Consider the following 144,179-nt stretch of genomic DNA (forward strand, 5'->3'; position numbering starts at 1 on the left):
ATAAAAAACTCTGAAATCCGACGACTCTAGCCCTTGGATTCGATAGCAATGCGAGAGAAGGATCTTATGTTGTTTTGTTTTCTCTAGTAAAAGGTTTAGAATAAAGTAAAAAGGTAAAAGAAACTGACGGAAATGTTTATATAACCTTTTCACGCGTTGCTATCAAAACCCGGCAAAAACTCGTATAAACCAACTTACTCGATCGAGTAACTGAGGTACTCGATCGAGTACCGCCTACTCGATTGAGTTGCCCTCACTCGATCAAGTATCCATCAGGCAGAACACTTTCCAGAATGCAAAACTAACTTACTCGACAGAGTAAGCCTTACTCGATAGAGTACCTAACAGCTCATAAATTCGTGGTATTGCAGTAGCTCCGGCGATGGCATGGTGGAAGAGTCGTCGGTGCGGCGGTCGGAGGGTCAGAGTGGTGATGGTTGGTGTCCTGGTGGTAGCGGTAAGTGTTGATAATGTGTGGTTAGGGTGAATGAGGGAAAGAGAATGGGTTACCCTAGGGGGTGAGGGGTATCAATGTAGAGATACTTGGGGGTGAGGGAGGGAATCTCATTCTCTTTGTTTGTGTCAAACAAACATAAACAAAGAAAATCATGAATTTTCATTCCCTTTTCCTTTCTCTTAGATCCAAAACCAAACGCCCCTTTATGTAAAGATTTTATACCCAAGACCAGTTACTATTAATAGATGGAAAATTGAGAAAGATAATACACCAAATACATGAGTTTATTTCCAAGATTATTTAGCCTTAATTTACAACTCTAATGTGAAAAATGACACATACCATGTCATATGATTACCATGCTTCCTCTATCTCTCCCCCGCCTTTCAACTCTTGTTTTTTTCTATTTTTAATTAAAAATTGACCTTTATTTCGACGGCCAATTACTTTCAACTCCTCTGGCAAACTTATTTATTTGGGCTGATAATTTTAATACCGGCGACAACCTTATGGCTGGTGGTTATTAAACCAACGACCCTCAAATCCGAGGCGGTGAGGGCCCGTCACCATTTTCACTCATGGCCTTCATGCTTCAACAGTCAGTTATGCACCGCCATTTTTGTTTGCATGTTGCTGCTTTTCATCTCTTTCTTCAGAGGTCGACGGTCCCATCGATCGAGACGACAGTCCGGTGAATTTGCCAGGCTCTCAGGGGGTGGGTGTTTGTGGGGTGGCAAAGTGTATTGGTATTTTTTGGACTGCTATTTTGGGCAGGGGAGTACCGAGTGGGTGAGTTTAAGATGGTGCATGTGGCTCCTGGTGGTGTTCGCTGGTGTTGTATGTGCTGATGGTTTGAACGTCGACGGCATTTTACGGGAGCACTGGTATAAGCTTTGGTTATTTAATTGATTGTAAACTAGTGTAGATCCCGCACATGTGCGGTATATATAGAGAGTTTATTTTTAGTTATTATTTATATTTTGAATTAACTCAACAATAATTTGTCATACACCTCACTTTTCGATATGAGGAAAAAAATTGAACTATGAACTAATCAAGAAGATTAAAGTTATAAAATGTATATTTACTGGGAAAAAAATTCTTTACCATAAAACTAATGATTACAATTTATAATTTTTCTCAATTTATTTTAGGGACGTGCTAAATCCCGCACACAAATTTACTTAATCCTACACAAATTACAAACTTGTTCCGACTTTATCCCTCTCATTTTTACCCACCAAATAAACAAAATAAGAGCGAAAAATAAATTAAACAAAACACTAACCCACCACCACCCTACCATCCCCTCTCAAGCTCCGACCACCCCTACCTGAACCTGCCCAGAACCGGCGTCATCCCCTACCGCCACCGCTATCCACCTCTTGCCGCCGCGCACCACCTTCCTTCCCCCAAATCTGTTGCCCAAATCACCAAAGCCACCTCTATAACCACCGCGCTCTCCCCTATAACCACCACCCTCCACTGCAGACGATGTCATCGACGACGCCCTCCCCTACAGCATCCGTTGTTGATGATGCCCCATCACCCACAACCACCACCTTCAACCACACAAACCCTAATTGAATTGCAATGTAGATTATGAACTAACCCTAGTAAAATTGATTTAATAACAAAACACAAATGCAAAAAACAATCGACTCATTCATAAAAACCCCCAAAATTGAGTGTATAACATTCACCAATTGTTAATCGAAGTTCGAAAAGTTTACGATGTAGGATTAAATATATAAAATCATTACGTGATTGATTGTAAAAGGAAGAAGAGGGGAAGAACGATTAATCGGAACCACGACAAGGCTGGTTTTAATGGTTGCAAAGAGCGGGGTGGCCGTCGCGGATGGCGTAGGGCGGTGGTTGGAGGATGGGTTGTCAGGAAGGTCAAAGGGTGGGGGTTTGTTCTCTGATTTTCCTTTTTTTTTCTTAAGAGGGGCAATGATGGAAAAGTGAGGTAAAGTGTGCGGGAAACAGTAAAACTATGTGCGGGATTTAGCATATACGTTATTAAGGATCTATTTTTTTGACGAAACTAATAATATCCGTGTTAGGTCATTCTCTAATATATAATAATAATAACAATAAAAACTTAAAAGTTTATAGTTTATAAAATTATAGCAAATTTATCTTAGTTTAATTAAAAGATTATAGGCGTTGTTTGGTAAACAACATATTGACTCGAATTAGTAGATTTCGACCTAAATAGTATGTTGATAAATCAATCTACTAATTTGATGTGTTTGGTAAATGGCATATTCTGATAGCATATTGGTCGGAATCTACTGTTTTTGAATATGCTGCTATTAGCAGCATATTGAAATAGCATATTCAATCTATACATAAAAATGGTATAATTGTCTTAAAATCTGCTAATTACCAAACACTTTTTCCTAAATCTGCTAAATTAATCTGCTAGTCAAACATGCTACTAAAATCTGCTAACCGTATTCTGCTAACGTTATCCGCTATTATAAATCTACTTCTGCTGTTTGCCAAACATGGCCTATAATTTAGATTTTAATGAAAATATTATTATTTGATTAAAAGATTATATTTTGATGAAATGATAATGATGTAATGAATAAGTCTTTTGGCTTCCTTATTTAACTTGATGCTTTTGGAGGGAGAATCTTGGAGAATTTTATTCACTTAGTATATAGGGGATGACATAATTTAATTATAGCAATGATTGATGATTCATCCAGTTACATTATTATTTTTATTTTATTTTTTGAGCTTGCAGATTTGGCTCATAGTATGCTTAGTAGAATGCAAAATTAAAGCCCAAATAGAAGATAATATAGTTAGGCGGGAAAAAACGTAGAATTACCTATTCATTTAATAAATATGGGATTGTGAGGAAGGGGAAAATAGAGCTAATAGAGTATATGGGCTAATAATTCATCTCAGCCCTTTATTTAGGCTTCCTCCACGTGTCATCTGATAAAGCAAAGAACTGGACCCTCAAGTTATTTCAAATACTGGAGAGGATCCATACGCCAAAACTATATAGCCTTAATTTACAATTCTATTGGATTTAATCACCTATGTCATGCCAAAGAATTCCATCATTTCCCTAATAAAGTTCATCTTAAATCTTGTTCTATGATAAGAGAAAAACTTTCTTCTTCTGATTTTGTCTGAATTACTAAGTACAACTACAGTTTTTCAGCTAGTATCGCAAAATCATGCTTTTTCATTTCTACGAATTGAAAAAAAAAAAAAAAAAACTAATAAGCAAAAGACAGTGAAAAGATAGTGAAAGCTAATGAGTATCCATATTAACACACTAAAGGCGGCGGGTTAATATGATTATGTATTTGAATTTCTTTTTGGATTTTTATTGAAATCTGAAATCTTTCACACTCTGCCTATATGGATCTTTTTCTTTCCGGTTAAGGACTATTTACAGTTACTCCACACACTTCAGAAGACTATTTGTTTGAGTTTTTTTTTTTTTTTTTTTTTATTATTATTCTTTAATTTTTTTGGGAGCTTTATAGTGACATTCTTTCTAATGAGAGTTTGCTCTTGTTGCCCTTTCATTTATGCTTGCTTCTGGTTTCTGGTAATTTGAAAATCTTTGATTTTGTTTAGCGTTCTCATCCATAAGGATGGTATAGGTTGATTTTCGATCAATCTAGTTTCTTTATCCTTGTCAAAAAAAAAAATGAACCTCTCCCACTACAAGCTGATGCCAACATGGCAACAATTTCTTGCAGTACCAAATATTTACTTACACATTGATAACATTATAAAATCCACGGCCAAAATTAGAGTTGCAGTTACATTTTTTTCACACACGATTGAGATTCATTAATTCTGTTTAGTTTATACTCCGTGTCTCAGTATTATTATCCATACAGTGATACAACTTATGTGTTTTTTCGATAATATGCCAAGGCACAAGAATAGGATTTAATTATGGTTTCAGGTTTGTTTTGTTTTCCGCTTGGTCTTTGCTTCACGGTAGTGTCGGTGTATCCTTCGCTTTAATAAAACTCATGGAAAATGCAAAACAATTACTCAACTAACGCACAAGAATAGATGTGCAAACAAATTTGTGCACAGATCATGCAACGAAAGACATGTAACCTATTTGCATTATGTTATAACTATCCCAGTAGTCATATAAATGCTATCTCTCCCTCAAAACATCACCTTGAAAAGGTTGTTCAGTTGTTGTAGGAGAACTCGACTCTGCTGCGCTGCTGAAACCTGTTGACGTTGTTGTGGCACCGTCTGCATACACTATCGCTGAGGTATCGGTAAAAGGTTGTGTCGGATTTATGGCAGGAAGTTTTTCATATGATGCATTCATGTTGATTTTTATCCTGTTTTACATAGAAAGACAAATTCAATTCTAGAATCGTCAATATAATATAGACAAGAGCCGAATTGTAAATAAAAATTCATTTTTTTTGTACAGATCTGAAAAGGTTCACTGTACAAGCAATTTAATGTTGAATATATTTTTCATAGCCTGCTGAAAGGGTATTTGGATGCTTAACCTCAATTACCATTCTCTCAACCACAAAAAAATAATGGAAAATGTGGGGTGGGGGGGATAAACAGGATCGGAAAAAGGCCAGAGACTAGAACTCAGTTAGCTCCATAAAAGTTGCCCTAGAAATTGTTAGCAAAAGCCCCATTATAAGATTACCGACACTTTTGGGATGCTAAATTAACACTAAGAAAAAGTTTAGGAGTCGGAAAAATTCTCACATATCCAATCTCCAAGGAGTTATTTGGCAGAACATAAATAGATATCAATCTTTCCTTTTCATTTATGGTTTAGTTGTTAATCAATTGTGGCATCTAAAAGGCAAAGCCTTCAATGGGGTCTAATTAAGGATCAACGGTTTCTGTCAAGATTTCAAGGATATAGAGAAAAAAATTAAGCAACTAACCCACAATTTAACAGAGGCAATTCCTATTAGTTATCAGCCGGATTGCAGCTCATTTCAAAGTCAAACAACATAACAATTTGCATAGAGGTGTACACAAGAGATGATATCGCATACCTATTATGGATGTTTACATATTCATCAGTTTCATCAAGAATTTCCTCCTGCAGCAAACAAGCTTTAGTTAGATTACATTAGCAGATTTGTCTAACTTTAAGCGAAATACAATAACATTAGAAGGACAAAGTAAGGGCCTCAACGAGGTTTATAAAGAAAATCCGACAATGTATCTGTGTAAGATAATAAATACTAAATTGATCGGGTATATACTATTTTGTGAACTATTAAAAATGTCTAAAATCCCCAGTAATATTTGTGAACTAATTATATGTTGAATCTATCAGAAAATGGGAATAAACTGCAAGACTTTTAGGTACCAGCCTCATAATTACTTCCCTTTTGATGGCTGCAAAAAAATTGAGCTGAAACCAATTAATCTCTGGATTCTGTGACTGCATGATTGAGAGTTGAGACTCAAGAGTCCTTTTTAAGGTAAAGGTAACATTAGCTCACATATTTGTTACCACTATTCAACTAACCAACCAGATAAACGTTCCACCGGTCTCAGACGGTGACTGAGACTAGTCCACCATTTGTGACTAGTCTGGCAATCAATCCCTAAGAAGTTGAATATCCTTTATCTTACTACAAAAAGAAAGTCTCATATCTAATAATTTCTTCATGACAACCTCACACCCTATACATTTCGACATCCTCTAATAATGATAGTAATCATCTATTGCACACTGTCAAATAGGCAAACATTCACCAAAAATTGTGAGCTTGAACTCCTCCTGATTTTAACATTGCAGATAATAGAGTAATTCTGAAATTCTCAGTAAGGGCAAAAAGGCTAGATAACGAAGCCATGTAGCAATGTTGAAGATATAGTACATTCAACATTTATTATTCCACCGACAAATGATCACTGCTTGATTTGTTACCGAAACACCTCAAGGACTCTCGCGTAAGGCAGATAAGAGGAGTCGAATGTGAAGAGAAAAAGATAACTCTAAGGGCAAGAGAGGAGAGAGAAAAACAAAAGATGACAGAAACCACAATGCAAAAGTGACAGAATTTCAACAAAACAGAAAACAAATTCAAACACCATTTCACCTTATTTTGCTCTCTCAACTCAACCCTTAGCGAATCATTTTTTTCTTTTTGAGGCTAGTATGAAAATAATCTAATGGTCAAGTTTGAATCTCAACTAAAACATAAAGTAGAACACATATCACAAGTGATCAGGCAAAAAGGAGAAAAAACAAGCTCATCAATCAAATTGGTGTGTTACATTCCAATGGGTGGTCACTGATCACACAGGATCCCGTAGTTATTTAAAATAGGTAATGCTAAACAGAGAACTGTTCATGAGTAAAGTAGATTTCCACAATCTGTTTTCATGGTCAACTATAAGCTTCAGTGACAATTTCTGGAAATTTCTGCTTCCATTCTTTCTTTTAAGGATTCTAAATTAAGAGTTTGCATATAATTTGAAGTAGCTTTAGGGCGCTGTCATAATCGGCAATGAGGCATCAAAAAGTTTTGTATTTTACTAACTGAAATAAGTTGGTAGTTCTTATGAGCATCGACTGTTCAAAGTATAACATAACCACATATCCAAGAGTAAAATAAACTCCCTCCATTGTACTGAATTAGCCACATTTTGCCCACTTTTTTTGAGACTTTTCCCCTCACAAAAAAATGGATCTATGAGGCTAATTCAATAAAATGCAGGGAGTACGGTTTTGCACCTAAATGTGAGATCGTAGAGCTTTATTTGTTTGGCTTTAAATTTTAATGTTTATTGATAATAATTCACATTCTAAGCGACGATTTAAATCAGTCTTTTTCTTTGTGGGAAACAAATGGTAATCTCACCTTCATGTTGTCCAAGAAAACCAACTCAACAAATTCTATTTCAAATTACCCTAGTTGTCTAAAAGCACCAAACAGTATTATATTACAAACTCACTTTCTAAAGAGAAAATAAAAACTCCAAAACCTGATCTCCATGCTTCACACAATGGGCAGGAATGACATGAATCTTGGAAGTACAAATCTTTTGTAAATTGAAACTTTAGAGAGTAAATGTAACCCACGGCACATGAAACGCAGCTTAATTAAAAATTGAAGTGCGTGAGAGCACACAAATAACAAATGAGTACCACCGCATGTAAATTCTAGCCTTCTAGTGACAAAACTTCATGGATTATGCAAGATAAACAGCCTATTTTTCCTTGAGTGCACTTATGTAAATGTCCTTTTTAGCTATCTTGTTACAAGGAAGACTACAAGATGATTTATTAAACTAGTCATATAGTGAAGAAGCCAGTGAAATCAGAAGAATGCACCAAATTTCCATACTAAAATCAAAATAAAGAATTTAGCTATAGATTAGATTTTTGCTATAATGATTCTTCATACCTTGAGAAGCTCTTCAATTACGTCCTCCATTGTAATCACACCAACCACCACCTGATTAGGTGGAAACTCGGGTATTGGAGCATTTTCAACGTCCAAAATACAGAAAGAACATCCTTTATGTCGCTTGAAGGTTGTAGTACCAGGGCTTTTCTTTACACGTTGCAATCCATCGTTCTTAGTAATTGGATGCACATCCTCAACCTTCGGCTGCTGACCTACATCAATTCCTGAATCAACAAGCACCGAATTTCAGTATCAGAAAATAACAGGGCTTTTCTTTACACGTTGCAATCCATCGTTCTTAGTAAGTGGATTTGGACCGTTTTCTAGTATAAATTATATTTCCTAGACTTACTATATACGAGTACTTCGTAGTAGTTAGTAGGCCAATCGCCTTGGCCTTTGTAAACTTTATGGATATGAGTCTAAACATAAAGCATATAACTTATTCATTTCTCTGGCAGTGACTATATTGACTCCGCGTCTCAGCCTCAAACACATGCTACAACGTCTTCTGAAGATACAAAAGCTAGTTGAATCACTATTGAAGTTCTAAATCCTAAAATTGAGACTCCCACAGGCTATAATGAAAAAAGAATTGACAGGATAAATATCTGTTTCTTGTAAGAACATCAAATTTTGTGAGAATTTAACAAAACAAATCATTGCCACTTACCTTTCCACCCATATGCTGTTAGAAAAATTGTGTATGTACGAAACAGGAATTGACAATAATAAAAACCGCACCGAATCGCTATGCTTTCCTAATAGAACAATTCGACCCTTACTTTAGTGCCTGGGTTGTATCGAACTTTCTATTGAGATAAGACGGTTGCCCTCTGTATTCGGCACAGAATACAGAGATATAATTAAGAAGTATTTTGTTGTAGAATGTTATATGTTCCTTGATGCAGTAGAAGATTTCGTTTCACTCTAACTTTTCCTTCTCATCCCTTTGTCTATTTATAGTGACAAAGGAGTGTATAGGGAGATGTATTTCTGAAGAGTCACAACTCTTCAGAAATTCCGGTTTCATTTAATTAAAACCCGAGTAATTTAATTACTACCAACCTCCGTCATAGTTATTCGAACCGAAAACTATACCGTAATTCCGTAAATAATTATGTGAGTGTACACTCCGTACTTCCCGAACTCACATTATATTATTTAGAAATTACCCATCTACGAACCAATCTTAATTACGCTAAATGTACCGGTAATTACTCTTAAATCACCAACATTCCTCCCCCATTTAAGCGTAATTCAAGAATTTAAATAACCTAACAAACATACCAATTTATGCATAAATGAAAATGTCACGAAGATTGAATTTTCACATAGTGAAATTACACATTCCAAATATTCGAGTATCGGGGTGTGACTAAGCATTGAACCCTTTCTACCCATTTTGAATACTTGAAGATAACTCACACATAAATTAATTTTACTTCTAAAATTACATAAACTGACACTTAATTACAAGCCTAGTGTCCCATATCTATTCATGAACATATCGGAAGTCAAACTCATACTCCCTTGAAGCGGCTGATTTCATGTTCATATAGGTTGATTCTTTTCATCGTGTCCTTGCAAACACACTTTTTCAAAAGATCAACCTTACAACATGCAAGTCTAAGCACACACCTCGGGATATAAATTATTGTGTGCTTCAATCTCTTAACAATAGGCCTTCCACATTGAATTCAGCCTCTAACGTTGTATTAGAGGGGAATTGGGTATCCTATCGCCAAGAATCTTATACGAGTTTTAGAACCATCCCGTCAACCGACTTAATAACCAAGTCCATAATTGACCCTTCATGCAAAGTGATCAACTAAAACTGAGATCTCACAAAAGACAACCAAAATCATCCCCATTTATGATAGTCCATAAACTGTGTTATAGCAAACACCCCGGTGCACCGATATTCACTATCAAAATTCAAGGATGAAATTGGTCTAATACTTTTAAGTAATACCGTAGATTAATTAATTTCCTTAGCTACTTAGCCTTAACCGGCTATGCTAACACTACGCATACTAACACCAATGTCAAACTCATAATGCAAATTTACTTCTTGGAAATCCATATACTCATGGTACTTTCCCAAGTAAAATACACTACCACTAGTAGAAAATCACCTTCTACATTTGGTACTTCAATTTGCAAAATACTATCCCTCTAAAACCGAAGAAAAACTGACATGGATAAATCATAATTCATGATTTACTTTATACCTTTTCACACTTGCTTAATCTTTTGCCAAAGATGAGTACTAGCTATACTAGTATACTTACATAACATGTCAAACCGCAATGATTAAGCCCTTGTGAAAATCCGAGTCATGACTCTACTTTTACTATTGGATAAAACTGTCATACTCAACTCTTAGGAGTATTCACACTTGATCCTAATACCAAGGATCATATTACCTCCCCCATGTCCTTCATAGAAGAACATGATGAGAGAATCACCTTTTATAAGGTAAATCATCTTTGGGCTATTGCCAAAGACCAACATGTCAATAATCTTACAACAAATGACTACTCCTTTACCGGACTCATCAAATAATTATACATTCAATGCTATTGATGTACTTCTAACATGGTTAGTTAAACCACCATGACTCCATAATCTCACCACGGTTATCGCAAATCATCATTCCCGAGATTATATGGTAAAAACAATTAAAAAATCAAAGTTTAAAATTCTTTACACAAGATATTAACATGTTCAAGATAATACTTAATCTTGTTATACAAAGAGATACACTCTTAATCATTTCAAACAACAAACGATCTAAATTTATAACCCCTTAATAGTGTACCATATTAAGAATTTAACCACTCACTAAACATGCCCAAAATCTAAAAATAAAATATCTAAAGACCCAAGATAAAATTATTTATACAAGACATACTTGGCATGTTCAAAGTAAGTACATTATCATGTTATAACTTAACAACAATAAATACCATGATCTTACAAACCATGATCCGTATCATTACCATTAATTTCATCAATAAAGGCGAGTTAGCAATGACATCAACCATCAACCATGGACTTAAACCAAACATCCACTAACAAATAATATAATTACGTATTATTATTAGTAATGTCATTAATACCTATACATATTGAACTACATGATGAATTCTTTCATGCTTACATAAATCACAACAACTACCATATTATCTCCAAATATGGAAGCAATCAAGTAAATAAGTATATTATAGATTCATGATTGACAAGTAAAAGACTGATGCATGAGAACAAATATTAATCACAAGGCACAAATACCACGCACCAAAATCTCAATCAAATAACAATATTACCACGTTTTAACCATGAAACAATTATTGCATAATTAATCATGTTAGAATGAAATAATAAAACCACAAGATTAAGCAACTATATAATGCGATGAACATTCTGACGTTTCATTGTGCACAAACTTAACACCATATTCCATATATACTTGGTACTCATTGGATTGTTTGATAAACGCACACAATAAACAACAACATTAACTTTTTAATGCAAAAGAAAATGATGGCAAAACACCACACATTATATCATGCATTAAATACATACAAAATTCCAAAAGCATAATTACTTATCTCATTGTATATGGTGTTCGCACATCGCACCGCATAGTCCCAAACCCATGAGCACCCATGCATTTAACAATGAAACTGCCATTTTTCAGAGCGAACCACATTCCCGATTTTGACACCGTCTCAAGTACCGTAACGATCATGATCAAGAAACGTAAATACTCAAGAATATTTTCTTCATTGTCATTTCCTTAACATTCGTCATCTTGAAAGACTTCGATAATTGTTCTATTAGATTGTTAGAAGAATTGTGTATGTACGAAACAGGAATTGACAATAATAAAAACCGCACCGAATCGCTATGCTTTCCTAATAGAACAATTCGACCCTTACTTTAGTGCCTGGGTTGTATCGAACTTTCTATTGAGATAAGACGGTTGCCCTCTCGTATTCGGCATGAATACGAGATATAATTAAGAAGTATTTTGTTGTAGAATGTTATATGTTCCTTGATGCAAGAGAAGATTTCGTTTCACTCTAACTTTTCCTTCTCATCCCTTTGTCTATTTATAGTGACAAAGGAGTGTATAGGAGATGTATTTACAAGAGTCACAACTCTTCAGAAATTCCGGTTTCATTTAATTAAAACCCGAGTAATTTAATTACTACCAACCTCCGTCATAGTTATTCGAACCGAAAACTATACCGTAATTCCGTAAATAATTATGTGAGTGTACACTCCGTACTTCCCGAACTCACATTATATTATTTAGAAATTACCCATCTACGAACCAATCTTAATTACGCTAAATGTACCGGTAATTACTCTTAAATCACCAACATATGCCATTCAACTTCCAACTTATCACCGTCCATGATGCCCAAGGCACAGAATAGTCACACTGATAGTTCTCACATCAGTCATCACTATTGAAACTATATTCTCGATTCTCCCATTCATTAGCTTCTAATACCATTTGAGGATCTCCAGCATCATTCCTCCATGATTAGAAATCCAGAATAATTTTCCATAATCATTAGGAATTAATTTGAAGCCTTTGAACGCCAGAAAAGAGTTCACAAAATTTGACATGTCTCCTCACAATACACTCCCTTACAAATAAGCAAAGAACTTTCTTTGCTATTTTACTCCGCCGTTATGGTTTACTGAGTCCTACTTCCATGGAACCCTTTGCACAAATTAATTCAGGTGTGAATTGGATCTCTTTCTTGACTAAATCACCATTGTAGCTTGACTAGCTAAGTTACTAATGGATACAGAATTCCATATAAGAGTTGACAACGACTTAATAAATTTGGTTAAAAGCCTTGGATGCCAACAGCTGTTTTCATCATCATTCTGAAATAGTTTGAGTTTTAGATATTTAAGTTTTTTTTAACATTTTATTTAAAATTTATTAATTGATTTATTTTTAAAATGACTTCTACCCTTTTTGTTTTACAAATCATTTTTGCCGCTTTAATCTCTGTTTCCACACTTTTTATAAACAAACTTGTTCTATTTTTCATGTATCTATTTTCTTTTACTTTGTTTATTCACCTTTGACCTGGTGGATTCAAACCTAGACAGATTCGGACGATGATTTATGTTAGCCGACCTCAACCTATGTTGGGACTAAGGCTTTGTTGTTTTTTTTTTTTTTTTTTTTTTTTTTTTTGATGACGAGGGGGTTGAGTCCCCCCCGGGCCCATGCATTCCCGCACCACCACTAAGGCTTTGTTGTTGTTGTTACTGCTGCTGCTGCTGCTATTGTTTTACAGACCCCATTTACAGACTAGCCCCACAGTAGTCAATATTGAGCTTCAACTAATACCTATTACTATTCCAAGAAGTGACATGACACAATACAAGAGCCATAAATCTTTCTTAATTGATTACAGATGCTTTATGTCTAGTTGTCCACCATCTCACGAAAATAAGGTCATCTGACTCTTTGCTTCCATGATTGGTGCCATCTGATTATCAGCCAGAACAGTAAGATAACCAACTTCCCCAACAAATTTCGGAGTTCCAAATTTTGTGGTTTTTACCTCATTGGAGGAATTTATTCTCAAGCAAGGATCAGCCCTCTCGTTCTGAGCAAATACAGCATATCTTGCTATTTACGGAGAAAAACTACGCTCAAATGAAAATTTAGTCTTCTATTCAACTGACTGTGTTCTGAGACATGAGTACGCCCAAGTTTTCTAATAGCAGGCTGTCCCATCTTACTCCTACAGATATCATCATTGTCATAGTTGGATCGAATCTCTTCAAAATTTGAGAACTTGATTGGGCGATGACATGGCGACGGCTGGGAAATGACTTGGCTGTCACTAGGCTAACTGGGAAATTGGGAATGACATGGAAACCCCATTAAAGGAACACTAAAATGATAAAAACCTATCATCATATCACTACCTTTCAACAACCTCTTTCGTCATTAAGGTTTCTCAAAAAAGTTTCATCTTCAATAGTAAGCTTAGATGAATTAAAGTAAAGGGACCTTAGAGACTCTCGTGATTGGATTCGACATTTTAGGGTGTGAATCGAGTGAAAAGGCGGGAAGACTGATTAATTGAGGGAATGTGTTTTAAGCTGAGTTTTTTAGAAAGTAGAGTTACCGTGTATGTGAAAAAACAAAGGATTACCTTGTTAAAAAAACTCAAAATACAGTCAACTTAGTTATTGCCCAATCGTTAGCCAATCAGATACTTAACGGACATAACGGGCTAAAGGGTCGCCATTAATAAGTACTACTCGTAATACATTAGAGGGTTATCACTTATCACAGATGCTTTTTAAAAAATAGGGTTACCTTATAGGATTTGAAAACACACGAGGTTACCTTATAGAAATACCCATTACGAAAATATATGAAGAGTAGTCAGATGACTTGGTAGGCAATGCACTAAACTAAGTTACTCAGCTAATTCTGGAGAGACAAGTTCCAATCAAGAGCCTGTCATTTTGAAACCCTCGAGGAAAATTAAGGCGGAAAGTCCTTGTTTTTGTTTATTTAACTATTTTTTCCTGCTAAAACTTATCTCACCTCACTAGCCTGTTAATTTAAAATCTCTCAGCCCCCTGTCCCCTTAAAGTGTGTTCTCTTTATCTCATATATACATAGAAGGAGATGCACTCGTGACGCCTATATTAAGAACTAGATGTTTATATTTATATTACATACCATCAACAGGCCTTCCATTCGTCTCATTCAACTCCTTGTAAACAGCAGCAATGTGACTGTGACCCTTCTGAAACTCGTTTAGGATATCATATAATGGCATATTTTCTGAGACCCTGAAAGAAAGCACGAAAGACAACCAAAAATTTACATAATAGATATTCAGTTAATCATTATAAAATGAAAATAGGGACAAGTATCATGCTTATATAAAACCTTAAAAAAAATAAAGCTAACAGAACAGTATGTAAGACTACAATTGTCATCACTCTAGACTCATGTTTTCTTCAATTGTGCAAACTACGTGTTCCATGTGGAAGCACAGTATCTCTATGAATAACATGGTCACGGAAGATAGATATTAACCTAAATTATAAATTACAAAGACAATCATGATTAAAGGATACTTTAGGTCATATATGCCTGCTATCTTTAGGTAGATGTTCTAAAAGTAAAAGTACCAAGAAAATCAATAGGGAAAGACAATGTCAGCAGCACCAGTGATGTGGAGGGAAACCTTAAAAACTTACAAAATGGGCAGTACCACAAATTATCAAGGTAAACACTCTGTTCTCTGAAGCCTCATGCCTAAAAGCTTTATGCCGGATTTCATTCTCCTCCATCAAAATGCCGACGGAATAACCAGACTGACATTGATTTTTTTTTTTTTTTTAAATTAAGCTAAGATATAATTCACCAAGACGATGACGCCCATGTACTAAAAGATATCATAGAGGTGACACCCACTAAGGCACTAATGTACCCCAACATCATTGAACCAAAGCTTCATCCTAGTTCGCAACTACCTTTGGACCTGGAACCAGTTCTGGTGTATGAACATAAATTGAAGTTTTCCCTGTATTAATAATCAAATTCTCCCTTCAAGATTTCCTCTACATAACCAAAGTTGGTTGGTGTGAGTGGCAAGGGCTCTCGTCTCTTAAACAAGTGGTCAGGGGTTCTTCCTTCCTCCCTCCTGACTCTTGCGAATGAAATAAACCAAACTTGGGCGGGGTCTACCAATTAAGTTGCCTACAGTACTCCGAAGGGATTGCCCCTCGGAAGAGGATACTCCTGGTCAACACCAAAAAAAGATTTCGTCTACATTTTCCTCCCCTCCAAGCTACCTCTTTAATACGGAGTTATAGGAAAAGAGATCTCAACAGACAAGCAACACAGATTTGAGTCCAAAATAATAAGCAAAACAAAAGGAAAGATGATAGCATGTTGACGGAGGCATATGAGTATCTTTTGGCGAAGTCCTTTCACATTTAGGTGACACATTGTAACATTGCATGACCTAAAAGAGTTTTCAGCTACCTCGAGTCTGCAGGAAAAGGGCTTTAGAACATTGAGTTTAAGTTGAGGTGTGATTGTCATGTTTGCACAGTTCAATAAACTCTCGAACCCAGGGATAGAGTCTATATTTGAAGGAAACTTACTACCAGGTAAACATCCATGATTCCATGGACAATAAGGAAGCCTGTTATGTCTTCGAAAAAATAAAATAAGGAAGCCTGTAATATCTTCAAGAGAAGACATAAAAGAAGCCTGTTACCTGGGAATTTTCCGTATAGTCATTTTTCTTAAAGGGACTCCTTCGTCGGGATCAACTCCCAAAAGATTTTTAACCTGCAAAACAGATGATAGTTGAACCTTTTCAGAAACCAAGAATATAAGAAAGTGAGAAAACCTAGAGACAAGTAACCTTCGAACATGGAAAAAGAACAGAAATAAATTGCATTTGACATCCCCATTTCTAACACGATATGGAAAATAATTACCAGCACCAATCCAATCATATTCAAGGGGTTTTGGTAATAAACAGGAACTCTGCTATGCCCCATCGCCATAATAGCATTTAGTGTCTCCCTGAAAATGAATGAGTGAGATTAGAGATTATTAAAACTGATTTAGACACTATTAAGACTCAATAATAAGCTATAAACCCACAAATTAAGATTTGCATCCAAATCAAGGGAAAATGCCTTCGATATCAGTGTCATTGCATCTTTTGCAGTCTTCTCAGTCAGTTCAAGCGCACCAGTTATGATTGTTGTCTCATCATGTGTCAAATCCCCACCTTTCCCAGCCTAGTTAACATATATCAAACTGTAAGACCAGTTCTTACACAAAAGGCCCAGAATGCACGTTGACATGGCTCACGATAATTTAACCAAGTCCTCACAAATAATGTGTACCTCATTCCCATGAAAATTAACAAACGTTTTCAGCTCCGCTCTCCTTAAAAGTGCAGATTGTCCTTTCCCTAACACCCAATCTAGAACCTGAACCATAAGTAGGAGGATAGGACAAGAAAGTCTGTCATATATTCTCACATTTTATGCATTCAGAAGTCAGATTTAATGCCTAGAAGGCTAAATTCAAGTTAACAAAAACAATTAGTTGAAGTAGCATAGTACCTAAAATATATTCTAGTCTATTAGGGCACGCTAGCAGCATACCTTGCTGATTGGATATGCGATAGGGTAAAAAATCCAAAGGAGAACACGAACAAAGGGGGCCACAGTGGCTCCGACCATCAAGCCATAGCGTGTACAGATTGCCTGTGGCAATATCTGGAAGGGAAAAAAATTAGAAACCAGATAATTCCGCTTATGCAATTCTCCGGTCATGAATCATGTGAGAATTATAGTTACCTCACCAAACATGAGAATCAGAGTGACTGAAATCAGGATTGCAGCCCAAGGAGGGACAAGTTTATCCAAAAATATAGGAAGAGCCTGCTCAAAAGCACAAAACATGATGCAGTCCATTTGAACAAATTAGCAAGGAGTTCTCAAGACTAACAGTTTAAACTTCAAAGAATAGCATCATTTGGATACCTCCATCGCCATAGAATTGCCAATAAGTAAAGTACAGAGCAAGAGATGCTGATTCTTGACAACGGGAAATATCTTAGCTGCAAACGGCAAACAAGGTAACAGGACTTTAGGTGATAAAAAAACAGTACTAGAAACTTCAACCAGCTGCAATCTATTCTTATATGGTTCTGTTGTAAAAGCTCTAATAATTCAAGCATAAGCTTCTTAAAAGTGGCAATGACTATTATTGTGTTATCAATCACAAAATCACTCTTGAATCCTGCATTCGGATTTAGCGGGCTTCAACTACCTTACAGTTCCAAGTAGCAAAACTGAACCTATATTTTCCTCCCACAAAAAGCACTCTATTCAAAACGGTACAAGCTGCTGATGACTAGTAGCATATGTACACATTTGGTCCCCTTAGTTCAGAATTCAGTACTTTCAGTCAAGGGCAGTGGAAAGGGCTGCTCGTTATTACTGATTCGTCCAATCCATGACATGTCCTAATGCCTTAAATATCACAATACCATGAGAGACCTGGTAAATGACACACTAATTACCCATTTTCTTCGTGGTTGATTGGCTCACATCACACATCATTGGGATTCAAGATTCCTAGTATTTGCTCGTATGTATGACACATTTGGTTGACAAAAAAGAGGAACTTGCAAGTCACACGAAATCCAGTTCCTACAAAATGGTGAAAGTGACGTAGCTAATCCCCTTTTACAAGTTAAAATTCCTATATGAAATGCCTTTCCCCATACACAGCCAAACAGCTATTTCAAATTCTAATGAAAGAACAAAAATTCCCTTACAATGGTACGTATATATGAGTCAATAAACGTGAGTGTCTACTCTCAAACTCAGAGAAATCTTACATCTTCCAGCTAAAGACCCACAAAAAAAATCAGTAAAAATGTCAAATTTAGCAGATTTGAAAACTTGGACCGTCGCTGCAATGAGATACACTCTCTAAACAAAACGATGACATTTAAGAGTTCTCTCATCTCTCAGCAGCTGTCTATAACAGCTTTTCACTAAAAATCAACTAATCCATGCTGTATAGCCACATTATCTAGAATCATCGAGTAATGCACTCTAAACAGAACAATAACATGTAAGAGTTCTCTAATCACTACACAACTGAGTATGATAGTTTTCTACTAAAAATCAACTACTCCATACTATTATATGCCACTACTATATCCACAATAACGAGAATTATCAAGTACTCCCTCCGTCCCGCTTATTTGTTTACCTTTTCCATTTTAGTGTGTCTCAGTCAATTGTTTACCTTTCTATTTTAGGAATGCCTTTGGTGGGCAATTTGATCCTCCACACTGAATTTGGTCCCACTTGTCATCCAATAATTGGCCCCCTCCTCTTTCTTTGGACTTTGTGCCAAAACCAAAGGTAAACAAATGAACGGGGCGGAAAGAGTAACTCATTAAAGCCCCTAACACACTCGAAACAGAACAGTAACATGTAATAGTTCTCGAATTTCTCAGCAACTATTTTTATAATAACTACTCCATACTATTATATGCTACTATTATATCCACAACAACGAGAATTATCAAGTAACTAACTAATCCCTAACACAATCTAAACAGAACAGTAACATATAAGAGTTCTCAAATCTCTCCACAACTATTTAGAATACTTTCACATACTAAAATCAACTGCTCCATACTATTTTATTATATGCTATTATATCCACACTTCCACAGTAACAAGAATTATCAGCATGCCGAAGTCCCTAACACACTCTAATCTCTCAACAACTACTTATAATAGTTTTATATATTAAAAATCAACTAATCCATACTATTATATGCAAATTATACCCACAACAGCTAGAATTATCAAGTAACACGCTGACATCCCTAGCTGACGCATCAAACTACTCGCTCCGTCCTAACCATTTCTATCTATATTTTAATCAAAAGTAAACAAATGATTGAGTCGGAGGGAGTAATCACTAAACAAATCAAAAAGCAGCAATTCATGTCGCAATCAAACCCTAATTTAATCAAAATCGAACAACACATGACATAGAATAAACAATACAAAATCAATTAAACAACAAAATTGGAAGCATATATATACAAGATATGATTACCGGCGTAACGACGATCTTGAGGACGACCAGATGTGATGAGAACTTCAAGGTCAACAAGGCCAAGAGACATGAGACCGAGAGTAAGTCCCGCCATTAAACCAGCGAAGGATACTAATCCTATAATTATGACTATGTAAAGTGAGAAAGTTAAGTCGCCTTCTCTCTTTTCCGCCATTGTTGCAGCTTGATTTTCTGGGTAAGCTTTTTATGTAGAAATTGGGGAATGATTTTAATATTAATTTTGATAATAATTGTAATTCCGGCAGTGGAGTATGTGAGTGTTTTGCTGCTTCGTCTTCATAATTGATTATTTTAGGGGTGTTTAGTGGAACACTTTAGCTACTTCTTCTACTCTAGAAAGTAGAAACCTGTGTTTTCCGGACACCTGTTTTTTACTGCTAGATTAACTACCGATATTGGATTTTGTCATCCTACTTTTGGTTAGTGTTTTGTGATTCCTTCATTCATTTTTAGTCTTAGGTTAATTTAATGAAAATTTGTTACTTACCACCAACCTTGGATTAGTAGATAGACTTACCATCAACTTAAATTACAACCTCGGCAAAAGGAGTAATTAACCCTATAAATTTGTTGAATTGTGAAATTATGCCTCCTAAATTCTAAACATAGAGATTGATCCCCCTTTTATTACTTTTTCAACATAAATATGATAATTAAATTATTTTATTCTTAAACTAGTTTTAAACTAGAGCAACGATCTACATAATCAATGTTTACACTTGTTTCAAATACGTGTTCACATGCAATGGTTTAAGAGGAAATAACGTAATATACTATTGTAAATAAAATTTGCATACATAAAAACTTTACATCCCGAAAAAAGAAATATAATTTAATAATCAACTTTAACATAGGCAAATTATTCTAAAAATTGAAAATTTTCATGATAGTGGTTCTCGGGGATTTGACATTGATTGTTACGTATTTTCCGTAATCACCAAGTTTCTTGGAGGTATGAACACCTATATTCGTCAAGCATAAAGGCAAAGACGAATTATTTCATTAAATTCTGTAAAATATTCACATTATTTGTTATTCAATCCCGTAAGTAAATGTAATTTATTCACATAATTATGTAATTTTATTAGTAACTATGTAATTAAGTCCGATTATATGTAATTACTTTCATTTATTCCGATTTGTAATTCATTCCGTTTATATGCAATTTCTTTTATTTCTGCCGATTATCTATTTATTTCATTAACTATGTAATTCAGTCCGATTATATGTAATTACTTTCATTTATTCTGATTTGTAATTCATTCCGTTTATATGCAATTTTCTTTTACTTCTGCCGATTATCTATTTATTTCATTAACTATGTAATTCAGTCCGATTATATGTAATTATTTTCATTTATTTCAATTTTTAATCCATTCCGTTTATATGCAATTACTTTTACTTCTGCATGCCGATTATCTATTTATTTCATAAAATATTTTCTATGACATAATTTATCGCATGTTTGTCAGAGACAGTTTAAAGAAATAAACTCTTTCCACGTAAACGGGACCTACCATTACCTGAATTTCCCAAACAAACAAAAAAAAAAAAAATTGGGTGAATGACGTGGCGCATCCTGTGTTGAGCATTGTCTTTTGCATTAATATAGATAAGATTTATCATATATATAAAATAATTCCTACAATTTTACAATTTATTTTGACAATCCAACAACTTTACGAAAATTTTTTGGTTCAATTTACCAATTATAATACAACTCCTATACATTTGATTCTTTATTAAGTAAAACTTTGTCGAATTTTATATAATTTATTTATTCATGTAAAATTGATTTTGTGTATAATATGTTTTTATAAAAATTAGTGAAGTTATAATTAAAGTTTCTTTGGGTGGTTAACAAATTGTATAAATGAATGTTCAACAATTTTTTGGTGAAATTTTGGTTAAAAACATAAGAAGGGATTAAATTTCACTTTTGAGTAAGGCTAAGGGGGTCAATCACTACATATCAAACTTAAGGGACTTAATTTCGCAATTGAACAAACTTAAGAGGTTTAATTATTACTTTCGCGGATTGTCTCGCAATCCAAATTTCATTTTAATACTGTTTAAATCGATTGTGAATACATCTTAACTTAGAGACCGTCTGAAACAAGTACATGTGAGGTTGGATAGAGGACTAGTTAGAGTTTGAAAATGAAAGTGAAATAGTGGAATGGTGATGCGCTTCCACCGGGTGACTTTTAATATTTTTGTTTTATTTTAATAATAATATCGTAGAGGAGGTAAACAATCAACATTATTAGGGATATTTTTATGTAGGAATATTAAAAGTATTTTTATTAGTGGTACCATACTTCTTCTAAATTAGATAATGTACACCTCGAATATATTAATGGATAGACACTATAATCAAAGATAATGCTCCCTCATTTTAATCTCTTAATAAATGATGATGTCAAATAAGTGTCCTTTAATCGACACTTATTAGTCCTAATCCTTCCACCTTCATTTTTCAACCTCCGCTATAAAAACACCTCTCCATCTACTATCGTACTTTATTATGCGATAATTACTACCGACTAAAATTAATGTTGCGTACTTAAAAACAAATATATTAGTAAAAAGTAAGAAAATCGTTGTATTATAATTGCTTCAAGACAACATTGTCAAACTACGCATAGGATGGTTGACATATTGGCGGACTTGACGTTGCGTGCTCAAAAATAAGGATTACTCTGTATAATTTTTTAGCAAAATCATTGACTAAGCTGAATTTTGTAGGATAAGAGAAGCGGGGCGGTCTGTTATCTTATCATTTTCCCTTAGACCATCTCCAACAATGAATTTTTCTCTTCCTCATCCGGCTCTCTCTCGTCCTTTCTTACTAATCCACCTCATTATTCCTCAACTTTTCAATTTACAACTAAAACACTCCTTCAACAATAATCTACACTTATTCATCATCTCATTCTCTTTTACTTTTTTTTTTCCTTCTTTAAAAATTAATCGTAAATATTATCAATCAGTAGGTCTCGTGAGAAACCGTCTTCCACTAAATTAATGAGAGACTACATAACATGGAAAATAGATCTTCAGTAACTCCCTCTCATCATAATGTGAGAGGTCTCTCAATAACGCTATTGAGAGACGGTCTCTTTAAGGTTTTTGTGATTATCAATAGTGATCATCTCCATTAGTAGAGAAAAATAAAATAAATAAGAATATAAAGTTTTTATATTCTTTTATTTATGTTTAGAAGTTAGAAATGTCAAAAAAAGAAACAAATATATCATTTCTCTCTTTCCCCCGGTTAACTTTGCTTTACTCTCTTTCTTGTAGCCTATTTCCACTCATAATTACTTTTTTCACATACAAAATTTACTCATTCACATACATTTTTTTCATTAGCTCTCCATATCATAGTCTTTCCTAAACCAAGACAAATTAGTGCCTTTTTCCCTAAAATTGTCCTAAAACTTGAATGATTGATTATAATTCTCAAATTAGTGGAGTAATTTTGTTGTTTAGCAATTGTTAATATATTTTGTTCATATTAGGGTTTGTTAATTATTGAAATTAATTGTTTATTTATTTATTTATCAATTGTTACTAATGAAGGCGTAATGAACGGTGGTTTCGGGAGGTGCGCGGTGGTTAGGAAATGGTGCGTGATGGTGGTTCACGTGGTTACCAGCAACATATATTTTATATATGAAGCAATGTTGGTGGATCTCCACAAACAAATTAATTGATTCCTAGCTTTTGTCAAAGAAATTGGTTACGTGCGCAGTACTTATGAATGTTTAGCATATATCCCTTAATTGATTGACGTAGATGAGAGAAGGGATAATTATCAGTTTTGATAATTACGGTGTACTTGCTCATAATTATCAATCTATGTTTCTCTAACTAAGGAGGTGGTTTCGGTAGTGAAGGGAGATGAGAAAAGGGAGAAAAAAACAATTGGGTGAAGAATTGTAAAAATAACAAGGACAAAATTGTAAAAGACGTACGTAAAAGAGTAAAATCCATATGTAAAAAAACGCGACCTATTTTCACTCACTCACAAAGTCATTATTTTAATTAAATTATGTTGCGCGTTGTGTTCCTCAATTTGTTGCTCAATGTAGCATTCCTCTAAAAAATGTAGATAGTTCCTCATGATTGGAAAACTATGCGCATGCTTTCTCAAAAAAATTGATGAGCCTTATATGCACCGTTGGAGATGCTCTTTACTATCTCCTAGTTATTTTACCGATCATCAATCTGGAAAAAAAAATCAAAATCAAGGTGTAGGAGACGTGACAATGACATTGACTTGGTATAATATAATACTATTAGCTCACAAACACGTCTTAAAATGAGCATGTAAGAACTTTTTTACAGCTGCAATTAAAAAAAAGGTAAAACATTACTTCGTATTTTAAGCTTTTGAGATATACATTTAGGTGGTGAAAATGTTATATTATCCCCGTAAAATGGAAATCAAACATCTATTCTTATAGTAAAGTAGAGATGAAAGTGAGCACGCGTACTGTTGGGCTGGAACACCCTAGGACGACCCATGACCCAACAAGGCGCACCATGGGTCGTGTCTGGCATGGCACACTTGGACACGACACGCTTTGCTATGCTTGAGCACACTCAAAATATAAACAAATCGGACTAAAGAAGAGGAATTGCTACGACACGCCCATACTCCTTTCGAAATGATCGTTTTGACCCCACATATCAAAAAGACACTGAAATGACCTTTTACCCGATCCACCCTTCACCAACACAATTTGGGATACGGATTTCGGATTGGATGTCCAACTTTTCAGATTGAAAAGCGAATCAAATAGGATTTTTTTTGTTACAAATGAGGGGCAAGCCCCGAAAGTACGTGCTATTACACGGGGAATAACTACCCCAAATATGTCCTCCCGAAGAATATAGCGCAACTCATTAAAATAAAAATCTAAATGCGTAGGAATGGTGCTAGAATTAACTTCGCGATTTGCCAATAAATCAGCAGCTCTGTTAGTGTAATACCACGGTTTTCTTAGGTTGGTACTCGACCGAGTATGGCCTACTCGGTCGAGTAAAGTGTGTCGTGTATCCTGTTTGGCTACTGCCCAGGAACACTCGGCCGAGTATGTGGAATACTCGACCGAGTAGAGAGTACTCGGCCAAGTATACTCGACCGAGTATCCGGTCCGTTGAGTGTTATTTCCGCGATTTGATTTGGAAATGATTAGAGTTATATAAAAACGTAAATCAGTTTCTAATTACACTTTTACAAAACCTAATCACTCAACGACGCTTTAATCCTCTCCAAATCTCTCCCTAGTGTGTGTGTGTGTGATCGTTAGCAAGTGCATTCATCCTTTGTTTCATTGTCGGTAAGTCCTCGTTCCTATAATTCGTTGGTTAATCTTTTAGGGTTTGACTTTAATTATGATTTGGGTAAATGGGGTTTTGCATACAGTGATTGTTGTTATGTGATTGTTGTTAGGCGAAGACTTCGTAGAGGAGCCGTTATAGATCGCTTGCTTGTGTTTCTTGCAGTTGTGCGAAGGTAGGGTTTCCTTACTCAGTTCCTGTTTAATTGATTTAAGTTTGTGTTGCGATTGTGGTAATTGTTGTTGTGATTATCTGTTGATCTCGGAGTTGGAGTTGGGTGTTGGAGTTGTGATGGTTGTTGATGATAACAGTTCGCGAGGTGCGTCCTCGGGTGAGTGGAGTCACTTGCGAGAGTGGCTTCATGCCCTAGTTTCGCCCTCTGTGGAACCCGCCACATGAGAGGATGTGCACATTAATGGACAGGGTTATCGCTCGTTGATGAGCGGGGTTTAGATGGGGATTGGCTACGGTCCCCCACTGGTGGCGAGGATTACCTGTTGCGATGGGTAATCTGGCAGGGCTACACACCTCGGTGTGTAGTGAGTGACTGTGTGTGATTGGGAGACGGAGGTGGATGTTGATTAGCTGATTACCTTAATGTATTTGTCTTACTTTAATTATTCAGTAACTGACTCCGTTGTTGTTTTGTAAAATCTGTGGTGATCCATTCGGGGATGGTGAGCAGATTGTGATAGGTGATGCAGTCGTTTAGCTTTTGGGCAGTCTTGGGGAGTCACCACACAAGCTTAGCTTCCGCTGTTAAGAGTTTTAGTTGTCTTTGGTAGTTGACGGATTTATGATAGTACTTTGGTGTCGGATTTTGAGATTCACAAATTCTCATTTGTGACGGCGATATCCGTCACAAATTTGTGACGGATACCATTTCCTCTCACAAATGACCCATGAGAGGTTAGTGGGGAAGCACATGGGGGGTGCCCCACCTTGTCCCCTCTCCCTTTTTGTGAGATGTCACAAGCTTGTGACGGGATTAGCCCGTTACAAGCAAGACTAGCTGTTTGAGATTATGTAAACTTTACTCCTTCGTACTTTAATAAATGTGTTTTGGATTGTTCTCTGTGATATTCCAACCTCGGGCAACCGAGATGGTAACAGTCTTTCATGCTAGGGTAGTCCTTGGTAAGGTACCTTGGTATGAGGGGGTGTTACAGTTAGCTTCCCTGTAGGCGTGCTCTAACTTGATCGTCCAGTGAGTTTCTCTTAGTAAATCTTGACACCGTTTGACGATAAATTTCAAGTTCTTGCTAACTAGTTGGTCCTTTAAAATAAGCTTGACGTAAGGAGAATTATCCATATGAATCAGCAGCTTTGTTAGACGAAGTGTCTTAGCCCTTTCTAAACCAGCGAGTAAGGCCAGTAGTTCAGCCTTCATAGACAACAAATGACACTGGAGAAATAATAAGCAGTAATGATATTACCCGTTTCATCTCGTCACCATCTCCCGCTGGGCTTGGGTTACCCTTCGATGCTCCATCAGTAATTAATTGGATCCACCCATGCGGAAGAGGGAGCCACTGTATACATATCTCAACATTATCGGGCCTTGGTTGCGGGATAAATATGTCGAACTTGTCGAAGACTTTATTTGTAGCTTCGAATTGTAGGTAGAGAAAAGCTTGTAGTTATGCCGGGTTTTCACTGTCACGCCCAAATAGTATGGTTCAAGCCGATCAAATAGGATAATGAGACAAGTTGAATTTATGAAAAGGGAGTCTCTCTCTCACAATTTTAGAGGGAGAAAATTCTCTAAAATAGTACCAAATGTATAGAAATAAGAAATGGGTTTTGATTATCTTCTTGATCTTCTTACTCTCATTTCTTCATCTCTTTCCATAGAACATTTTTTCTTGTATCCTTTTTTTTCAGAAATTTTATACCGCAACTAAGATCCGACTTTATTTGCTCTCCATTTTAGCCCAGGAGAGCTATATTTAGTCATTTATCTTAAGATTAAAGGTATAAATCAAGAAGTCATGCAGTTTTCTAGAACATTTTTTGAGTTTTAATTTCATGTTTTGATTATTTTAGCCCAAGTCATTAACTGGAAGCGAAACTGCTTCGAAAAGGCTTGAATAGTCTAAGTCATTAACCATCAGTGAATGTGACGAAAGCAATCTATTTGCTTTGCTTGATACTTTCTACTTTAGCTTTCTTGTTCTTTTGAGTATTTTATAGGTATTTTTTTTTTTATAAGGAAAGGAAACTAGGTCAATCGAAATTGACCTATAACATCCTCACGGATTTGAGCGGTAATCGAAAGTCAAAAACTTTCAAATTACCCAAATCATAAAAATAAGGGAAACAAAGAGTACAAATAAAAACTTTCAAAAAAGTCTCTTGAAACTTTGCAATCCCACAGGAAACATGACAAAAAGAAGAAAAAAGAAAAACAAATAATAAAAAAACTAAAGATATGCAGTAAATGAAACTGAGGAGAGTGGAGACAAACAAAGGAAAGCATATCTCCTCCTCCGAATGATGCAAAAGAAAAAATTCACACCAATACTCTAAACATCAAGAAAGAGTTTTGATGGTGTTCATGCTAACTTGTTGGGCGATTTGGGAGAGAAGAAATGCTGCTATCTTTGATGAGAGCCCTCGGCATTGCGAGGTGGTGGTACGGAGAGTGCAGGAGCTGCTTAGGGAGTTAGATGAGGCGCAGGGGAGGAAAAGGGGTGAGGAGGTTGCTGTGGATAACATGGGGGTTGCGAGGGGTAGGAGGATAGGGGTGGGTTTGGTCAGAAGGGAGGAACGGTGTGCTGATGGCGGAGGATGGCCTGAGGAGGGGGTGGTAAAGATTAATACGGATGCATGGGGTGGTCGAAGGTATGGGGACGGGGTTCGGAGCGGTGGCTAGAAGTTCTGGTGGTGAGCTGGTGTGGGCAGTGGTGGTCCAGGAGCACGGGGCTCGAGAGGTGAAGAGGGCGGGAGCGGAGGCTATAGTGCTTGGCATGAAGGAGGCTAGGAGCATGGGACATACGAGGATTATTGTGGAGCGTGACTGTTTATCAGTTATCAACGACCTCCGGGACAAGAAGAAGGGAAGAGCGGACATTTTCCGCATCTATGATGATATTTTCCATTTATGTAATAGTTTTAGTTCGGTTGTTTTCTCTTTTGTTAGACGGGAGTCGAATTGTGTGGCACATTTGTTAGCCCATTCGAGTTCGTGGTTGGTGGGGAGGCGTTTTTGGTCTGAGGATGCCCCTCAACACATTGTTGATGCTATTTTCCATGATTATATTGATATGATATAACCCATTCGGGAGTTTTTCCCGCAAAAAAAAAAAAAAAAAAAGAGTGTTAAAGATTCAGATCTCCATTTCAAATCAACAAATGAAAATGGAGAAAACAACCAAAAAAACTAAAAAACAATTTCTAATATAGAATTTTGCTGAAATCCATTCATGAGATTAAACCTCATAAGGTATTCTGTTTAAATTCCGGCCTATTTTAAACCTTAAAGCTAAAGATGTATGATTGTAAGTAACCCTCTAGTGCTAAATATGGAGAGTACAAACCATCAAATTTTAAAGAAGGTAAAAAATAAAACCAGAAAATTAACTGAAAAATCTGCTCTAAGAGAAGAAAGGAAGAGATAGCTAGAAAAGAGAAAAACTTGTGTTTACCATTTTCAAGGAAAAGGCTAGAAAAAAGAGAGAAATCTCAATTTTATTTTTCATTCTCACTATCTCTCTAAAAATTTAGAGAGAAGAAGGAGCTTTTTTTTTTTCTAGAGAGAGGAGCTCTATTTTTATAGTTATTCTACTCTTGCTTTTGGGTTTGTTTGGATCTTGATCTATTTTTTCTCTTACGTCTCTGGATTAATTTTTGTTTTTCTTCTTTTATCGGGCTTTTAAAGGTTCCGACTTTCGTTTGAGAATTTTATTTTTGCCCCGACTATGTTGGTTCTACTATAATAATTTGAGAGTCTTTGTCTTTCTTTTACCGCTCTCATCCGCGAGGATGTCATAGGTTAATTTCGATTAACCTAATTTCTTTACCTTATCAAAAATAAAATAAAATAAAAAATCTACCTAGTATAAAGGCTAGGATTTTTAAAGAGTTTCTATTGGTTCCCTATTTTAAGGGATTGAAAAAAAAAAAATTATGTGGGCCACCCATGTTTTATACTTCAATTTAATTACTCATTCTCACTTTATACAACAAAGTTTTTAAATGATGAGATTTTTATTTTTACTTATTCTAAATTTAATACAACAAACCATACATTATACTACATTTTTACTCCTTAGTCCTTACCAGAAAGTACTAATCCAATACGGAGTATAAACTTTCAAAAATTACCTAAATACTCCGTATAAGTTTTCGATCATACTTGGTGATCGATTTTTTTTATCGATTTCTTCAATTTATTTAAATTAATTTTATAAAGATATTTTTATATAACATATAATTATATTTTGCTTGTATTTTTGAAAAGCAACCCGTGCATTTTTTATACGGGTGTAAAACTAGTAATAGGATAAAGGATAATGAGATAATTTTGATCACAAATTCTTGTTGTTGATCACAAATTCTTGTTTGTGACGGACGCTATCCGTCACAAACAAGAGACGAGGTAAATCGATACCACATTGTTGTAAATGAGCCGGGTAGTGCATATGGGTGGGTCAAACAAATAATATATAAAATTAGTGGTGGGGTTTGAGTAGGGAACAAGAGATACATTAGCATTAAATGCCATCTTGCATGAAATCCTCCACCAAATCAAACTTTACGTCCCAAATTCCTGATGATGTATGACCTTACTCCTCCCATGTTTTCACTTTCCTCAACCCTAACACCCTAAACATTCATTCAAATTTCCATTTTTTAATCACATTGTTGATGGTTTTCTAAAGAAGAATTCATAATTATCATCAAATATTCATGCAAATTATCACAATCATAATCATCGCTTAAAAATTTTCTCACAACACCATGGGTATGGATGAGAACTCGGCAATGGAGGATGATAATAATCAACAAATTGTTGATTTTGAGACCGCTCAGCCTGCACCGGATTCTGGTAATGTTGAGACTGCTGAGTTTGAATTATTTGATGGTAAAGACGATGATTTTGCGACGATGTTGATGTGCAAAGGTTTGTTTTTTATTTTGTTTTGATTATGGTGATGTTTTGATTGGACGATATTCAATAATCATTAAATTGTTTGATTTTTTTTTTTTAATTTTCTCGCATAAATATGCAATCTTTGTGTTCTTCATGATTTTGCTGGATGATTTTAGGTTAATTTTTCATATTTACTTGCATAAAGGATTGTATTTATGAAGTTTTTTTTTTCATCTTGTGTTCATGAGATTTTAGGTATATTTTTTACCATGTTTTTTTTGAATGACATTTTTCACGATTTAGATCTGTGTGTTTATGAGATGTTAGGTAAATTTTTTAGATGAATATTGGTAGGTGCATAAGGAAACACCATGGGACAGAATATAAGCGAATTTTTCGCTCATTTGATCGTTCAATTTATTAAGCTTTTGTTCATTAGATACAGAATTAGTTTTTTTTTTATGTGAATGACAAGCTTGTGATGTTGTTGGAGTTGAAGATGAAGATTAACCGTGCATAAGCTTACAGCTGCTAACTTGACAGACGCACAAAATTCGTTTTCAACAGATTATCATTTTACGATATAGTGTCACCATTTTAGGATTCAGTGTTGCCCTTTTAAGCAAAACGCATTATTTTGTCAAAACGCATTCTTTTGTTTTAGCTATTACCCTTTAAATTAAATTAGTCACATTATGACTAACGTTGGTTACATTTCGATGTATTGTTAAAATGTGACCCTGATAGTGATGATATGTAGATGTTTTAGTAAGAAACCTGACAGCAAGTAGTGTGTGTTTACAACTAATAATGGTGACATTCTGACTGAATATGGTTCCCTTCTGATTTACTATTAAAATGTGACCATTGTAGTTCTGATTTGTAGTTGCATTAGTATGAAATGTTAGAAGATATTTAAACTTAAAATGGTGACACTATGACTAAATTTGGTTACATTCTGATATTCTGTTATAATGTGACCATGATAGTCATGATATGTAGACGTTTTAGCTATAAATATTTAAACTTGAAATGGTGACAGTATGACTAAAGTTGTTTACATTCTGATATTCTGTTATAATGTGACCATGATAGTCATGATATGTAGACGTTTTAGTAAGAAACTGTAACACTCCCATACTCCAAGTGCCTTACCAGGACCACTCAGGTATAAGGATGCCACCATCTCGGTTACCCGAGGCATGATATTCATAAGACAATAACGAAACAACTTTAAAAGTAAATAAAGTTTAAAGTGATTACATAGCAATACCAAACTGATAAAAAGAAATACAAGATCCTCAGACGGTCTACTACTAAAACTATCAAAGCTATAAAACATCGTCTGACACAGCGGAAGACTTCTAACTGCCACGTGATGACTCATCCCAGCTATCCCATACGCATCACATCATACCCGCTCAATAACTGCTCACCACTCCCGAATGGATCACCACAGTTTTTAAAACATTTAAACGGGGTCAGTACTAATCACACAACTCAATATATATCAACAATAAGATAAATGATGTTTAACCGTCACACACACAACCACACCAATTCCAACAATCTCAATCACCGACCGTCCACCGGACCAGACCCTACCAGTGGGGGACCGCACCCGTACCCACCAAATCCCCGCTCCTCATAATGAGCGATAACCCCGTCCATTAATGTGCACATCCCTTCTGTGGCGGGTTCCACGAAAAGCGAAACTAGGGCGTGAAGCCACTCCCGCAAGTGACCTCACTCGCCGAGGCCACGCCTCGCGAACCACGATACAACGATCACAATCAGAATCACAATACAATTACTATATCAAACAATCAATCTCAACACATCAACAATCATCCCATTATGGGACTAATACGAGTAGAAATCCTACCTGGAACAAAGAACACAATCGACGGTCCCAACAAATTTATCACAAATCCTTTTCTACGAATCCTCCTCCTAACATATAATCACATAATTACTAACAATCACAAAACTAACACAAAACCTCCAATCCCAAAATTAGGGTTTAACGAAACTTGACGAAATACTATAAAATTGGTATGTAGATCTTACCCTCGACGCAAGGATCACAAAGGTATAAAGAACGATGGAATCCGACCTCTCAAGCTCCGGGATTTGTCAACAACACGGATGAATGCGAAGAACGTAACTTGAATCTCCCTTTTAATGTTATTAGGTTTGTAAAAGTGTATTATGAAAGTGACGGAAAGATTTATATATTAATCCGTGTTATTAACAAAACCCGTCGAATTATCACTCGCTAACCGAGCTACTCGATCGAGTAGCTAAAGTACTCGATCGAGTGCCCCCTTACTCGATCGAGTATCCTAGTTACTCGATCGAGTACCCAACAGGTCAGAAACTATTTTAAAACGCAACTCACCCTTACTCGACAGAGTAAGGCCTACTCGATAGAGTACTCAAAGATTCATAAATACGGAGTATTACAGTCTTCCCTCCTTAAAAAGAACTTCGTCCCCGAAGTTCAACCCATACATAAAAACAAACATACTAACTCGGTCAAGACGCAACAAAGCTACTAAGAACTCAAAACAAAACCCCAACTTACAGAACATGAAACCATGAACTCTTAACACCAACTCTACCAACTATTCCTACCTCCACACCTCGCTCACGATGTCGTATCAACTACATCATAAACTCTCCCGACACTAACTCCATACATAACCAACTACATAAACATAAAACGGAATGTTACATTCTACCACCCTTAAAAGGAACTTCGTCCTCGAAGTTTACTCACACTCAAAACCTCATCATCCAACTGTCAACACTATCGAAGTATTCTCGCATTCCTAATATTGAACTACTACAAGCACGTCCATGACCTTTTAACACTATCAACCACAACATATACAAATCCATACCTTATGCTACACCAACACTCTACTTCCAAATATACTACCATATGTAAAACCATCAAAATCTCTTTTATCGCATCCTACTTCTCTTAAGATAAATGTTACGTCCTCGTAACTCACTAATACTAAATCCTAGATATATCTTTTCATTATCCTCATCACCACCGCAAGGCAAAGATAACCACCTAAAACCTAAACACTCGCCATGCACATATCCAAGGCTCTCTTACTTAAACGACTCTCATACTTCACTTCACTCGTCACACCACCTAACCTATACCACAAAATCCTTAACTTAAACCAAAACTTCACTTGTTCCCTACTACCGCAACATGACACACCTCTCTATATAAACTACATAAAACTCTTATCGTCAAAAGCATAACTCACGATCCACACTTGTTACGTACACTCACACTAGATCCTCAAGTTCATTTCTTCCATTACCGCAAGACTCATATATAACTTAACACGACACTAATTACTCAACACCCTACACTCACTGTCTCAACAAAGGATTATGCACCACTTGCATATATCAGATCATGACTATGACTACTGATGCCTCAACTTAAAACAAGATCAAAATTATTGTATCAACTTCTCACAACTGTGTCCCATCAACAGAATGTCACTATACCATGACAACAACGAAAACATGTACAACTCTCTTTCATATCATACTCTACCCTCATTCTCAAACTTAACCTGGTAAAGAAAACATCAATAAACAAAACAACTGTCTATCCGTACAAACTGAAACTCACAGGAAGCAACATTAAACAAAACAACAATTTATGTGTAACTGGTATGTACTTTCGAAACTTGAATCATAATCATCCCGCCTACTCCACCACAACCGGTGACGACATCACAATACCACCACCAACAGCTACACCGCAATGTGAAAATACCCGCATCACAACACTAGGTACCGTGCCCGGATCACCACTCGAGGCACCACAACCACATCGATAGTCATCACAACTTACACAGTCCCATAAACACTGACTCAACATAACTTCTCGGACAAGAAAAACTTACTCAAATCCACTTTACTAAATCATAATGCAACATGTTATATGAATTAAACAGATAATAATCTCATGAACATCATCCTTACCATTTCACGGAATAAACAAGTATCATCCATACACATACAATTTTAACTATCCATGCCAGATCAATCACATTATTACCTTTTTAGCCTCATTCCATCAGATTGTTGTACCCTACATATATCACAAACATTCATATAACATTTTTATAACTATCACACCATACCGCTTCTCGTGAGGTCAGAACCTCACACAAACATTTATACACATCATAGACCCATAATCACATCCAACTAGTCAATCCTGATCACGTAAGTTACCACTCGATAAAGGTTACCTGTCGCCCGAGCTTAACTCATATGCCCCTCATAACATATTTTCCCATTCGCATAACCATCACCTCATGCCATACCATTAATATTCAACCACTAGCGCTCGCCTCGTATAACCACATCTTATACTCCTTTACAACCATACATATCAATCCGGCCTTTGTAAAATCAACCTCTCTAGATCGTCTTGTCTTTCTTATCTATCATCACCCTTAACCACTAGTGACAACACCACAATACCACCACCGCTCGTATATCAAACCTCTTACACTCATATCAAAATAACACGGTTTTTTCTCCTATCTTTGGTTAACATCCCCAAATAAAGAACATCAAACCCATCAACAAAATTACCTCAACATTATTCCCAATACTATCTTAATTGTATCGTCATCTAACTTTCCACCAAAAATCTCATATCGTGTAAATACTCCACCAACTCTTACTCCCTTAATTCCTCGAAACTCATTATTAATCATGTTGTCCTGAAACTCCCATGTGACCATTAACTAAGATCCTCATGATAATATCACACATTTCGATGATTCCTTACCTTTATCTCACATAACTCCGGTGAAAATTTTCCTTAGCTTACTTTTTACTCTTTTTTTTCTCTTCACATTCAACAATACCATTTAATAGGTCAACTCCTTATTACTTCTATCTAATTCTTTAGTGCTCCGGTTACCTTCTCATTCCGCCAAAGCTCAAATCCCATTATTTCATGTCGATATCATCTCACTCTTTCTTACCATGGATCTTCTCTTATTATGCTATCGCTCACACTTGTCACTAACCTATCCATAAAATCAACGTTCACTGTTTAAACAACTTCATTTAATTTCATACAGTTAAATGCCCAAAGAAATCACATGTAGTTTCACCTCTTAATAAACCAAATCTCCCAAACTCACTCACTGTCTACCAATCCACCTCGCAACATGTCTCCATAAAGTTCACTATATACTACTCTTCTCAACCCCTTTAAAACGAACTTTCACTGCTTATATTCTTGACTCACTCGACTCCTAACCATCTCCCTCCGTAATTCTTTACACATCTCAAGTTGCCACTATCCACATCCTTACTCTCAATCCTTTCATTCTCACGTTCCTTAGACTCACATCATCCCTTGTCCATATTCACTTACTTTTTACATTACTCAACATACAAACATATCACTCATCTCATCTCACAAAACATGCTCTATGTCTCTATAAACCATACCAATCTTCCTTTTCTTTTTCCACTATCTATCACAACACATATAACTCATGTCCTCCAACCGAACTCCTACTCACTACAGGTGCCACTCACTACACCATAAGATTGGGTAACTTACGTATCAAGACCAACATACATGTAAAACAATGCATAAAGAAGCAAAATAACACCTTTGAATTAAACATAATATGCAACGAAGTCAAAGGGTAAGCATATGACCCAAAACAGGGTTACTAGATCGAGTACAACCACTCGATCGAGTAAGGGACTTACTCGATCGAGTAGGTGAAGATCAGAAGCACGTAAAACAAATCACCAGGGCTACTCGATCGAGTAGCTAAGGTACTCGATCGAGTGCCCCATTACTCGATCGAGTGTCCTAGTTACTCGATCGAGTACCCAAATTCTCAGCACTGTCCAGTTTTCGTAAAACAGTCATAACTCACTCATTTCTTGGTCGTTTTGGGCGTGTGACCTATCGTTAGAATCGTAAAAGAACAAGCTATCACCTCCAATTGGAATCGCATTAAAATAATTTATGCATCTCAAGTTATAACAGTTTAAAGACAACCTCTTTATAATCGAAAAACACAACTACTTGATTTTACTTCCAAACAACTTAAACAACAACCAAGCAAACAAAACCAGTCCAAAACTCATAAAACCAGTATTCATAATCATATGTTACTATTTTCAAAAGCCAAGCAACAACATTAATCATGCACATAGATTATTTAACTTGTCAATCACAATTTACCACATGCTTTTATTTTATAACTTTACGTACACAATAACATAATATACGACATAAAATCCCCTATTCACACGTTACTAACATTGCAACATTATACAATCCATTACCCACATAAACATGCTCCACACATGAATTTCATATTCTTATGCAATTACTTACTTAATCTCTTCCAACCAATTCATCCATTACAGCTACACACTTCTTACAACATATACACATGAACAACCGTGGACAAGTACATAAACTTATCATACAACTTTATGCAAACAAAATATACGTATACAACACAACATTTCTATTCTCATGTTATTATTATGTCACATTATGAATCATCCATCATGCTTCTCATTCCAACAACAGTTCTATATATCTCATCCATCTTTCTTTCACATTCTCAACTTTCTACTCCAAACATCCAACAATTACACATACTTCATCACATCCACACACAAGCTAACAAACAACGCATACGACCTTGACATACACCCCCCATGTGACCGGTTCAAAATTGTAGGGCAAGTTCGCGACTTTAGGACGTCTCCCAAGCCTTTGCATTAGCTCCTATAACCTTTACCCCGGGTTCATTTTAATTGACTCCCTATATTCATTAGATTTATTGGTTACAGGTTTCAGGATCGTCGCTCTGATACCATTTGTAACACCCCTATACTCCAAGTGTCTTACCAGGACCACTCAGGTATAAGGATGCCACCATCTCGGTTACCCGAGGCATGATATTCATAAGACAATAACGAAACAACTTTAAAAGTAAATAAAGTTTAAAGTGATTACATAGCAATACCAAACGATAAAAGAAATACAAGATCCTCGGACGGTCAACTCGCTAAAACTATCAAAGCTATAAAACATCGTCGACACAAATGGAAGACTTCTAACTGCCACGTGATGACTCATCCCAGCTATCCCATACGCATCACATCATACCTGCTCAATAACTGCTCACCACCCCCGAATGGATCACCACAGTTTTTAAAATATTTAAACGGGGTCAGTACTAATCACACAACTCAATATATATCAACAATAAGATAAACAGAAAGCTTAACCGTCACACACACAACCACACCAATTCCAACAATCTCAATCACCGATCGTCCACTGGACCACCCGCCATGGGGGACCGCAGCCGTACCCACCAAATCCCCGCTCCTCAAAATGAGCGATAACCCGGTCCATTAATGTGCACATCCCTTCGTGGCGGGTTCCACGAAGGCGAAACTAGGGCGTGAAGCCACTCCCGCAAGTGACCTCACTCGGCCCGAGGCCACGCCTCGCGAACCACGAACAACGATCACAATCACAATCACAATACAATTACTATATCAAACAATCAATCTCAACACATCAACAATCATCCCATTATGGGACTAATACCGAGTAGAAATCCTACCCGAACAAAGAACACAATCGACGGTCCCAACAAATTTGTATCACAAATCCTTTTCTACGAATCCTCCTCCTAACATATAATCACATAATTACTAACAATCACAAAACTAACACAAAACCCCAATCCCAAAATTAGGGTTTAACGAAACTTGACGAAATACTATAAAATTGGTATGTAGATCTTACCCTCGACGCAAGGATCACAAAGGTATAAAGAACGATGGAATCCGACCTCTCAAGCTCCGGGATTTGTCAACAACACGGATGAATGCGAAGAACGTAACTTGAATCTCCCTTTTAATGTTATTAGGTTTGTAAAAGTGTATTATGAAAGTGACGGAAAGATTTATATATTAATCCGTGTTATTAACAAAACCCGTCGAATTATCACTCATTGCTGAGCTACTCGATCGAGTAGCTAAGGTACTCGATCGAGTGCCCCCTTACTCGATCGAGTATCCTAGTTACTCGATCGAGTACCCAACAGTCGAAACTATTTTAAAACGCAACTCACCCTTACTCGACAGAGTAAGGCCTACTCGATAGAGTACCCAAAGACTCATAAATACGGGGTATTACAAGGGCGTGACGCGTCGTTTCGACCTGGTCCTGCTCTGGCCGGAATTGCGTGTTGTTAATACTCGTTGGTGAATTTAATGATTGATTAAATTATTTACTCGGATGAAAGTGATTAGTAGGTTATTTGCATATGATTAATGGGTACATAGATCTTACCCTTGACGCAAGGATCTTAACGGTATAACAAACGATGAAAACCGACCTTCCAAACTCCGGGATTTGCTAACAATGCGATTAAGATGATGAACGTACTGGCTTTCTCTCTTTGACAGTAAATTAGGTTTTGGAAAAGTGTTTAGAATGATGACGGAAAAAGGTTATATATCTTAATCGCATAATTAACAAAACCCGAGAAAAACTCCCCGTAAACCGGCTACTCGATCGAGTATCTAAGGTACTCGATCGAGTACCCCCTTACTCGATCGAGTATCCTAGTTACTCGATCGAGTACCCAACAGGTCAGAAACTATTTTAAAACGCAACTCACCCTTACTCGACAGAGTAAGGCCTACTCGATAGAGTACCCAAAGACTCATAAATACGGAGTATTACAGAAACGTGTCAGCAAGTTGTGTGTGTTAACAACTTATAATGGTTACATTCTAACTGAATATTGTTTCCTTCTGATGTACTATTAAATGTGACCATTATACTTGTGATATGTAGTGGTTTTAGTATGAAATTTGAGAGAATTTTTTAACTTAAAATGGTGACCTTTGACTAAAGTTGCTTACATTCTGATTTACTTGTAAAATGTGACCATGATAGTTATAATATGTAGACGTTTTAGTAACAACGTGACAACATGACATGTGTATTTACATCTTAAAATGGTGACATTCTCACTGAAAATGGTTACCTTCTGATGTTCTACTAAAATGTGACCATTATAGTCGTCATTTGTTGTTAGTTTAGTATTAAGTGTGACATCATGTTTTGTATTAAAAAGCATAAAATGGTGACATTATGACTAAAGTTGGTTACATTTTCATTAAATGTTACAATGTGACCAGGATAGCTCTGATATGTAGACGTTTTAGTAAGAAAGGTGACAACATGTTTTGTTTGTTTACAACTTAAAATAGTTACATTCTGACTTAATATGATAACCTTATTATGCACCATGAAAATGTGACCATTATATGTGTGATATGTAGTTGTTTTTGTCTGAAATGTGACTGCATGTTGTGTGTTAATAATGTTTAAATGGTGACATTCTTAGTAAAGTTGTTTATCATTCAATGTTCCCCTGTTAACCAATGCTTAATATATGTTGTCATAGGTACGGATTTATCAGGTTGTTTACTTGGAATAAAAGCTAGAAAATGGGAGCACATCTTCAGCTTGTATAAGAAACATTCGCAACTTAAGGACTTTAGTATCAAGAAATCAACATCTCGTAGGGCTGACGTGAAAGACAGGCCGCTGATTGAGATATACTTTAGATGCTCTTGTGAAGGTGTACATGCGAACGGGAATGAAGTTAGTAGTAGGAACGCAGCAATTACTCGCTGTAAATATGAAGCCTGTGTTAGGACAAAAGTAAATGTTGATGGATTATGGGAGGTAGTGCAGCACGTGCTTGAGCATAATCATCCTTTCACACCCGTCCAGTGGCAGCATCATCATAGGTCGGAACGCAAAATTACAGAAGCGGAGGGTGAGTTAATAAAGGCAATGACTGAAGTGCATGTTGTGGACAGCGGGGGGCCCACGGGGGCGCTTGGGAGGAAAGAGGAACAAGCGTTTGCATTTTTGTATGGAGTCGCCACCAATTTTTATGGGAAATTGGAACCGTTCGAATACCCCGTGTCATGTTAAGACACAAAGTAGAGACATGAACACTAAGCAATCGTTACCCTTAGCATTCTATGTCTAGAATGACTCTCGTGGATGCCAATGAACACGGATGTTCACAGAGATCTGGAGTAAGGGGTGAGGGTACGTATTAGGAAGCTCTTTTGATCGAACACCTAATCCCGCCCGCCTCGATAGCGGCCTCTACTAATGATTAGGGAAGTTATTCGTACTCGATATATCGTCGATTGTATGCATGCAATGCAACATCCAAGTTTTAATCCTAACATGTGAAGATTTAACTAAGTCGGTGAACAATTAAGTTAGCAAACAATTAGGTCGAAGTTGGATTTAAGTTCAATTACATGTGAAGGCATACAAATGACACAATAAATAATGATAAATACAACAAAAGAAAATTACAATAATGAAAATTACAATAATTACATTGGATTAGGCGATTTATGTCGAAAATACCTTTAAAACGGATAATTTGAGAAAAAGAATAAAAGAATAAAATTACGAACAGATCAAAAGGTGATAATACGGATAATAGTTAATTAAATGTAGGCTAAATAAACTAGGTCAAGCAACAACGGAGTTCAGGGACAGACCAGCCGAATAAAGCGCAAGAGAGTGCGTCCTTTGAAATAAAGCGCAGCAGACGCTGCGTCTGTTCTTGAACTGAATTCTGGCTGTGAAGCCGGAATTGCGTGTTGTTAATACTCGTTGGTGAATTTAATGATTGATTAAATTATTTACTCGGATGAAAGTGATTAGTAGGTTATTTGCATATGATTAATGGGTCATAAAACAATAAAAAACACGGATGAGACGGAATATACTAATTAATTTACACGAAAGGATGATTGATTAGTGACATGAGTGAATGAAATAGACTAAACATGATGAATTAATGACAAATTAATGACAAACGTGATGAACAAACGATGAATAACAAGTGCAAATATGTCAACGACGAATTCCAGAGACTCAATATTGATTGAATCGAACCTCTAAAACCCGAATTGAGTTTAATGACGAAAACCCGCAAATATTGGTTATAAGGGATTTAAGTCGGGTTTAACAATGAATTATACGAACTAATGATGATGATTAATGATATACATGCGAAATTATTAAACTATTGAGTCGAAGAGTTAACAAACAACGAAAACAAATAACAATCGAACGAATTACAGAGGATGAACGAAGAAGAAAGGAAGCAGGAACTGCGGCAGCCTTACGAAGAGGCGCAGCAGGTACTGCGCTCCTTCGAAGAGGCGCAGTAGTTGCTGCGTCCTTTCTCGACGATTATCTACTGGAAATCCGTAAAAAGAGGTTTTAAAGCATGGTTTAGAAATCGGTTTTAACGAGGTATTTTCGACATAAACCTTACAATTGTGATACAATAAGTAAAATACAATAAATAAAAGAGAGATTATACACCCTCAGACTTACATGTTGACGAAACGAGAAGGACTAAGATATCGATTAGTGATGCTCGACGCGGATGCAAAGAAAGTGCCCTCGTAAGAGGAAAACGATTAGATTAATTAAGTTGATTGATGTGGAGTTGGTCAAATTGGTCGGTCATGCAAACGAGGCTGGTACTCAGAAGGATCCGAGCTTACGTGGTCGAATGTTCAAGCACATAGACGCCAAAAAGTAAGAACAAAGGTCTAGAATGCAAAGGGAGAAGAGAAGGGCGGACACTCGCGTGAGAAATATGAGGAGCGAAGGCTCCTATTTATACTAATCACGTGGAGGAATTAGGGTTTCGGAGACTCTTTGAAAGTGAATCTCGGAAAGATATGAAAAAGATACGAAAATTACGCAGAAAGGACTGGGAAGAGGCGCAGCAGCCACTGCGTCTCTTGGAAGAGGCGCAGCACCTGCTGCGTCTGTTCCCAAGTGGTTTCCTCCTGCGGAAGAAAGATTTCCGTGTTTAAGTTATGGTAGGACGGAATAATTCGGTTTTCCTTAATATCTTATGTGAATATCACGGGAAATTGTTTACCAAAAGATAAAGATTGTGAAATATGGAATAGAAATATCCGGAACATTCCAGAACATTCCGACTCGGATTTAACTAATTATCGAAAAATGGAGACGGTTTTAGGCTTGACTCAAATGTACTCTAATTATCACAAAACGACCGTATCGGCACGTAGATGACAACTAAGAGGTAGACATTAATATTTGAGCAATCACTTGACGATAATCTTACGAATTGTCACAAATCGTTCCGCGTACCAAACATGCGGCCCAATCATCACCGGGTGGTTTGCGAGAGGTGCAGAAATGAGGTATCTACAGAGCCCCCACTTTGACTGAGGCTTGGACAAGGCGAAAGTCAAAGTATAGCCATCAGGTCAATCGAAGATTACAACCTGACGACTATGGCGACGCGAGGCGGCTCAAGGGGTCTGAACCAAGGACCTGTCGTCGGGAACATTTTAGAGTCTGTCGACTATCGGGGAGGGTCATTTAAAGTCCATTAGACTACGTAAGGAGGCTCGCCAGCCATAAGAAGAGACCATATCTGAGACTTCTTTCTCGAGATGTTTCCGGAGGTACATGGGAGCCGTTGAGCGAAGATCGGGCGTAAGGACTAAATAAGGTGATTAGCGGGACACAAAGTGGAACTCGCCGAAAGAAGGTCTGCTGGGTAGTCTTCGAGAAATAATTGCGAGTAGCGGGACACAAAGGGAACCGCTGAGGAGAAATCTGCTTAGGTAGACGTTAACCTTCATGTCTTGAGAGGGACAGTACGTCCGCTTACTCTCGCTGGAGGCATGATTGGGAATTATTCTTCATGTCATGAGAGGGAAAGTGTATCCGCTTACTCTCGTCGGGAAACATAATGAAGGCGTGTCGAATTCTGTGAAGGAATAAATGCTCGTTGTGACAAGCAAAAGGTCTTTGGAAGAAATAAATAATATGCAACAGTCTGCTGCTGGCTTGGAAATGCGGGCCGGAATGAAAGAAAATCGTCAAACGGACCAAAAGGATAAAATAGCATCGGGGAAGAGGCGCACCAAAGATGGGCCCACAAATAACGAACTCATAACGAATTTTTGAAAATCCGTATGGAGGGAACACAAGGAAGAGGCGCAGCAAGAGCTGCGTCTCTTGGAAGAGGCGCAGCGCCTGCTGCGTCTATTCCCCAAAGTGTTTTTTCTGCGTAAAAACGCGATAATCAGAGGCTTATGTTCATTGTTATTTCGAAACACAATTTCACATATTCTCTCTCAAATCTTCACCATTTCTGCCAAGGTTTGATCCAAAAGCTTGCATTAATCATGACTAATCGAGGTATGTGTCTCATTCTTGCATTAATCGTCTATATTTGCTCAATTTTGAGTCGAAAAAATTAGGGTTTATGACCCAATTGATCGAAAATTTGGGGCTTTTCCCCCAAATGCATTTGCCTTGTCAAATTGACATTAGAAATGGATAATTGGTAACATAAGGAACATAACCATGTATTTGTCTTGAATTTTCGTTGAGTTTTGAGCCTTTGAGTGAAATTTGAGACGGTTTCACAGCTAAACCGTAAATTGCTTCGAAAATAGCCTTAGGATTGCCCATTTGCGATGAAACTTGATATTTGGGATCCTTGAATGATGGGTAAACTTTCTACCATCTCGGAATTTTGGTTTGTGACGGCTTTTTCAGGACACTTTCTAGGGCATAGCCGCCGTTATAACGAAATGCTGCCGAAATTTCGACTCGAACCCGGAACTAGGCTTCACATTAGGCTTGACTTGACCCAAATTACCACATGAGTGATTGAGTTGGTGAGAATGTGGCCAAAGATGGCGAGAAAAGAGCGATTTCAGGGCTTCCGAAGGCTCGAAAATCCCTTAACCAAGGCTTGTCGTCACGTGACGCGGCCTAAATTTGCTTTAATATTGCAGGTGATGTAGCTTCTACTTCTGGGAGAGCTCCCATGAAGATAGACGTTGCTACTGTCGAGGAGGCTTTAGAGCAGGCCTTCACCGCCGCGGTGATGGCTGCTGGGGACGAGGTCCACGAGGAGGAGGCTGTCGAGGAGGAGGAGGCCCCGAGACGGGCCAACGTTGGGCGAGAAGGTCGTCAGCTGAGAGGAGCTCCTGCGTGGGTTGAGATTTGGGAGAGTAGGCACCTGCTGTGGGCCGCAGAGGGTCACCTGTCCTACAGGACGGAGAAGAGCTTGGTAAATAGGAATTCACTACTCATTACTCATCCTCTTTCATTCATTTGTTCACATCTCTTTCAAATTTCATTCAAAACTAAAGATAGCTTTTATTTCAAATCACAATAGGAGGCCGAACATCGTCGTTCTCGGGCTACACGACAAATGGAGCACTACGAGCGGCATTGCGCGAGGAGCGGGCCATGATCGAGCGTGGAGCGTTCGGTCCTTTGGTGCAGCCTGGAGGGATATCGTGAAGAGGAAGTCGCGGGCTAACCTTAGCCTGTTCCGCGCTTGACCGATTCGGGACACGACTTCCACGTTTCACATGCCTTTCGGTGAGGTGGGAGTCACTCTGCAGAGGACTACGGCATGATTTCCGTCCGCCGTGTGGGTCCGAGGAGGTGGAGTGGCGGAGATCGCTATGACGGTGGACTCGGCCGAGGCGAGGAGATTGATCGGCTGGAACTTGTCGTCGAAGGCACATCACAAAGTCTGTCGGGTTTGGTGCCCACTCCTACGTTCGAGACTACTTTGCGGGAAAGATCCTGTGCCGTGACGATTGACGGGAGGGAGACGGCTCCTCCTCCTGTCTGGTGAAAGAGGGGCTCGTTTGTGGCTCTGTGGTTTCGTCTTCGATTTACCTCGGAGATAAGGGCGGGAGGAGTCGACGAAGCTTATTCCCTTCCTTTCTCGATCCGAGTTCCCTAGGGCGTTGGGACTGGTCATCAGCTGGTTTTGCGGTCCTCATCCGCTTCATGAGGGCCATGGTTCGTCTGGAGTTGATGGAGAAGGGGACTTCTCCCGGTGTCAGAGGACTGGACTACTCCGGAGGTATGAACCTTCCTTTAGACCGAAATCAATTCCTTTCCTTATCAAATTACGAAAGATCGTCATTAACTATATTGCTTCGCAGTGTGGGTGTACTTCTACTTCCCGGCCTCGCGCCCAAGAGGACAGAGCCGGCTGAGAAGGCCTATCCCGTGGTGAGGGATTGGGTGATGTGCCAGGCGAAGAGCAAGCGTTCTTCTCACGGTGTCACCTACGGCGGGATGTGAACGCTCTTGGTTGGGCCGGACAAAAAGTATCTTGCTTATATTCATTTGCTTCTTATATTGTCTTTTAATTGATCATAGGAATGATCCTCGTTTATCTTGTCACAAAGGGTGCCTGGACCTTGGGCGGAGTACGCCGACACGCCTCCTTTGTGGGCGAGGTCCTTCGACCTGGGAGCTCGAGCCGATCGCCGAGGACGTCGATGGGTCCGGTGTGGTACTTGGGCGAGCGCTTGGCTTGTCGGTGCTCTCGGGACGTGTTGACGGTTCCGTCGATCCTCCCAGACGATGTTCGAGGAGCCTTCGAGGCGAGAGAGGAGGCGGACTTGGCCGGTGCCGGTGGTGACGCTCCTTCTTCCCGGCGAGGACTACCTCGCGTTCCTCTCGCGGGAGGTTGGCGTCGGCCGGTAGTGGTGAGCATCTTTTACTCTTCCTCTTGACTTGATTTTGAGAATTATGATGAAGGATCATCAATTAATGAGAAATATTTGACTTTGCAGGAGGTCGAGGCGGCGGGCATCGAGCCCCCAGAGTACCTCGAGACCCTCGAGTACACTGACGCGACCGGGAGGACGACGATCTCCGAGCTGCGTGATTTTGACGTAGCTGTGACGGATGCTGGCCTGGACGACTGGCAGCATCTGATTCGGAGGGTGAGCCTCTAACTTCGTATAACTTCTGTGTAAGAACACATTTGATTGAGTTTGTTCAATTGTTGAGAATTTCTTTTTGGAAATGCAGGTTGCGCCGTCTCGGTTTGTGGTGTTGTGGAGGGTGGCCAACCGGCTGCGAGCTACTGCCGTCAAGGCACTTGTCGGCGGTCGAGGTCGTCTGGTATGAACCTTATGCCTATTCCATTTTTGAATTTTGATTTTCCAACTTTGCTTGAGACGATTGACATGAGCCAATTTTGTTGTTGTTTACAGGGTGACCGCGAGCTGGAGCGAGAGTTGACCTAGTCTTGGGAGGAGACAGCTCGCTTGTTGAGGGAGCTCGAGGTTCGGGACGCCGAGATTGCCGTTCTTGCGGCAAGGGTTGGAGAGTTGGAGGGCGACCAGCAGTAGTTTTGTGTAGCTTTTGTAAACTTGCACATTTGGACATTGATTTTGGACATTTTTGGACTTTGTTTGGGGCGAGAGCCCCCAGTTTATTGTACATTTCCCTTGTTTGGTGTATATAGGATGGCTTGAGAGCCTTTGCTGCTGGGTTGTGTTGCTTGTATCTGCAGGTTAGTTTTGAACAGGTTTGGTAGATGACGGTTTACGCCGTCATGCTGCCGAAATTTACATAGAAATCACGCAAAACATACATTTGTATATACATATGGCCTTAATTAACGCAAAACGAATGACTCAAAAGATGCAAAAATGCAAAAAAATGCAAAAAATTGGCGGAAAATGACCGGACGGTAGGGAGGGTTACCTCTAAAAAAAGAAAAAAAAAAACAGAAATCTGTAAGTTAGGAATGTAGAAATGAAATTGAGAAATTAAAATTAATATATAAATGTTAAAATTCGGTAAATTGAAAACTATTTTCTAAAATAAATGAATTAAATGAGAAATGTAAAATTAAAATGGATTAAAACGAAAATTATTTCCTAAAATGATGAATTAAAATTATTTCCTAAAATGAGAATGAAAAATATTTCCTAAAATGAAAATGTGCAAGTGTGGTAAAATGGTGAAAATGTTGATGTCGCCTCGAAATGCGTGCCCGCGAAATTAGGAAACCCGAAATATGGTAATCTTCTCGTATTTACCAAAATAATAACCCGTAGGAATAGGAAATTATTCGTCATGGAATTAGGAAAGATCCAACGCGGAAAATCACAGAAGTGAAGCTGAGGAAGAGGTGCAGCATGAGTTGCGTCACTTTGAAGAGGCGCAGCAGGTGCTGCGCCTGTTCCCAAGGTGTTCAGCTCTGACGGATTTTTGGAAACAGAAATTAGTATAAATAGAAACGTCGATGGAGCTTTTATTCACACAAATCTTCCGTCTCTTCTTCGTCTAATTACACGAAATTCTCAAAATAATCTTTTCATCATGAATACTTTGGAGATTCGTTTGAAGGAATGGACCAACGAATTTTCGAACATGGAGAAACATGATATGGGTGCTTATAATTTTGGGTCTTTGTTGAGTTTAAAACTCATCAAGGTTGTTAAACCGTTCTTGGATGCTTGTCTTGACTATTGGGACCCGAGTTACCATGTTTTTGCGTTCCCTGGAGGTGATATTTGCCCATTTCCTGAAGAAATTGCCGCTATTGGTGGGTGGGATCCCGAACACTTGTCTGCCATTCCTTCTACTTCGCAAGGGTACAAGAGCAAATTTAGAGACTTGCTTGGATTGACTAGACTTGAGGTGGACCGTCTAGTGACTTCGAAAGGCGTGAGGATGTTGGACTTCATAGATCGATTCATCAACAGGGCCGACCCCACCGTTTCTCATGTTGCTAGGCGGAGGGCATTTGGCTTTTGCTTGTTACATGTGTATGTCTTCCAAGGGCATGTTGATGAAGACTTGAGAGGTGATCCCCGTCTTCTGGGCCTTGTTGAGCAAATTGAGCTGCGCAGGAGCCCAGCTTGCTTATGCTTAGGAGAGATTCTTTTGGGTTTGGACAATAGGAAATCCAACCGTGATCTACCGTATTTGGGAAGCCCCGTCATTCTGCAGGTAAAAGACACATTTTTTTCTTTCTTCTTCTTTTTTTTTTCTTTTTTTTCGTTGTTTTTTTTTTTTTTTGTTTTTTCGCTTGTTGTCTAATACCCGCTTTTGGTAGGTTTGGCTTATGGAACGGCTCCGATTGATCGAGCCCCCAGTTCATGTGCTTTCCTATCATGCCCGCTCGATTGCGATGAGGACGAGGTTGTACATGGTGGACTTCACTCGAGTCTGTGATTACTGGAAGAACAAACTGAAGAGCGATGATGGCCCGTTGATTAGGTGGGTCGTGCACGTGGTGGCACCTCAAATCCACACGGAGTGTCTTCTTTGGATCCCACTAGGTCCGTGCGCATTCCTGGATTGGAGTTTATGGTGTGCATCTTCCCGGAAAGGCTGATGAGACAAGTTGGGCTGAAACGGACGATCCCGAAGCTTGATACCATCCCGCAGACTGCTATGGCGCTTACTACGTAGAGCCGAAGAGAGTGGGCCATTAAATGGGCTCAAAGAAACATGTGGTTCTTGAATTTCTCCGCTAATGCCTTGTGGGTGTCGGATTCTTATCTGCGATGGAGAAAGGCTACTACTCCGGAAGAGCGCGAGAGATTGAGGAAGCGCGAGCCCGTTGACTACAAGGTGCACGAGGTAGAGAAAGAGAAAGAAAAGCACTTGACTGAGGGAGAGGAAGAAGCCGTTTTTCAAGTCATTCATCCTTCGAAGAAACCAAAGACTACTCCTGTCGCGGAAATGGTGGTTGGCAAGAATGGAAAAGCTAGGCCTCGAGAAAGACCGTTGGTGATTAGGTCTGAAGTGGCGCAAGAGCGTCCGGCTCGAGGTCGTGACAAGAAATATGACAAGAATGACAAGGGCAAGGGGAAGATGGAGGAATAGCCCGAGTCTTTATTTATTATTTGATTATTATTATTATTATTGTAATAAAAAGGTGGGGTTTTTTAGAATCCTAGCCTATTCTATTTTTATTATGTAGCTTACTATTATTATTAGAAAATGGATGAAATAAAAAAAATGTTAAGTGGTTATGAAACCGTTGTGATTTTCTATTTATTATTCTTGTCGAATTCCAAATGCAATGCAAATGTCCTTCTATTTACATTTTAGATATAACGGGTTGAATCCTGTGAAGGATTGCCTACGTAATCACTTAAAAAAATGAAATCAAACCCTTGCGCGTAGTTCGAGTAAATGTAAAAGAATAATAATTCTAAGAAAGAGCTTGTAATGAACTTAGAAAATAAGCATGAGCTTTTTGCTTACTCCGAAGGTGCAAATTTAGTTTATTTGATGATACGAGGATGACAAATTTGTCAAAATGCAAGAGCACAGTGACATTAGCTTATTTCAGCTTGGCCAGGGGCCGTTTATTTAGTGCCACAAGAGCGACACGTGGGGTTACGCGAGGCGCGTTTTTGTTTCTATTCTAGGCATAGTACCGTTTTAGTTGGTCAAGGTTTGTTGGGTTTGAAAACTCATTCCCATCTAGGTCTGTGATTCTAACCGCACCCCCTGGGAGTATGGATTTGACTAGAAATGGTCCGGCCCAATTAGGTTTGAATTTTCCCCGTGGGTCAATAGGTAGAAGAGCTCTAACCGATTTGAGCACTAAGTCTCCTTCTTTGATGTTCCTTGGCCTAACCCTTTTGTTGAAAGCTCATTTGATACGTGCTTGATATGTTTGGACATTATACAAGGCACGTAGCCTACGTTTATCCAGGAGGATGAGTTCTTCATATCTATCTGTAGATACCCGTATCCGTCGATATTGGAATTTATAGAGAACCCGACAAACACCCGATGATGATAGGACACATGTATTCTTTAGTTGTCATTGTCATTATTTGGAGCTCGTTTACGAGGTAGAATGGGCGTCGTCGATGAAGTATTCTATTAATTTAAATGATATTTAAATTAATGTTTTTTTAAGTGAATTCATTTTATTAATTTAAATGATATTTAAATTAATGTTTTTTTAAGTGAGTTCATTTTATTAATTTAAATGATATTTAAATTATGGTTTTTTAGGTAAATTTAATTTAATTTATTTTATTTTGAATTTATTTTCCCAAGTTTATTTTATTGAAAATAAAATAAATAATTGATTTGAAAAATCATTTTATGAGTATATTTGGTTTGAAAAATCATTTATTTTAATGTGTGATTTGATTTGAAAAATCGATTTGAAAATCGAAAAGAACTCGTTTTGAACATGTGTTTTTGAGCTCGATTTTAGCTCGGTTTTTGAGCCCGTTTTCTTCACGAATTGGCACAAATCTCGAGTACACTAACCAACCTAGACCACTACCCATCCAACCCCAGTTCGAACCCCATAACCATGGCCCAAATCGTGCCCCAAATCACCCCTAAACAGCCCGCAACAAACAGCAGCCCCCCCTGTTTCGCAGCTTAAACCCGAGTCCAAAACCCGCTCCAAATACCACCAAAACCCGTGCCTATTAACCCTAACCCATACCCTAATATCCTACCCATATTACCTTACCTTAACCACCAAGAAAACCCCCCAAACGAACCCTAGAAAACCCCCCAAAGCTGCTGGACAGCAGCTATGCGTGAGCAAGCCCGACTGCCTCTCCCTCTCTTTTACCCTACTTTAACTCCTTATAAATACCACCCCTTCACTATACATTCATTCCTCTAAGTTCTACATACATCCTACCATCACCCATAAGCTTTAAACCTCAGAAACAAACCCTAATTGCCTCCCAAAAACCCTAAACAAAACCGACACACAAACTAAAACTGTTTGTGTGTCCTCTTCGAAAACCCACTCGTTCCTCCATCAAACCTCCATAAAAACTCGAGTTTCTTGTTCCTAATTAACCACATAACATCCATCTATACATTAGATAAAGAATTACGAGCCAAATTGCCCTTGAGAGCACACGAAATCCCTCGAAAAACAGAGTGAAATAACACTCTGTTTTCGCGGTTTCTTCTTGTCTGTCCAGTTCTGTTTGTGCTCATTTTTCGTGCCCAATAACTCAAAACGAGCAGGGGTTGCTTTGATATCCCTCTTCTCCTCTCTTTCTAGTTTCCAAAACATCTTTTAAATCGAATTTTCGTCGTGAAACGAGGGAGATATCATCGTTTGAAAATCGCTGTCCAGAAAGTTTCCAAAACGCGTGTTTGCTTTATTCTTCGTCGACGACGGTCTCTCGAGATAAAATCTACCATCGATTACGACCCAAGACGGTGTCAACGATACATGTAGGTTGAGGGTGCATCAAATCCTCCTCTTCTCCCTTTTGTTTCGTTTGTTTTATGCTCGTTTTTTTATTGTCTTTTTTTGTTTGTTTTTTTCGTTTGTTTATCGATTGTTTTAAATTAACTATGAAACTAGTTAGTCCGAGTATGAGTTAAAGTACCACCATGAACACCCGCGTTGACTTGAGATGGGAAAAGAAACCGCTACATCAGTCGGTCGTACACCCCCGTCTCATTTACATATCCTCGTGTTCAAGGTAGGGCATAAATAAAACGAGTTTCTAACTTCGCTCTTCGCTTTTGACCCCCTTGTTGTTTCGGCCAATTCGACATACCCTAGGACCCGTTGTATGTTAGTTTAACCTCTGATTGTTAACCTATGACGTATTTAGATGACATTAAATTAATTTAATAACCTAATTAGGCATATTAGGGTACATCGACGTAGCTTTAAAAATCAACTAACAATTCTGTAAATAATTGAACGCATCTTTCTTATCACTTGATTTCTCGCTAGCATAGGAGTGCGTGATTAGCACCTTTCTATTAACACTCGACGAGTAAGCGTTAATCTTATGATATCTGACCTAATTGGACCCTTTAGGCCGTGTAGAATACACCTTTGCGCGACAATCAATCAACTTTGTTTCTAACTCGTTTTCTAACTTGTTTCCTATCCCTTTTCGCAAACATTCGATCTAACCAATGAACTTAACTTAGGAACTAGGTTGACCTTGTCTTGGCCGTTGGTTTGGGCCGTTGGTTTGGGCCGTGGTTGGGTCGTGTCTCCGTCTTTCTCGTTTCGTTTTTTTTTTTTTTTTATCATTTGTTCTTTGTTGTTTTGTAGCTTGTAATTTATAGTTTGTTTATCGAGTTGTAATCTTTCAAGTTTGTTTTCTTTTATCGAGTCAAATGATTTCTAAAAACCTTAGTCTTGTTTGGTTAGACGGTTGTTCCCCAATGCTTGTAGGAGCGTAGTAAACCGCATGTTGTTTAAAGCAACACGGCCCGGTTTATGCTAATGCATGCTTTGGTGCGTAGCCCTATGTCTAATTCGATGAGATTAAGCGCGAGCACGCATTACGAGGAGTGACCCAAGGCCGTGGGTCATGTGAGCCGTGGGCCACCCTCATGTGCACGGTTTTCTAGGCCAAACGGCCGTGTGTGTTGTCGTGTATTGTTTTGTATGTAGCATTTGTATTTAGATCGAGTTGTATCTTTAATTTGTTGTTGTGTCGGCATGAAATGCCTGGTTTGTAATAGGTAGATCCCAACGGCTCCCCCATTCCCCATCAAGCCTTGTGTGTTTCGTTTGAATGTTGCTAGATTAATCAACCCACATGCTAAATTACAACTTTGACAAAGTTAGTTTAGTTGCATCTAAAACGACATAGAAATTGTTGTCACATGATAGGGTTAAAACAACGTTTCCATATCATATATCGCAGTAGCTATGACCTTGTTTGAAATCCGACACTTGACTTAGTAGAGGCCGTTATTGACGGGCGGGGTTGGGTGTCCTTATGGGCTTCCCAACACGTACCCTCACCCCTTACTCAAGATCTATGGTTTGCGGATCCGTCTAAATACCATTGGATTACGAGAGTCATTCAAATCGAGTGATATAGGGTACAAGTCTTTATCTTTAATCACTCGTAGTCGATTGGCTTTATGCTTTTCGATGAAAGGTGTAAAGTTGACTTGAACGGTTCCAAGTTCCCAAAAAACTTGGTGGCGACTCTAATTTGTCTTAATTCGATTCGAAAGAACCTCGAGTCGATTATGCCTGGTGTGGATCCCGCGGACGCAGTTCCCGAGGGCCTTGTCCACAGTTTGGCGACTCCGCTGGGGAAAAGAGGACTAGTTACACTGTGTTTCTAGGGTCTTTTCCTCCGAGGTGAAACTTGAAAAGAAAGTGTTGGAAAGTAAAACATTACTCATAGTGCTACGATTCATGCATAAACCCTTAAGGACTTGCCGGCCGTCCCAGCCGTTTCTTCGTGATGCGTGGGGGCGACGTCCCACTATGCCGTGAAGTCGCACATTGCTCGCTTCCACTTCGCCTCGCGTGGTTCTTGATGGTGGGGACGATCTTCTAGGTACTTTACCTTAAGACACCTTGCTCTATAAGACCGCAAAAGGATGGAGGGCATAGACCTTCTCGTAGAAGACTTGCCGAGGCTTAGAGATGTCTAGGAGCATACATCCTTATAACATGAGAATGACAATGTGCAATTTGTTTTCCCAAGTCTTTTTTTCGAAAATTCCCATGTCCTTTTCAAAACCGAACTTTTGAACAACTTACTTTCAAAACTAGCATGGTTTTAAAAACGCGGAATGCTGCCCAAATAGGACTAGAATTTTCGGCCCAAAAATGAGCTTTTATAGCCGGCATGCTGCCCATTTCAAATCTCATTTTCAAATCAATCCTTCGTTTTTTCCAAATCCGATCCAAAATGTTTCTCGAACCTCAACCAAGCATGAAATGCGTCGAGTCGTGTCCTGTCCCGGCCGTGTTAGGCTAGACGTTTTTTTCATTCCAAGAGTCTAGAACACGACCTTGTTGGGTCACCCAAGCTCACCTCTTGGGCTTTGAGTCATGTTGGTCGACCTTTTGGTCTAGGATAGTCCACAAAAAACGTCCAAGCTAGGCCCTTATGGACGTTTCACACGAACCCATGGGCTATGTTAGCCCAATCACGGGTTTAGTCACACCGAGTCCAGTTTAGAATCGAGTTATGACAGTTTGAGTCACGTCATTTTGTCGGGTCTAAAATAAACCGATGTCTAAATCAAACCGTGAGTTGAACCCTTGTTTAATCAATCTCAAGTCGAGTCTTTGTTTGAGTCCAGTTGGGGTCGAGTCCTTAAGTGTGCAGGGGCTCTTACTTTAAATATTGACTCAGTACGGGGTTTTCTTGTAGAAAGGCCGCCAAAAACCCGACGTCAAGCGATGGAAGATGTCATTAACAAGCTTACCGAGGCCGTGAACCTCATGATGACCCGAATGGATGCAATCGAATCTAAGCCGGGTGAAGATTCCCCTCCACCACCGACGATCCGGAAAAATGGTTCAAGTTCATCCAAGACCGTTTGAAGCTCTCCCAGGGGAAGAACATTCACTATGAGAATGCTAGGGCCTATGCCCCCGCCAGATAAGTTGCCCACGAACATGGTACTCACCGACATCCCAAAGTTCAAGGGCACCAAGATCCACCACCATGTTAAGGCCTATAAAGGGTACTTAGCACCGAAGGGAGTACCCGCGACATGCTCTCTCAAATTTTCGCTCAATCTCTGGATGAACACCCGAAGGCGTGGTTCTATAATCTGGACCTTAAGAACTTCCCCACTTTCGAAGATATTACGGTGGAGTTCTGTAAGCACTATGCTGACAATGTTGAGATTCAAACCAACATAAGGACTTTGGAAGTAATGACACAGAAAGAAAAAGAAGGTTTTACTGAATTCCTTGCAAGATGGCGCGCTGAAAGCGTGAAACTAGCTAAGAAGCCTGATGAAGTCGAAATGGTAGATAAGTTCGTGAAGAATTTACGACCTGTTTACCGTAATGCTCTGAAATACCAAAATTTTGGTTCTTTCAAAGAATTGATAAGAATCGGGATAAAGGTAGAGGACGATGTCCGAATGGCTGAAGCTGAGAAGCCAAAAGGATACCAAGGGGCCTCGTCATCTAAAGCAAAAGCACCAGCACCCCACTTTGTTGAAACTGTCAATCTCTTAGATGGACAGTCAAAAAGGCCTCCGCGCCAAGCTCCGAGGGTATTCACCGATATCGGGTGCACTTACGCCTACGCTCTCCAAAGGCTCATGGCCCAAGGTAAGTTGAAGCCCATTGGCCCAACTCCGGATCCACCTGCTGAACAACAAGGCAAATGGTACAAACCAAATGCCTACTGTGCCATTCATCAAGGGAAAGGCCATGATACTGAAAGGTGCTATCGACTGAAGCACGAAATTCAAGACATGATTGAGAACGGAACGCTCCTAATCCCAGCCATAAAACCCAACAACATCACCAATCCATTTGGCGATCACGCCAACTTTGTTTCTGTCGAAGACAATGTCGATTATTCCCACCTTATCCGCCCATGTCACTTGAAAGGGGTGTTTATCGGGAAAATATTTGTGGATTGCTTTGAATTCTTGCCAAACCCGAAGAATGAAATTCAAGTCGGGAGTCTTGCTCTAGAATGTTGTCCTCTCATTAACGAAGTTAATAAAAGACAATTCGACTCACCAACCTTCATCATCGGCGTAGATCCTCGTAGGACTACCCTGGGATGGAGGCATACCATCAAAGGGATCAAGGACAAGAGCCGAGCATCTAAGTTGACAACTGAACAAGGGAAAGCTCATGACCAGATTTGAAATTATGAGTCGGGATCTGTTTTCTTATCTTAGTTGAGTCAAGTCTAGGACTTTCCTTTCTTGAATTTGAGTCATTTGTTCCGCGATGACCTAGGATGTGTCCTAGGAATCGTTTCTTCGAGTTTGTTAAGCATTTGCCATTCCAATAAAAAGTTGCAGTTTCATTTCCAAATATGTCTTGTTTTCAATCCTCAATCATTCTGAAAGCATGATAAAAGGCACAACACACTCAAAGGGATCCCTGGGGTAGAAATATGTCCCGTTTCAAAATGTAAGGTACACTAGGATCCCGTGTTTGATTCCTTTACCTATTCCATGTCTGGGGGTAGAAAACCTCCATCAGAACCAGTGCTTTTGACAAGCTTTTAGATGATTCTATGACGAACCCGGACTAGCTTCTTGTTTCCCCTATCGATGATGGAAGGCAAACCTTTTCCCCAACAAAATCATCCCATCTCGAAGAGAGAAGATATCAACCCGTTTCTAACAAGGAATTGTTAGTTCTTACCCAAATTAGTTGGCGAAGCCAAGTTTTCAAGGTGTATCCATTTCTGACTAGGAGAATGAGTAGAAGACCTTTTTTAAAAAAAAAAAAAAAAAAAAATGAAAAAAGAAAAGTGATGAAAGAAAAAGGAAAAAAGATGTTGAAGTTATTTTGCGAATGCTTTTGGTTGAATGTCGGGTTACTGGGCTTAATTCAAGTCAAGTACCCATAGTTGAGGTTCAATGGGCGAAGCCCAAAAGCTTAAGTAGTAACCTCTTTACCCTCTAAGTCCTTCCCGAGACAGCTTACTGTGGGATAGTCGGAATTTTGAGAGTCATTCCGCTTGTGCTGTTACACCCAGCCTTCAGGGTCCAGATATGGAGATTTGAACCCACATTGTTTTCCAACCCATTCGCACTCGGATTTCGTCAAAACCGAGACACCTTTCCAACCACGATGTAAGTCATAACCCGTTAGCCTTAGCACCACAAAACGAACCTTCAGAATGATGGTTTACCTTACGAACCTATTTTTACCAAGCTCCACATCCCAAATAATCAAAACCTTTTGTACCAACCCTAGACACGGGATACAACGGTACCTTACAGGCTAGAATGGGATATGACATGATACCTTAGGTGAAACCTTAGAGTGTGTACACACAATCAAAATGCCATGTTTATGCACCTTGATCGAACTACGTCGGATTTGATTTCGCTCCACGCGAATACGTAGGCAGTCCTTCAGAATAAGGGATTCAATCCACTCATCAACCAAGTTGTCATCTTGTCGGCTTATTACGGGTCTTAACCAAGTCCAAATGAAGCCACCTCTGTTTGAGTCGGTCTTAGCACTCGATGTAAGCTAGGATAAGGATATAAGTTCAGATGAATAGTATCAAGTCTCAGAATGAGCTTTATCGAACGGTTTAGGCAAAGATGCTGAGTCATATAGATGTGGGTTTGTGTTGGGAACATAAAATATGAAAAACCCGCTGAAAAGAAAGAAGGCGTGGAAGAAAAAGTAATAAAAGCCCGCTGAAAAGAAAGAAGGCGGCGACAAGAAATGATGAATACTCGCTGAAAAAAAAGGAGGCGAGGAGAAGAGTGACAGAATGTTCCAAACAAAAGTCATGTGTGATGTCTAAGTGTTCTCATAAAATCAGTTTGTGTTTAGTGTCTGGGCGAAGCCAACGTTGTTGCTCTGTGAGTTTAATCCACCTTGCCAATGCCAAGTGATTTTGATTCCCATGTGCCCTTGGGAGCACGCCCATGCCATACGATATCTCCGTCCCAAGTTCGACGACCTTGTGATTCCCATTTGCCATCTTTTGGCGCCGGAATGGCCAATTTACATTTCTACCCCTAACAAGTCAATATTTGAATTAAAACCCGTGCACACTTACGGTTTTATTTTCCTTTTTTGTTTTACGGTAGCGGGCTACGCCCACGTTGTTTACGAGTCATACAGAGTGTCTGAGTCGTATTTCTTGCTCACCCATCAAGGTTCAATTTCAAAATGCCAAAGATTTCAGAATTCCGAAATTTCAAAAACTTTTTGCATCAAATTTTGGGTCGACGACCCAACATCCAAGGGATTCATTTCAAATTCAAAATTTGGGTCGATAGCCCAATTATTCAAAATTTTCAACATGTTCAAATTTCGGGTCGATGACCCAGTCTTTCAAACTCAAATTTCGGGTCGATGGCCCAACATTCTAAGTGATGTCAAATTTAAACTTCGGGCCGATGGCCCAATTATTCAAAATTTTCAAATTCAATTTTTGAAGGGCCGATGGCCCAACATTCCAAGTGATGTCAAATTCAAACTTCGGGTCGATAGCCCAATTATTCAAAATTTTCAACATGTTCAAATTTTGGATCGATGACCCAGTCTTTCAAATTCAAATTTCGGGTCGATGGCCCAACATTCCAAGTGATGTCAAATTCAAAATTCGGGTCGATGACCCAATTATTCAAAATTTTCAAATTCAATTTTCGGGTCGATGACCAAATCTTTCAAATGATCTAATTTTAGGATCGATGATCCAAATGTGCTTATGTGATGATTATTGCTAGTACGTTTTTTGTGTTTCAAATGTAGCAGGATATGCTTCAACTGGGGGCTCTAAAGTCTTCGACTTTAGAGCCATTGAAATCGGGGCTCGGCCGCTGGCTTCGAGACCATTATCAAGATGTAAAGGATGACATCCACCAAGAATTCAATTCAATACAAGAGTATGAAATGGAAGAATTCCGTAGCTGAAAGCAAATGATGAAAGCGGCGGTAACCTCCTTAGAAAGTCCCGTCCCATTTGGACACCTGCCAACAGATGATAAATTTTGGGCAAATGTCGCAGATGATGAACTTTGACAAGTGCCACCGATGATAAACTTTGGGCATGTGTCGAGTGGCCAAACTACGACGCGGGTTTGATTCCGTCAAAAACGGATACGTAGGCGCCTAAGGATAAGGCTCAACCCACCATTTGCGCAATTTATGGGTCGATGACCAACGATGATATTTCGACGCAATGTATAAGAGTCAATCTCCAACGAAGTTTCAGGTATGGTCTCTTCTTATGGCTGGCGAGCTTATGTACGCAAGTCTAATGGACTATAAACGACCCGAAGAATCCTCGTGTCGAAAGGGACTGGGGTATACTTTGACTTTCGCCTTGTCCAAGCCTCGGTCAAAGTGGGGCTCAGAGATACCCGTATCCGTCGATATTGGAATTTATAGAGAACCCGACAAACACCCGATGATGATAGGACACATGTATTCTTTAGTTGTCATTGTCATTATTTGGAGCTCGTTTACGAGGTAGAATGGGCGTCGTCGATGAAGTATTCTATTAATTTAAATGATATTTAAATTAATGTTTTTTTAAGTGAATTCATTTTATTAATTTAAATGATATTTAAATTAATGTTTTTTTAAGTGAGTTCATTTTATTAATTTAAATGATATTTAAATTATGGTTTTTTAGGTAAATTTAATTTATTTTATTTTATTTTGAATTTATTTTCCCAAGTTTATTTTATTGAAAATAAAATAAATAATTGATTTGAAAAATCATTTTATGAGTATATTTGGTTTGAAAAATCATTTATTTTAATGTGTTATTTGATTTGAAAAATCGATTTGAAAATCGAAAAGAACTCGTTTTGAACATGTGTTTTTGAGCTCGATTTTAGCTCGGTTTTTGAGCCCGTTTTCTTCACGAATTGGCACGAATCTCGAGTACACTAACCAACCTAGACCACTACCCATCCAACCCCAGTTCGAACCCCATAACCATGGCCCAAATCGTGCCCCAAATCACCCCTAAACACGCCCGAACAAACAAGAAATTTCCCCCCTGTTTCGCAGCTTAAACCCGAGTCCAAAACCCGCTCCAAATAACACCAAAACCCGTGCCCATTAACCCTAACCCATACCCTAATATCCTACCCATATTACCTTACCTTAACCACCAAGAAAACCCCCCAAACGAACCCTAGAAAACCCCCCAAAGCTGCTGGACAACAGCTATGCGTGAGCAAGCCCGACTGCCTCTCCCTCTCTTTTACCCTACTTTAACTCCTTATAAATACCACCCCTTCACCATACATTCATTCCTCTAAGTTCTACATACATCCTACCATCACCCATAAGCTTTAAACCTCAGAAACAAACCCTAATTGCCTCCCAAAAACCCTAAACAAAACCGACACACAAACTAAAACTGTTTGTGTGTCCTCTTCGAAAACCCACTCGTTCCTCCATCAAACCTCCATAAAAACTCGAGTTTCTTGTTCCTAATTAACCACATAACATCCATCTATACATTAGACAAAGAATTACGAGCCAAATTGCCCTTGAGAGCACACGAAATCCCTCGAAAAACAGTGAAATAACACTGCTTTTTCGCGTTTCTTCTTGTCTGTCCGTCCAGTTCTGTTTGTGCTCGTTTTTCGTGCCCAATAACTCAAAACGAGCAGGGGTTGCTTTGATATCCCTGTTCTCCTCTCTTTCTAGTTTCCAAAACATCTTTTAAATCGAATTTTCGTCGTGAAACGAGGGAGATATCATCGTTTGAAAATCGCTGTCCAGAAAGTTTCCAAAACGCGTGTTTGCTTTATTCTTCGTCGACGACGGCCTCTCGAGATAAAATCTACCATCGATTACGACCCAAGACGGTGTCAACGATACATGTAGGTTGAGGGTGCATCAAATCCTCCTCTTCTCCCTTTTGTTTCGTTTGTTTTATGCTCGTTTTTTTAATGTCTTGTTTTTGTTTGTTTTTTCGTTTGTTTATCGATTGTTTTAAATTTACTATGAAACTAGTTAGTCCGAGTATGAGTTAAAGTACCACCATGAACACCCGCGTTGACTTGAGATGGGAAAAGAAACCGCTACATCAGTCGGTCGTACACCCCCGTCTCATTTACATATCCTCGTGTTCAAGGTAGGGCATAAATAAAACGAGTTTCTAACTTCGCTCTTCGCTTTTGACCCCCTTGTTGTTTCGGCCAATTCGACATACCCTAGGACCCGTTGTATGTTAGTTTAACCTCTGATTGTTAACCTATGACGTATTTAGATGACATTAAATTAATTTAATAACCTAATTAGGCATATTAGGGTACATCGACGTAGCTTTAAAAATCAACTAACAATTCTGTAAATAATTGAACGCATCTTTCTTATCACTTGATTTCTCGCTAGCATAGGAGTGCGTGATTAGCACCTTCCTATTAACACTCGACGAGTAAGCGTTAATCTTATGATATCTGACCTAATTGGACCCTTTAGGCCGTGTAGAATACACCTTTGCGCGACAATCAATCAACTTTGTTTCTAACTCGTTTTCTAACTTGTTTCCTATCCCTTTTCGCAAACAATCGATCTAACCAATGAACTTAACTTAGGAACTAGGTTGACCTTGTCTTGGCCGTTGGTTTGGGCCGTTGGTTTGGGCCGTGGTTGGGTCGTGTCTCCCGTCTTTCTCGTTTCGTTTTTTCTTTTCTTTTTATCATTTGTTCTTTGTTGTTTTGTAGCTTGTAATTTATAGTTTGTTTATCGAGTTGTAATCTTTCAAGTTTGTTTTCTTTTATCGAGTCAAATGATTTCTAAAAACCTTAGTCTTGTTTGGTTAGACGGTTGTTCCCCAATGCTTGTAGGAGCGTAGTAAACCGCATGTTGTTTAAAGCAACACGGCCCGGTTTATGCTAATGCATGCTTTGGTGCGTAGCCCTATGTCTAATTCGATGAGATTAAGCGCGAGCACGCATTACGAGGAGTGACCCAAGGCCGTGGGTCATGTGAGCCGTGGGCCACCCCTCATGTGCACGGTTTTCTAGGCCAAACGGCCGTGTGTGTTGTCGTGTATTGTTTTGTATGTAGCATTTGTATTTAGATCGAGTTGTATCTTTAATTTGTTGTTGTGTCGGCATGAAATGCCTGGTTTGTAATAGGTAGATCCCAACGGCTCCCCCATTCCCCATCAAGCCTTGTGTGTTTCGTTTGAATGTTGCTAGATTAATCAACCCACATGCTAAATTACAACTTTGACAAAGTTAGTTTAGTTGCATCTAAAACGACATAGAAATTGTTGTCACATGATAGGGTTAAAACAACGTTTGCATATCATATATCGCAGTAGCTATGACCTTGTTTGAAATCCGACACTTGACTTAGTAGAGGCCGTTATTGACGGGCGGGGTTGGGTGTCCTTATGGGCTTCCCAACACGTACCCTCACCCCTTATTCAAGATCTATGGTTTGCGGATCCGTCTAAATACCATTGGATTACGAGAGTCATTCAAATCGAGTGATATAGGGTACAAGTCTTTATCTTTAATCACTCGTAGTCGATTGGCTTTATGCTTTTCGATGAAAGGTGTAAAGTTGACTTGAACGGTTCCAAGTTCCCAAAAAACTTGGTGGCGACTCTAATTTGTCTTAATTCGATTCGAAAGAACCTCGAGTCGATTATGCCTGGTGTGGATCCCGCGGACGCAGTTCCCGAGGGCCTTGTCCACACTATCCTTCTTCCAATCGGCTTCCGGGATTTGACTTTCTAGTAAAATACGCAAGGATGGTATTTCTAGCTCGACTGGTTGTACAACTTCCATGCCGTAGGTCAAATAGAAAGGAGTAGCCCCAGGTGGGCGTCCCTATCGATGTACGATACCCCCACAAAGCAAAGGGTATCTTGCTTGGCCAATCTCTATAGTTGTCAATCATTTTCTTGAGAATCGTAACAACATTCTTGTTTGTCGCCTCTACCGCGCCGTTAGTCTGTGGTCTATAGGGTGAAGAGTGGTGATGCCTAATCTTGTATTTGGCTAGAAATTGCTCGGTCTCAGCTTGGAAATGTGATCCGTTATCGCTAATGATCTCATGTGGGCAACCATATCGACAGATGATGTTGTTTTGTATGAACTTTGCCACATTTTTAGTTGTAAGACTAGTGTAGGAAGCCGCTTCTACCCATTTGGTGAAATAGTCAATTGCTACTAGAATGAAACAAAGTGACCTCCCCATTCCGCCGGGTTATCTTCCCGATTATGTCAATTCCCCAAGCAGAAAATGGCTAGGGAGACGTCATTGTATAGAGCAATGAAGGAGGGACATGTTGTACATTCCCGAAGATTTGGCAATTGTGGCAATGTCTTACATATTTGATGCAATCGGACTCCATTGTGGTCCAATAATACCCCAAACGTGTGATTTTCTTTGCCATCATGGGCCCACTCATGTGAGGACCGCATTCTCCGTCGTGGACTTCTTCCATCACCTTTCGCGCCTGTGAATGATCAAGGCAACGTAGGATTACACCAAGAGGTGTTCTTTTGTATATCTCTCCTTGCATGAGAACGTATTGGGAAGCGAGCAGGCGTATAGCACGTTGTCCCCTCTTGTCCATATCGGGTGGATAGGTACCATTGAGCTTAAAATTCAGGATTGCTTGGAACCAGGGTTCATGCGCGATCTCTTCTTCATCGGTGATTTGGTGGACATAAGCTGGCTCTGACCGTCGTTCGATGCACAAAGGCATTTCCACCATGTGATTTGGCATATTAATCAAAGATGCAAGTTTCGCAAGAGCGTCTGCAAATTGATTTTCTTCCCGAGGTAGGTGTAGGTAGGTTACGTGATCAAAGAATTGAGCCACTTGGTCTATTCTAGCCTGATAAGGTGCGAGGCTTTCGCTTCGAATTTTCCAAGATCTTGTAACTTGGTTGGTGATCAGTGATGAATCTCCATGTACTCGGAGGTTTTTAATGCTTAAGCTCACTGCCGCTTGTAGTCCAATGAGACAAGCTTCGTATTCTACAGCGTTGTTTGTCACCTCGAAGTCGAGTTTGACAGCAATTGGTGTATGCTCGCCTTCAGGAGAAATGAGCAACACTCCTATTCCAAATCCTCTTAAGTTTGATGCTCCATCAAAGTAAAGGTCCCAGGAATCTACATCCGTTTGGAGTATATCCTCGTCTGGAAATGACCAAGTGTCTATCGTTTGTGCGTCATTGATGGGATTTTCTACGAAGAACTTGGCGACGGCGCGCCCTTTAATAACTTTCAGTGGCACGTATTTGAGGTCGAATTCTGAGAGCATCAGGGTCCACCTTGCTAGGCGTCCATTGAGGACGGATTTCTCGAAGAGGTATTTGACTGGATCCATTTTGGAGTATATTTTGACGGAGTAGCTAAGCATGTAATGGCGTAGCTTCTTCGTTGCCCACACAAGAGCGAGGCATGTCTTTTCGAGTTGTGAATATTTGCACTCGTACTCCAGGAACTTCTTACTAAGGTAGTAGATAGCCCTTTCTTCACTTCCTATCGTTTGAGCCAAAGATGGCACCCATGGTCGTTTCGCCATCTTGTAAGATATAAACCAAGAGGTTGATCTCGTTGTGGTGGCATGAGCACTGGTGGTTTAGCCAATATCTCTTTGATTCGGTCAAACGCCTTCTGACAATCGTCGTCCCACATGGTGTGGTCTGTTTTCTTGAGTTTCTTGAAGATAGGCTCACAAATCATTGTAAGTTTCGATATGAATCGACTTATATACCGCACCTTTCCCAAGAATCCTCTGACTTCTTTTTCTGTTTGAGGTTGTGGCATTTCGATCAGAGCTTTGATTTTGGAAGGATCTATTTCTATACCTCTTTGACTAACGACGTATCCCAGGAGTTTGCCAGATGTTACCCCGAATGTGCATTTCTGAGGATTGAGCCTCATGTTGTACTTTCGTAGCCTTGCGAAGAACTTGCGAAGGTTTGCAATATGCCCCTCTCTTTTCTTGGATTTGACAATCATGTCATCCACGTATACCTCAACTTCTTTGTGCATCATGTCATGTAAAAGTGTAGTTGCGGTGCGTTGATATGTAGCTCCGGCGTTGATCAATCCAAACGGCATGACCGTATAACAATAGGTTCCCCATTGGGTGACAAAGGCGGTCTTATGCATATCTTCCATGGCCATCTTGATTTGGTTATAACTCGCATATCCATCCATGAAGGATAGTAACGCGTGGTCGCAGATTTGTCCACTAATATGTCGATGTGAGGTAGAGGGAAGTCATCTTTTGGACTTGCTTTGTTTAAGTCCCTAAAGTCAACACAAACACGGATTCTCCCATCCTTTTTGGGTACAGTACTATGTTGGCTACCCAATCGTAATACTCGGAAACTTTGATGAACCCGGCTTTGAATTGTTTGTCAACTTCTTCTTTAATCTTGAGAGCCCATTCTGTTCTCATTCGTCGAAGCTTCTGTTTCACAGGTTTGAAACCTGGCTTAATCGGAATTCTATGTTCGGCGATATCCATGTCGATCCCTGGCATGTCTTTGTAGGACCAAGCGAAAACGTCTTTGAATTCGTTTAGGAGGTTTATGAAATCGGCCCTTTCGGTAGAGCTCAAGGTAGTCCCTATCCTAAGTTCTTGGGGTTCTAGTTCGGTTCCTACATTGATGGGTTCGGTGTCTTCTATTACTGGTCCCCCTTCTCCTTCCTGTAGTATTTCTTTGGCTATGTAGGGAGGTATTTCGATCGAGTCTGGGTCTTGGTCATCCTCGCATCATCGTAAAACAGAATTGCACTCAAGATAGCACAAAGAGTAAGCGAACCCGATTTATTCATATTAAAATTTGAGTAGAGTTGAAACAAAGAAGCCAACTGATCCATGGTCAGTGGCGGCAAAGGGACAGTGGTTGGGGCATTTCCCGAACTACTGTGACTACTCGAGGCTAAGCTAGGAGAAATAAAGGGAGTAGGGATGACGACAGGAGGAGACTCTCTAATGACTTCTCTAGACTTCGACTCTGACTCCGACTCCGACTCGAACTCATCGTCTTCTGGTTCTCCTTTGAACATCTCTCCTTCTCCAGTGGTGAGCTTGAAGAGTCTTCCTAGATTGTTGGTCCACTTGATCGATTTTCTCCATCCTTTCTGCTGTCTTGCGTTGGTTTCTGTGATTAACGCGGTGGGGTTGAAGCGATCGTCTTGAAGTATCATGGTAATGATCTCATCCTGCGCGGCCCTGACAAATCGATCTTCTCCAAACAATAGGCTAACGGCTTGTTCGTCTAAGCAAGGTGCTTGACGGGTTTTGACGGTAGGAACCGTTTCTGGAGGGATAAAGTAGCAATCGTGAAAGATCTTGATCCCGGCTAGCTTCCTCTCGAGATAATGCCAAGGCTCGGGAAATCCGTGAAAGAGCTCTAGACTTCCTTCTTGAACAAAGTACCCATTTAAAGTAGGGAGATAGGGTCTCATTTGGACTCCTACATGCTTGCGGTTTTGGACTTGGGCAAGCATTTCGAGAACCTCTTCTTTAGTGAGTTTGTACCCTAGTCCAAGTGGTATCCTCTTTGAGTTGCCTTCCTTGTATGGTGCGAAGGTGTTCTTCGAGTAGGGTTCAAAGGCATTCCAGGGAAGTATCCCTGGGTTTTGAGCATGTGGTTGACCACTAAGTTGGAGTAGGGATCATAGTATAAGGGTGCCAAATCACTTTCTATGACGCTTACACTTTGGAAGCCTCCAAGTTCGTATACGGGATCTGCAAGGACTTGATTGTTCGACTGTTTTTCGATTATTGCCTTGATGGGTGACGAAGTGATCGTCACTACTTTGCCATTTAGTGGGATCTTGATCTTTTGATGAAGGGTGGATGTTACCGCTTTGGAAGCGTGAATCCATGGCCTCCCCAGAAGTATGTTGAATGAAGCTTCAATGTCCACTATTTGGAAGTTAACCTTTCGTTCAATTGGCCCTGTGGCTATGGTTAGGTTAACAAGTCCTACCACCTTTCGTCGTGTACCATCATATGGACGCACACCTTGATTGGTAGGGGTCCAATCCGACTCTTTCATGCCTAACTTGTATGCCGTTTTAAGGGGTATGACGTTGACCGCGGAGCCATCATCTACCAAGGTCATTGGCACGTTCTTATTTAGACAAATGACAGTGATGTAAAGAGCTAAATTGTGGCTGGCGCCAAAAGGTGGCAAATCTTCGTCTGAGAAAGTAATAGGATTACTTAGCTTTGGTGATTCTTGGAAGACCAAGTTGACTACATCTTCGGGTGTCGAGTTATGTGCTACATTTAGTTTGGCCAAAGCTTGCAGTAAAGCTTGGCGATGTGGGAATGAGCTTGCTACTAATTGCCAGATTGAAAGATCGACCTTCGTCTTAAATTGCTTGAGCAAATGGTCAGTGGAGTCCTCTTCGTTATCATTTGGTGTGACAACGTTGGTTGGACCGTTTTGAGTAGTGCTTTGATATGGACGACCCGAGCGAGTTAGGTGGTCTACATCTTGGTCTTCACCATTTTGGACTATTTCTTTGACTAGGGAGTTTTCAATGAGATACTCGTCTTCATCATCGTCGGCCCAAACTCCATTGATTGCAGTTAGCTCTCTTATTCTCATGATTTCATCTTCCAGTCGTATGATTTGGTCAACTAGTTTATCAACCACGGTGACTACTTCTTGCATAGTAGCATTTTGAGAGAAGGTTAGTGGCACATGTTCTTTGGGTGTTGCGTTGGGATCGCGTAAAGTTGTCACCATGTTTTCTAATTCCCAGACTTGCCCATCTACACCCCTTGCCCATATGATGAAGTCGGAAATGGTAGGGGAGATAGTAGAGTAGAACTCTTCATTCTCGATTGCATAGATTTCATTTTTGATTGGAGAAATAAGGTGTGAGAAATCTAAGGTAGATTCATCACTTGTAATCACTAGAACTCCAAGAGGATTCTGAGTGTTGTTGGGTTTACCTCCTGGTGGTATTGGCAATCGGCCATCTTCAATCATGTCTTGAAGCACGTTTTTCAACTTGTAGCACTTTTCTGTGTCATGCCCCTTGCCCCTATGGTATTCACAGTACGAGTTCTCGTCCCAGAATTTGGATTTCCTTTCGGGTTCGGGAGTAGGCCCAATGGGTTGGAGTTTACCTTGCTTCATTAACCTTTTTAGAGCGTTGGAGTACGTGTCCCCAATATTTGTGAATTTCCTTGGTGGGGTACTTTTCTTGGATGGCTCGAGAAGGTTAACTTCATCGGTTTTGCTAGTAGAGCCGTGTGAACGACTTGTTGAACCTTGATATCCTCGACCTACCGTTTTGGACAAGAGTCCTTTACGGATGTCATCTTCAATCCTTGTCCCTAGTACGGTCAAGTCCTTAAAAGTTTTGATGTTTTGGTACCTCAAATGATTGGCATAGATGGGTTTGAGATTATCCACAAACTTCTCCACGAGGGTAGCCTCATTCGGGCGTTCAATCAGTTGGGTACTAGTCTTCCTCCACCTACTTAGGAAGTCGGTGAATCCTTCTTTATCAATTTGGGTAAGAACCTCTAGAGTACGCATGTTTACTTGGATCTCGGCATTATCCGCATATTGTTTAGAAAACTCGATTGCGTCATCTTCCCAAGTAGCGACCTTCTTGTGATCTAAGGAGTAAAACCATTGCTTCGGAATGGTGTCAAGGGATGAAGGAAAGATCCTTAAGAACATCTCGGGCTTGATGCCTTTGATAGACATGTAATCCTTGAAGGCACGGATGTGGTTCAAAGGGTTCTCGTGTCCCTTGAATTTAGGGATATCCGTCATATTGAAGTTGGTTGGCAATTTGGAATTGACGGCCTCATACTTGCGATTGTTCTCCCTATAAATGTCATCCCCCTTAAGGTACATCAATTGCTCCTCTAAGTATTGGAGTCTTTTCTCGCCTACAAATCATCCCCATGAGAGGATTTTCATCCTTGGATTCATTATCGGAGTCACCTAGTACTTCATTTTCATGAGGGGGCAACCTTCCCTCTACGGCATAGATACGGCCCTCGATGAGCTCAAGGCGGTCATAGACTTGGTCTTGGGTAACTTGCATTTGGGCTAGCGCGGCTAGGATTCGATCATTACCATCTTGGAGTTGGTGGAGGTTTGTTTCGCTGGATCCAGGCATCTTGAAAACCGGATAAGAGATCGGCGACGAATCAAAACACGATCGACCATCCTAACACACTTGCTAAAAGAAGAAATGTTTTGACTCGTGAAGTGGGTGTGTGCCACTTGTGTTGAGTGAGCTTTGAAGAAAGACAAGGTTTTTTGAAAATGTGTGTCCTAGTCAACTATAGTGTAGTTGTAGGAGTGGACTCAAAGCGAGGGTTTGAAATGGGCTGTGTGACCCGAATTTTGACACGACAAACGGACAGAGTTTTGACTGGATTTTGTGCTAATTGAAGGCCTATTTCGAAATTTTGGTTAGGAAAAGGGTTTTGATTTTTTGAGAAATCGTCATGGTTTTGTTTAGAAATGGTGATCACGTAAGGTACAAACATTAATACAAGCATTATAACGGGATGCTGAGTGCATTTAAAAAAGTTTTGGTTTAAAGGGTGGGTTGCCATACCGAACCATCAAACCCAAAGTCTGTGGAGAGGCTCGTACCAAACAAGAGTAAGGCCGATTCCTAGTCCATTTCCTCAAGTAGTGAAGGCCCTTGATACAAACAAGAGTAAGTACCATGGTATGGATGACGTCAATCGCTATCCATCCTTAGGCCCAAATAAGAATTAGGACCGTTTAGACGGGACGATTGGTCGAATGGGTTGGGTTGGGCCTAGGAAGGCCGAATAAAATGATCTAGGAAGACCGAGTTATGAAAACCGACAATTGTCTTGTACAAATTATTCCCTAACCTTGTTCAAGTTTCACCCTTGCTACACGTAAGTGTATTATCCCCAGCGGAGTCGCCAAACTGTGGACAGCGGGGGGCCCACGGGGGCGCTTGGGAGGAAAGAGGAACAAGCGTTTGCATTTTTGTATGGAGTCGCCACCTATTTTTATGGGAAATTGGAACCGTTCGAATACCTCGTGTCATGTCAAGACACAAAGTAGAGACATGAACACTAAGCAATCGTTACCCTTAGCATTCTATGTCTAGAATGACTCTCGTGGATGCCACTGAATACGGATGTTCACAGAGATCTGGAGTAAGGGGTGAGGGTACGTATTAGGAAGCTCTTTTGATCGAACACCTAATCCCGCCCGCCTCGATAGCGGCCTCTACTAATGATTTGGGAAGTTATTCGTACTCGATATATCGTCGATTGTATGCATGCAATGCAACATCCAAGTTTTAATCCTAACATGTGAAGATTTAACTAAGTCGGTGAACAATTAAGTTAGCAAACAATTAGGTCGAAGTAGGATTTAAGTTCAATTACATGTGAAGGCATACAAATGACACAAGAAATAATGATAAATACAACAAAAGAAAATTACAATAATGAAAATTACAATAATTACATTGGATTAGGCGATTTATGTCGAAAATACCTTTAAAACGGATAATTTGAGAAAAAGAATAAAAGAATAAAATTACGAACAGATCAGAAGGTGATAATACGGATAATAGTTAATTAAATGTAGGCTAAATAAACTAGGTCAAGCAACAACGGAGTTCAGGGACAGAATTCAGCCGAATAAAGCAGCAGAGTCAAAGGTCCTTTGAATAGGCGCCAACACCCCCACACTCCAAGTGCCTTACCAGGACCACTCAGGTATAAGGATGCCACCATCTCGGTTACCCGAGGCATGATATTCATAAGACAATAACGAAACAACTTTAAAAGTAAATAAAGTTTAAAGTGATTACATAGCAATTCCAAACTGATAAAAAGAAATACAAGATTCTCAGACGGTCTACTGCTAAAACTATCAAAGCTATAAAACATCGTCTGACACAGCGGAAGACTTCTAACTGCCACGTGATGACTCATCCTAGCTATCCCATACGCGTCATATCATACCTGCTCAATAACTGCTCACCACCCCCGAATGGATCACCACAATTTTTAAAACATTTAAACGGGGTCAGTACTAATCACACAATTTAATATATCAACAATAAGATAAACAGACAGCTTAACCGTCGCACACACACACCATCACACCATTCCCAACAATCTCAATCACCGACTGTCCACTTTGGACCACCGCCAGGGGGACCGCAGTCGTTCCCACCTAAGCCCCGCTCATCATACCGAGCGATAACCCTGTCCATTAATGTGCACATCCCTTCCGTGGCGGGTTCCACGAAGGGCGAAACTAGGGCGTGAAGCCACTCCCGCAAGTGACTCCACTCAGCCGAGAACGCATCTCAAGAACCAGAGACAGACAATCACAATCACAATCACAGCCGTCACAACACAATTACTTTATCAAACAATCAATCTCAACACATCAACAATCGTCCCATTATGGGACTAATACTGAGTAGGAAATCCTACCTGGAAAGCACAACCGTCAGACGGTATCAACAGCTGTATCAAAAAGCCTCTTCTACAAAACCTTCTCCTATCATACAAACACATAAACACTACCAAATCACAATCTACACAAAACCCCCAAATCCCCATATTAGGGTTTAACCAACTTAAAGGAAAAACAACAAAAAGGGTACATAGATCTTACCCTTGACGCAAGGATCTTAACGGTATAACAAACGATGAAAACCGACCTTCCAAACTCCGGGATTTGCTAACAATGCGATTAAGATGATGAACGTACTTGCTTTCTCTCTTTGACAGTAAATTAGGTTTTGGAAAAGTGTTTAGAATGATGACGGAAAAAGGTTATATATCTTAATCGCATAATTAACAAAACCCGAGAAAAACTCCCCGTAAACCGGCTACTCGATCGAGTATCTAAGGTACTCGATCGAGTACCCCCTTACTCGATCGAGTATCCTAGTTACTCGATCGAGTACCCAATAGGTCAGAAACTATTTTAAAACGCAACTTACCCTTACTCGACAGAGTAAGGCCTACTCGATAGAGTACCCAAAGACTCATAAATACGGGGTATTACAGTCTTCCCTCCTGAAAAAGAACTTCGTCCCCGAAGTTCAACCCATACTCAAAAACAAACATACTAACTCGATCAAGACACAACAACGTGACTAAGAACTCAAAACAAAACTCCAACCCAAACATGAACTCGTAACACCAACTCCACTAACTATTCCTACCTCCACAACATGGCTCACGATATCGTATCGACTCCATTATATCTCTCTCAACACTAACTCCATACACTACCAACTAGCTCCGTAATACATCATCCAGAGCCAATCCAATATCTAAATACCCCTAACATCAAACGGAATGTTACATTCTACCACCCTTAACAGGAACTTCATCCTCGAAGTTTACTTACACTCATAAACATCATCATGCCACTATCAAAACTCTCGAACTCCTAAACATCACACTACTACAAGCACGGCCATGGCCTTTTAACAACATCAACCACAAAACAAATCCCTCCTTTACGCTATGCTAACACTCTACTTCCAATTATTTTACAACATGCACAACCATGAAACTCACTTTTATCGCATCCTACTCCTCTTAAGACAGATGTTACGTCCTCGTAACTCACTAATACTAAATCCTTAGTTAAAACATCTCATCATCCTCATCACCACCACATGTCAAAGATAACCGCCTATAACCTCATTTCTATAACCGTTCCTATTTCCAAGGCTTTCTTACTTAAACAGTTCTCATACTTCAATTCACTCTGCACTCCATCTAACTAATACCGCAAAACACTTAGCATAACCAATACTCCAACTCTTCCACATTACCGCAACATGACATACCTCTCTATATAGGCTATATAAAACTTCTATCGCCAAACGCATAACTCACGATCCACACGTGTTACGTACACTCACACAAGATCCTCAAGTTCTTTTCTTTCATCACTGCAAAACTCATACATGACTTAACAAGACACTAAATCCAAACACCCTTCCCTCACTGGCCCAACGAAAGATTAAAACCACCGGCAGCTTTCAGATCATTACCACACATGTTCTACGAATCGCTTGCCATGACTATGTGCATCGATGTCTCATCTACAACAAGGTCAAATGTTCTGTACAACCTCTTACAACTGTGCCCTATCAACAGAAAATCACTATACCATCACAACAACAAAACATACATAACTTTCTCCCATATCATACTCTACCCTCACACCCAAGCTGAAACTAGTAAGAAACATCAAGAAACAAAACAACAGTCTACATGTTCAACCAAAACTCACAAAGAACAACAGCAAAAAAAACAACAATCTATGTATAAATGGTATGCACTTTCGAAAACTCGTATCATAATCATCCCGCCTACTCCACCACAACCGGTGACGGCATCACAACACCGTCATCAACAACCGCACCGCAGTGCGAAAATACTCGCATCACAACACGAAGTACCGTGCCCGGATCACCACCCGAGGCACCACAACCGCACCGATAGACATCACAACTTACTCAGACCCATAAACACTGACTCAGCATAACTTCTCAGACAAGAAAAACTTACTCAAATCCACTTTATTAAATCACAACGCAACATATTATATGGATAAACAGATAAGCACCTCATGAACATCATCTCTACCATTTCACGGAATACGCATGTGTTATCAATACACATAAAATTATAACTAGCCATGCCAAATCAATCAAATTATTACCTTTTTAGCCTCATTCCATCAGATTGTCGTACCCTACATATATCACAAACATTCATATAACATCTTTATAACTCACACCATACGCTTCTCGTGAGGTTCGAACCTCACACAAACATTTATACACATCATAGACTCATAATCACATCCAACTAGTCAATCCTGATCACGTAAGTTACCACTCGATAAAGGTTACCTGTCGCCCGAGCTTAACTCATATGCCCCTCATAACATATTTTCTCATTCGCATAACCATCACCTCATGCCATACCATTAATATTCAACCACTAGCGCTCGCCTCATATAACCACATCTTATACTCCCTTACACCCATACATATCAATCCGGCCTTTGTAAAATCAACCTCTCTAGAATCTGTCTTTCTTATCTATCATCACCCTTAACCACTAGTGACAACACCACAATACCACCACCGCTCGTATATCAAACCTCTTACACTCATATCAAAACAACACGGTTTTTCTCCTATCTTTGGTTAACATCCCCAAATAAAGAACATCAAACCCATCAACAAAATTACCTCAACATTATTCCCAATACTATCTTAATTGTATCGTCATCTAACTTTCCACCAAAAATCTCCTATCGTGTAAATACTCCACCAACTCTTACTCCCTTAATTCCTCGAAACTCATTATTAATCATGTTGTCCTGAAGCTCCCATATAACCATTAACTAACATCCTTATGATAATATCACACATTTCGATGATTCCTTACCTTTATATCACATAACTCCGGTGAAAATTTTCCTTAGCTTACTTTTTACTCTTCTTTTCTCTTCACATTCAACAATACCATTTAATAGCTCAACTCCTTATTACTTCTATCTAATTTTTTTAGTGCTCCGGTTACCTTCTCATTCCGCCAAAGCTCAAATCCCATTATTTTATGTCGATATCATCTCACTCTTTCTTACCATGGATCTTCTCTTATTATGCTATCGCTCACACTTGTCACTAACCTATCCATAAAATCAACGTTCACTGTTTAAACAACTTCGTTTCATGCCGTTAAATGCCCAAAGAAATCACACGTAGTTTCACCTCTTAATAACCAAATCTCCAAAACTCACTCACTGTCTACAAATCCACCTCGCAACATGTCTCCATAAAGTTCACTATATACCACTCTTCTCAACCCCTTTAAAAAGAACTTTCACTAAATATATTCTTGACCCACACGACTCCTAACCATCTCACTCCATAATTCTTTACACATCTCAAGTTGCCACTATCCAAACCTTCCTTTCAATCTTTTCATTCTCACGTTCCTTAGACCCACATCATCCCTTACCCACTTTCACTTACTTTTACATCACTCAATTTCGCGAATAAATCACTCACCACGTCTCACCAAAACTTGCACCATGCCTCAATCAGCTCATTAATATCCTTTTTCTTTTTCCACTTCTCAGCACAACCACATATAGCTCATCTCCTCCCACCAAACTCATACTCACCATAAGGTGCCACTCACCACCCCATAAGATTGGGTAACTTACGTATCAAGACCAACTTACATGTAAAACAATGCATAAAGAAGTAAAATAACAACTTTGAATTAAACATAATATGCAACGAATGTCAAAAGATAAGCATATGACCCAAAACAGGGGTCACTAGATCGAGTACCGGCCACTCGATCGAGTAAGTGACTTACTCGATCGAGTAGGTGAAGATCAGAAGCACGTAAAACAAATCACCAGGGCTACTTGATCGAGTAACTAACGTACTCGATCGAGTTCCCCCTTACTCGATCGAGTACCAAGGCTACTCGATCGAGTACCCCAATTCTCAGCACTGTCCAGTTTTCGTAAAACAGTCATAACTCACTCATTACTTGGTCGTTTTGGGCGTGTGACCTATCCTTAGAATCGTAAAAGGACAAGCTATCACCTCCAATTGGAATCACATCAAAATCATTTATGCATCTCAAGTTATAACAGTTTAAAGACAACCTCTTTATAATCGAAAAACACAACTACTTGATTTTACTTCCAAACAACTTAAACAACAACCAAGCAAACAAAACCAGTCCAAAACTCATAAAACCAGTATTCATAATCATATGTTACTGATGGGACATATTCTGCACCCGCTAACCGAGTCAACATATTGAGCAAGGTCAAAGCCAAAAGACAGGAAGTCAACGTATTAGATGACTTAACCCCTAGCGCACGACTGTCGGCTGTCACTGGGTCTCGGCTAGGCAACTAGCCCCGGAGGCATATCCGCGTACTCACATCCAGTCCCCTCGGCATGGAGTCAACCAGGCCAGTCGGCCTGCCATGGGTCCCTCGGCCGAGGGTAGAACAGTCTTTCCACCTGCTAGCCACTTGGCCACTTGGCCACTACGTGACAAAAGGTGAAAGTCTATAAATACTCCTCAATCCTCATTGAGAAAACGATCCACAACTCATCCTAGAAACTCACTATTAATCTGGTATAAACTCCCTTACCTCTCTACAATATACTTTGCCAAGTAACACACAACTTAATCTCTTTAAGTTTACTGCCTTGAGCGTCGGAGTGAGTACGCTCGGTACCAAGCCGAGCCCTCAGTTTGTTCATCTTTACAGGAGAGAGCGAAAGGAAGAGACAAGAAAAGACATCACTCAACAAGCTTACGTAGTCATAATCCTGCTCTGGAATTACACCCGGAACAATTGGCGTCGTCTGTGGGGAGCAGTACTAAAAGCTGGTCACCTACCTTACAAAAAAAAAACAACCAAAAAACCATTCAAAGAGCTAAGAGGATGTCAAAACAACAAGAAATAATTGTGAGTGACGAAACCGCATTCTACCAGGATGACACATTCCCTAATTCTGAGATCGGGCAGTCCCCCACCGGCCGAGTGATTGAGCCGGTGAAGTACAGGATGTCAAGAGAGTCAGAAACACCGCTGCCTACCGGCCAAGTCACTGTCATGGGACATGTGGTCGATGCGGCCAAATTGAAGCTATTCCTGGACCTGATGGGTGGTACGCCGGTCACTCCTGTCACGACGACAGGGGCGGCAGCGCCTCCATAGGTGACCAGGGCCCACAAAGTGACTCCGAACAACTTGACCGGAGTAATACAAAGAGCTGGGCATGCAAGGACGCCGGCGGAGCCCGTGCTGCCAGTGGCGGACCGAAGTCCTTCCCCCACTCGCAGGAGGACAGCGTCGCCGCGGCAACAACGAGGCCACCCCCGAAGAAACGAAGAAAGGAGCCCGACTCACCAAAGTCGGATAACAAGAAGCCCTTCCCGCCACATGGAGAGAAGCCGGACTAGGGTTGCGAGGAGCCGATTGCCGCGTGTCATTAGGCACGTGGTCAGACAGCCCCTCGGTGCCTATGTCCTCGAAGTCCCGGTGCCAACTAAGCTGAAGCTGCCGCCCATATCATACAAAGGGGATAGTGACCCAACCGACCATGCCGAGGCTTTCGAGTCGTACATGTCGGTATGGGAGCAACCCGATGAGGTGTGGTGCCGAGTCTTCCCAACAACCCTGCATAGGATGGCACAGAGTTGGTACAAGGGGCTACCTAATGGCTCGGTATACTGCTATGCCGACCTGAGAGACAACTTCATAGCCCAGTACGCCTGCAACAAGAGAAGGGCCGTGGAGACCTCGGATCTCCTAACTATCCGACAGGGGGAGGACGAGTCCCTCCGGAGCTATGTGAAGAGGTTCGATACTAAGGTTCAGCAGATTCGTGAGCTGAACACCGAACTGGCGGCCTTCGCACTGATGAAAGGCCTGCCGAAAGGCGAGTTCAAAAATGAGCTCATCAAGTGCGAGGACCTCAACCTAGACTCCGCCAGAAAGATGGCCGACCGAGCCGTCAAGGTGGAGGACTATCACAAGACCTGGGTAGGCCACAACGAAGCTGGGCACCCAGAAAGGAGGAGCCGCCGGGACAACGTAGATGAAGGACGCCGTGGCATGAATAGGTCATGACCTGAGAGATTTAATAAGAGACAGAACTCGGCGGGCGCCGGGGGGAGTTCGGGACCATACACCCAGAAGCGGTACAGCAGTCTCACCCCCCTAGTCAAGTCACCGGCCGAGGTCTTTGCCCTAAGCAAGAATGAAGGGCAGAAGTGGGCCAGGCCCCCCAAGGCGGGGGGGGACGGCGACACTAACCATTTTGTGACTACCACGGCCAAACCGCCATAAGACCGAAAACCTGCTCGGATCGAGGAACGCCATCGAGGAGCCGATTCGAAAGGGGGCCCTCAAGAAGTATGTAGCCGGAGGCCCGAAACAAGCTCCGACGGGCGAACAAAATCGATATTCCAAATGATGGGAGTGATCCAGGTTGTAATCGGAGGAAACGAGAACGGTGGGTCAGCTAATGGGCACAAACGTCACCTAAATGAGCTTTACCAAGCCATCAACTTTGTGCCCACCACAGCGATCCCCGCTTCCACCGTCCCCGATATAACCATCGGCAAGAAGGACTACGAAGGCGTCGTTGCCCCGCACAGCGACCCGCTTGTAGTCCACCTAGACATAGCCAACCACTTGGTGAAGAGGTGCCTGATTGACACAGGCGCCTACACAAACATCATGTTCAGGGAATGCTTTCTCAATCTCGGTCTGAAGATTGAAGGCCTGAGCCCCTGCACCAACCCGCTATACAGCTTCACCGGGGCCGGTCTGGTACCCCTAGGGTCAATCGATCGCCGGTGATGTTTAATAAGCCGATGCGGCCAAGAATGTTTTATCTGAGTTCGTGGTCATTGATGGTTCGTCTGCCTACAATGTTCTCATAGGCCGAGTCACTTTGAGCGAGGCCGATGCGGTGATGTCCATCCGGGCCCTGACATTGATGTATGTCTCGGACCGGGGGGAAGCGCAAAAACTCGTCTCAAAGGACGAAAGAGACGAAATTGTCAATGTCCAAGTATCTGCCAGAGGGTGCAACATGAAATCCCTCAAAGTGACGAAGAAATCAGAGAAGGGGAAGAGCCCATCCTCACAGCAGGAGGGCGAAAAGATGGATACTAATGTCGGCATGGTCGAAGGAGCCGAGACCGAAGAAGTGGAAATTGACCCAGGGCGCACCGTAACTGTCGATGTCGGCCTGGAGCCAAAATTCAGAGCCGATCTCCTAGACCTGCTGAGGAAGAACAAAGATGTCTTCGCATACTCAGCAGCCGAGATGCCAGGCGTGAGCCGGGAGGTGATCGTTCACAAGCTGAACGTACTCTCCACCGCTCGCCCTGTTAAACAGAAGATGAGGAACTCCTCGGCCGAGAAAGATGAGGCCATCAAAGCCGAGGTAGATAAACTATTAGAGGCGGGCTTTATCATGCCTTGTACTTACCCTGAATGGCTAGCAAATGTTGTAATGGTAAAGAAGTCATCAGGGGCGTGGAGGATGTGTGTTGATTTTACAAATCTTAATAAAGCATGCCCTAAAGATTGATATCCCTTGCCTCGAATAGATAGTTTAATTGACGCAACGACAGGCTACACTATGCTGAGCCTGCTAGACGCCTTCTCGAGGTACCATCAGGTATTCATGGCCGAGGAAGACATGCCTAAGTGCGCATTCATCACCATACACGGCACATACATGTATAAAATGATGCCGTTCGGTTTGAAAAACGCTGGCGCAACTTACACTAGGCTGGTGGACAAAGTGTTTCAAGATCAAAAAGGGCGAAACATCGAGGCTTACGTCGACGATGCTATTGTAAAAAGCAAGTCTGACAGCGAGCACTTGGCCGACTTGAGCGAGACATTTTGTTCACTAAGGAAATATAAAATGAAGCTTAACCCACATAAATACAACTTCGGTGTCCGGGCCGGCAAGTTCCTCGGCGTGCTTGTCAGCGCCAGAGGAATTGATGCCAATCCAGAGAAGATCAAAGCAATACTAGACCTGCCGGAGCCGAGGAATCGAAAAGAGGTTATGATGCTGACCGGGAGGATGGCGGCTCTCGCCCGCTTCATCTCTCGGTCGGCCGACAAGAGCACCCCATTCTTTAAAGTGTTGAAGGGGAATAAAGACTTTTGCTGGGGGGAGGAACAGAGTGCGGCTTTCAAGCAACTGAAAGCCCACCTACTAACTCTCCCGACCCTGTCCAGGCCGACGCTGGGAGAGACGCTATACCTATATTTAGTAGTTACCTTGGCCACGGTCAGTGCCGTGATCGTCAGAGAAGAAAACAAGCAGCAACACCCAATCTACTTTATCAGCCATACACTGCTAGCCGCCGAAAGAAACTACCCACTGATCGAAAAAGCAGCCCTTGCCGTCGTCGTTGCCGCAAGGAAGCTGAAACCCTACTTCGACGCACATCCCGTGACGGTCTTAACCGACCAGCCATTGGAGAAAGCATTGGAAAAATTCGAAAAATCAGGCAGACTTATCAAATGGGCAGTGGAGCTATCCGGCTTCGGCATCCAATACAAACTGAGGCCCTCGATAAAGGGGCAAGCGCTTGCAGACTTCCTGGCCGAGTGCACATATCAAGAAGAATCACATCCCGGGGTGTGGGAAGTATACACCGACGGGTCCTCCACGGCAAACAGCTCAGGAGCCGGCATCCTTATCATCAGCCCTAACGGGGACGAGTTTGAGTACGCCTTGAAGTTTACCTTCTCGGCCTCAAACAACGAATCCGAATATGAGGCAGTGATAACTGGAGTCGAGTTAGCTAGAGCTGCCGGGGCGGAGCATGTTGTGGTAAAAACAGATTCACTCTTAGTCACTAACCAAATCAGAGGAGAGTATGAGGCTCGAGACGACGGGATGGTGAGATACCTGGAAAGGGTAAAAGCCGACACTGCAAAATTGAAATCTTTCCAAATACAAAGTGCATCCCAGTCCGAGAACAACCGAGCCGACGCTCTCTCAAAACTTGCCATTCAAGCATCAAGAATGTCGGTCGAACCGTCTTTGGTGGATATCGGAATGCTAAAAGCATCACTGAGACCGTTGGCATGGTGTGCGACATCGAAGCCGAGACGACGTGGATGACTCCGATAATGAAATACAAACTAACAAAAGAGTTACCAGAGGACCGCAGTCTCTCTCAGAAGATAAAAAGGATCGCCGCAAGGTACTTGGTGTTCGAAGGAGAACTATACAGAAGGTCCGTGATAAGACCACTTTTTGAAATGTGTCGGCCCGGTACGCGGAGCTCATCTTGTGAGATTCACGAAGGCATCTGCGGACATCACATGAGGGCGAGAACGTTAGCCCACAAAGCTCTCCGAGCCGGCTACTTCTGGCCGACCATGCTGAAAGATTCCAGAACTAAGACCAAGAAGTGCAAGAATTGTCAGATGCATGCTCCGGTGATACATGCACCTTCCCGAGACTTGAAACCAGTACTTAGCCCCCTACCATTCGCACAGTGGGGGATGGATTTATTAGGGCCATTTCCGACGGCCTCCGGAGGAAGGAAGTACCTAATCGTCGCCGTTGACTACTTCACCAAATGGGTCGAAGCTGTCGCGGTACCTGCCAAGACCACGGCGGCCGTAAGAAAGGTGATTTGGGAGAACGTCATAACTCGATTTGGGTTACCCCAAGTCATGGTATTTGACCACGGCCGAGAGTTTTGGAGCGACATGGTAATGAATTGGTTGGAAGAGCTCGGTATCAAATTTGCATACTTCTCCGTCTGCCACCCTCAGAGCAACGGACAGGCAGAGGCAGCCAATAAGACAATACTGAACGGGTTGAAAAAGAAGGTCGAAGATCTAAAGGGAAGATGGGTTGATGAACTACCCGGCGTCCTGTGGTCCCTTCGAACCACGGAGAAAGAAGCAACGGGGTACAGTCCATTTCACCTAGTCTATGGGTCTGAGGCCGTCCTGCCAATTGAAGCAGCGGTGCCGACATTCAGAACGCAAACTTTTGACCCAGTCGAAAATGAGGAAGGCCTGAGAGCCTCCCTAGACCTGGTCGAAGAAAGTCGAGACACGGCACGGCTCAACTTGGCAGTATATCAAAACCGAATGAGAAGAGCATACAACCGTAGGGTCCACAAAAGAGACTTAAGAGTAGGAGATCTAGTCCTAATAAAGTCGGCCGCAACAAACAAAGGAAACATCCATGGTAAAATGACGGCCAACTGGGAAGGACCCTACAAAGTGGTTGAAGAAATGAGGCCGGGGACATACCGGCTGACAGACATGGAGGGTGTTCCTCTAATGAGCCATTGGAACACAGACAACCTTAAGAAGTATTTTGTATAGCGGCGGAGGTGTCCGAGACCGTTGTGGACACCTCAGCGCGTGATTATACCTTATGAAGAATGATCCAAATTTTCCATCAAGATGCTTGTCCCCTCCGTAGTCGCACCAAGGTAGACGCCACGGCCAAAGCCGGCGATCCACCGCAATGGCGATTGATACTCGCGAAAGCGACCAACATGCTTAGTAGACGCCACGGCAGTCACTACAAATGCAGTTGATACTCGCGAAAGCGACCAACATGCTTAGGAACGTATAAGTACAGTTGAGACGCAATTCTAGTCGCCTCGGCCAATCCGAGGGGGCAGAGGAAGCGATCAATATGTCTACAGATACGAACGCTGTCGAGCCGTAACCTTGATTGCCTCGGCCAAAGCCGGGAGTAGCGGGGACACAACGACCGATACGCTAACATGTTCACAACGGCGGTTGGGAAGCGCAAATTTGACCGCCTCGGCTAAGACCGGGAGTGGAGGAGGATGCGACCAACATGCCAACATGTTTAAAAACGTTTAAGTACAATTGAGATGCGCCTTCTAACTGCCTCGGCCAAGCCGAAAGTAAAAACGAAAAAGCACTCAATATGTTGAAACGTAAGAAGACAACTTAATGGAGGCAAAATAAACAAACTCTATTGAAAAATGTTTACAGGTGAGGCAAAACAAAGTCGACGGCCGTCCCCATAGGGATAGCCTAAACACAACCTACCAAAGTTTAACAAAAAAAAAGAAGTACATCAAAAGGTTACAGACATAAGACTTTAAGCGCCAAAAGGATGGCAGGGAGGAAAGGCTCAATAGTTAGCCCCCGAACAGCTGAAGCTGTCAGAAGGGCCGGGTGAATCTGGTGACGGCCGCCCGTTTCCCTATGCCTGTTTCTGCTCGCCACCGGCAACAGTAGCAGCATCACCAACGGTGGGCGGCCCAGGAGCCGACTTGGCAGCTTCACCTGCCCTTGCTCTCTCAGCCTCCTCCCTAGCCTCCTTCACCTTTTCAGCATGGGCCGCCTTGGCCTCAGCTTCCTGAGCAGCCTTCGCCGCCTTCGCCTCATCCGCAGCCTTGGCCTCCGCAGCATCCGCCTTCTCATCAAGAAGTCGGTCAAAATCTTGCCACGGGAAGTTACCTTCAGGAAGGAGCTCTTTGATTGCATCCTTGGTAGCCTCTTCAGCTTGGTCCCGGTACCGGGCACACATCTCAGGGATGATAACGGTTTGCAGCGTCTCAATGTCCTTCTCCCTCTGAGCAAGGATAGCCTTGGTGTTCCTATGATCCTTCGCCTCAGCCGAATGCATAGTCTTCCATCTCTCCTTCTGCTCAACCACGGCCTTATAGCCGCCCTCAAATTTATCTTTCTCCTCCAGCAGCTTAGCAGCGTCAGCCTCCGCAGCCTCAACCTTGGCTCTCTCGGCTAGGACCGCCTTTTCAGCGTCCTCCCTAAACTTTCGCTCAGCGAGGAGGTCCTTCTTGGCGGCCTGGAAGTCCTCCCTCGACCTCTCAGCCTCCTTCTTAGCTGCGGCAAGCTCGAGCTTAAGCCGTTCAAGCGCAGGGGCAGCTCGAGCCATGACCGTTTCTTGCTTCATAATATGAGCACCGGCTAGTTCAGTCCACTTCGCCAGCCTCTTGGACAACCTTGCGCCCTCCGCCACAAGCTGAGCGGGGGAAACCTTCTGGGATGAGGAGTCAACGGTGACATTTCTATCGCCCGTCTGCACAGGCTGCTTCTCCAATTGCCGTTCAGTGCGAACGACAGCTGACGGCGGCTGATCTACAAAAAATCCAGACAAAGCATCCATGTCAACATTCATTGACATGTCAGAGAGCCTGTCATCAGAAATGCCCAATGAACCTGCTAAATCCGAGCCATGGATAAGATCCGTACCAGTCCTGGCCTTCTTGGGTAGAGGGCCGGCTTGTCCCTTTCCTTTCCCGGCCTCGGTAACAGCAGCAGCGGCAGGCGTTGCCTCTTTTCTCTTATTTGAAGGAGGAGGACCCTCCACAACGGTGACCTCCTCTTCAACATCAACGACCACCTGCTCCTTTTGGATTACGGGGATTGAAGATTGAGCTGGAGTTGACGCCGTTACCGCCGTAGACGTCGTCTTTGGTCTCCGGCACGGCACGTTACCAGCAATCTGCGCTTGAGCCGCCGCCACATCCAATGCCTTCAACTGCTGCTCCATAAGTTCGTGAGGGGCCGGTCTGCGATCACGTGGCAAGGCCTTAGGATGCAGCTCAACAACTCTCCCGTCCTCGTCAAGTCCCAACCTCTGGAGAGCGGAGACAGGCAGTTCCGGGCCAAATCGGTCTGCAAAAGAAATAAACTAAAATTCAAATACAGAAACATAAAAAGCAAAGATGGGCCTCATACCGACCCCACTCACCCCGGGCCGAGGGCCGGATGAGGCGACGTGGCGAGCGGCTCATCCCGAAGAACGATCGCGTCGGGGCATCCATCCCTTTGGCGTGCCATCCTTCTCGGCCTCAAACAGCCTCATTGCCCGCTTTTCGTCCTCATTAAGATAGACCTTCATGGCGTCCATCTTAAGCTTATTCCGGAGACATATTTGTCATGCTCCCCCGATTCTCACACCGCAAATTGACGCGCTCACGAAAGGACCGGGCGTGGATAGTCCTCCGGAACCTCGACGTATACCCACCGCCCCTTCCAGTCCTTGCAAGATGTCAGCTTGGAAATGGTAACATAACCCGCCTCGGTCTGTATGCTATACCACCCCGTGCCGCCTAGAGTAGACTGTCGAAGATGGTGAAGCCGGCGGAAGAGGTTCACCGTTGGGGCCTCCCCTTTAAAAAGACATAACCATACAAAACCAATAATCGTCCTGATGGCCAACGGATGCAGTTGGGCCACGGCGACATTCATGGCTTTAATTATAGCAGCAACGTATTCATTCAGAGGAAACCGGAGCCCATACTCCAGGTGTCTGATGTACACGCCGATACAACCCTCGGGAGGGCAACAGACGGCCTGACCCTCCTCAGAGATAATTATTCTATACCCCCTGCCGAAGGAGTAATGATCCTCAAAAAGGTCAGAACCGGAACAACTAGCGAACTTGTTCGTCCAAGCACGATCAGGATTGATCGAACAGGCGTCGCCGTGCCACGAGAATTGCGGCCTCTTTACGACAGAAGGGGTCGCCTCATCATCGTCATCATCAAAACCCTCCAAAAATTGAGGATCAATTTCAGGAGAAGGAGACTTGGGACCCCCAAACCCTATCGGGGTGACAACCAGTGGCTCCTGTTCATCAGGATGCGACGGTTCGCCCCCCGGCGCAGAGGTACTGGGTTGAGCATCCGCAGAAGACATAGTGACAACAAAAACTTAACAATTAAAAGTTGGAAAAATTTGTTTGTTTACCTTGGAAAAAGTGCTACGCCGAGTAACACTTTGAAGACTAGAGAGAAATTTCTTCGAAAAAACTAAGAGAGAGGAAATTTTTTGAGAAAATGAAGTTTTATGGCCAAAAAACGGGGCACGCTGCTCTATTTATAGAGCAAAGCCCATGAAGTGGACCAATCAGGGCAAAGCCCATGAAACGTCCACCAATCAATGCCAAGCCACGTGTCAAGCATGCAGCCACGGAATGTCAATCGACATACAGTTACCAATCTTCTTCGACATGCTCCTTGGTATCTACTTGCTATCGGCCAGCTGATCAACAAAGCAAAGACAGCACCGGCCGGGGGCAATCAAAAGCACACGGCACTCTCAACCTTGGTCTCGGCCAACGCCATTTTCTTTTCCACATTTGATGTCCATTACACATCCATGTCGAAGGGGGATACGGTACGGCCTGAACAGAACCAAGCCGAGGAAGAAGAAGCCGGGGAAGAAGTTCAACTTGCGCAGAATACGCTCAACACTCATCGAAGGTCCATACCACGGCATAGACTACGCTGGGGGCAAATTGATGGGGCATATTCTCGCACCCGGCGACCGAGTCAACATATTGAGCAAGGTCAAAGCCAAAAGACAGAAGTCAACGTATTAGACAACCCTAACAAGCGACGCACGCGACTGTCGGCTGTCACTGGGTCTCGGCTAGGCAACTAGCCGGTAGGAGGCATATCCGCGTACTCACATCCAGTCCCCTCGGCATGGAGTCAACCAGGCCAGCCGGCCTGCCATGGGTCCCTCGGCCGAGGGTAGAACAGTCTTTCCACCTGCTAGCCACTTGGCCACTTGGCCACTACGTGACAAAAGGTGAAAATCTATAAACACTCCTCAATCCTCATTGAGAAAACGATCCACAACTCATCCTAAAAACTCACTATTAATCTGGTATAAACTCCCTTACCTCTCTACAATATACTTTGCCAAGTAACACACAACTTAATCTCTTTAAGTTTACTGACTTGAGCGTCGGAGTGAGTACGCTCGGTACCAAGCCGAGCCCTCAGTTTGTTCATCTTTACAGGAGAGAGCGAAAGGAAGAGACAAGAAAAGACATCACTCAACAAGCTTACGTGGTCATAACCCTGCTCCGGAATTACACCCGGAACAGTTACTATTTTCAAAAGCCAAGCAACAACATTCATCATGCACATCGATTATTTAACTTGTCAATCACAATTTACCACATGCTTTTATTTTATAACTTTACGTACACAATAACATAATATACAACATAAAATCCCCTATTCACATGTTACAAACATTGCCATATTATTAAAATCCATTACCCACATAAACATGTTCCACACATGAATTTCATATTTTTATGCAATTACTTACTTAATCTCTTCCAACCAATTCATTCATTACAAATTTACACACTTCTTACCACATATACACATGAACAATAGTGGACAAGTACATAAACTTATCATGCAACCTTATGCAAACCAAATATACGTATACGACACAACATTCCTATGCACATGTTATTATTATGCCACATTATGAATCATCCATCCTGCAACATCATCATTCATCACATATTATCACATATGAACTACTTCCTTTTTCTACCACATCATTCATCATTCTCATATACTTTTCCTACAATTCAAAACAACATTGTAAACCGACTATCATGCTTTCATTCAATAGCTTACGAAATCACATCATCACCATCTTTTCTACACATTCCCCATTCTCCACATACAAACACCCACCGATTCATGCCACACATCACCATATAGGTACACAATTCACAAGATAAACACATAGCGATCCCGACTCATATCCCATGGTGACCGGTTCAAAATTGTAGGGCGAGTTCGCGACTTTAGGACGTCTCCCAAGCCTTTGCATTAGCTCCTACAACCTTTACCCCGGGTTCATTTTAATTGACTCCCTATATTCATTAAATTCATTGGTTACAAGTTTCAGGATCGTCGCTCTGATACCATTTGTAACACCCCCACACTCCAAGTGCCTTACCAGGATCACTCAGGTATAAGGATGCCACCATCTCGGTTACCCGAGGCATGATATTCATAAGACAATAACGAAACAACTTTAAAAGTAAATAAAGTTTAAAGTGATTACATAGCAATTCCAAACGATAAAAAGAAATACAAGATTCTCGGACGGTCTCATGCTAAAACTATCAAAGCTATAAAACATCGTCGACACGGAAGACTTCCAACCGCCACGTGATGACTCATCCCGCTATCTCATACGCGTCATATCATACTGCTCAATAACTCGCTCACCACCCCGAATGGATCACCACGCTTTTAAAACATTTAAACGGGTCGATTAATCACACAATTTAATATATCAACAATAAGATAAACATACAGCTTAACCGTCGCACACACACACCATCACACCAATCCCAACAATCTCAATCACCGACTGTCCACTGGACCAGCCCTGCCAGTGGGGGACCGCAGTCGTTCCCACCTAAGCCCCGCTCATCATACCGAGCGATAACCCTGTCCATTAATGTGCACATCCCCTTCCGTGGCGGGTTCCACGAAGGGCGAAACTAGGGCGTGAAGCCACTCCCGCAAGTGACTCCACTCAGCCGAGAACGCATCTCGAGAACTAGAGACAGACAATCACAATCACAATCACAATCACAGCCGTCACAACACAATTACTATATCAAACAATCAATCTCAACACATCAACAATCGTCCCATTATGGGACTAATACTGAGTAGGAAATCCTACCTGGAAAGCACAACCGTCAGACGGTATCAACAGCTGTATCAAAAAGCCTCTTCTACAAAACCTTCTCCTATCATACAAACACATAAACACTACCAAATCACAATCTACACAAAACCCCCAAATCCCCATATTAGGGTTTAACCAACTTAAAGGAAAAACAACAAAAAGGGTACATAGATCTTACCCTTGACGCAAGGATCTTAACGGTATAACAAACGATGAAAACCGACCTTCCAAACTCCGGGATTTGCTAACAATGCGATTAAGATGATGAACGTATTTGCTTTCTCTCTTTGACAGTAAATTAGGTTTTGGAAAAGTGTTTAGAATGATGACGGAAAAAGGTTATATATCTTAATCGCATAATTAACAAAACCCGAGAAAAACTCCCCGTAAACCGGCTACTCGATCGAGTATCTAAGGTACTCGATCGAGTACCCCCTTACTCGATCGAGTATCCTAGTTACTCGATCGAGTACCCAACAGGTCAGAAACTATTTTAAAACGCAACTAACCCTTACTCGACAGAGTAAGGCCTACTCGATAGAGTACCCAAAGACTCATAAATACGGGGTATTACAAGGGCAGCAGACGCTGCGTCTGTTCCTGACCTGAATTCTGGCTCTGAAGCCGAAATTACGTGTTGTTAATACTCGTTGGTGAATTTAATGATTGATTAAATTATTTACTCGGATGAAAGTGATTAGTAGGTTATTTGCATATGATTAATGGGTCATAAAACAATAAAAAACACGGATGAGACGGAATATACTAATTAATTTACACGAAAGGATGATTGATTAGTGACATGAGTGAATGAAATAGACTAAACATGATGAATTAATAACAAATTAATGACGAACGTGATGAACAAACGATGAATAACAAGTGCAAATATGTCAACGACGAATTCCAGAGACTCAATATTGATTGAATCGAACCTCTAAAACCCGAATTGAGTTTAATGACGAAAACCCGCAAATATTGGTTATAAGGGATTTAAGTCGGGTTTAACAATGAATTATACGAACTAATGATGATGATTAATGATATACATGCGAAATTATTAAACTATTGAGTCGAAGAGTTAACAAACAACCAAAACAAATAACAATCGAACGAATTACAGAGGATGAACGAAGAAGAAAGGAAGCAGGAACTGCGGCAGCCTTACGAAAAGGCGCAGCAGGTACTGCGCTCCTTCGAAGAGGCGCAGCAGTTGCTGCGTCCTTTCTCGACGGTTATCTACTGGAAATCCGTAAAAAGAGGTTTTAAAGCATGGTTTAGAAATCGGTTTTAACGAGGTATTTTCGACATAAACCTTACAATTGTGATACAATAAGTAAAATACAATAAAAAAAAGAGAGATTATACACCCTCAGACTTACATGTTGACGAAACGAGAAGGACTAAGAAATCGATTAGTGATGCTCGACGCGGATGCAAAGAAAGTGCCCTCGTAAGAAGAAAACGATTAGATTAATTAAGTTGATTGATGTGGAGTTGGTCAAATTGGTAGGTCATGCAAACGAGGCTGGTACTCAGAAGGATCCGAGCTTACGTGGTCGAATGTTCAAGCACGTAGACGCCAAAAAGTAAGAACAAAGGTCTAGAATGCAAAGGGAGAAGAGAAGGGCGGACACTCGCGTGAGAAATATGAGGAGCGAAGGCTCCTATTTATACTAATCACGTGGAGGAATTAGGGTTTCGGAGACTCTTTGGAAGTGAATCTCGGAAAGATATGAAAAAGATACGAAAATTACGCAGAAAAGAACCTGGGAAGAGGCGCATCACCACTCGCGTCTCTCTCTTGGAAGAGGCGCAGACTGCCGCGTTTTCCCAAGTGGTTTCCTCCTGCGGAAGAAAGATTTCCGTGTTTAAGTTATGGTAGGACGGAATAATTCGGTTTTCCTTAATATCTTATGTGAATATCACGGGAAATTGTTTACCAAAAGATAAAGATTGTGAAATATGGAATAGAAATATCCGGAACATTCCAGAACATTCCGACTCGGGATTTAACGATTATCAGAAAATGGAGACGGTTTTAGGCCTGGACTCCAAATGTACTCTAATTACTGTCAAAACGACCGTATCGGCACGTAGATGACAACTAAGAGGTAGACATTAATATTTGAGCAATCACTTGACGATAATCTTACGAATTGTCACAAATCGTTCCGCGTACCAAACATGCGGCCCAATCATCACCGGGTGGTTTGCGAGAGGTGCAGAAATGAGGTATCTACATATGTTCCTCCTTCAGACCAATTCAGGGTTGCTGCGGCTGGGGCTGGTGGTGATGCGTTTGTCGGTCACACAAAGCGAGACCATATTAATTACGTTAACAGATTGAAGATGAAGACAATTGAAGGTGGCGATGCAGCCACTTTGATCAACCTCATGACTAGTAGGCAAGCGGAGGAGCCGGGTTTCTTTTTCCGCGTTCAGTTTGACGAAAAAGGTAGATTAAGTAACCTTTTTTGGCGGGATGCGATGATGAGAGATGACTATTTGTTGTACGGAGATGTTAAAATATTTGATACAACTTATCGCACCAATAGGTACAATCTCATTTGTGGAGCCTTTGTTGGTATTAACAACCATTGGTCCAATGTCATGTTTGGTTGTGCTTTTCTGTCGAACGAAAAGGAAGAATCATTCGAGTGGTTGTTCAATGTTTTCAACGAATCCATGGGTGAGGATGTTCTTCCTGTCTCTATCTTCACTAACCAAGACCAAGCAATAACAAATGCAATTGAAAAGGTATGACGTTTATTTTTTTACTAATATGGTTACACTGGGTCATATTGTCTTGTGTCGCCATGTTTCGCCACAAATGTTACTATCTTGCTTAACACTAACATTACTTAAGATAATAACATTATGTCCTATTTTCTCATGTCAGTAGAATATGCCATATATGTGACCATCTTTGTTTGTAGAAACATATGCTAATATGGTTACATTTTCCCATATTGTCTATAGACCACTTCAGTATTGATAACGTTAAACTGGTGACAGGTTTATCCACAAACCAGACATCGTCTATGTCAGTGGCACATTCAACAAAACGCACTTCGGGAAACTAAAGGGTGATCGTCCGTTCCAGAACCTATTCAACAAATGCCTTCATGGTTACTACAATGAGGCTGAATTTGAGCAGACTTGGCATAAAATGTTGTCAGATTATGGGTTAGTCAACCATTCATGGTTTAAGAGATTGTACAAACATAGAGCCAAATGGAGCACTGCTTTCAACAATCAATTCTTTTCAGCCGGGATTTTATCGTCCCAAAGGAGTGAGAGCACAAACCATGCGATGGGATTTCAAGCTTCTAAGACTACATCCGTTACCGAATTCTTTGGGATATTTGAAAACACGGTCAAAAGATGGCGGGGTGAGGAAGAGCGTAAAGAATTCAACGGCATAAGATCCACACCATCTTCTGTGTACCCTCTAGTGGATTTGTTACTACATGCATCTCAGGTTTACACATTGGAGCTCTTTCGAGTGTTTGAGAAAGAATTCGCGCTTGCCATGGGTACTCGTGCTGTCATCCTTCTGATTGATGACCCTGAGGTGTTGTTGTATCGTGTTTACCCTGCTGCCCATGAGGAGGACAACCATCACGTGACGTACGATTGTAAGAATAACCTAACAGAATGTACGTGCCGAAACTTCCAGGTTAATGGTATGCTTTGCAGTCACATCATCCGTGTCTTCCACATGCATTCTGTTGTCGAGATACCGGAAAGGTACATACTCTGTAGATGGACCAAATTTTCAAAGACTATAGTGTGGGAGAGGTTCCTCCCAAGCGACATACGCAGAAATGCCGCTCATAACGCCATCAATTGGCGTCGATCAATGTTGACGGCTATGAACTATCTCATCACCAAATCTCAGAGTGTTTCTGATGCAAGAACTGTCGTGGATAAGCTCTTTATTAAAGCGAATGAGGAGGTCGAATTGTTACTTTCTAAGCTTAATATGGAGGAAGATGAACCAACTGTTGATGTGTCTGTGCCTCCTATTCTTGATCCCGTACGTTGTACTACTAAGGGTCGAAGTCAACGAAAAAAAAGGAACATGGGTACGAGGAAGAAGGCTAAGAAAGGGTCTGAACTTGGGGCAGGGGAGAGTACTATGTACGTCGCTGTGCCGCGTCTAATATGACATACCATCTACGTTGCAATCCTTAGGTGTTTTGTACTAATGTGGACCAAATATCACTAATGTCACCAAACCAGTGGACTTATGTGCCCATGTTTGGTTGTATGGGTTTTGCTATCTAAATGCCTCTATTTTGGGTCAACTTGGAAACTTACCTTGACACGGATTTTGTGCAAACATTCTGATATATACTAACGTTTGCTTATTTTGCTCCATATGTGACCATTGTTGCTAACAAATGTATCATTGTTGTGCCGCGTCTAATATGACATACCATCTACGTTGCAATCCTTAGGTGTTTTGTACTAATGTGGACCAAATATCACTAATGTCACCAAACCAGTGGACTTATGTGCCCATGTTTGGTTGTATGGGTTTTGCTATCTAAATGCCTCTATTTTGGGTCAACTTGGAAACTTACCTTGACACGGATTTTGTGCAAACATTCTGATATATACCAACGTTTGCTTATTTTGCTCCATATGTGACCATTGTTGCTAACAAATGTATCATTGTTTGATCCATATGTTACCATTTTAACTAAATATATTTGAAATAACTCATCCTATGACTAGTCATTAATTTCTGCTCAAAAAGGTAACAATTAACTCTAATATGGCCACCTTATACCCTACACATTGACAATATATATGAAAGACAATGATTATCTATTATATTTGTTTACACTACATAAACTCTATAAAATGGTGACATTATACACAATGCCAACAATCACAATGCCATGTGTTACCATTTTTAAACACAATATAAATTTACCATAGTGTCACCATTTTAAGGTTCAGTGTTGCCCTTTTAAGCAAAACGCATGTTGTTGTTTACCTGCTTAATAAAATTTGCACAATTTTAAGACATGCTCAAAATGTAACTACATTACTGCTAATAATGTCACCACATTAGTGCACCCATGTCATAGCATGGGTAGTTCAAATGTTTACAAAATAAAGACTATTTGTCAGTCCGTTCACAGCCCGAAGGACACAAAGTTTTGCCCCAAAATACTACATTACCAAAACGACCAACAACTACAAAGTCTTCATTATAAAAACCAACAATTAAATTAACGAGATACGGCATTAGCTACTTTCTTCTTTCCGGCAGTCTTTGGTACTGGACGGTTCGGTGCACGGCTTACTTCCGGAGCGGCATTGTAAACGGGTCCTCCTGGTGGACGGTCTCGAGCACGAGTGTACCTTAGCTCGTACGACCTGGCGGGTGCTTTTTCTCCAGTGTCATCTAACCCCAGATCAAAGGACGGCGGGAAGACCACGTTCTCCAAAGCTGTGTCCGCCTGATCAAGCATTGCTATGAACTCAGCATAGAATGCAGGGTCGCTATCCAATCTCTGCGAGAAGGTCTGCTCCGCTTCACCCGCCGCTTCACCAATTCCGTCCTGCTGTTGCTGCTCCTGCTGAGACAGGGGAGGATCCGCCATCATTTCTACTGCCATGTCACAATGTAAGCGTGAAATCAACTTCTGGTTCCTCTTTGTCTGGTACCATTTAAGTACACGCGGCTGCACATTTCCAAATAATATGTAACGTGAATACACCAATATTAACGTCAATACACAGCAAAAAATCACACTTAGAATACTCACATTTTAACAATGAATCATAATGTAACCACCTGTAGTCAGAATGTCAGCATTTAAAATTTCCAACAAACACCAACATATCACAGCTATGATGGTCACATGTCAACATTCCATAAGAATGTAAGAAATGTTTGAAAAAATGTAACCATTTTCAGATACAGTGGCACCATTTTAAATATTACACACAGACAACACTTTGTCCTATTTCATAATACAACACCCTACATATCTAAGATATAGTGGTCACAAGTTCACAGTCCATATGAATGTAACCATTCTTTATCAAAATGTCACCCTTTAGTTTATTAATAAAAAAGAAGATGTTCTCACACTTCATAATAAAACAACTAGATATCAGAACTACCATGGTCATATTTTTAGTTTATTAATCGAAATGTAACTATCTTAAGCAAGAATGTCACCATTTTTAGTTTTAATGTAGTACAACTACCATGGTAACATTTGGCCCTATAACACCAACATATCACAATAAAGGATAATGTTACCATCTATGATCAGAATGTCACCATTTTGTCTCTACTACAAACCAGCATATTTCGACTATAATGGTCACATTTTATGACTGAATCAGAATGTAGCCAACTTTAACCAAAATGTGACCATTTTAAAGATTTCAACACATAAGATTCTGTCACAATTCATAAGATTCTGTCACAATTCAGACTGTAGCAGTGTAAGGATTGTCTTTACATATCATTCAGTATAAATTGATTTTGAATTTATTAAAGTGCTAGGACTTACGTCGTTGTACAGAAAGCGGAGATCCTCATCAGAAGGGAGGTCATCTGGAAGTGTGAAAGTCACAGTCCTACATCCAGTATCCTCTTCAATTGTATCCTTCTCGGCCCCACGACCCGCCTCCTTCCTGATAGCTTCCACTTCAGCGTCGTCCATCTCGGCCAGTCGAGCTGCCTCCTGCCTGATAGCGGTCACTTCAGTATCAACCCTGTTAACCGCAACTTTGTAGAATATCTTTTCCAGATTAAGCGATATCGGATACGTGGTCAGATCCCACACCCCTATACCAAAGCCCCTATGCACGGTGTAAGCTTTGCACTCCTCCTTAACTCGCTTCTTTATTGCGTCATAGGTCCAATGACGTATCAAGGGTAGTGTCCTCTTCTCAGGCAAACCCCTCCAAATCAGGCGGTGAAAGTACACTAACTGGAAGAACATTAGGCACCCCCCAATGCTTTTGCCCTCGTTTTCTTTCCATGATTCAACCGAATGGTCGAAACGATCCATAATGTACGAACACCAATCCAACTTCGGTATGGCAGCAACATCCTCCACTACCCCAATCAAACTAGTGTCGACACGATTGTGCACGGTCGGGGCCAAGAACGATCCCATTGCAAACAACACAAACATCCTCTTAAATTCTGATCCACCGTCCACCAATTGCAGCATCTCACCTCTAACTTTGTCCAGCTGTATATCCTTCTTTGGTAAAGCACCAAACCTCTTTCTCCAACAGTGTACTAGCTCTTTATCTTCTGTAACAGTTGGCACATCCTCCCCTTCACACGGTAACATGAAGACATCGTAAACATCATGCTTACTAATTAAGAAATGAACAAACCTATTAAACAACATCAGCCTAGTGTGCATATCATATCGTTCCAACAGCCAATCAACCATGGTATGAATAAACTTAGACGCCTTCAGCTCCAGAAGACATCCAAACTAGGGGTGTTCATTCGCGGTTCGGTTCACCGAACCTCTAATTTATTCGGTTCGCACACGGTTCGGTTCGCCAAAACTCCGAACCTAAACCGCACCGTTAGAAACGGTTATAAACGGTTCGGTTAACCACTTTAAACGGCAATTAGCGGTTCGGTTACCGGTTAACCGATAATCGTTTTATATTACTTTTTTTTCAGTTTTCGTTAATTGTTGGGAATTTTTTCTAATAGTTTAATTAAATTTTCATTATATATTATACCCAACAATAAAGTTAATAAGCTAAACTTTAGCATTAATCAATTTAAGAAATTTTAAATTTGAATATACTAAGAAAATTAAATGAACGAACAGTTTTTTATATAGAGTAATATTTTAATTTTTTGCTAACTTTTTTGTGAAACGGTTCAGTTCGCGGTTAACCGGTTATCTAAAATTGCGAACCTTAACCGAACCTTTTCCATAATAAAGTTAACGGTTCGGTTCAAAAAACCGCTTTGTCGAAACGGTTCGGTTAATCGAACCTTAAAAATGGACGGTTTTTCGGTTTTGCGGTTCGGTTTATACTGAACACCCCTAATCCAAACCCTATATCCTCAACATCCTTCCTCTGAGCTGACGATAAATGCTCTATGACATAGTGTAGGGAAGCTGGTGATCCATGTCCCTCGACCCCCTTCAATTTCCTATATTCGGACACAATGTATTAATAGTTAAAAAAAAAAAAAAACTTAACATGATAACATGATGTCGAACAATTCATCAGATACAATAAAATGGTCAACATACGTTCCTTCCTTTCTCATTCGTTTCTTTTTTGGGACCACTGCCCCTTCAGGTAACTTTCTCTTCGACCCTTGCCCAACCTCAAGCTCCTTCGACCTTTCCACAACATTCACAGCTTTCACAGATTGCTCTGCTTGCACAGCTTTCACAGATGGCTCTACATGTCCCACTACAAAATATTGTCATAAATGTTACCATTTTAAAATATTGTCATACATGTTAACATTATTAATATGTGACCATCTTTGGCTAAGAATGTAACCATTTTAGATTAGCTAAATTACTGAAATATGGTGACATTTGAACACTAAAGTACATGTCACCATTTTTAGATTTATTAGATGCCCTGACATATGACTTAAACATATGTACATTTCTAAACTATTGTGGTCACTACTAAGATAACCACACATTTGTCACTGTTTAATCATATATATGTCACCATGTTAACATATATGGAAATATATGTTGAAAGTTTATTTTTCAACAAAAGTGGTCACATAATACAAATATCAAAATATGTCACCATGTTAATTCATGTGTCTCCATCTTTTGTCTTTTATGTTACCATTTTAAGTTTTTAGGTCTCCAGTAAGGTGGTCACATTTCACCACATATGGTCACATTTTAATGATCGGAAATATGTGACCATGTGATTAGTAAATCTGATACCATATTAAGTTTTTTGGTCTCCGGTAAGGTGGTCATATTTCAGCACATATGGTCATATTTTAAAGATCAGAAATATGTGACCATGTGATTGTATATCTGTTACCATATTAAGACAATTGGTTTCCAGTAAGGTGGTCACATTTCACCACATATGGTCACATTTTAATGATCAGAAATATGTGACCATGTGATTAGTAAATCTGATACCACATTAAGTTTTTTGGTATTTGTAAGGTGGTCATATTTCACCACATATGGTCACATTTTAAAGATCAGAATTATGTGACCATGTGTTTAGCATATCTGTTACCCTGTCAATATGGTGCTCAAACCTTTAAACAACAGAGAAAAGTTGATTTTGTTGATCTATAGTGGTCACATAAGCAAGATTTCAGATATGTAACTATGTTTTATGTATAAATGTTATGATTTTAATCCATGTTAATATATTTTAGTCTACACTAATGTGGTGACATATCAGCACAAATTCATGCCACAAACATACTTCACAATCACAGATGTGGTCACATTTCTCAGTTTCTTTGCTAACATTTCTCAAATAAAATGGTAAGATGTTAGGCTTACCGTCTACTGGCGTCTTATCTTCCTTCCTCTTCTTCTTTTCGCCAAGAGCAGCTGCCATTTTCACCACTTTATTAAGCACCTCTGCCAAACGACCATCGTCTGATTCCGACCCCTGCTTCTCATCCTCACCACTGCCATCCTCCTCAACACTGCCTTCCTCATCACCACTGCCTTCCCTATCCCCCTCACTACTTGCTTCTGTCTCGTCTGAAATCTCTTCTAACCCATCACTGTCTTCCCTTTCATCCGTATCCACCGGTTCTCTAAAGGAAACCCCCAGATCTGACCTTCTCTTTACCCTTCTACATGCCAACCTTTCCTTTCCTTTCTTATCACCTGGTGACATTTGAATACCAAAACATAATCAGAAATTACCCTAAACCCTAAAACCCTAAAAACCTAAACTGATCAACATTCCAAGCCATTTTGTGCTACATGCAAAACATTTTTTCTGGAAAAAACCCGAAAAAAAGCATTTTTTTCTGGAAAAAACCCTAAAAACCTAATCTGACTTCACATTAAAAGCATATTTCTCTTGAAAAAAACCTAAAACCTAATCTGATTACTGTCTCATATTTACGCCTTCATTTGAAGATTTTTATGCTAATGTCATCATTAGTTTGTTACCAAAATGTTACCAAAAAAACCCTAAAACCTAATCTGATTACTAAACAAAAATGTTACTAAAAAATGGCGATTAAAGATGAAGAAATACCTTCCATTTGTTTCTTCGGTGGTGCCCTCCTCGCCATCTGCTTTTTCCCCATCCTCCTTGTCAAATGTTACCACTGTAATAGTCGATCAAGATGATGAAAAAAAGTTGTTGTGGTTTTTTTATTGCTTAAAGAGAGAATTAAAGGGATTGTGTTGCGGAGATGAAGATGAACGGAGATGAAGATGAGGAGTTTATGATGAGAGAGGAAAGGGATTTGAAAAATTTTGATGAGAGAAGAAAGTGATTGTGTTGTGTTGCAGTTGTTACCCGTGTGCGGTGTGCATGGGGAAGGGAAAGAAGAAAAAATTATTTTTTTAATCCAAAATGTCAAATCCATGTCCCAATCAAATTTCTTTATTTTTTTTATGTTTGACGGGTCCATTTGCTCCATTTACAAGAATATGATACTCCCTCCATTCAACTCCACTTTGCAACTTTGATTTTTACACGGATATTAAGGAGCGGATTAAAAAAGTATTAAAAGTACATGGGGAAAGAGAAAGAAGAGGTTAAAAATATTAAAAAAAACATAAATGTGGGGTTTTATGGTGGGTTAGTGTGGGGTTTGGATGACATTTTTTGTAAATAAAGATTTTCAATAAGGATAGAATTGTCATTTTTTTAGCCAAATAAGGAAACCTGTAAAGTGGAGTTGAATGGACGGAAATGGAATACATGTAAAGTGGAGTTGAATGGAGGGAGTATCAATTATACCCGTCTCTCCCTTTTGACGGATACACAATTACACATCACTAAAATGACCTTGTTACCCTTACTCTGTTTTTTTACCCTACTCTGTAAACACCACCATCCACTCATCCACATAACATATTCCACAGAATCTTCCCAAAGCAGCAGCATCTCTCTCCCTCTTAATTACAAAATCCAAATCCAATAAAAAAAAAATCCCCAAATCACAAACCCTAATTTCTAAAAATCAAATCACCCCAACTCAAAATCAAAATCAAACAATCAAAAATGTCGGTTGATTCAATTCCAAACATAACATTTTCCGATTTCCCAGAAGACGTACAACTATGCATCCTCTCATTTCTCACACCCTCCGACATCTCCGCCTTCGCATGCACTTCCAAACACTACGCCTCTTTGTGCCACGTGGGCAGCCGTATATGGTACGCTCTCTGCGAACGTAAATGGGGCCCACACACCCACATCACCAAATGGTGCGATGGACACGTCACCTCCTTTAAGCTCCTCTTCTCCACCCTCTCCGAACTCGATCGCCTCATCGGATTTTGGCGCCGAAGCGGCTCCGCTACCGCTAATGCTAATGGTAGTGGTAGCGGAATTATAGGAGACGCCCCGCTCGTGTTTTTCGAGTGGGGCGTCTCTTGTGTCACCGGATCCCGGGTTTCTCCTGCGACCGACGGGTCTTATAGCATTGTTAAGTCACCGTTTATTTGGCTGAGCTTGTCTGCTGACGGGCACCCCTTGAATTACGTTAAAACCAACCCCACCACCGAGCCGACTTCGACCGAATCAAGTCCGGGTTCGAGTTCAAGCTCGAATCCGGAATTGGTTCGGGTGAATGTGAATTTCATGGGGAATCGACATTTGGTGTTGGAGGAATCCGGGATTTGGAATGGTAATGGAAATGGAAATGGGGGCTCGCCGATTAGTATAATTAATGGAAATGGAAATGGGTATGGGAGAAATGGGAGTTTCGGGCATTTGAGTGAGAATAATGGGGTGGACTTGGAGAATTTGGTGGGGGTGGGGGTGGGGGTGGAGGTGGGGTCACCACCGGATCGAGTGACGTCGGAAATGTATCAGTATTTTGCTAATAGGACGAGTCCAGGGGCGGGTGGGGAGAGGGCGTGGCGGAGACAGAGGAGGAGGGAGAAGGAGAGACAAGGGAGGAGGAAATGGGATCCTGAACATCTTGTTAAGATTGTTCATTGGTCGCCTACGCCTTGTCGTCCTTTGCAGGGACTTTGGAAGGTATACCTGCATTGCTATTACTTGTTTAGTTGTGAATTTTATGATTTTTTTTGGGAATTATGATTGTTTAGTGTGTAATTGCATTGTTTATATTGTTTGGCGCTGTGTAATTGTCTAACTTGTCTTTTTGTTGATTGCAACATGGAGTTGTTACTCCATCAGTGGCTTTTGTTCGTGTCAAGATTAGTTGATTCCCCAAAATTTAGCTTGAGTTCTTGAGTATTGTTGGTTGTCTGCTTTGGCGAAGAACTTATAATCACGTTGTGAAATTTACATGGTAAAATACTACTAAAGTTTTGAACTTTACTACTTTAGGTAGCCGGATTTTGTAGGTATTTAGGGAGTGTGGTTACTTAAAAGGTCAAATATGCTTTCCATTGTAATACTCACCCATTTTATGCTTTCCCCCTTTCTTGCCTATGGGATACTTTCCTTGCCCCGGTAAGATTTCTGGTAATTATCTTCTGCCTGAATGATACATTAAATAATGTCAATTATTAGATGCCACATGCAAGTGATCTGTCATTAAGGATATCTCATTTCTGTATACGATATTTACGTTTTCTGTGATCACATTTATCTTACCAATACACTTGAGGAAGAACCCAAAACTTTCTACGATCACACTCTCACCAGGACATCCATTTTTAACCTGGTTCACAATTCTCGCGGTCTCGCCTATTTGGCTATATAAGAGTATACGACGTCCAGTTAGGTGTTTTTGGTAAGTAATATAATAATTGCAACTATGGTTATTTCTGTTTGGTTCCCAAGCTCATCTTGATGCACATTTCCATAATAGCGCATAACCGAAGAGGTCAAGATTGGGACTAGTTTGTGAGATACTCTGATTTTGATTCGTTCAAATCTAATCATCTGATTTTCAGTAAAATTCCATATTCCCATTTATGAAAAACTGATATTATTCCGAACTTTTGTACTTCTTACTCTTTTAATTATACTTTTAATTATTAAACTCCTTAACAGCTGCTAGGTTTTTAATTCACTAAGAACAGCTGTTAAACTTCAGAATCTTTTGTGTGATGTTTCCATCCCCTAAAATTATTTTCAACTGGCAGCATGACCAGAGCTCTACGTTTACGTATATCATTCTCGGTATGGTTTTGGTTGTGCACCTTCTTTTGACATCAGGTCCTAATCCTGCATGAGTATGTTGTTTTTCCTAACTTTCTTTAGCCCTTAGAAATGTGGTGAAGGACTATGTATTCCTGTTTTATTATTGTGAACTGTTCACATAAAAGCCAAAGTAGCATGTGCTGTGATGGATTAAAGACCGCTTTATTAATGTCGATTATTGTTTGGCCATCCATACTGTACCTTGAACTCATCAAGTCATGCCCTTAGTTCTGCATCTATGGCTCTATGCACATAGGCTCAACTTTTGTGCATGTTGTACTACAATGAATTGAGGCTCACAAATCACGATTGCTGCTTCCGTCTCAGTGGCAACTGCTACTCTTTTGCAGGCCTAGTGCCATTTTTTTTCCTCACAGTAGATGCCCTTTATAATCTTTATCTGGAGTTCTTTTGGGGTAGATAATTTCATTCTGCAACTTATCTAAATTGGCTCTATAATTAAGAGAGATTAAGAACATGTATGCTCTCTTCCGCTTGCATCTTTGAAGCACCTTTTGACCTGTTACTTATATAGATTGTCTTTAGGTAATTCTCCCATATTAATCAAATAAGCAGCCAAAACTTGATTTCTCTTACATTATCTTCTGACTGCTGTATAAGAGCAAAAATGTATATTGTTGGACTTGGATGAGATTATGTCAGAATTGCTTATAGTCAAATTATGTTAGTTTCAGATTTTGTGTACACGCTAATGAAACGAGGATGGGGACCGAGCCTTATAAATAACATGGTTTGGCAGTACACTCAAAATGGTAATGCCAAATAGCCAAAATGATTACTTCTTTTGAACGATCAATCAGTTGTATTCCCTCCGATTTTCTACTTCATTCCCACGTTCGTTTTTTTTTTTTTTTCAAATTCTTTCTTCAGAAATTCTCATTTGTGACGGACAAAATCCGTCACTTTGAAGAGACGTGAGACAAAGGGGTAAGTGGGAGGGCAAGTGGGGTGGGGTGGGGCTGGGCTGTGAGAGGTCTCTTTGAGGAGGCCGTCACAAGCAAGACTCTTTGTTCTTTCTTTTCATCCCTCTTCTCTTTCTTTCCTTTCTTAGCGAGTTTCTTTTCGATCTTCTAACAAATTGACCTCATCATCTATTTAAATTTCTTACCTAGTCCAGCGCACCCTCTTTCCTTTTCTGCCCTTGTTAATCACCTTGCCACCACCAACCAACACCTCCAACCACAACCAACCACCTTTTGTGATCACTGCCAAGTGCCAACCACGCTTTCTGTCCAGGATACCGAACCACCAACCACTGTTCTCCTTGCATCCTCCCTTTCCATGCCCGACTACCAACAACCACTGTCTTCATCTCTCCACCACTTCCGTCACTGTCCGACGGATCCGACCCACGCCACTGGCTACATCTATTCCTCCATTTCAGATCTTTGATTTGGCAGATATACTAGTGTGGGCGATGATAGGCTCGTTGTTGGTAATTGCCTCGTGGGGTGGTGGGATAATGGATGGTGGTTGGTTGGTGGGTGTTGGGCTCATGTCTGGTGGTGAGTTTGTGGGTGGTGAGTTCATGGCTGGTTGAGGGCTAGTGAGTGGTGGCTTTGTGGGGGTGATGGGCTCTTTGGTGGTGCTGTTGGTGGCTGGAGGGTGGAGGGTGGACTTGTCAGGTGGTGGGCTTTTGGGTTGGTTTCATAGGCGATGACGGGCTTGTGGTGGTAGTGGTAGTGGTTGGTGTTGAGGTGGTGGTGTCTGGTTTCGGTTTGGTGAGGAAGGAGTGTGAAATAAGCGTATCACTGTCACTTCGACTAAAACACGGGGGTAATGAAATGAGAACATTAAATAAAATTGGAGGCAGAGCAATGTTTGTTCTAGGCTCTGATGTTTCTTTTGGAGTTGCTTGTTATTTGGTGTGATATATTATGGATTCAGTGATTCACCATTCCAGACTGATTTTCCAGAATATTACAAGTAGTTTTTATTTTTTTGTAAAGAGAGTATAACCTTGAAAAGGAGTACATAACTTTCTGATCCAATATGAGATCTCTATTTGATTTATGGCTGCTCAACTTTACTGTGCTGTGGTTCAATTTGGTAAAAAGGGATATTCAAGCTAGTTTACTCTGACCAAGCTTTGACCAAACAGCTATTGAGGGATTGCGGAGTGTCTTAATTCACTTTCATTCTTTCACCGCTTGTCTGGCCTTTAGGGATTGCAGATGCCAGAGAACTACTTGGTTCTCATTGTCCTTGATTCAAGTTTAAGCGATGTCATGGATTCTTGGATGTTTCTGTCATCTGCTGATCAAAACCCACATATCAACTAGTCTCTTACTCTCTTTGATGTCGCCGTTGAACGTCTTGCCTAATATTGCCATCTAGATCGCCCAAAAGAGCTGCTTTGTTGACATTTTCCGTGTGACTGCAGGGTATATGCGATGACATGACCCTCGATTTTTTCCTCGTGGCATATGACGACATTGGAGGTGTTTCATGTCGGAGAATTGGGGATTCTTTGAAACCTTTCTCTGGTTTTGCTCCCGTATTTTGGACTTCAAATGCAACTTTCATCAATTCTCCGTTGTCACATGAAGAGGACTATCTGTACAACACTCGCACGCATCTTCGACCTTTATCTGAATCAGAAGAAGATATTTATGAGCACTCCCCGTCACGTTTGATGTACATTAACTCCAACTATGAGCTAGTACTTCCAAATTTGGCAGGGACCATTGTTAATCCTCGACATGTGGAGGGAAGAATTTGGCAATATGTCGATGGGACTTTCGGGTTTGGGTTCCTCCGGAACAATGTTATTGTCGACCTTAAGCATATTGCCCAAAATGGCAACCTCTTGGATGCCGCTCAACAATATAATGCCTGATCCAATCTCTGGATCAGCTTATGTACAGAAGTTATAGTTCAGTTCAATTAGGTTTACAGCTTGTACCTTAGGCATGATGAACATGTAATTTAGATCGGACCGAGTCCATTGCGACCGGGTCTGCTGTGACCGTTCAATTCGGCCTAGACTAGTTGTTTCTGAGTTTCAATTATGGATCACATTGTAAAATGATCCTCATACAAGAATTTGTATTTGTACTTGCTCCAATAATGTTAAAATAATAAGTTAAATAATAAATCCCCCTTCTTTATCAGGTGAAGTGAATGCTAAACCGAGCTCCTAGTTTAACTTATGTGCTCTGGTGGACGGTGGTGGTAATGCCGGTATTAAATTCCGAACACCACAGCAAATCACGACTAATTTACCTAGGATTTGAAAGCTAGTTAGGCTACTCCGACCATGTTCGCATCACAACTGTTTTATTTTTGCCAGAGATACATGCCGGCACGGCTATTGAAATCAAGGTTTTACCAGTGATTTTGGGACCGAGTCCTGAACCCAGTATTATGTAGTACGTATTATTTGAACAGCATAACGTGGAGACATGGACCAAAATGTCAGAAATTTATAAATGTAGTGCTCACTGCTCAGAGAATATTCAAATAAAAACGTTATGGGTTGTCACTTGTCAGGGATTTCAAAAGTTGTCATCACATTCTACTTATTGTATTCAACATTTCAACAGCTTTGCTGGTGACAGACTGACATCGTCTCACATTTTGAATTTAAGGACACTCATACTACTCATCATACAAATCATAGCACCCACTTCAATATTGGAATCCTAAGAAAACACGTATTTTTGTTTAAGACAGACATATTCGTCTTAAATTTAAGACGGGTTAAATAAGATATAAAAGACAAAAGCAAAATGCCTGAATAATATCAAACTACTTTGTATTTGTCTGATCTTTGTAAAATGTGTGTATGATTTTTGTATAAGATGCATGCTAATCAAGTTTGACAGTAACTTATTATCTGACTGTCTGAGTGTCTGACATGAGATTGGTTTAGCTCGCGTCTGAAGGTAGAGATTGAACTTCAGTCTTTGCTGATATCCGAACTATGTAGGCAACATTTTTAGGCGGCTTTAAACTTTTGAATATAAAATAAAACTTCCGATGGAAAAGAAGTAGATTCCGAGTATTGACTTGAGCGTTTTGCCAAGTCTGAAAGCTTAACAGAAGAATGTAGAGTTTTGCTGTTGGGGTAACAAATAACAATTTACATGTAACTCGTTCCGAGAATGGATTGATATTGATCTACTGCGTTTGACCATTTGATTACACCCTAGAACATTAGAACATAACCTCAACAAAGCCACAATTAATTTGTGGGCCTAAAAGTACAACAAGAAGGTTTTACTCTTATTATTGGAGCAAAAGCCGATACAACAAGAAGGAGAAACACACTCTAAAAAGTTTCGACTCAGGCACAAACAGTAGAGAAAAGAGATTGTTATAACTCTGAGACTACTTCTTTTGCTTTGGATGAGTTGTCATGGTCACCTTCAAGTTGGCTAAGATTTCCTTTTTCCTTGATGAGTTGGGCATGGTGATGTTTGCAGTAAAGACGTCCCTCGTGCCCAATGTAGTTAGACGGGCTAATTGTGCAGCCTCCTTGACTGCATTTGAAGCATGCCTTGTGGTATGCACTTCCATTCACCGACACCTTTAAACACAGCACTACATGCTTTCAGTATTTATACTATGTCATGAGTTCACAGTTCAAACCAAATCTGTTCTATCTGCACATGAGCTGTGTTTATTCAGACATTTCAATATATCCTGCAATTGCTTGGTTTTCGTCATGTATTACATCCATCCCATTTTAAATGCTCGCATTTGACTTTTGTGGTCGAAATTTGAGTTTAACAATTAATTTCTCCGTATTTTTTTTTTCCAGCAAAGAAAGTTTAAAATGGACAATGCCAATGTCCTCCAAACATGAAAGACAATTACCGGCAGTCCAGCACTGGAAGCGGTACCATGTCTGAAGTTGGGTAAACAGTCTATTTTCATCATCATCATCATATGAAAAAAATGGTAGAAACTAGCACTTTGGGGTAAGAAATTAATGTCTGAAGTTGACATCGTTTGATCAACAAAGTAAGCTTCTTTGAGAATAATTAAGATGGAGGATTGATGAGTATGCTTGTGTGAGGGTTATATAATGCAGCCCCTCTTGCTTGTGACGGTCACAACTCACAAGCTTGTGACCTCTCAAATGATAAAACTCTTTGAGCTACCAGAGCATTAGATTGTGAAAGACATTACCTTCTCAGTTGGGTAAACAGTCTTGGAACATCCGACACATTTATCTCTGGTTCCACCAAACATGGACGAGGCTTTACTAGGCAGTTTCTGCGCAAAACAAGTCATAATTCAAATGAGAAATTGCATTAAACTAAGGCCCGAGAAGGCGAGAATCCCTTCACATATACATACATACGCCTGCATTACAACTTTATTTGTACATACAACATACCTGACTGTCAACTGTCCTTTCCGGCTTCGTTTTGGGTGTACCTGAAATCAAGTTTTGTACATAAATTTAAACCCAAGATGGTGTTATATTATCACTTCTCAGACTGTATTTTAGGATCGTTCTTATAAATATTACCGTCAAAGCTTTTGTCTAAGCTGCCTGTTTGCTTGAACAGCTGGTCAAAGTGTGGCCTGCAGTACAAGACCCCTTCAAAAGAGTTGTAATTGCTAAGCTGCAGAAGACAAGCTTCAGAGTTAGTTTCCTTTTAGTGCCGAGAAGAGTATCCTCTACCGATAGCTGGTATAATCTCATTGCAAAAGTTAGAAATCAAACTCTTATCAATGGGTTAAGAGACGAAAGCTCTAACAACACCAACATCTTTGATAGCTTCATGCAATAGTTAGATTTGCCATTACGGCTTCTTATTATAGAAATCGATTCTTAGTTCCGAATAATTATAATAGTTGGGCCTCAACCAAAACCTTAAGGTGATGGTTGACGCCCAACTATTATAATTATTCCTATTATTCTACGTTTCACAATAGAACCAGGAGATCAAATACATATGAGAGACGAATGAGCGGATAATGTATTCTATGAAGTGAGTATCACCAAATGACGTTTTTATCATTTTTTCGACATTTTTCAATGTCAGCTCGGAAAGTACCTCCTATATAAGCTAGTCAGGTGGAGAACATAGAACCAGAAACCATTTATGCATGACTTGCTCACCAATCTATACCGTGAACTAGAACATTGCATACATCCGACCCTCTTATCCCACCGTAGGCGGGAGCATTTGATGCGTTAATATTTAGTTAATTACCAACATCATACGGAGTATCATATAGCACAAAAAATAAAAGACCATGGAATGATTGTGTGTATGATTATCAAATAAGTATCCAACATTGTATAAAATAATAAACGGATCCACTAAATCAATCAAATATAATGACCCATTTAAAAGAAAAGATAATTACTTAATAAATCCGTTCTACAAACTTTTAATGCAAGACTGTCCTGCAGCTATTCTTGCTTATGACGAAAATTGACTTGTAACATCTCCCAAACACCTCCCCTTCTTTTAACATTATTTTAGGCCATCGTGAATCGTGAGACATCACAAGCTTGTGACGTGTCACAAATGAGAATTTGCAAACATTATAAGCGAACAACAAATATAGCATGAAAACAACAAGAAACATAGGCTTTATCCAAAACAATCCGGTGTCGGCGAACATGAATCATCATATAAAATTAAACCGCTTGAAACCGAAAAACAAAAAAAATACCTTAAGAGTACCATTACAATGATGACAACGAAAACAAGCCTTATGGTAGGTCTTATTATCAGCGGTAAGCTTATCAACAAGGTAAACAGTTTTGTCACAAGCCTTACATTTTGGGTTGGTGCTTGTAATTGTAGCCATTTTTTTATTGTTTTTTTTAAGGGGTGGATGTTGAGGTTATTATTATTGTAAGATTGTGTATGAAGATAAAATGGTAAGGAAGAAAGGATGAGGATGGAAATGAAGGAAATAAAGAAAGGGAAGGGGAGAGTGGGGACGAGAGGGCGTTGCGGAAAGTAGAATTGAAGGAGGAGCTGGAGTAATTTAAAAGGAGTGGCCTCACGATCATCATTTTGTCTCTTTTTTATGCACCCAACCCCAACTCCCTTTGCTGTCATTTCTGCCTTTTTTTTAAAATCAAGCAAACAAGTACGTCGGCTAAATTATTTTATTGCTAAATATATCAATTTATATGTGTTAGGTTATTAAAAAAATTGAGTATTTAGAGGATGAATAATATTTTTGTAAAAAAATTTGATGTTTATAGCACTAAGGAATTATTTAATTTGTTTTACAGTCAGACTAGCTATTAAAAGTGGATTCATGTAAAATCGTCATGTTTTTAGGCTTGGATACAAAGCAAAATTATTGGCACTAAAAATAGCTTTACACTTCAGCAATTAAGTCATTCGTTCAGTAAGTGAGTTTAGTGATACTAGAAACCTAATCAAAAAATCATCTTTAACTAAAACTAATATAGCTCATTTTCTTTTCTAAAAGTAAATAAATAAAATAAAAATAAGCTTCTAAGTAAAACTTAAATGTTTGTCGATAACTTCATCAACAATCACTTAGACAACCCTAAATGTTCTGCAAATCCAAATAGGGTAATTCGAGATATTATGCACTCTATCTTTCAACCAGAACTCCAAATTAGCGACTTAACTTAAAATTTCAATCCGAACACAATGGACCTACTTTCAAAGCCCAATGGCAAGACCTAATTGGCCTGATCTAAGCATAAGCACAAATTGTTCTACATGAAAGTCTTGTAACATCATATATATATATATATATATATATATATATATATATATATATATATATATATATATATATATATATATATATATATAAACCTAAAAGCCCAAACAATTAACTTATAACTCCATTTTTTAATCAAATAATCAAAAACCCCCAAAAATAAGTTAGTAGACTTGTAAAAAAAATATTTTATTTTGATAACCTAAAATTTCATATTAATAACTTGTATATTTAAATATGTTAGTTTTTATCATAAAATATCAGGTTGTTAAACTAACATTAAAATATAAATTAAATTAAGGCTAAATCATCAATTACTCCCTTTTATAATGCACTTTTTCAAAATTACTCCCTTTTAAAAAAAAATTTAAAAATTACACCCATAAAACTGTAGAAATTTTGAAATTGCTCCCAAATTCCTATATTTCTACTTTTATGACGAAAATACCCTTGATTTATTTTCTTCTCCTTCTTCTCCTCCTTGTCTCCCTATTTTTTATTCTCCTTTTGTCTTAATCCCTATACACCGTTCAACCACAAAACTCACCGTCTTTCACCGCCAACCACCACAATCACCCACTCTCTCTAAACTCAACCTTTTAATGATGAAATTAAACCCAACAACATATCTAATAACAAAATAATCAATAAATTAGCCGAATTAAACGATAGGAACCAAGTAATAAAACAAATAAGCAAGAGAAGGGTAGAGAAGACAAAGAAGAATGGATATTAAGGAGAGAAAGAAGAATGAAAAAATAATATGAGAATCAAGGGCATTTTCGTCCTAAATGTACAAAAATAGGGATTTGGGAGCAATTTAAAAATTTTAGCAATTTTCTGGGTGTAATTTTTAAACTTTTTTTTAAAAGGGAGTAAGTTTGAAAAAGTGTAGTATAAAAGGGAGTAATTGATAATTTAGCCTTAAATTAAATTTCATTTTTAGACTTCTCTCCTTTTGCGTCCTATACTATAAAATAGTTCTATAAGAGAGTTGCTAGAGCATAACACATTTGATACATAATGCCCTAATTCAATTCTGGGCCCAATAAAATAGTTGTTTTCCATCCAACTACATTAGAGTACAAAATAGGATCCACTAATGGTCAAAAGAAAATTAAATTTGTTGATGAGTCACAACACATTAAAAAGAGTTGGTAAAGGTCTCTTTAATGAGATTTAGGTCCTGTTTATGTTGGTTGAATAAAGTTAAATTAAACTAATTAGCTTTGAATTAAGTTAAATTGAATTGAAGTGAATTGAGATAAATATAGTTGAAATAAGTGAGGCTGAACTGAGTTGTGCTAAATTGAAGTGAGTTAAACTGGAATGAATGAGAGCTAAAATTAAAGCAAAAAAACAAAGCTTTAATTTGTTTCTTTTCATATAATCCATACAATTAACCAAACAATAAAGAAACTTATTATTAGTCTTGCTTGTGACGGGCTAATCCCGTCACAAGCTTGTGACTTTTCACAAAAAGGGAGAGGGGACAAGGTGCGGCACCCCATGTGCTTCTCACCCACTTCTCAATGGTTATTTTGTGAGAGGAAACGGTATCCGTCACAAGCTTGTGACGGATATCGTCGTCACAAATGAGGATTTGGGTAATAACTTATCTATCATCGTGTAAACATTAGTATGAGTATAAGTAATGATTTGTAAATAATTATGCATTTTGGATGAACTCACGTATTTTTGTATGTGTTATGATTTTGTATTCTTAAAGTTATTAAGATGTCAAAATTTGGTACGTCAAACAACTCTCATAATAGGTAGATTTATTTATTTATTTTGCTATAATGTAAATCTATAAATATTATTAAAATGCTACCCTAAAATGACCAATTAAGTCCACGTAGACAATGTCACGTAGGATAAAAAAAAAGCCACGCAGACATTTGAAGCTCACGACATCCGCATAACCCAAATGCCACACACACATTCATACCCAATTACTCCGTCTCGTATCATCATTATTACTACCGACAACGACAATCCCGACCCCTTTTTTCGCTCATTTCGTCAACCGGCTTTAATTTATTATTACATGGCATTAATTTAATTCATTTATCTATAAATTAATTTAATTCACCTATCTATAATATTAAAAGATATTATCTATATTCTTAAATGATTTTTGTATATTAAATATATTGTTTTCCAAAATTTATGTAACCCTTAGAAATTTACATCAAAAGTTAATAATTTGTAATTAATATTGACATTTTAATTGAAATTTTTGTAATAAAACATGTTAATAAATTAATTAAAACTTATTAATTAAAACTCTTCATATTACTTAACACCCACCATTTTTATTAACATTTTTTCCTATTTAACTCATTTTTTAAATTAAACATGGCAATAAATTGATTAAAACTCTTCATAATACTTAACACCCACCAAATTAATTAAAAGTTTTTCCTATTTAACTAATTTTTATAATATAATATGTTAATAAATTGATTAAAACTCTTTATATTACATAACAGTTAACACCCATAATTTTCATTAACATTTTTTCCTATTTAATTCACCTCTTGAGTTTCTTGGCAATCGATTATATAATTAAATAATACCATAAAATAAATTAAAAATAAAATTAAAATATTGGAATTTATGGTTGTATAATGGCTACAAAACCTATAAGAGCAAGTCTAATAGTTTAGCATAGGGACTTGCTTGCAATTTCATAAAATTGCAAGCTAGTGGCTAAACCATTGGAGATAGCCATGTAGAGTGGCTTGGTTTAAGCAACTAGTCTCATGAAGTTAGTAGCTTAAAGTGGCCCATAACTTAAAATCAACTTATAGGAAAATTAGTTACATATTTTAATTAATTAAATAAAATTTATGAAAGCTAGCTAAACCATTGGAATAATATGGTAGCTTAAAATTGTTATGGCTTATATAAAATGTGATGTGGATTTATCAAGCTAGTAACAAATAGCCTACCATTGGACTTGCTCTAATACCTATAATAGTTTCTGTCTATAAAATTTTATTACAAGGCTAACCTAAAAAATGTGACGTGACAACTTTAATGTGACATGGTAAAAAAAAGTGATATGGATTACCATCTTAAGAAAAGTAAAAACTATTAGGTAAAAAAATTAAAAAAAATATATGGTATAAACACAAAAAAGAAAGAAAAAAAATTGTAAACCATTTATCTCCTCTCATAATTTTTGTTATTTATTTACCTTATTTATTTAACAATTATTTCCTTTATTTAATGAAATGATCTTTTAACTTTCCTTTCATCATTACTATATACACTCCGTATATATGTACCATATTTCTTATTTTTCTTTCATTTATAAAATTTTGAGAGAATTTGTAATAGAATTTTTCATATATATAACTATTATATTCACCCTAATTTTCAGTTTTATTCAAAAAAAATAGCACCTCAAGTATACATAGAAAAGTAAACTAATTGTTTCGTTTTTTATTTTTCTTATGTTTTGTATTAATTTGTTATTATTTTTTGTGTTTATATTAATATTGCAGGAGAATGAATTTCCAACTTTATTCAAAAAATTGGTAGGTAAGGTATAGCTAAAGAACTAAATTAATTATTTTGCTTTTTATTTTTATTATGTTGAATTAATTAGAATCTTATTAGTTATTTTTTGTGTTTATTTTAGTATTGCAGGAGAATGAATTTTCAACTTTATTCAAAAAATTGGTAGGTAAACTATACATAGATAACTAAATTAATTAATTCACATTTTATTTTTATTATGTTTTGAATTAATTAGAAATTTATTAGTTATTTTTGTGTGTGTGTTTGTATTAATATTATAGGAGGATGACATACTCACATATCAATAACAATGCACGAGATTCGAAATAATGGCTATGGATCTTCTTTACAGATTTTTTTCGTGGTTTGAATGACTCTTTCATATTTTTCTTTTTTCTACAATGGTGTATTTGAAATATCGAGTGGTAACAAAAATCTTTAATAAGTTGTTGACATGTTGTTACATTATTGTCCTTCACTCTTTCCTACACTTTAGTCTCCTTTGTAACATTTATGTTCTATTTTTATTTTGTCAAACAGGTTACAACTCAAATTGCTTAGCCAAATTGTTAAAGTACGATTCACATATGTCAATTTGATCTTATCATAATGTTATAATATGCATAAATAGTAATTAGATAGAAACCGATTCTTATTCTCCAATTCATTGTTCCAATTCCAATGCTTTCAAGTCTTTAAATCATTTTTTTGTTGTCCATCAAATATACTATTCTGTAACTCACAATATTTTTTGGATAAATATTTTTTTTGAATGATTTGTTTATATTTTATTTTCTCATGAATTAGGAAAGGCTAATATTTCGTATGAAGTATAATAGTATTGTTTTGATTATAATTTTTGATGAATGATCGAATATGAAGAAGCTATGTTTAGAATCGTATATGCATAAATCTCTATTTATTGCGTGATTTCGATGAATGTGTAATTAGTTTTGCTCATCTTATACTACTACTAATAATTATTAGAGTTTACCTATAAAGTTTTGATTCTTACTTTACTCTCTTACTTTTTGTCTCAAATCTAATCTTATATATACTACGGAGTATATTATTATAACACAAAATGCGATATTTTAAATATATGTAACCTTTCCTTGGAATTATATATTCGAAATAGTTATTAAAGTTGCTCACATAAAAGTTCACGACCGTTTCTTGGAAAGATAAACATAGGGCCAAGTATTTAAAATGCACCCAAACGACAATAAAAACAATATCTCCATTCAAGCAATAAAGAGGCAAGTTGCAATGTTTGTTGGTGAAGAAAACCATTCATATTCTATACTCTTTAAGCCGATCAAAGCAATGGTCAAATAATAAAGAGACAATTGAAGAATCACTAATTAAAGAGGCAATTGAAGAACCATTAATTAAACAGGCAATTGAAGAATCATTAGCAACTCAAACGAGAAAACTGAGAGTTATTGATTTTCTTTCTATAAAATCTCAACAAAATACCAAATCATATTATCTTATTTGATACCAGGTTGTCCAAACCAACATTACCCGTCCTTACAAAAATCAGTTTTTTTTTTTGTTCTCTCTGTAATTTAGAGTATTTTATTGGAATTTTGTATCTCCTTTTTCCTTTTCTTTTTGTTCATGTATTTATATTTAATAGTCTAATTGAAGGTGCCAATTCAATTAATTAACTTGATAATTTAATTAATAATGTTATTGTAGCATTTATGTATATGTTAATGCGATCCTAACATGGATGTGCTTTGAACTTCGCGTAATTATTTTGCATACCCAATAAGAAATATTTTTATGAGATTAGCATAATTATCCATATTGTACGAGTTTTAGGATTTTGACGGGAGTATTTATTTAAATTATATATCTATATGTGTACTTACTATAAGTGAAGTAATAAGAATATTATATTTTTGTAGAGAAAGAAAGGATAATGAATGAAAATTAGTCACGCTATATATTTCGAAGTTAGGAGGTTTTTAACTGCATATGGAGTAGAAAATAAATTTCAATGCAATTTGTTCATATATGGAAGAGTGACTTCTTTTAATGTTTTGTTTTATTAGTAGCAACTTGTACTCATATTTTTAAATCATTTGAAAACAGGGGACGACAATGGAGCGTAAATTCATGTTCCAATACTTCTATGGCGTCAAGATTGTCCATAAGACCAGAAGTACTCGAAAATTCAATTTGACGGACTATGTCCTCGCTTCAAAACAACCAAGCTATTCATATTTTGGTTTGCGTTTCATCCCGAATAAAAAATTTAGAGTGTATTAAACTTTTGTTTTAAAATACCGCTCCCTCAGTCGTGTTCATTTATTTACCTTTTTTTTAAATTATTTGTGAGTGCTTTTTAATTAAAATTAAATAAATGATTGAGAGAGGGGGACTACTCCATATAAGTTATTCACAAATTAAACACTTAAACACAGTCAATTGTTAACGATCCTGTGATTTTCACGGGCTCCAAAACTTGTTTCCATTAAAACAGCAAAGTTTTACAATACATTTTCCAACACTGTACAATTTGAGTGCATATGCTAGTTCAATTGCACTTTCGACAACCACATGGAGTCTTTATGAGAGATTCCATGAGGTTTACACTGAGCAAACCGATTTTTAATGACCATCTGAATTTGTTTCACTACAATATTAGTCCTATTGACACAATTCTTCAATCGAGCTTCATTTCTTTGCATCCAAAAAGCATACCAGCAAGCCAAAACAGTAGCAGTGGTAACACTCTTCCTGATTCTGCTCTATCTTCTATATGTTATGGACAACTTCCATATGACTAACATCAGTTGATAACCATTTCCTAACCTTCTACAACACATTCTGACTGAATGTGCATTCTAAGAACAAATGCTTATAGGTTTCAGCTTGCTGCAAACAAATGCAACAAAGATCATCTCCACAAACCTGAAATTGAACCAATTTATCCTTCAACATTAAACAATGATGAGAGATAAGCCACGCAATGAAGGCATGTTTGGGCACTGCCATAGGGCACCAGACAACCCTATACTAGTCCACCTGATCTTTCTTAACTCTGATCCACTCATAACAACCTCTAACTGTATAAACCCCAACACTGATACTCCATTGACCATCCATAAACCCTTCCCTAATCACACTACAAATCTTCCTCCAATACCAAGTGGCATCAGAAGAAGGGGTATGCTTATAGGGTAGAAATTTCACGTTGTTATCGTTATTGTTAATTAAACTTGAGTACGGTATCACTGTATGTTAGACCAACTCAAATATTTAGATTATACGTAATATGATGATTTTTTTTTTTTTTTTTTTTTTTTTTTAGTTTTAGACGTTTATTAAGGGTTGTGACTTTCATTGTAGCGAGACACGTTTATTTTTGTATTTTGTATACTATAGATCTATGTTGCTATAACAGTAAAGAATGAATCTTGATTGCAAAGATGTAAATTTATGGGTGATTAGTATATGTGACTCATTGAAAATATTTGCTATAACTTTCTTCATAGGACTAATTTTGCAATTTTACTATTCAAGACCTTAAATGATTTTTAAATATAAAACTGTAATAATATGGTACTTTTGAAATCCATCGGTCATCTCGATATTTTTTTAATAATTCTTCTGAAATACTTTAAATTTGAGGCAATCCCCTTTTATTTATACTACTAAGAGAATAAAAATTCTCTTAGCTTTCTCGCTTAAAGAACTTCTACTCAGTTGAGCCTATACCGACGCCATAACATTAGATGGATTTTAGTAGCCCACCTTTTTTCTATCCCACTTGTCAAAGTAAAGGCTAAATAGCTGATAAGTCCATTTTATATACATTTTAACTCTCTATATTAGCTCTATTTTACATGTCATTTGCACTAATGTTAGTGTTTGTGAGCTAATTCCGTGTTCTAGTTGTGTTTGCTTGTTTTCATTATGTTTTGTCGGAAATTAAGCTTTTAGTAGCTTTTTCTCGTCAAAGTAGCAAGCACACGAGTTCACGAGGCTAAAAAGACTAAGCATGACCTCGGAAGGGTATTTTGTTAATTTTCAAGCCCGAGGAAGAAGTATGAAGCTTGGGCTGATATGCAAAATGATCATACAAAATATAGGCCCAAGTAAAGTCCAAATGATCAAGTGCCCATGTTAACCTTAGGATCCCATTTGAAGCATTCAACCGGAGGAATTATGGAGCATTAACACGCATCTTTGGATTCCCTTTATAATTTAAGACGGATTTAAGACAAAGAGGCGAAATCACCACGATCGGGGTGGGGTGGCCCCGATCGGGGTTACCTCCCTCTTAATTGTTTACGTTTCATCATTCACCCCTATATAAAGGGTGTTGATCCGACACTTCATATACACTTCTTACACACTTCCTACACCATTTTCTTACTCTTATTTCCCTCCTTAGATTAGAATAAAATGTAGGTTAGATTTCTTTTATGTTATTTACATTTCCTTTAGCATTTGTTCTTCAATTCCAATTGTTAAGGTAATTCTATTTCTTGTATTGTTCTTTTATCTCCTTGTCATTTCCATTATCAATTAATTATCATGTTTATTTTATCATTTGTCATTAGTCTAATTTACATTATTATGCAAGAGTAGTTCCATTTGTCTAGGGAATAAAGGAAACCATGCATAAGTAGTTCGTGCAATTGTTGAACTAGGATGTTATAATATCGTTTCATTATTTCTTTCACATGTTTGCATTGTATTGTTAGTCTTTGATAAATGATCATTGTACTTAGATTAAATTTGTTAATTCACTTTTATAAGTCGAGAGGCACAAAATTGAGTTAGACTAATAAACATGTGTTAGTAGGACGACCTAGAGATAACGAGAGTTCTCTAGGACCCGACCTATGGTTGACAATAAGGCCGAGAGGTGGTTGTCTTTAAGCCTAAACAATTAACAATTTTATCAACTCTTATGTTTAACTTGAGCATTTACATAATTTACATGTGTGACCCGACCTCCCTAGACTCTCCTTTTATTATTATTGTTTTACAAACCCAATCATATAATCATTCGATAACCGACCTAGATAGAATTCACCCCATAACAACTTATATAACAACTCTCGTCTCCTTGTGTTCGACCCGTATTACTACATTCATTTTTGTCTAGGGTATTTATCTTTGATTAGGTGTGCGACAAAGCCTATCAATAGCCCACATTTTTTAGTTAGCCCAGTGTTTTTACCGATTTTTGTTTTAAGGTCAATACATGTTTTATTAATTAGATTATACAACTAACTTAATTGTATTATTAACGTTATAAATTAGTTGCATGTAATGATATAACATTATTTTTAATAGTAATAAAATAACTTACTTAGGAGGCGTTTGGTTAGAGAAAGGGAAAGGGAAAGGAAATTAGAAAGGGTAAGAGGGGGAAAGGTAAGGGATTACCTAAAACTTAACTAGTTGTTTGGTTACATCAAAAAAATCAAGTTTGGTGGGTTGTGGTTTGTTTTGGTGTGCGGGTGGTGGTTTAGGTGTGGTGGTGGTGGTGATGGTGGTGGCGGCGGTGGTAGTAGTTGGCTGTGGTGGTGGTGATGGTGGTGGTGGTGTCATGGTGGTTGTGGCGGTGGTGGTTTATGTGGGGTGGCTGTGGTGGTGGATTTGGTGATGATGGTGGTGGCGATGGCGTCGTGGTGGTGGTGGTGCTAGTGGGGTGGCTTTGGTGGTGGTGATAGTGGTGGTGGTGGCATCATGGTGGTTGTGGCGGTGGTGCGTCATGGTGGTTGTGGCGGTGGTGGTTTATGTGGGGTGGCTGTGGTGGTGGTGGTGGTGGTGATGGCGTCTTGATGGTAACTGGTGTGGTGACAGGTAAATAAGGTGGTTGAAGGGTAACAAGGGTAATGAAATCTCATACCTTGGGGGGTGGGGGGGTAAGGAATTAGATGGATTGAGGGGTAAGGAAGGGAGCTTCATTCTCTTTGTTTGTGTCAAACAAACACCAACAAAGGAAATCAATAACTTTGTTTCCCTTTTCCTTTCTTATAGACCCCCAACCAAACGCCCCCTTAAAGTGTCTTTTGATGGTAGTAAAATTTTTTTTTTATCTCTTATTATTATATTTAGTAGATTATACTTCGTAACATTTAATTAAAATTACAATTCATTTATGCAAATAATTTAATTGAGAATGTCTTTTTATATAAAAAATATAAAAATAGCAACTCTTTTATAGGACCATCCTATAGCATAGGACGTGCCCAATAAGAAACATTAGGTCATTTAGCCCATAAAAAAGAGTTAATTAAGAAAAGTAAATAAGAAACCTAAACTACAACTGCCTCATAAACCTGCTTCTCCATCTCCTGCTTCCCCACCACTTCATGGTCCTCGCCCTCAACACCTGCAAACGTCAGTCCCACACCGCTGGAGATGATCACTTATGGAGTTATGAGGAAGGGTTACATGGATCATCATGATTACTAGCTTTATGATCTGATCATCATCGATTGGCAAGTTGCGACGGTGGTTTAGAGCGGAGGTCTAGTATAATGCTAGGGGATGCTAAATCGGAGAGGCTGAGATAAAGAGCGGTTAAAAGACTTTGAATTTCTTTTTTTAGGGTGCTGATTTACGCAGTACACATTTTACTCATTACAGTACACTTTTGACCATACTACCCCTCTCATTTCTTCTCTCTTAGTTTCATGTCTCTCGAATTTCTCTGATAATTGTACTACATTGATGAATTTTTCATACAAAAAAAATTAGTGTACTGCACAAACAACCCCATCACCTTTCCTTCTCCACCCTTCTGCCACCGTGGCCTACTATCCCCGTACCGAAACCCTTCCTCCTCTGATCTTCTGCCACTGTGGACCCACCTCCCCTGCCGGCTGCCTGCCTATTCACCACCGCCAGCGAAGCCTTCCCTCACTGAAACATGTCGACCAACAAACACCAAACAAGTTAACCCTTTCAACTGCGACACCGATCCTCGCCCTTCCCTGTGCCGCCCTCCATCTGCGTCGTTTTTCACCCATGCCGTCATCTCGTCACCACACAACAACCATTTCCATAGAACATAATTTATGGTTAACAAAAACCCTAAATAAAACAAAAGTTATAGAAATACGATAAGAAGAACCTTAATTTGATCCATAATTATAGTATTAACGAACTAAATCACTGTTCTACAATCAAATTTTGTTTTTTACAATTAGAAAGTGAATAATTTAAGATGGTGCGGGCTGCGAGGGTTAGTAATTGAGAGAATAATTTGGAGGTTCTTTTTTCATGAAGGGTAAGCAAATGAAAAGTAATGGACAAAAAGTACTGAGTTGAGTAAAATTCGTACTGCGAAAATAAATTACGGTATTTTTGTTCCCTACCTCTATGTATACTGGGCTTTTAGTTAATGGACTGGTCTTATATTATAAGATAGTCTTATTAAACAATTTGTGAACTAAAAAATGTCGTGCTTTAACACGGAAACTACACTAATTTTTGAAATTAATCGCATACTTACAAATTTGAATCGGGCCTTTGTGGGACTCCTACTTCAAATCTGATGTTTTTACTCAACAATACGGCCCATTAAGCCTTACTAAGATTTTCAAGTAAACTAAGGTCCACTCCATTCTATTGTTATTTTTGTTCGAAGACCAAGTTTTTAATGTGAAAACAAAGCTTTATTAGGGCATTAGTAATGGGGATAAATAAGAAGTTGCATATCTTAATACATAATTAAAATTTCCTTATATAAAACTGGTTTCTAAAGCAAGAAATCGGATCTATGTTAGGAAAAGGAGAGGAGAAGGGCGGACCACACAGAAAGTATGAAACTTTTACCATTAAGAAGAATTAAAAAGTTTCATAATTAATTATGTGGGTTGATGTGTCTATATAAAAGTTTAGTATGAAACTTCAACCATTGTTATTGCCCTTATTCTCACTTTCCAGTTAAAGAGGTTTTATAACTTTAAATTTTAGAGAATATAAGTAGATATCAATAGGAGAAATTGTTCACGCATAGGGTTGGGGTTTGTTACGATGGGTTTAATTAGGTTGTTTAGTTTGGTGGGAATTGGGAAAGGTGAATGCATTTGAAAAAATAGTTGATATGGTGAGCAATATTTGAAAAGATAAATATAAATTTTATTTGAAAAAACTACCATGAGGAAATGAAAAACGTAAACATACTATAAATATAGGCTAAATGCCTCTAAAGTATCGTGTATATAAACACGTAACTTTTGTATGTTTTATATAACAGGGGAAAAAACAATATTGAAAAGGGAAAATCGAATAAGTAAGAAAATGAGAGAAATGGGGAATGACAAAAGAGGGTTTTGATGACCATAAGTAGTTTATATTGAATTGATTGATATTGATCTATTTCAATTTTCAAGTCTTATAACTTACATTTTATTTGCAAAAATAAAAATATAAAGGAAAAAAGAAGGAGTGAGATGGAGGGAGAAAAAAGGGATGAAAATATGGAAATTAGAATTTCAAATTTATCATGGAATTTTGGTTTGTATTTAAAATCAAAATATCTCACTATTTATATATTCATTATATCTCTATTTTACCTCATTTCTAATAAAACTCAAAATAAGTAATGCAAAACACTATAATTACAACTTATCTTAATATCCGTGCAACGCACGAGCATGAAAAATAGTCACTTCAATTTCTAACAAATTTTGCACATACAAAAACAAGAACACTATACAAGCTACACGTGGCTTATAAGAAATTAAGAAATCAATAATTCATTGTTTTTTTCACTGTGAGCCATATATTTTGCCCCTGTATGTGTAGAAGATGTATTATGAATTGGATGAATATTATTAACACAATAGAACGATATTTATACAAGAGATTGCTAACCCTAAGCCTTGCTAATCAAGCTAAGAATAATACAAAATAAGGAAAGCCTATACAAATATAATAGAAGATTATGAGAATAATTACAATAGGAAAGATTAACTAATAAACAATATTTACGTATCCTTAACACGACCCCGCAAGATGGACTGTCCTTGGACAAGACCAATCTTGGAAATCAACGAAGTGAACCGGGAACGAGCAAGCGGTTTTGTCAAAGCATCAGCAAGTTGATTAAGACCGGAAATGTGTTGTACCCGAAGGGTGCCTTGTTGCACCCGCTCACGCACAAAGTGAAAAGCCAAGGCAAGATGCTTCATGCGCGAGTGAAAGACGGGATTAGCAGAGTAATGTGTGGCACTTAAATTGTCACTGAAAATAACCGGAGAATCAGCGGAAGACATACGAAGTTCATGAAGTAGTGACTGAACCCAAATACGAAGAATCAGCGGCACTTAAATTGTCACTGAAAATACGAAGTTCATGAAGTAGTGACTGAACCCAAATAATTTCGAAAGTAGTATCGGCAATGGCACGAAATTCAGCCTCTGTTGAAGAGCGAGAAATAGCCCGTTGCTTCCTAGACGACCATGAGACCGGATTACGACCAAGATAAACAATGTAGCCAGTAGTAGACACATAATCATTCATATCACCTCCCAAATCGGCATCACTGTAAGCATGAAGAATCGAGGGACTAGAACGATGAAGCATTATACCAAGAGAGATAGTACCCTTTAAATAACGGAGTAACCGTTTCAAAGCAAGCCAATGGGGAAGACGAGGAGCTTGTATAAACCGCGCAAGCTTGTTAACCGAGAAAGAGATATCAGGACGAGTAAGAGCCAAGTACTGTAAGCTTCCAACAATGGCACGATAATCAGTAGGATTAGAAATAAGATCACCCACATTCTTGAGAAGATTACAATCAGACGAAAGGGGAGTAGTAGATGGTTTAGCATCAGACATTTTGTGACGATCAAGTAAGTCATAAATGTATTTAGACTGGGAAAGAAAGGGACCAGTAGGCATAGGACGAGCTTCAACACCAAGAAAATAAGAAAGCGGTCCCAAATCTTTCAGAGAAAACCGAGTAGCAATATGAGCAATAAACCGATTTATGGACTCTAAACAGGGACCAATTACAACAATGTCATCAACATAGACCAATAAGTAAATAGGAAAGGAGCCATGAAGAATGAATAACGAGGGATCAGCAAGAGAGCCACGAAAACCATAGGACAAGAGAGACGATTTAAATCCAGTATACCAAGCCCGAGGGGCTTGTTTAAGACCATAAATAGCTTTTGATAACTGACAAACATGAGACGGACACGACGGATCAATGAAGCCTGGCGGTTGCTCCATGAAAACAGATTCATTAAGACGACCTTGCAAGAAAGCATTGTTAACATCTAACTGACGTAGATGCCAACCACGAGTGACAACAAGAGAAAGAAGAATACGAATAGTAGTGGGTTTAACAACCGGACTAAAAGTTTCAGAAAAATCGATACCTGCACGTTGATGAAATCCTTTGGCGACGAGTCGAGCTTTAAATTTGTCAATGGTATTGTCAGAGCGGTACTTAACCCGATACACCCACTTACAGCCAACAACATTCTGAGACGGGGAGCGAGGGACAAGGGACCACGTTTGATTGCGAAGAAGAGCATCATAATCATCTTGCATAGCCGCACGCCAGCGAGTGTCAAGTAAGGCCTGCTTGGTGGTATTAGGGAGAGAAGTCGGAGATTGAAGAGTGAGTAATTTGGCGTACTTGGGGTTGGGTTTCCGGATATCATTAGAGAGACGAGTGACAACAGTTCGGTTGGGTGGAGGGGGAGGAGGAGGAGGAGGAGGGGAGGGTGAGTGAGCAGGTTCGGTGGTGACAGTGGGGGCAGGGGATAATACGGGTGAAACAGGGGAGGTGGAGGAGTCGGTTTCAGGAGAAGAGTTGGCAGTGATAGAGGGAGGGGACTGGGTTGGAGTGTCAGCACATGCCGGAGAAGGTGAGGGGATGGTAGGAACAGGCAGAGTAAGGGTGCACCATTGAGAGGGAGTGATGGACGAGGAGGTGAAGACATAAGAGGGGAACTCGGTTTCAAAAAATTTTACGTGACGGGAGGTATAAATATTTTTGGAGATGGGTTCAAAACAGTGATAGGCTGATTGAGTGGAGGAATATCCAATAAAAATACAGGGAGATGAGCGAGAATCAAGCTTGTGAGAGGCATAAGGCCGTAGCTGTAACACCCCGTAAATTTGAAGACCTTTATTATATTTTAAGAGTAATATTTTAATCTATTTTAATTTAATATTAATTTATTTGAAATAAAATTTATTTGATAAAATATAACCTTATTTTATTTTGAAGAAATGTAATCATTTTTGATAGTTTAGAAATGTTTAAAAGTGATTTAAACTATATTTAAACCTTTTCCTTTGTTAAAATAGATTTCGGATAAAAGTCGTAAAATTGAGATTTTCCCATTTCTTACGGTCGTTAGGTAAACGAGTTTGGATATTGGGCATATGAGTACTTATCTTTTAGTAAAATCGTGTTTAAGAACTTTACTTTTCTCGGAAATCGCGTTCGACGAATATTTCTAATTTCCGTCGAAACGAACCAAAACGTAAACAAATGACCCATCTCCCCATGTCTTTGGCTGGCCACCTACCCTCCATTTGTCCCCTCTTTCAATTTTCATTTCCTCCATAACTCAATCTATCTCCTCCTTCTCTCAAACACCAAAAACCCACTAAAAATCCTCCTTACAATCCTTAAATCCACCATAAATCCTTCATTTCTCCACCAATTTGCATAAAAATTATATATTTGGAATCCTCTTTTCATCCTTCATCTACTAGTAAGCTTTATTTTCATTTCCCCTAATTTTTGTTTAAGACACTTTTTTTTAGGGTTTCGAATTTAAGCTTAATAATTGTGTTTTTGTTGTTCTTATAGGTGAAGAATTTGAAGATGAGTTAGGTGACTCATATGTTGTTGAAGATGAAGAGTAATTTTGGGTTTTAGAAGCTTTCTCAAGTTATTACTTGTCTCTTTGCTAGCTTAAGGTAACTATTCCGAGTTACTCGACGAATTAATGTCACATTAGTAGTTGTATTCGTTGTTTGTTGTTGTTTGTTGTTGTTGTTTGTTGTTGTTTGAGACGATCTTGTTAATAAATGAATGAATGGAGTAAGATGAGTATGCTTATGTTTAATTTATGTTAACCATTTGTATATTAATGTTTAGAACAAATTTGGATGAGGAATTATGTGTTGTGACAAGTCCGCGTGTTGGCTGGAACGCATCAGTACCGGACCGAGATGTTTTCCAATGTTTCCAAAAATATGACAGATTGAACGGCATCGAAAAATTAGGTGGTTTAGCCACTTGAATCACTCAATTCGGAGTCCGTATGAGTAAATGGCGTCATTTTATCGATAAAATTTGTAGAAAAGTTTACCCTAGTGTGAGACGGTTATTTATACTATTTTATTATGCGAGAATTTAATTGAATTGGATATTTTGTAAGTTGGAATATATTTCCTTATGTTGATAGTTTTTCACATGATAGAAATTGGAAATAGCATGAGAATGATATTGTGATGAATTTTGTGATTTGGGCCAAAATAGGCCAAGACTCTGAGCTGGTCCAGATTGACCGAACGAGTTTGGTCAAACTAGGTTTAAACCGGTCAGCCTCGATTTGACCAATGACCCGTCGCGGGACTAGGATCGAGGGTTTGTCTTTGAGGTTAGATTGGTTGTTATTGGATGTTTTATGTTTAAGCCTTGATATTTGTAATTATCATTTCACATGTTGGTTGTTGGATGCTTTGGATGCCTTATGCTTGAGTCTTATTGCCTCTTTGCCATTTTAGCTTGTTCTCATGGATTATGGTACTGTTGGTTAGCTGGAATCGGATTATTATTGATATTGGAGATATTGTTGGATTGTCGTGAATATATGCTTTGCGTAGCCTTTCATATGCTAGGGTGTGTATGATCATTTTTGTGTGCAAGTTTGGACTCTTTGCCCCTCTTATGGTTAAGTGGGTGTCCTACTTGTCTTGTGTGGTGTTGGTATCTTAGACCATCGTCATAGATAGGCCATTATAGTCTTTGACGAGTGTATGTTCACAGCTTAATAGCCTTTGTGTCTTAGCTTGGTGGGTTTATATCCAAGTTAGGGCATGACCTCCTGACGTACTCGTAGAAGTATGTGGTCAGCTTAAGTACTAGCCAACTCTTTGGTGGACTCCTTAGGGGTACTCATGTGTGTGATCATGGGTCTTGGATGCGGTATTTTCTGCATGTCGCTAGGTCTGCGCAGGTTTAGGACTAGGGTGTTTACCTTACCTCGTGGTATAGACTCGAGTTACAGAGTGACTATTGACTGTACTAGGAACTTATGGCTGTCTCTAGATATATTGTCCTTTCTTGTTTGATGATTTTATGAATCATAGAAGGTGAGATGCAAGCCGGCTATGGTTGATAGAGTTTGGATTCCTGGATGTTATGTGATTCACATGATAGTGTAGTATGAGTCGGTCTAGTATTCACATGCTAGGACTATGTGTTGTTTTATTGTTGTTCACATGATAAGCACAATTGTCTAGCATCTATATGCTAAGGCTATGTGTTATTCATATTCATATTCTTATGTTTACATGTTATATTAATTATGACATTTCGTGGCTGGGAGAACTCGGAGTTACTCCCCACTGACTGTGGCTTTCGTATTTGTATAAAATGCGATTGACAGGTAGGTGATGCATATATGGGGTACATGGACGAGCTAGCGAGCAAAGTAACCTTGGGACCTAGATTGGCTTTATCTTATTGTGACCCTTAAACACTTTTTATGACATGTACTTTTGAGGGACATATGTCTCCCTTTTTCATATTTGGGTTGTATAACTTTGTTTCGCGACTTTAGCGATGTTTTATTTATGAGATTTATTTTAGACCTTGCATGTTCGACACCTTCCCGTTTGGATATTTTTATAACAGGTTCAGGTTTTAAAATTTACAGGTTTTTACCCAAATGAACCTATTACAAACATATCCATGCAGTTTTTATCTAGAATTATATGTTTACTTTTCCGCAATAAATGAGGGTGTCACAGTTGGTATCAGAGCATATTTGCTCCCGACGCATGTTTGTGCACCCCCGATAAAAATAACTTGACCTTTAAATAATAAACTCGAGAGATGGGTAGGATGGGTAGACTTAGGACCTTATGTTGTAGTCTCTTTGTGTATGCTTCGTAGTAGGTTCTAACATGTTTGTTGATTGTCAATTATTTTTGTACCCTTGGATCAATGACCGCGAGCTTACCTACATGAAGATCAAGATTTGGTGCCTATTGTCGAGGACTGAAGATTTGTTTACCTTTGAAGAATGCTTCTACTTCCTCGAAGATGTTTCTCATTCTTTGTGCACCTTGCCTTATTCTTTATCTCTTGGCACTTATTCTTCTTCTAAACTCCCTCTTCTCTTTCCTTGAAAGTTACTCTTGTAACCTCCTAACTTGTCCGTTGTTCCATGCTTATCCTCCCTTAACGCCTTTTGATAGTACTCTTTCTTTTGAGAATTGTTGGCCTTGGTTGGAAAATTCGATTTTTGAAGAGATTGTTTGTGGTTAACCCATAACCCTGGTTTTGAGAGGTTGTGATGTTAGAAAGACCTAGGTAGTGTGATGAGACATACTTAATGATTCTTAGACCTAGATCCTTAATAAAGTGAGTATTCTTGATTGGTGGGTTTTGTGTTGTCAAGTGTGAGTTGCGTTTGTTACTAAGGCTGTAGAACTTGGCTTTGTTGTTTAGGTTTGGGATTTGAGAGCCTTGGAAAGTGTAGTGAGACATGTCTTGGGATACTAGTGCTTAGTACTTGACTTTAAATGGATGGAATTGAATGGTGGAATATTTGAGGAACCCTTTCTGGGAATTTATAGCTTGGTATTCGGATTGAGGACTTTACTATTTTAGGAAACTCATGGTTGACACTAGTTGGATATGAGTATAGCTTTGTTGGAACTTTGACCTTGATCTTGTGGAAGTTGTTTGTGGATGTTTGAGGATTTGGAGTGGTGAAATCAAACTTATAGTGGAGTACCCTGTTTCAGGGAATAGAATAGGATGAAGTAACATGAGCGTTTTGAGAAAATCCTTGGGAGTGATGTGGTTATAAGTTTTGTTGCTAAGAAGTTTTCGGAACCGTTTAGGCTGATGTTGTAATTTGGGATTCGAGTACTTGGCGTTTCCTTCTTGTCTAATTTCCTTCTTCTTTAACCATGAGCGTTACCGTTCATACCTCCTTTCCTCGCTTCATCTTGCTCCTCCCTTAAGTTTGATGCTAGTGACCTATAAAAACTCTATCTTTGACATCCTTGTTGACCTTACCTGAGGATGGTGTGGACTACGATGTTTATTGTGATGCTTCAAAGCATGGCCTAGGTTGTGTCTTGATGCAAAACCGAAGGGTTATTGCTTATGCTTCTCGACAACTGAGTGTTCACGAGGTGAACTATCCGACTCATGATCTTGAATTAGCCGCCGTAGTGCATGCCTTGAAGACATGGAGACATTACCTTATTGAAGTTCATTGCCGCATTTATACCGATCATAAGAGTTTGAGGTGTATCTTTACCCAGAAAGAATTGAATATGAGGCAAAGAAGATGGCTAGAGTTGGTGAATGATTATGATGCCGAGTTGATTTATCATGAAGGGAAAGCAATTGTGGTGGACGATGCTTTGAGTAGGAAGACTAGTCACTCTTTGAGCACTATCCGTGTGTTACCTGATGAACTTACCACGGAATTTCAAAAGTTAGGGATAAGCCTTGTTGGGAAGGGCTTTGACTATCTTAGTGCCTTGAGTGCAGAACCCGACTTTTACCGTGAGATTCGTACTTGCCTACCTGAGGATGCTACTTTCAAGTCCATTCAAGCAAAAATCCAACTTGGGCAAGCTAAGGATTGTGTGGTGGATAGTGATGGATACCTTCGTTACCAAGGTAGGATGTATGTTACGAGAGTAGCCGAATTGAGGAAGAAGATCCTTGATGAAGCTCACCTTTCTCCTTACTCTATTCATCCTGGTGGTGACAAGATGTATAAAGACTTGAGATTACAGTTCTGGTGGCCTAGGATGAAGATTAATGTTCTAGAGTATGTTAGCAAGTGTCTTACCTGTCAGAAAGTGAAGATTGAGCATCAAAAACCCGGAGGTTTGCTACAACCTTTGGATGTTCCCCTTTGGAAGTGGGAGTCCATTTCCATGGACTTTGTGATGGCTTTACCTAAGACTGCTAGCGGAAAAGATGCTGTTTGGGTAGTTGTAGATCGATTGACCAAGTGTGCTAGATTTATACCTATCAAGGAGACATGGAACTTAGATGTCCTAGCTGGTGCCTACGTGAAGGAGATAGTACGCTACCATGGAGTGCCTAAGGATATAGTTTCAGATCGTGACCCTAGATTCTCGTTCCCGTTTACGGATCGCTTTGCAAAAAGCCATGGGTAGTAAGCTACTGATGAGTACCGCTTTTCATACCGCTACAGATGGGCAGACTGAGAGGACTATCCAGACTTTAGAGGACCTCCTCCGTGCTTGTGCTTTAGACTTCCACACTTCTTGGAAGAAATGTTTACCTCTTGTCGAATTCTCCTACAACAATAGCTATCATTCCTCTATCAAGATGTCACCTTATGAGGCTTTGTACAGTAGGAAGTGCCGTAGTCCTGTTTGTTGGGATCAAGCCCAAGATTCTCATGTGTTGGGACCCGATTTGGTGACTGAGACCATGAATCAGGTTCAGATCATTCGAGAGCGTATGAAAACCGCTCAAGACCGACAGAAATCTTATGCCGATGTCCGTCGTCGACCACTTGCCTTTGAGGTTGATGATCGAGTGTTCCTTAAGGTATCACCTATGAAAGGGGTGAAACGGTTTGGTATGAAAGGAAAGCTGAGTCCCAAATACATTGGACCTTTCCGTGTGCTTGAGAAGATTGGCCCCGTTGCTTACTATTTGGAGTTGCCCCCGAATTTGAGCAAGGTTCATGATGTCTTCCATGTATCTCAGTTGAAGAAGTACATTAGTGACCCGAGCCATGTCATTCAAGAAGAAATCCCAGATTTGGAGCCTAACTTGACTTTGGAAGAAAGGCCGATCCGAATCCTCGAAAGAGCAAACAAGCAACTTAGAAACAAAGTTGTGCCCCTAGTTCGTATCCTTTGGCGTTGTGGGAATGTCGAAGAAGAAACTTGGGAGCCTGAATCTTCTATGTTAGCTAAATATCCCGAACTCTTCTCGTGAGGTACTTTCCGTTCCTTTATCCAATTCTTGTGAGTTAAGCTATCCTTTCGAGTGTTTCTTCTCCTTCTCTTAAATACCCTCCGCGTTAGTAGTCCTTGCTTAGTTGTTTAAAAGTCGTAGTTAGAGTTTGGTCATAGCTAGTGGAGTTATTATCCTTATTATAGAGTTTCGAACTAAAGATTTTTGGAAATGTTTTAATGTTTTCCACTGGTTTTAACGTCAATGAGTGGTAAAGCTCGTTATTGGAGACGTCCGATAATTGGTTTTCTCATTTATTGGTGTAAAAATATACTCCCTCCCAGTCACTATAATGTTCCCTCTTTCCCAAAACGGATTATTCAACTAATGTTCCCCTTTCTATTTTTAGAAACTTTTACTCTTATTTTATTCATTCCTCTCTCCTATCACCAAATCCCACACAACTCTTTTACTCTTATTTTATTACTTTCCTTTATGTTTTGGCCCCACAATTCTTTATTTAACTACTAATAATTCATCCCTCTCTACTATCACCAACCCCACACAACTCTTTTACTCCTATTTTAATACTTTTCCTTAAGTATTGTGCCCATATCAAATGGGAACAATATAGTGACTGAGAGGGAGTATATTTTTATGTCTTTGATTTGGAATGTTGATGTTCTTGAACGGCCGACGAGGATTTTCCGTTCCATTGAAAAGACACTTGTACTTCATACGTCCATATTTTGAAGATTTTGTTTACTTGATTTTAAGGAGATAGACATACATATATACAATGTTCCTTCTTCTAAGTTTCGGGGACGAAACTTCTTAAAAGGAGGGATGATTGTAACACCCCGTAAATTTGAAGACCTTTATTATATTTTAAGAGTAATATTTTAATCTATTTTAATTTAATATTAATTTATTTGAAATAAAATTTAATTGATAAAATATAACCTTATTTTATTTTGAAGAAATGTAATCATTTTTGATAGTTTAGAAATGTTTAAAAGTGATTTAAACTATATTTAAACCTTTTCCTTTGTTAAAATAGATTTCGGATAAAAGTCGTAAAATTGGGATTTTCCCATTTCTTACGGTCGTTGGGTAAACGAGTTTGGATATTGGGCATATGAGTACTTATCTTTTAGTAAAATCGTGTTTAAGAACTTTACTTTTCTCGGAAATCGCGTTCGACGAATATTTCTAATTTAAAGTCAAACGAACCAAAAACGTAAACAAATGACCCATCTCCCCATGTCTTTGGCTGGCCACCTACCCTCCATTTGTCCCCTCTTCCAATTTTCATTTCCTCCATAACTCAATCTATCTCCTCCTTCTCTCAAACACCAAAAACCCACTAAAAATCCTCCTTACAATCCTTAAATCCACCATAAATCCTTCATTTCTCCACCAATTTGCATAAAAATTATATATTTGGAATCCTCTTTTCATCCTTCATCTACTAGTAAGCTTTATTTTCATTTCCTCCAATTTTTGTTTAAGATACTTTTTTTTAGGGTTTCCAATTTAAGCTTAATAATTGTGTTTTTGTTGTTCTTATAGGTGAAGAATTTGAAGATGAGTTAGGTGACTCATATGTTGTTGAAGATGAAGAGTAATTTTGGGTTTTAGAAGCTTTCTCAAGTTATTACTTGTCTCTTTGCTAGCTTAAGGTAACTATTCCGAGTTACTCGACGAATTAATGTCACATTAGTAGTTGTATTCGTTGTTTGTTGTTGTTTGTTGTTGTTTGTTGTTGTTGTTTGTTGTTGTTTGAGACGATCTTGTTGATAAATGAATGAATGGAGTAAGATGAGTATGCTTATGTTTAATTTATGTTAACCATTTGTATATTAATGTTTAGAACAAATTTGGATGAGGAATTATGTGTTGTGACAAGTCCGCGTGTTGGCTGGAACGCATCAATACCGGACTGAGATGTTTTCCAATGTTTCCAAAAATATGACAGATTGAACGGCATCGAAAAATTAGGTGGTTTAGCCACTTGAATAACTCAATTCGGAGTCCGTATGAGTAAATGGCGTCGTTTTATCGATAAAATTTATAGAAAAGTTTACCCTAGTGTGAGACGGTTATTTATACTATTTTATTATGCGAGAATTTAATTGAATTGGATATTTTGTAAGTTGGAATATATTTCCTTATGTTGATAGTTTTTCACATGATAGAAATTGGAAATAGCATGAGAATGATATTGTGATGAATTTTGTGATTTGGGCCAAAATAGGCCAAGACTCTGAGCTGGTCCAGATTGACCGAACGAGTTTGGTCAAACTAGGTTTAAACCGGTCAGCCTCGATTTGACCAATGATCCATCGAGGGACTAGGGTCGAGGGTTTGTCTTTGAGGTTAGATTGGTTGTTATTGGATGTTTTATGTTTAAGCCTTGATATTTGTAATTATCATTTCACATGTTGGTTGTTGGATGCTTTGGATGCCTTATGCTTGAGTCTTATTGCCTCTTTGCCATTTTAGCTTGTTCTCATGGATTATGGTACTGTTGGTTAGCTGGAATCTGGATTATTATTGATATTGGAGATATTGTTGGATTGTCAGCTGAATATGCTCTTGCGTAGCCTTTCATATGCTAGGGTGTGTATGATCATTTTTGTGTGCAAGTTTGGACTCTTTGCCCCTCTTATGGTTAAGTGGGTGTCCTACTTGTCTTGTGTGGTGTTGGTATCTTAGACCATCGTCATAGATAGGCCATTATAGTCTTTGACGAGTGTATGTTCACGACTTAATAGCCTTTGTGTCTTAGCTTGGTGGGTTTATATCCAAGTTAGGGCATGACCTCCTGACGTACTCGTAGAAGTATGTGGTCAGCTTAAGTACTAGCCAACTCTTTGGTGGACTCCTTAGGGGTACTCATGTGTGTGATCATGGGTCTTGGATGCGGTATTTTCTGCATGTCGCTAGGTCTGCGCAGGTTTAGGACTAGGGTGTTTACCTTACCTCGTGGTATAGACTCGAGTTACAGAGTGACTATTGACTGTACTAGGAACTTATGGCTGTCTCTAGATATATTGTCCTTTCTTGTTTGATGATTTTATGAATCATAGAAGGTGAGATGCAAGCCGGCTATGGTTGATAGAGTTTGGATTTCCGGATGTTATGTGATTCACATGATAGTGTAGTATGAGTCGGTCTAGTATTCACATGCTAGGACTATGTGTTGTTTTATTGTTGTTCACATGATAAGCACAATTGTCTAGCATCTATATGCTAAGGCTATGTGTTATTCATATTCATATTCTTATGTTTACATGTTATATTAATTATGACATTTCGTGGCTGGGAGAACTCGAGTTACTCCCACATTGACCGTGGCTTTCGTATTTGTATAAAATGCGATTGATGAGTAGGTGATGCATATATGGGGTACATGGACGAGCTAGCGAGCAAAGTAACCTTGAGACCTAGATTGGCTTTATCTTATTGTGACCCTTAAACACTTTTTATGACATGTACTTTTGAGGGACATATGTCTCCCTTTTTCATATTTGGGTTGTATAACTTTGTTTCGCGACTTTAGCGATGTTTTATTTATGAGATTTATTTTAGACCTTGCATGTTCGACACCTTCCCGTTTGGATATTTTTATAACAGGTTCAGGTTTTAAAATTTACAGGTTTTTACCCAAATGAACCTATTACAAACATATCCATGCAGTTTTTATCTAGAATTATATGTTTACTTTTCCGCAATAAATGAGGGTGTCACATGTAACACCCCGGCCCAAACCGGGTCGGGAGCGGTTACTTATGATAGCTCACCAGGCTTTGTACATGGCCCACAGATCAACACGGGTCCTTTATAGCGCATTTTGTCCTCACTCATACGCATCCCGGGAACCTTCCCAGGAGGTCACCCATCCTAAGACTACTCCCAGTCAAGCACGCTTAACTTTGGAGTTCTTTCGCATGGATGACCATAAAAGAAAGTGCACTTTGTTGATATGAGTAGTACTTTCAATCCCTTTAAGCACTAGTCATTTAAGCCTATCACTGGACCTCTTCAATTTCCGTGGGGTGTTACAGTAGCCACGGGTAACATAAACATCCGAATGATCGAAGTTTTGAGTAATTTGGGAGACGTTGGAAAAGACGAGAATAGGGTGAGTCATTGTTAAGAGTGGGTGTTGGAAGACGATTGATAAGATATGTGGCGGTGACAAAGGCGAAAGACCAAAAAATCGTGGGTAATTTGGCATGATGAAGTAAAGCAAGCCCGGTTTCAACAATGTGACGATGTCGCCGTTCTGCAAAACCGTTGTGTTCCGGTGTATGAGAGGGAGAGGTAAGATGAGAGATGCCATCATTAAGAATAGTTGGAGTTAGTTTGAGGTATTCTCCTCCATTATCAGAATAAAGTCTTAAGATGGGACTGATGGGGCATATTCTGCACCCGCTGACCGAGTCAACATATTGAACAAGGTCAAAGTCAAAAGACAGCAAGTCAACGTATTAGACAAACCCTAACAACGCGACTGTCGGCTGTCACTTTGGTCTCGGCTAGGCAACTAGCCAGCCGGGAGGCATATCCGCGTACTCACATCCAGTCTCCTCGGCATGGAGTCAACCAGGCCAGCCGGCCTGCCATGGGTCCCTCGGCCAAGGGTAGAACAGTCTTTCCACCTGCTAGCCACTTGGCCACTTGGCCACTACGTGACAAAAGGTGAAAGTCTATAAATACTCCTCAATCCTCATTGAGAAAAGGATCCACAATTCATCCAAAAACTCACTATTAATCTGGTATAAACTCCCTTATCTCTCTACAATATACTTTGCCAAGTAACACACAACTTAATCTCTTTAAGTTTACTGACTTGAGCGTCGGAGTGAGTATGCTCGGTACCAAGCCGAGCCCTCAGTTTGTTCATCTTAAACAGGAAAGAGCGAAAGGAAGAGTCAAGCAAAGACATCATTCTACAAGCTTACGTGGTCACAAATCCTGCTCCGGAATCACACCCGGAACAATTGGCGCCGTCTGTGGGAAAAGATACTAAAAGCTAGTCACCTCCCTTACAAAAAAAAAAAAACAAAACAAACCAAAAAAACCATTCAAAGAGCTAAGAGGATGTCAAAACAACAAGAAATAATTGTAAGTGACGAAACCGCATTCTACCAGGATGACGCGTTCCCTAATTCTGAGATCGGGCAGTCCCCCACCGGCCGAGTCATTGAGCCGGTGAAGTACGGGATGCCAAGAGAGCCAGAAACACCGCTGCCGACCAGCCAAGTCACTATCATGGGACATGTGGTCGATGCGGCCAAATTGAAGCTGTTCCTAGACCTTATGGGTGGTACGCCGGTTACCCCTGTCACGGGGACAGGGGCGGCAGCGCCTCCACAGGTGACCAGGGTCCACAAAGTGACTCCGAACAACTTGACCGGAGTAATGCAAGGAGCTGGACATGCAAGGACACCGGCGGAGCCCGTGGTGCCAGTGGCAGACCAAAGTCCATCCCCCACTCGCGGGAGGACAGCGTCGCCGCGGCAACAACGAGGCCACCCCCGGAGGAACGAAAGAAGTGCGACTCTCCAAAGTCGGACAACAAGAAGCCCTTCCCGCCAAACGGAGAGGAGCCGGACTAAGGTTGCGAGGAGCTGATCGCCGCGTGTCATTCGACACGTGGTCAGACAGCCCCTCAGTGCCTATGTCCTCGAAGTCTCTGTGCCGACGAAACTGAAGTTGCCGCCCCTATCATACAAAGGGGATAGCGACCCAACCGACCATACCGAGGCTTTCGAGTCGTACATGTCGGTATGGGAGCAGCCTGATGAGGTATGGTGCCGAGTCTTCCCAACAACCCTTCATGGGATGGCCCAGAATTGGTATAAGGGGCTACCTAATGGCTCGGTATACTGCTATGCCGACCTAAGAGATAACTTTATAGCCCAGTACACCTACAACTAGAGAAGGGCCGTGGAAACCTCGGATCTCCTAACTATCCGACAGGGGGAGGACGAGTCCCTCCGAATCTATGTGAAGAGGTTCGATGCTAAGGTTCAGCAGATTCGTGAGCTGAACACCGAACTGGCGGCCTTCGCACTGATGAAAGGCCTGCCGAAAGGCGAGTTCAAAAATGAGCTCATCAAGTGCGAGGATCTCAACCTCGACACCGCCAGAAAGATGGCCGATCGAGCCGTAAAGGTGGAGGACTATCACAAGACTGGGTGGGCCACAAATAAGCCGGGCACCCGAGAGAGGAGGAGCCGCCGGGACAATGTGGACGAAGGACGCCGTGACATGAATAGGTCACGGCCGAAAGATTCAACAGAAATGTAACTCGGCGGGCGCGGGGAGTTCGGGACCATACACCCGGAAGCGGTGGGGTCTCTCATCCCCCGGTCAAATCACCTGGCCGAGGTCTTTGCCCCGAGCAAGAATGAAGGGCGAAATGGGCAAGGCCCCCAAGGCGGGGGGACGGCGACACTAGCCGCTTTGCGACTACCACGGCCAAATCGGCCATAAGACCGACAACCTTTACCTCGAGAACGCCATCGAGGAGCTAATCCGAAAGGGGGCCCTCGGCAAGTATGTAGCTGAGGCCCGAAACAAGCTCCGACGGGGCGAACAAAAAAAATCGCATTCCGAGAGGATGGGAGTGATCCAGGTTGTAACCGGAGGAAACGAGAACGGTGGGTCGACTAAAGGGCACAAACGGCACCTGAATGAGCTATACCAAGCCATCAACTTTGTGCCCAAAACAGCGATCCCCGCTTCCACCGTCCCCGATATAACCATCGGAAAGAAGGACTATGAAGGAGTCATCGCTCCGCACAAATGACGACCGCTCGTAGTCCACTTAGACATAGCCAACCACTTGGTCAAAAGATGCCCGATTGACACAGCGCCTACACAAACATCATGTTCGGGAGTGCTTTCTCAATCTCGGTCCAAGATTGAATACCCGAGCCCTCGCACCAACCCGCTTATACTGACTTCTTCTCCGGGGCCCTGGTACCCGGGGTCAATCAGATCGGTGATGTTTGGCCAAGCCGATGCGGCCAAGAATGTTTTATCCGAGTTCGTGGTCATTGATGGTTCGTCTGCCTACAATGTTCTCATAGGCCGAGTCACTTTGAGCGAGGCCGATGCGATGATGTCCATCCGGCCCGACATTGATGTATGTCTCGACTGGGAAGCGCAAAAGCTCGTCTCAAAGGACGAAAGAGACGAAATAGTCAATGTCCAAGTATCTTCCGGGGGTGCAACATGCAATCCCTCAAAGTGGCGAAAAATCGAGAGAAAGGGAAGAGCCCATCCTTACAACGGGAGGGTGATCCGATGAGCACCAACAACGTCGGCATGGTCGAAGGAGCCCAGACCGAGGAAGTGGAAATTGACCCGGGCGCACCGTAATCGCTGCGGTGTCGGCCGGAGCCAAAATTCGAGCCGATCTCCTAGACTGCCGAGGAAGAACAAAGACGTCTTCGCGTACTCAGCCGCCGAGATGCCAGGCGTGAGCCGGGAGGTGATCGTTCACAAGCTGAACGTACTCTCCACCGCTCGCCCTGTCAAGCAGAAGATGAGGAACTCCTCGGCCGAGAAGGATGAGGCCATCAAGGCCGAGGTAGACAAACTATTAGAAGCAGGCTTTATCATGCCTTGTACCTACCCTGAGTGGCTAGCAACTGTTGTAATGGTGAGGAAGTCATCAGGGGCGTGGAGGATGTGTGTAGATTTTACCAATCTTAATAAAGCGTGCCCTAAAGATTGTTATCCCTTGCCTCGAATAGATAGTTTAATTGACGCAACGGTAACGGCAAATACATGTATAAAATGATGCCGTTCGGTTTGAAGAACGCTGGCGCAACTTACACTAGGCTGGTGGACAAAGTGTTTCAAGATAAAAAAGGGCGAAACATCGAGGCTTACGTCGACGATGCTATTGTAAAAAGCAAGTCTGACAGCGAGCACTTGGCCGACTTGAGCGAAACATTTTGTTCACTAAGGAAATATAAGATGAAGCTTAACCCAATGAAATGCAACTTCGGTGTCCGGGCCGGCAAGTTCCTCGGCGTGCTTGTCAGCGCCAGGGGAACAGCTGCCAATCCAGAGAAAGTACGCCTTGAAGTTTACCTTCTCGGCCTCAAACAACGAATCTGAATCTGAGGCGGTGATAACTGGAGTCGAGTTAGCTAGAGCTGCCGGGGCGGAACATATTGTGTTGAAGACAGATTCACTCCTAGTGACCAAACAAATCAGAGGAAAGTATGAGGCTCGAGACGACGGGATGGTGAGATACCTGGAAAGGGTAAAAGCCGACACTGCAAAATTGAAATCTTTCCAAATACAGTGCATCCCCATGTCTGAAAACAACCGAGCCGACGCTCTCTCAAAACTTGCCAGTTCAAGCATCAAGAATGTCAGTCGAACCGTGCTGGTGGATATCAGGAATGCTAAAAGCATCACTGAGACCGTCGGCATGGTGGGCGACATCGAAGTCGAGACGACGTTGATGACTCCGATAATGAAATACAAACTAACAAAAGAGTTACCGGAGGACCGCAGTCTCTCTCAGAAGATAAGAAGGATCGCCACAAGGTACTTGGTGTTCGAAGGAGAACTATACAGAAGGTCCGTGATAAGACCACTTTTGAAATGTGTCGGCCCAGCCGACGCGGAGCTCATACTAACAGAGATTCACGAAGGCATCTGTGGACATCACATGGGGGCGAGAACGTTAGCCCACAAAGCTCTCCGAGCCGGCTACTTCTGGCCGACCATGCTGAAAGATTCCAGAACAAAGACCAAGAAGTGCAATAATTGTCAGATGCATGCTCCGGTGATACATGCACCCTCCCGAGACTTGCAACCAGTACTTAGCCCCCTACCATTTGCACAGTGGGGGATGGATTTATTAGGGCCATTTCCGATGGCCTCCGGAGGAAGGAAGTACCTAATCGTCGCCGTTGACTACTTCACCAAATGGGTCGAGGCTCATGCGGTACACTCTGCCAAGACCACGGCGGTCGTAAGAAAGGTGATTTGGGAGAACGTCATAACTCGATTTGGGTTGCCCCAAGTCATGGTATTTGACCACGGCCGAGAGTTTTGGAGCGACATGGTGATGAACTGGTTGGAGGAGCTCGGTATCAAATTTGCATACTCCTCCGTCTGTCACCCTCAGAGCAACGGGCAGGCGGAGGCAGCCAATAAAACAATATTGAACGGGCTAAAAAAGAAGGTTGAAGATCTAAAGGGAAGATGGGCTGATGAGCTACCCGGTGTCCTGTGGTCCCTTCGAACCACGGAGAAAGAAGCAACGGGGTACAGTCCATGGGTCTGAGGCCGTCCTGCCAATGAAGCAGCGGTGCCAACATTCAGAACGCAAACTTTTGACCCAATCGAAAATGAGGAAGGCCTGAGAGCCTCCCTAGATCTGGTCGAAGAAAGTCGAGACACGGCACGGCTCAACTTGGCAATTTATCAAAACCGAATGAGAAGAACATACAACCGTAGGGTCCACAAAAGGGACTTAAAAGTAGGAGATCTAGTCCTAAGAAAGTCGGCCACAACCAACAAAGGAAATATCCATGGTAAAATGACGGCCAATTGGGAAGGACCCTACAAGGTGGTTGAAGAAATGAGGCCGGGGACATACCGGCTGACAGACATGGAGGGTGTTCCTCTAATGAGCCATTGGAACACAGACAACCTTAGGAAGTATTTTGTATAGCGACGGAGGTGTCCGAGACCGTTGTGGGCACCTCAACGCGTGATTATATCTTATGAAGAATAATCCAAGTTTTCCATCAAAATGCTCGTCCCCTCCGTAGTCGTACCAAGGTAGACGCCGCGACCAAAGCCGGGCAGTCACGAGTAGACGCCACGGCCATAGCCGGGCAGTCACTACAAGTGTGGTTGATACTCGCGAAAGCGACCAACATGCTTAGGAACGTATAAGTACAGTTGAGAAACGCAAAATCGACCGCCTCGCCAATCCGGAGTGGCGGAGGAAGCGATCAATATGTCTACAGATACGAACGCTGTCGAGCCGTAACCTCGATTGCCTCGGCCAAAGCCGGGAGTGACGGGGACACAACGACCGATACGCTAACATGTTCACAACGGCGGTTGGGGAACGCAAATCTGACCGCCTCGGCTAAGACCGGGAGTGGAGGAGGAAGCGACCGACATGCCAACATGTTTAAAAACGTTTTAAGTACAATTGAGATGCGCCTTCTAACTGCCTCGGCCAAGCCGAAAGTAAAAACGAAAAAGCGCTCAATATGTTGAAACGTAAGAAGACAACTTAATGGAGGCAAATAAACAAACTTTATTGAATAAATGTTTACAAGGCAAAACAAAGTCGACGGCCGTCCCCATAGGGATAGCCTAAACACAACCTACCAAGGTTTATCAAAAAAAGAGAAGGTACAACAAAAGGTTAAAAACATAAGACTTGAAGCGCCAAAAAGGATGGCAGGGAGGAAAGGCTTAATAGTTGGCCCCCGAACAGCTGAAGCTGTCAGAAGGACCGGGTGAATTTGGTGACGACCGCCCGTCTCCCTATTCTTGTTCCTGCTCGCCACCAGCAGCAGTAGCAACATCACCGAGGGTGGACGGCGCAGAGGAGAGCTTGGCGGCTTCACTTGCCTTTGCCCTCTCAGCCTCCTCTCTGGCCTCCTTCACCTTAGCATCCCGGGCCGCCTTCTCCTCGGCTTCCTGAGCAGCCTTCGCCGCCTTCGCCTCATCCACAGCCTTGGCCTCCCAAAGACCTTCTCATCCGTGCCGGTCAAACTCTTGCCACGGGAAGTTGCCTTCTGGAAGGAGCTCTTTGATCACATCCCTGGTAGCATCTTCAGCTTGGTCCCGGTACTGGGCACACATGTCAGGGATGATGACGGTCTTCAGCGTCTCAATGTCCTTCTCCCTCTGAACAAGGATGGCCTTGGTGTTCTTATGCTCCTTCGCCTCAGCCGAATGCAGAGTCTTCCATCTCTCCTTCTGCTCATTTACGACCTTATAGCCGCCCTCAAATTTGTCTTTCTCCTCCCGCAGCTTGGCGACGTCAGCCTCCGCAGCCTCAACCTTGGCTCTCTCGGCTAGGACCGCCTTATCAGCTTCCTCCTTAAGCTTTCGCTCAGCAAGGAGGTCCTTCATGGCGGCCTGGAAGTCTTTCTTCGACTTCTCGGCCTCCTTCTTAGAAGCAGCAAGCTCGATCCTAAGCCGTTCAAGCACAGGGCCAGCTTGAGCCATGACCTCTTCTTGCTCCATAATATGATTGGCGGCTAGTTCAGTCCACCTCCCCAGCCTCTTGGACAACCTTCTGCCTTCCGCCACAAGCTGAGCGGGGGAAACCTTCTGGGATGAGGAGTCAACGGTGACATTTTTACCGCCCGTCTGCACAGGCTGCTTCTCCAACTGCCGTTCAGTGAGAACGACAGCCGGCGACGGCTGATCTACAAAAAACCCAGACAAAGCATCCATGTCAACATTCATTGACATGTCAGAGAGCCTGTCATCAGGAATGCCCAATGAACCTGCTAAATCCGAGCCATGGGTTAGATCCGTACCAGTCTTAGCCTTCTCGGGCAGAGGGCCGGCTGGTCCCTTTCCTTTCCCGGCCTCGGTAACAGCAGCAGCGGCAGGCTCGGCCTCTTTTCTCTTATTCGAAGGAGGAGGACCCTCCACAACGGTGACCTCCTCTTCAACATCGACGACCACCCGCTCCTTTTGGACTACAGGGATTGAAGACTGAGCTGGAGTTGACGCCGTCGCCACCGTAGACGTTGTCTTTGGTCTCCGGCGCGGCACGTTACCGGCAATCTGCACTTGAGCCGCCGCCACATCTAGTGCCTTCAACTGCTGCTCCATAAGTTCGTGAGGGGCCGGTCTACGATCACGTGGCGCGGCCTTAGGATGCAGCTCAACAACTCTCCCGTTCTCGTCAAGTCCCAACCTCTTGAGGACGGAGACAGGCAGTTCCGGGCCAAATCAGTCTGCAAAAGAAACGAAGCAGGAGTTAAGCAAAAGAAATAAAACAAGGTTCAAATACAGAAGCATAAAAAGCAAAGTTGGGCCTCATACCGACCCCACTCACCCTAGCTGAGGGCCGGTATGAGGCCGACGTGGCAAAGCAGCTCATCCTGAAGAACGATCTGCGTCGGGGGCATCCATCCCTTCGGCGTGCCATCCTTCTCAGCCTCAAACAGCCTCATTGCCCGCATTTCGTCCTCATTAAGATAGACCTTCATGGCGTCCATCTTAAGCTTATTCCGGGAGACGTACTTGTCATGCTCCCCTTGATTCTCACACCGCAAATTGACGCGGCTCTGAAAGGACCGGGGCAGCGAATAGTCCTCCGGAACCTCGGCGTATACCCACCGCCCCTTCCAGTCCTTGCAAGATGTCAACTTGGAAACGGTAACATAACCCGCCTCGGTCTGTATGCTATATTACCCCGTGCCACCTAGGGTAGTCTGCCGAAGATGGTGGAGCCGGCGGAATAGGTTCACCGTTGGGGCCTCCCCTTTAAAAAGACATAACCATACAAAGCCAATAATCGTCCTGATGGCCAACGGATGCAGTTGGGCCACGGCGACATTCATGGCTTTAATTATGGCAGCAACGTATTCATTCAGAGGAAACCGGAGCCCATACTCCAGGTGTCTGATGTACACGCCGATACAACCCTCGGGAGGGCAACAGATGGCCTGATCACCCTCAGGAACAATTATTTTATACCCCCTGCCGAAGGAGTAATGATCTTCAAAAAGGTCAGAACTGGAACAACTAGCGAACTTGTTCGTCCAAGCACGATCAGGACCGATCGAACAAGCGTCGCCGTGCCACGAGAAATGCGGCCTCTTTACGACAGAAGGGGTCACCTCATCATCGTCATCATCAAAACCCTCCAAAAATTGCTCATCAATTTCAGGAGAAGGCGGCCTGGGACCCCCAAACCCTATCGGGGTGATAACCAGTGGCTCCTGTTCATCAGGATGCGACGGTTCGCCCCCCGGCGCAGAGGTACTGGGTTGAGCATCCGCAGAAGACATAATGACAACAAAAACTTAACAATTAAAAGTTGAAAAAATTTGTTTGTTTACCTTGGAAAAAGTGCTACGCCGAGTAACGCTTTGAAGACTAGAGAGAAATTTCTTCGAAAAAACTAAGAGAGAGGAAATTTTTTTTTTGAGAAAATGAAGTTTGATGGCCAAAAAATGGGGCACACTGCTCTATTTATAGAGCAAAGCCCATGAGGCGGACCAATCAGGGCAAAGCCCATGAAACGTCCACCAATCAATGCCAAGCCACGTGTCAAGCATGCAACCACGGAATGTCAATCGACATACAGTTACAAATCTTCTTCGACACGCTCCTTGGTATCTACTTGCCAACGGCCAGCTGATCAACCAAGCTTGGCAGCACCGGCCGGGGGCAATCAAAAGCACGCGGCACTCTCAACCTTGGTCTCGGCCAGCGCCATTTTCTTTTCCACATCGGATGTCCATTACACAACCATGTGGAGGGGGGATATGGTACGGCCTGAACAGAACCAAGCCGAAGAAGAAGAAGCCGGGGAAGAAGTTGAACTTGCGCAGAATACGCTCAACACTCATCGAAGGTCCATACCACGGCATAGACTACGCTGGGGGCAAATTGATGGGGCATATTCTGCACCCGCTGACCGAGTCAACATATTGAACAAGGTCAAAGTCAAAAGACAGCAAGTCAACGTATTAGACAACCCTAACCGACGCGCGACTGTCGGCTGTCATTACTGGATCTCGGCTAGGCAACTAGCCAGCCGGGAGGCATATCCGCGTACTCACATCCAGTCTCCTCGGCATGGAGTCAACCAGGCCAGCCGGCCTGCCATGGGTCCCTCGGCCGAGGGTAGAACAGTCTTTTCACCTGCTAGCCACTTGGCCACTTGGCCACTACGTGACAAAAGGTGAAAGTCTATAAATACTCCTCAATCCTCATTGAGAAAACGATCCACAATTCATCCAAAAACTCACTATTAATCTGGTATAAACTCCCTTATCTCTCTACAATATACTTTGCCAAGTAACACACAACTTAATCTCTTTAAGTTTACTGACTTGAGCGTCGGAGTGAGTACGCTCGGTACCAAGCCGAGCCCTCAGTTTGTTCATCTTAAACAGGAAAGAGCGAAAGGAAGAGTCAAGCAAAGACATCATTCTACAAGCTTACGTGGTCACAAATCCTGCTCCAGAATCACACCCGGAACAGGGACGATTGAAGTATTTTTCAACAAGAGCGCGAAAACGATGGAAGGTAGGGGCAGTATCCGACTTTTGTTTGAGAGGATACAACCAAATGTAACGAGTAAAGTGATCAATAAAAACAACATAATATTTAAATGAATCAATAGAGTGTAATGGTGAGGTCCATACATCAGAATATACTAAATCAAGAGGAGCAGAAGAGATGAGAGTATTAGTTGCAAATGGTAATTTATGACTTTTATTAATTTCGCAAGAGTTGCAAGGACGACAAAAAGCGGAACTAGTAATTAAATTTTGACGACAAATAGTAGAAAATATTGGAGCTGATGGATGCCCGAGACGATGATGCCACGCCAACGAAGAGGAAACAAGACTGACATGAGCATTAGGAATTGAAGGCGTCCATTCATAGATGCCGAGATTAATTGGACCTTGGAGGAGTGGTTTGGGCAGGGAGGGAACCTTCATACAAAAAGTGGTAGAGGAAAATTCAAGTGAGATATCATTATCTTTACATAGTTGCGAGATTGAAAGGATTTTGCGAGAAATTAAATGAACATAAAGGACGTTATTAAATTGTAAAGTAATAGATGGGGAGAGTTGAATAGAGAAAGAACCTATATGTGAAATTGGTAGGGAGGAGCCATCACCAATAATGAGCTCATCAGTGC

General features: G+C 40.2%; 4 protein-coding genes across 4 annotated transcripts; 2 read left to right on the forward strand and 2 right to left on the reverse strand.

The window, feature by feature from the left end:
• Positions 1–4,187: 4,187 nt before the first annotated feature.
• On the reverse strand, positions 4,188–20,069 carry LOC141586653 (DUF21 domain-containing protein At1g47330-like). Its single transcript, XM_074407949.1, has 12 exons — positions 19,568–20,069; positions 17,461–17,537; positions 17,275–17,358; positions 17,080–17,193; positions 16,816–16,902; positions 16,568–16,707; positions 16,399–16,486; positions 16,173–16,246; positions 14,618–14,730; positions 7,870–8,096; positions 5,500–5,546; positions 4,188–4,809 (listed from the first exon to the last, which is right to left on the reverse strand). Exons 1-12 carry the CDS (start codon positions 19,740–19,742, stop codon positions 4,614–4,616), a joined length of 1,422 nt encoding a protein of 473 aa, XP_074264050.1. The 5' UTR covers positions 19,743–20,069; the 3' UTR covers positions 4,188–4,613.
• A 9,833-nt stretch (positions 20,070–29,902) lies between these two features.
• On the forward strand, positions 29,903–91,708 carry LOC141587938 (protein FAR1-RELATED SEQUENCE 5-like). The gene is made up of 4 exons (XM_074409401.1): positions 29,903–30,065; positions 39,575–39,952; positions 89,795–90,092; positions 90,553–91,708. The coding sequence occupies exons 1-4, from the start codon at positions 29,903–29,905 to the stop codon at positions 91,706–91,708; spliced, it is 1,995 nt and encodes a 664-aa protein (XP_074265502.1).
• A 6,890-nt stretch (positions 91,709–98,598) lies between these two features.
• Positions 98,599–104,018, forward strand: LOC141586654 (F-box protein At3g12350-like). The gene is made up of 2 exons (XM_074407951.1): positions 98,599–99,744; positions 103,286–104,018. The coding sequence occupies exons 1-2, from the start codon at positions 98,761–98,763 to the stop codon at positions 103,739–103,741; spliced, it is 1,440 nt and encodes a 479-aa protein (XP_074264052.1). The 5' UTR covers positions 98,599–98,760; the 3' UTR covers positions 103,742–104,018.
• A 967-nt stretch (positions 104,019–104,985) lies between these two features.
• LOC141586655 (LIM domain-containing protein WLIM1-like) lies at positions 104,986–107,961 on the reverse strand. Its single transcript, XM_074407952.1, has 5 exons — positions 107,545–107,961; positions 106,385–106,481; positions 106,250–106,290; positions 106,039–106,125; positions 104,986–105,433 (listed from the first exon to the last, which is right to left on the reverse strand). Exons 1-5 carry the CDS (start codon positions 107,680–107,682, stop codon positions 105,221–105,223), a joined length of 576 nt encoding a protein of 191 aa, XP_074264053.1. The 5' UTR covers positions 107,683–107,961; the 3' UTR covers positions 104,986–105,220.
• Positions 107,962–144,179: the final 36,218 nt, after the last annotated feature.

The sequence above is a fragment of the Silene latifolia genome, chromosome 6, assembly GCF_048544455.1.
Source record: "Silene latifolia isolate original U9 population chromosome 6, ASM4854445v1, whole genome shotgun sequence".
NCBI lineage: Eukaryota > Viridiplantae > Streptophyta > Magnoliopsida > Caryophyllales > Caryophyllaceae > Silene > Silene latifolia.

Bases quoted from the DNA above. Each gene is read 5' to 3' on its own strand.
- LOC141586653 (XM_074407949.1), bottom strand. From the start codon at position 19,742: ATGGCGGAAAAGAGAGAAGGCGACTTAACTTTCTCACTTTACATAGTC. The intron at 17,194-17,274 runs GTAACTATAATT...TTTCCCTTCCAG, and splicing joins TGATTCTCATGTTTGGTGAG to ATATTGCCACAGGCAATCTG. The intron at 16,247-16,398 runs GTAATTATTTTC...TCTGTTTTGCAG, and splicing joins ATATGATTGGATTGGTGCTG to GTTAAAAATCTTTTGGGAGT.
- LOC141587938 (XM_074409401.1), top strand. From the start codon at position 29,903: ATGGGTATGGATGAGAACTCGGCAATGGAGGATGATAATAATCAACAA. The intron at 30,066-39,574 runs GTTTGTTTTTTA...ATGTTGTCATAG, and splicing joins GACGATGTTGATGTGCAAAG to GTACGGATTTATCAGGTTGT. The intron at 39,953-89,794 runs GTGAGTTAATAA...TTCCTCCTTCAG, and splicing joins CAAAATTACAGAAGCGGAGG to ACCAATTCAGGGTTGCTGCG.
- LOC141586654 (XM_074407951.1), top strand. From the start codon at position 98,761: ATGTCGGTTGATTCAATTCCAAACATAACATTTTCCGATTTCCCAGAA. The intron at 99,745-103,285 runs GTATACCTGCAT...GTGTGACTGCAG, and splicing joins CTTTGCAGGGACTTTGGAAG to GGTATATGCGATGACATGAC.
- LOC141586655 (XM_074407952.1), bottom strand. From the start codon at position 107,682: ATGGCTACAATTACAAGCACCAACCCAAAATGTAAGGCTTGTGACAAA. The intron at 106,291-106,384 runs GTAATATTTATA...ACTTGATTTCAG, and splicing joins CTTAGACAAAAGCTTTGACG to GTACACCCAAAACGAAGCCG. The intron at 106,126-106,249 runs GTATGTTGTATG...TGTTTTGCGCAG, and splicing joins AAAGGACAGTTGACAGTCAG to AAACTGCCTAGTAAAGCCTC.